The sequence below is a fragment of the Patiria miniata genome, unplaced genomic scaffold, assembly GCF_015706575.1.
Source record: "Patiria miniata isolate m_02_andy unplaced genomic scaffold, ASM1570657v1 HiC_scaffold_5, whole genome shotgun sequence".
Lineage (NCBI taxonomy): Eukaryota > Metazoa > Echinodermata > Asteroidea > Valvatida > Asterinidae > Patiria > Patiria miniata.
Window position 1 is genome coordinate 37,259,209 of NW_024037072.1, and position 144,179 is coordinate 37,403,387.

The 144,179-nt window shown below is 40.2% G+C and overlaps 4 protein-coding genes, 3 long non-coding RNA genes and 1 other non-coding gene across 8 annotated transcripts in view; 5 read left to right on the plus strand and 3 right to left on the minus strand.

The window, feature by feature from the left end:
* Positions 1-1,107: 1,107 nt before the first annotated feature.
* Positions 1,108-20,465, plus strand: LOC119740471 (gremlin-2-like). The gene is made up of 2 exons (XM_038215798.1): positions 1,108-1,689; positions 18,852-20,465. The coding sequence occupies exons 1-2, from the start codon at positions 1,649-1,651 to the stop codon at positions 19,429-19,431; spliced, it is 621 nt and encodes a 206-aa protein (XP_038071726.1). The 5' UTR covers positions 1,108-1,648; the 3' UTR covers positions 19,432-20,465.
* Positions 20,466-47,287: 26,822 nt separating this feature from the next.
* LOC119741421 lies at positions 47,288-76,980 on the minus strand (the record flags this gene model as incomplete). The annotated part of the gene is made up of 16 exons (XM_038217166.1): positions 47,288-47,458; positions 49,815-49,908; positions 51,254-51,400; positions 52,243-52,387; positions 53,536-53,656; positions 55,291-55,350; positions 56,487-56,633; positions 57,635-57,764; positions 59,197-59,276; positions 60,886-61,035; positions 62,264-62,396; positions 63,591-64,285; positions 65,786-65,847; positions 70,696-70,855; positions 72,161-72,348; positions 73,716-76,980. Coding segments are annotated over 16 exons (5,622 nt in total), but the record flags the coding sequence as incomplete, so codon positions are not given.
* Trnaa-agc lies at positions 53,918-53,990 on the plus strand. The gene has a single exon. It is a non-coding gene; the product is annotated as a tRNA-Ala (tRNA).
* A 20,134-nt stretch (positions 76,981-97,114) lies between the features above and the next one.
* Positions 97,115-98,218, plus strand: LOC119740438. Its single transcript, XR_005272678.1, has 3 exons — positions 97,115-97,367; positions 97,541-97,729; positions 98,141-98,218. It is a non-coding gene; the product is annotated as an uncharacterized LOC119740438 (long non-coding RNA).
* Positions 98,219-109,003: 10,785 nt separating this feature from the next.
* LOC119741422 (retinoschisin-like) lies at positions 109,004-111,302 on the minus strand. Its single transcript, XM_038217167.1, has 4 exons — positions 111,071-111,302; positions 109,999-110,112; positions 109,417-109,610; positions 109,004-109,162 (listed from the first exon to the last, which is right to left on the minus strand). Exons 1-4 carry the CDS (start codon positions 111,300-111,302, stop codon positions 109,004-109,006), a joined length of 699 nt encoding a protein of 232 aa, XP_038073095.1.
* Positions 111,303-113,049: 1,747 nt separating this feature from the next.
* On the plus strand, positions 113,050-115,264 carry LOC119740265. The gene is made up of 2 exons (XR_005272661.1): positions 113,050-113,263; positions 114,557-115,264. It is a non-coding gene; the product is annotated as an uncharacterized LOC119740265 (long non-coding RNA).
* A 14,115-nt stretch (positions 115,265-129,379) lies between these two features.
* LOC119740354 lies at positions 129,380-132,853 on the plus strand. The gene is made up of 3 exons (XR_005272673.1): positions 129,380-130,583; positions 130,763-130,934; positions 131,338-132,853. It is a non-coding gene; the product is annotated as an uncharacterized LOC119740354 (long non-coding RNA).
* Positions 132,854-143,148: 10,295 nt separating this feature from the next.
* The window catches only part of LOC119741423 (retinoschisin-like), a 2,312-nt gene continuing 1,281 nt past the window's right edge, over positions 143,149-144,179 (minus strand). The window contains exons 2-4 of the mRNA XM_038217168.1: positions 144,157-144,179; positions 143,562-143,755; positions 143,149-143,307 (exon numbers count right to left, since the gene is read on the minus strand). The exon at positions 144,157-144,179 is cut by the window's right edge and continues 91 nt beyond it. Coding sequence (XP_038073096.1) covers positions 143,149-143,307; positions 143,562-143,755; positions 144,157-144,179 — 376 coding nt within the window. The remainder of the gene's footprint in view (positions 143,308-143,561; positions 143,756-144,156) is intronic.

Genomic DNA, 144,179 nt, shown 5'->3' on the forward strand with positions numbered 1-144,179 from the left:
GGAGAGGGGCCAGGGGACACTGGGAATTTGTGAGGGGGCACACGCATCCTCCCCCTCCTCCCCCCCCCCCCCCCGGCAACGCCTCGGTGCAGCTCTCACTGAGCACTGTACTGCAGCAGTGGCGAAATGTTTCTGAATGATGCAAATGTGGGTATCCAAAAAGAGGGGACAATATTAATCACGAGTCACAAATAGTATGAGCATTCACTCTTGCCTTCTTTTACCTTCGCTGCCTATACTGCAAGCCTAGCGCTCCAAAGATTGGTCTCCCGGCCCGTGTATATCAAAAGGGACGTGGGTCATTATAAACATTAAAACTGCTTTAATTCATGTTTTAATGATCGATTATTAAGGATGCAAAGTTTGCAAAAATCTGACCTTGCACGTCCCTGAACACGGTCAGCGTGGCTCGATGATCCACTAGCACAACTAGGGTTCAATATGTAAAGGGGTACTAGGGTGCGGGGGGGGGGTGCTCATTTTGTGGTTGGGGCACTCAATCGGTGTTTTTTTTTTAAAACAACTCCTCCTTTTTCCTTTCCCAAATTCTTAGCGGGGCGGGGGGGGGGGGGGGGGGTGCCGCCACCACTGGCCCTTAGTTACGTCACTGCTAGGCATCTGCTCCTGACCAATTAGCCTCATGAGGGCGACAGACAGAACCCATCCTTGAATGACACCCGAGGCAGTGTGAGCTTCATCAGCATTGCCAAATCCCTCAGTAATCCACTGGGACAAATTAATGATAAAAACTCCAGCTCCTTATACACCCAGTATCGGTCTCCATCGCTTGCTTTTAGTACTTTGTTGTATCATGAGCTTATTTCAAGAGCAACCTCATCCCACGCACTGGGTTATCACTGCCTAGAATTCTTCACGGCCAATTACCTCTGACGCGTTTACGTTTCCAACCCCACCGCCGCTGTCACGGGCCACGTGTGCCAACCATACCGTACCGACCCGGCTCCTCACAAAAACCCATGATGGCCCTGGTTCCTCGCCTGGTATTATCCTCTGCTTCCGTGAATTCCCAGACGCTAATCTGACGACAGTTCGGCGCTGCTGCAATCAAGTCTAACCAATCTCAATATCATTGGCTGAGCTGGGCCCCGGACCCGACGCTTGCAGGCATGCAATAGCGCTCCCGCGGCCGGCCGGGGACCCGTGTAGCGCTGTTTACTGGGCTAAGCGTCGCCAAGTCGGTTTACAGTCAATAGAGGATGGCGTAACGCTAAAGCGCGTGTACAGCGCTGGTCTCGCCCCGACGAACCTGGCCTACAAAAAGCCGGCCCCCTCACGGGCGGCTCCGCATTTGGATCGAGACCGTCTCCCCGTTCGCATGGATGATGCTACACGTACAACTGACACCAACCTGCGATCATTGGATGCCACTGTCACAACAGATAACTATTATAGATACGGACGAGCATCCCTAATGGGTTTACGCGTACGATAATCCCAAACTGCCTGTCGAGTTACCACAAGTGATACTTGAACTTCAGTTAGCTGACAGACCTGCATACCTACTGTGCGCTCTCTATCTACCAAGTTGTCACGCGGTGATACTTTGAGAGGCAGACTTTGAGAGGCAGATTTTGCGGAGGATTGTTTCTTTCTCTTTTGTCCCGCATCATCCCGTTACCAGGATACCATGATGAGTGGAGTTTGCAGGCATCTCGGCACGTTACCATGGTGAGTCTTTTAATGTACCTTTATAATGCACACTATCTATTTTTTTTTGCAGATGGACGAAAAGAACGCCTTTTTATCCTTACGGTAGCTTTACATCCAGAGCAGTTGTTGTAACTCATTTACCAGTGACGTAAGCTTGTGAAGGAATGTCGGGACTTTGACGCAAAAGTTAAAAATACTAACACGACCTGTTCATGTTAGAGTTACACATAGAAGTTACAGTCGTAGATATTTCTGCCGTTGGAATGTCATAATATCGCCTGTTTCTGTCCTTGAAAGTTAAAAATAACCCGCTCCCCCGATGCTTCGCAAGGTTGATTTTTCTCCCCTAAATCCATAAATTGAATTGTATTTATTCCGCCGACTTCTTAACTTTGGATTTTTTTTCTCCGTCTAGAACCAGCAGGTTTTGATTGGTAAAGTGGTGGCTCCTTGCTGCGAATGCACGCGAACAAAACTCTTCTTTCAAAAACAAAACTAAAGGCATATATAGGATCATTTTGCTTTTCATGCATTTTGTTCGTTCCTAGTAATAACGCCACTCAAAATCCACAGAAGAATCTTAAAATCCTAACCTAATAACGTTTCAGCTCACGGTGGATATTAAACTTTTAGAGAAAACAGTTAAAAACCATACAACGGCCCGCTTGATCACGACGAAAAACTATGCCGTCAATAGCACTCTCTATTGAAACAAAATCAGTCAAAAACATTGACTGAAAGTTGGAAAGCACCTACATTTCTTTCTTGTTTTCTTCTAAAATGACAGCAAGCCAGACGGAATAATTTCTGTTTATAGATAACTGTTTAGTACCAGAACGATCTTTCATCCAAGGTAGTAATTCGGTGGGTTACTTTCGGGATGAATTCAAATATGCCTTCAAATTTGCGCATCTGGTGTTTTAAAAACAGACTTTGCCTTCCAAATGTGTTTGGTCGGTTGGGAAAAAGACTCAATCTAAACTCTGGGACCCTTTAATGAAGTATTTTGCTAAATCCCCTAATACAGGTTTTCTTTTGGGAGTTTTGGGAGACCGTGCTGTCTTTTTTGTACCAACTGGCGCCGAAGCTACCTTAGCGTGTTGCATATTTCCCCTCTTTTGTCAGCGAGATATGAAAAGGAAATACAATATGAGTTTGTTCCTCTGTTAGTCTCCATTGAGGATTAGCGAACTATGAACAAAAATATACAGGCGCGGGACACGACATTTTACAAATTACAGTCTAAGAAAAATGCAAAAAGCATTCATTTGCACAACAATCGCGATTCAGAAAGCCAGGTGAACCATGCATGCCTTTGTGGAATCGCTGTTAATATTATTGTATACAATCTTGTGTTGTCTGAGTGCACGTATGCTTCCGAAAAGTCCACCAAGCACAGAATATCAATTGTTACTCTATTGTAAGTAATATTATACACCCACGACTTTTGAACAGGTTTTGGGATATGTTGGGGGGGGGGGGATTTTGGAAAATCCGGGGAATTCGGAATTCGGGAAGTTTTGCTTATTTAGTGTCGTCGAAAACCCATTATTTCCGATATGAATAATATCGGAAATGAAGATAAATCTATTTTTGTGTTTCAATTATGTGTGGGAGATTACTGGGTATGTACTAGAAGTTGAATCCACCATTCTAGTTAGCTGGTTTATTGTTCTGCAGCTTTGAGGAGATGTTGGAATTGATGTAATATCTTATGGTAATTATATAAAGCCTCAACATACAACGCTATGGTCATACTTACCAATAAGAACATTGAGCGCGGCAAGCAGGCCTCAAGAAAGGTATAACTTGTTCCGCAACATGATTGGCCTCCTCCTTATATAGGCTATCTGGACACGCCCACAGAACCTATACCTCCAAAACGAGATACATTTGTTGGCACGCCCAAAGAACACCCCAAACGAGATACGGTGCATTTCCCTCCCCCACCCCACCCCACCCAACCATAAATACGTAAATTCGAACTCCGTGTAGAGAGCCAAGTGTACCTTACTATTAAGCCCCCACTCTTGGGCCCTTGCTCCATGGGAACAGAGAGGGTCGCCCACCAGTGGGTTCCCCGCTTCGGGCCTCCACCGTACACTACTAATTTAATAAAGCGTCTTTTACCAAAAGGAAAGGCCTCACGTACTGCTCCGTCGCCACTCGCAATTTGGGGCTTCCTTGGGTCTCCGTAACTGGGTTAGCGGGGTACCGTCCGCTAAGCTGTGGTGCGGGCCTGCGCCTTATACGGACTCCCGCGGTAGCCTTTTCTCGGTCTTCCTCGTTGCGGTGTGCTGATTACGATGGGTGCCAGTATTATGAGCCCAAACATCACTAAGTTGAGGGTCATCGAACTTGGATCGTACTGGGCTTTTTTATTTGAGCGATGGAGCGAGGATTTTTGGACTAGATTGGCTCGGTTACGTGGGTTGTAGTCTCTCCGGCGACTGCCAGGCGGCGTGTGCTGCTTCCTGGCTGGGAGCTTGCTGTGGGCGTCAGCGTGAAGCTGTTTGGAAAAATGTTCAACCATGGATCTTTTTTTCCCCTAATCTTTTCATTCATTCTTTTACTCTTTTTTTCCCTTCAATTTTTAAAAGTATTTTCCTTATGCCAGGTCATTGTACGAAAAAGACATAGCACATAGTACAAATTGAAACAACTTAACCCAAAGAAAGTTCAGAACTAGAACATTATTTGTTTGAGAACTCTACAATCCATCCCTTGGAGAATCGCGCTTGGCGTCTACGGGCTGGCATTGCGTGCCGACTGTAACACGCCTGGCCCAGCACCGGGGGATGGTATAAAAACATCAACCCCAGGCTCAACGGGAAAGCTAATGTTTCCTCCTTGTGTTGGATGGAGTACTTCATTCAGACCCAGGGTATTGTACCTATAGGCTACTCGCAACGCAAACTGACAGATCGTAAAATGGTCACTTGTACGTGATGGGATGTGTGGGGTCGGGGAGGTGAAAACACTACTATCGCGCAAGAAAACTGATAGTGCCATTAAGACACTGGTCTAGAAACCCAAGTGTGAGTGGTTAAGACAGTTGATCTTGTTGGAGCGTGTGGGGTTCTGAGCTTTCAGATTTGTGCTATTTTAAGACTCACAGGAGCTGATCTGTCAGGGCCGGGTAAAATGGCTCTATATCACGGGGCCTTAGCTCCCTCAGAGGCTGGTGGAAACTACTTGGCCTAAAGAAATTATTTACGATTAATTCTTTCGGTTAGGAATTTGTTGGTTCTTAATAAAATACTTGTTGACTCTTGTGCCAAAGTGTGAAGAATCGTTTCTGTGGTGGAGATATGCGTGTGCTCATCGCAGCCTGTTGTTCTTCGCGAGGATGTGTTGCCGTGTCTGCAACAGAAACTTTGCGGCTACGACTTTCAGTTTTGCAGTTGGTTTGCTACAAAGCCTAACCGTAGCCGTGAACACAACGCATAGCCTATAATCCAGCATTTGTAAGTTGGGGATATTTACTGGTTTATTGGCCACTTTGCTTGGGTCACTGGTGCAGGCTAATTAACAGTAACCAGCTATCAATTTGACAGCTATCAAATTATCATTTTGCGGAAACGCAGAGGACTGTGGGTACACTCTAACCTACGCAAGATGTTATGAAAAAAAGTCACACGAGGGCGCTGCAACAGACCCTGTACTTTAGCACTTCTTGGTATCCGCCAACAATCCGTTGGCGAGAACCAGAAACAAACTGGCGCAGTCCCGGACGTCGTGTGCAGTGTGGCGTATATAAGCCTGCATATACCATGATGAACTGTTTCATATTTTTGACTTCCATGTAAGTTCTGTTCGATTGCGAGGTGCACGAAAAAAAGGCATTAACTGCATTGCCAAGTCTTCAGCGGCTTACACATTATCTAAATAACTACCGGTATAAGATAACCAAACTGATTTGATAAAGATTGATTGGTAATCATTGTTGGTAATTAATAGTTCGGTAGTAACTCCAAATGACCACTCTTTCTGGTATTTAGCTGAAGTGTTTAGAAGAGGAAAAAGGCCGTGGCAATCTGCCAAATTCCTGGCGAGATACAGACTGCGGATCATGTCAAACCCTTCGACATTGGGACTCCGGGCCAAACTTGGCAGGCACGTGCCGTCAAGGTTTTTCCGCCGTGCCCGAGCACCCCGGGCCCCGCCAAGCCGTCCAACGCCGACACCCTAGACGACTGAGTAACAAGTTGACGGTATCGCAGAACGTTCCCGTGGGGTTTGAGCGAGGACACGGAGGAGCCATGAAGGGACCTTCGCGGCCCATTGCCCCCGGGGGAAAGAAAGGGGTCTGCAACACCCCCCCCCCCCCGAAATCAAGTCACAGCAATCGGTAGAGAATGGTCCCCAAAAATGCAGAAAACAGGAAAAGTCCGAAGATAGTTCATTGTCCTTAAACCTTTCACAGTGGTGATGTTTAAGTACAATCACACTTGTTGAAGATCGAGAAGCGTTCTGTGATGAATATTTCACCTCAAATTTTTCAAAGTTGGTGCCAGTCTTAGTAAACTGATATTCGACTATAGTATCGAGTTGACAGGGTGATTTTCTCTTAGAGAACACACAGACGCATGTAGTCAACTCCCGAAGAAAAATACTTGGAATTTATTTATGCCATTGCTTCTCTGGAAAGAAATTCACTCCAGGCAAAAGTTACAGATGCTTGAAATCTTTAGCAGTGTTACATCGCGTCCACCGATCATATATAGTGAGGGTTTCACAAAACTGACTGGCGGGCCTTAGGAAATATAATCACAGTCCACAAAACAAAATACCGGGCATTAGTATGTCCTGATTCATTATAGTGGTGGGGCCTCTGAAAAGGTGAGTGTCCCTTAGGGTACAAACGCGAACGTTAACTGTGCAGGCGCTAGTCTTCATTACAGTTGACGTCTCACACACAAGGGCGGATCCGGGGGGGGGGCAAAGGGGGCCATGGCCTCCTCCCCCCCCCCCCCCCCAAACGAATCCAATTTTCTTTTTCTTTTTTTAGATGACTTCGCAATAAAGGCTGGCAATGAGTACACCACCATCTTTTCCTCAAAAAAACATTGGTTAAAGTGGTCAGAAATTGCCTCAGATCGCACCACAGAGCATCTAAAATCCAAAATATTTCCGGGGCCCTTAAGCGGGTCCCGAACCCCACGCCGTAATTTTTTAGGACACACTTGCCTTGGGAAATTACGGCAACGATTCCCGAAAGTTGCTGGGTTGATGTGATGGTGCCCATGTTGCCATGCAAGCCTGTATACCGGGTTCGATTCCCACCTTGGTTTTTTTTTAATCGAGTTTGGGTTAGGCTTAACGTGCATGTTAAAAGACGTTGATTTCGTGTGTTTTATTTTTCAAAGCGATTTGAATTATTGGAGTCTAATTCTCAAAAAAATATTTGTAATTGAAATCCGTGTGTTCGAGGTTATCGTCAACATCCAGAATGCGATTCAAATAATTTCTCTTTTATTAAAGGCATGTGTTCAATAGTCTCATTACATAAGAAAAGAAATTACCAAAGCGCGAATCCCACCCTCCTTTTTAAGACTCGTCCAATGTTGCCACGCCCACGCCACCAGCGCTAGTCCTGTTCGAGAGGAGCGCACGAATGTCAAGCACATGGGTGAGAACCAGTAAATCAGTTCCAATAGGCATGCCCTCACTTCAAGAAATCGGGAAAAATACTTCAAACTCTCCCATGTAATCAAAACACACATCAAATTAAAGCGTACTTTACCCACTTTCTATTTCTGTATTTTATTAGGGATTAACGCATGACATTGGGTGATTTTTTCCCTTCAAAGAAAGTCGCCCCTAAAAGCAGTCCTGAAGCCTGTCGCCATTTTGAAAACTTGTCCCTCCACGTCATTGCAAAATAGAGCGACTTTTGGGTCTGATTTCACCCCAAATTTCACAGAAATAGAAGTTCAAAGACCGATGCAGAGCTTCTACCAACCTTCAACTCAAGTGCAGGGGCCACAAAACTCTCCATTACTGGGACCAAAATTGACAAATCGTGATTTGGCCGGCGTAGGCAATTTTTGGCTTGTTTACTTGTCTGCATCGCTATGGGTCCTGTGTTCTCTGTTAAAAACTTGACAGCTTCAGCCACTTAATGTTCTTACGTCATTGCTTGGCAACCTAAATAAAAAGGATGCAAAAGAATATTTGTTTTGCCAACTCAGCAACTCAGCCAACTCAGCATCGTTTTTGTTTTACAAAGGCGATTCCAGCGTAATGAGCTTATTAGAAACCCCCCATCAAATGTGCTGTTCATGTTGTCTTTCCTGTTGTTTCAAACGGCACCCAATTTTTTTTGGACAATTAAGCCACTGATTTTCTGAGGGAGGCTCCCTACTCCGATGCCCTTGTTTACAAAATTGACACAATTCATAAGTTCCAAATTCTGGAGAAACGTGCCACAGTTCGACTCCTGCCGTCTGGACAAAGAACATGTGCGCAGTTTGCACATAGTAGCGTTTCATTTGTTTCCTTGCGTAGGTATAGATTTTCTTTAGAAATAAGCCGACTTGGTTCCGAATTCCAGGATGCCAATTCCTTGAAGTCAAAGAACCGTCCCGGAGCCTGGTATGGTTCCCTCCAACCCCCGCGCGCATCTGACCGATCGAGGTCATCGGGTACTTGACCGTAATAAACCGAGGGAATTAAACATGATTCAAGATTACAGTTTTACCTTCGGAACGGACGTCGCGGGCAATTAGGCGGGAATATTAAAAATGTTGCAGTGTTGAGTTTCACTTTGTTGTTATGGTAAGGAATTTACCAATTATATCGGAGATTTTTTTTACCTCCTGGATTCTTGTCCTCGTTTATGAGCGAGTCCCGCTCAAGCTGGGCGCTTTAATCGAGTTAACCTGACTCTTTTTCCACAGTGGTATGTAATGTTGTTGATAATTTATTCATTCAAAAATAGTAGGCACATGTTAATAAAAAGAGCGCAAACAACAAAGGCCACTGTTGTGAAATAATTGAGCAGTGGGGGGGGGGGGGGGGGGGAGACGAAGTGGTTTTGTTGTCGTGATTGTGGTCATTTGGGGTGATGTTGGTGATTTAATTAATGTCAATGGCAACGTTGACAATTACAATGACAACGGCGACAATTATAGACAGGATTTAGGTAATGGTAGTTGAATTTTATGGTTGATCTCCAGTATGACGGTGGTCGTTGCGACAACGATGACAGTGACGACGATGATAATTGCGACAATTATTTGGGTAATGGTGGAAACATTGACGACGAGAAATGCCCAATTTGAACAGAACAGTGACTATTTTGTCGTTGATATTCATCAGGATGATGACAATACAAACTGGAGATGCTTCGGGTCATGGCGAGCATGTTAATAAGTATTTTGTTTGTCGATGATGGCAACTGAAAACCGTCATAGTTTCGATAAGACAAATATGACGACGGAGATGATGACGAGGATGATGCATGGCAGTGGCGCTGATAATTATCCTGGTGACGTATATGAAACTTGTAATGTGGTCGGCGGTGACTACGAGTGGTGATTATATACAGACCGGCAAAGTGTTCTATTCTTATGCACTCTCATTCTCATTTATGTTCATTGTAAATATTAACATGTCAACGTCCAACGGGCCCAATAATGTTGATAAAAGAAATATAGGCGAAGTCAACCGGAATATCGGTGACCAAATGAACAGAGCAACAAAAGATCATTGCCATGCACGTGACTACAATGATACACAAATATTGCGTCAACACGTAGATGACACGTCACTAAATCTCAAGATCGTGGAAAATGTCGGTGTCAAGCTTTCCCAACAAATTGAAAACCCATCACTTCGACCAGTTGAGACAAGCCCCATGTGCTGAACGCGTTCTCGATTTCCTGGCCGGTCGTTCTTCTCTCTCGCGCGTCGCACTCTCCGAGTCAAGTCGGCTGGAATATTTCCGGCGACGTCCGAATCTATCAGGACAGATAAATAATGGTAGCTGTCACGATAAATTATCAGCTCCGTCTGATGCAAGCGTGGTCGAGTGTCAAAGTCTTCGGACAGCTGCCGGGCGAATGGGGTTTATTTTGGTGGTGGCTGTGGATTTTGACCGGGCGGACTTGGATGTAGTTGAGGGCCCAAGGTGTAGTTGGGGGCCCAGTGACAGCCAGCTCGGCGCTGCGCGTTCATCTCGTGGTACATGGTAGACGCTCGGTAGATTTTGATATCGGACTTTCTGACAGGTCCGTAACTAACATTCCTTTGATATTTCGTCCTATGTCGTGTATCAAAATTAAATATGAGATGTTCGGTATGAGACAGGGAATTCTTTCCTTTTAGCAGAGTTTATAACCCAAATTACGTGATTTACGAGCTGGCTCTTTGGTGAGTTTGCAAATGCGAACGATCATTGCATTATCTGTACAACTACAACATTGTTTTGTCGTATCATCTCTTGACTTTGATAAGGGTTGATATTATGTACATTGAACATGACTGACAGTTATATATGACGTAACCATTGTCAGCAAGTGAGTAACAGAATGCTAGCATGCGAAAATGCCATAAGGGGGCATTATGTGCACGCTTATAAAACGAGTATGTAACGGGCAATCTGTCATGACATAATGCAATGCGAACCATTTATTTTGCTTTCGTGGTCAGTGGAAGTGCGCTTTCGGGCTCAAACCTCCCTCCTTCCTCACGCTTTGGCCCCTCCCCTTATCCCTACTCGAAGTATACGATGCTTACCACACGTGCCTGCCATCCATCAACTCGGGGCTGCCTAGCATTGTACGTGCAAACATTCTTCTCGGCTGTTTAATCAAATTTAGGAAAATGTTTTGCCCGCCGGCACACAAGTGTCTGCCTCGTTCAACCACCGGTCGCTTTGATGTGTCCGCAAGGTGCTACCGTACAACGGACTGAGTGGCACATTCTTTCCTAGCGGTATTTCGGATACTCTTTGCTCGTCAGCTGCGTTTAGTTTGACTTCGAAATGCATTTGATATGAAATAATCTTGATTGGATTTAGGTTATTGTATTTCACTTGAGCTTAATCAAAGCGCATTTCTATATTTGGAAAGTTATTCGCTACAGTAATCATTCATTATTGTAATCAAAGAAAAATTATTACAATTAACATTACTTTAGGCGTAGTCCTTAGAAGTTGGAGAATATAAAAAAACCTCGGTAATGTTGAATTTTTCTGCAACGTTGCAAAGGTAGAAAATAAAGACAAATTGTTGGGCTGAATGTAGAGCTTGAATAAATTTCCCTAAATTCATCATTTTAGACTTTTCATTTTAGTTGAAAGTTGTCTTTATGTAGTTGTTCAAGAAGATTGAAGCTTAAAAACTATATTACATTCTAGTGGGTTGCATTTACGTCTTTGAAAGATTATAATTAATTGTTAAAAAAATGAAGTTGAAATTTAGACCCAAGACAATCATGCTAACAAAAAATCGGATCATTCAAAGAAGAATTAAAAACGAATCGGAAAATTTGCGGTCGTTTGTCCAGATTGAACTTCCGGAAAAAAAACCGGGTCTAGATTTTAACCGTATAAAACCCCACACTGTAGGGTTATTCGGTAAATCTGAAATGGTATATATGGCACAGTGGCGGGTCTAAGGGGAGGGGGGGGGGTTTAGGGGTCTAAACCCCCCCCCCCTCTCGGGCCGCCAAAACAAAAATAGAAAAACCGTTCTGAAAAACAACATAGCAAATGCCTGCTACCCCTGTCTTGGCAGCTATTACCTCCTCTTCATCCACACCTGGCTCCGCCCCTGTAAGGGTCTAATGGAAATCCAGGCCTAGCTTCTGGAAAAACGAACATCGCCAACTAAATATTACTGGAAATTTCTATCTGGTGGTTGAACTCTTTAACTTGAGGCAATTATGGCAAATCAAAACTAGTCGCCTGTATTGTCAGAAAATAATTGGCGATGAATCGGCGAGTTTGCCGGCGTGTATGTGATTTCCAGCGATAACGTCTGGAAAGAGGCACAAATCAACGGCACTGCGAAGAAACTGCGAAGGAACCTTGAGACATGGCTGGACCGCACTTCGGGGCTCCATGCGATCGACGACACGGAGGGAATAAAGATCAGGAAAGGAACATCTGTCGCCTTTTAACTATAGATTCGATCCGATAAACAGTTGCGATTCTTTTTTTACCGCTTTCCCCCCTTCAGTCTCGGTGTCGTTATATGAACCACAAAAATGTTTCCTTGTTGATATGGAGTAGTCTGATATTTTGTACATCGTGTCTTTTTTTATGAAGTGTGATTATGCGAAGACGCATTTGTAAGACCCATGTTGATCAAAGCACCGTTCTTGGTCTCAAAATGAATGAATTTGAACCGCTGAACTTAATTTATGAAAGGAAAACTGCGATTTTAAGCTTAGCATATGGTGGGGATTACAACTTGAGATAAAATGACGAAAATTCACTTTCAAGCTTTGGTTAATTTTGTTGTTAGATGCACGGAGGAAGGAAAACAGATGTGAGGGTCATTATTACTTCATACACGTATCATAGATCGTACGGAAAGTCCAATATAGAACTTTTGCCGTCTGCACTTGTAAAGAGCGTGCCTTATAATAAACCCCCACTGGAAGTAAGTTTGGAATATCTATTTTTTCTCACAACCTCTTGGACAGCACTAGGCAGAATTTTACAAAATTACGTCGACGAAGGGCAAAATTCTTTACGAAAGTGAAGTATAGTTTCGTTCGCAACGCGACCCAGTGGCTTGGGCGCCAGTCTGTCGACGGAGACCGATTGAAGCTTCTGCTTTGATTAGCCCTTGGAGATGGGTCACAGGTCTGGTTGCCGACCCCCACTTGGACCATCAACCCCAAACGATGCTTGAAATCAAACCGCCCAAAGCCCAACAGGGGGCGCACTGCTTCCATGAAAAACAACTTCATAAATTGGAGACCACACCCAGCTAGCCTTGTTGGGGGTCTCGCTGTGGGTTGATCCTCGCGAATTAAAATTTCTCAAGGTGATTTTAATTTGATGTCATTTCCCCCTGTTTATCACTAACTGCAAAATTAGTGTATAACCATTGTTATCTTTGTATAAAACCTAATTATTAAAACAAAAAGAGGGATAAAAAATCTCATGAAAGATGAAACGTCAGGAGAACAATAATGTTAACAATCTTTGATTTATTTGATTAAGGATTTTTGACCCTTGGCAAACCTCTGTTGTACGTTGGGGGCGCGCTTCATGCTGGGGAGCAGCATGTAGCTCCCATGATATGCCTCCTTTTCTCTCGACGTTTGCCATCTTTCCATGTTTCTTTTCAGTCGCCGACCACTATAATCACTTGCAAGTATTTTCCACGAGGGTTACTCAACAAGTTTTTGACCACTCACAAATTTTCCATTTCGAAGTCTTACTTTTCTATTGCTGACACATGAATTGTTTTGAAGGAGTAAAAACTTGGTCAGAATAGACACTTCCTTTTGTGTGTGTCTAGGGCAAGTTGATGGCATGACAGATGATTTCCCAAGACTTATGGTTGTTCTATTATAACGTTGGTTGGGAGATTCATCATGTTCTTCAACCAGCACGATGATGCATGAGCTGCAACTTTGACCGAGCTAAAGGTAGCTGACCACACTTGTTGCAATCTGTCTTGTTATTATTCCGCGGTCTCCGCGTACGTTGATGGACGAGCTACCGGTGCTGCCACCGATAGACCCGGATCAATCATCGTGGCTATTCACCAATTCTGTCTCTCTTTTCAATTTCTGATTAGCGCGCCGTGTGGCAGCTACGAGGGGAGCCTGTCACTCGGTTTCCAGGCGCTGTCCTAAACGGTTGCCCCCGCTTGACTCCCGGGTCGACCCCCAGGCTGACCTTTGGCTGACCTTTAGCTGACCTCTGGGTGACCCCTGAGCCGAACGGTGACACGGATTCGCCGTATCCCCAGGTGGCCGACACGCTGTCGGCTGACTGATGGGGCTTCAAGTCCAAAAACTCGCCCTGCACTCCAAAAATGGGCAAACAGTACAACCGAAGGTTTTGGCAATGAACCCGCCGCCCTACATCCAATCGAGGACTGTATTGTGTACTTTCGTTATGTTCTCACTCAGTAAACTGCGATGCAAAGTTGCCAGGTGCATCAAGCGAAAGTCTTTGAAATCAAACTTACGATTTGTTTCCATCCCCCCTTGATCATTTTGTCGTATTTCTAAACACAATTGTAACCAACAACAAGAGCCCCTTTTTTACGAGCTTCGCTCTACGAGTATTTGTTATAAATAGATATTTGAGAATGAAGAGATCTGTGAGTGACTCGAGAAGTGGGGCCTAAACAGCGAGACCTTTGTTTATACTGGACCAGCTTGGACGTGACGCGATGCGACAGTCAGTGTCGGCACTCGGAGACGCGGAGTTAAAACAGGAATAAACACTGTAAATTTGCCTGATAGAAGTTACAGGGATAAGTAAATAAATATATCAGAAATGGAATCTTCGGTCACCTTGTAAGTAGCTTGCAATTCGATTATTTCATGTTCGTGTGCACCCAATACAAACGTATAGTTTTGTGAATAATGCACATTAAAATTGTTAACTAAAGAACTTGTTTTCATCTTCATGCGTATAGGTGTTGAGTTGGCTATACCCCCGGTGTTATGATCAACATTTTTGTAAAAGTTCTGGCAGGAGCTTCTACGTGTCACTTGGTGGTCGGTCGGTCGGTCGGATGGTCTGTCTGTCTGCCTGTCTGTCTGTCCCCGGAAAATTGACCAACAGTATGGTGTTCCATATGTGCCATCGACACTGCATTATTCGGCGTCGCATTTTCAGCTCTGGCAGGGATCATTTGTATCGATTTCATGCAAGTCTTTCATGAAAGAGTTCTTGTAACACGGCCAGAGCTAAATGTGCTCTCGAACTTGCGCCGTACATCTTCCTCGAACAAGGTGGATGTCATTTTGTGAGTGGTTGGACAGTATCCAGAAGAAGGAAATGTCCCCAAAGGTGGGCGGGGTGCGATTTTTAGCTCTGGCAGGAGCATCTACATGTCACTTGGTAGCTGGTTGGTCGGTCGGTCGGTCGAATGGTCTGTCTGGCTGTCTGTCCCAAAAAGTGACCAAAAGTATGGTGTTCAATATGTGCCATCGGCGTCGCATTTTTCGCCAGAGCTTATTGTGCACTCGCACTTGTTTACCGAGAACTGGCAAAAATGAGCCGCTGTAAAACCGCCCTCCAACGTCAAGATAACTGGGTTTCTGGATCCTGTGGATTAAGAGATTTAGTTTCGGCTGTTCCCAGGAACGGCTGGATCCCAGCTTCTTGGGTTGGTTGCGCGCTGCGTCTGGTCCTAGGCAAAGTTGTCAAAACAGGGAAGAATTTCTCGTCTAAGCTCTACACCTGCAACTTGCTCTACTTTTCTCCGGGACGTGACTGTTCTATTTTTTCCATTGGACGGGATTAAACGTGTTCAGTAAGCGAAGACTCTCTCCTCTACTTTTTGATAAACGAAATTGGAGCGGGACTTGAACCCAGGACCTTTGGAACACTGTACCGGTGTCATATGAAACTCAGACTCATATGAAAATCGGACTCCTTTACCCTTTTATTGGTTAAACCCTCTCACGTGACCGGACGCCTCCTAATTATCTTCGCTTATAGCATGCGCCATACTACCAGTGAGTCCGTATTTCATAGGAACCTAAATTCACGCTACACAGGCGCTCTACCAAATGAGCTTTGTATACCATCTGAGCTTACACGACAGAGGAAGGAACTATTTCAGTGAAAACACGGTAAACTTTTACTAAAATTTGAATAATTTTTTAATTATGCAGGTTCCTAGTCCTGTATACAAAACTTTGTCAAAGCGCAAGTAAAAAAAATGATGTCCCCAATTTGAACGAGCGTCGCAGGCGTTTGATAAACTCGAGAGTCTTCTCTCGCAGTTGCAAAAGATAACCGATCGTAGAAGTCGGCCATCTTGAATTTGAAGCAAGGAGTACCCTGCAAATATCTTTGCAAAATCTTGTAATAAATGTAAATTTAACACGACCTTAAGTTGTGGATAATTTCTCTCATGTTTTAGGCCCAGTGCACCATTTTTTTTTTAAATCGATACGAGCATGTTTTATACAGTCTGGTCCCTTCCTATTCAAGAGTTTACAGTAGATTCGAGGAGCAAGATTTTACATGACCACCCCGGGAATAAGGGCTCATATCAGATCAGTGGCTCATATAGGCATCATCGAGTCTGACTGACTGACTATTGTCAACCATGCAGTACTCTGCTTGTTTGTGTCCTTTCTGCTGAGTACTAGTGCAGGCTCCGTGGCCACTTAGGCCGGTATGTTCACGAAGGCGCCAAAAGGGTTATTGGCGGTTCGCGGGCAAAACGTTTGGAATTTATGAACGTCGCCACGGACTATTAAGACTTGACATTTATAGAAAAATAAAAAAAGAGTCGATTTCTTGGGAAGATTGGGAGGCGTTAGTCAGTATTACTAATGCAGTGAGAATGTCGTTGCGCAAAACACAATTCGAATATTGCGAAATGATCGAAAACGACTTTCAAAGTTGGTGGAACTTTTGAACTTCGAGGAGAGTATCTTGCAATGAACGGTGACCAACTCATGTTGAGAACATAGGTTTAAACTCACTGTGCACAAAAATGATTTATTCTTTTTGGCTTCATATTGCTTAACACTTTTTCATTGTGGTAAGAGTTCAAAGGGAAATTAAGGAGATTTCAAACTGAAACATAAGGGAAATTATTACAGTTATTTTATTATTAAAATACTCCCTATAACTGATGATGAAGGTGCAGAAAAAACCGGGGTTAAAAGAGCTAGGGACTAAAATCTCACATTGGAATCATAGATGCAGGAAGTTGTGAAAGATTATATTAAAACAACCTTAGGTGATATGCGTCCAACAGACTGGTCGGGTTGCTAAACTGTTGGCAAACGAAAACAGTTGTAATTTTATCAAGTACATATTATTCCGCACTAACTTTTTTCCTGCTTCGTGATTTTGCTTGCAATTTGCGAGGTAACTAATCACAGTGAACTTTTCGTTATTTTCGATCACCACTTTGATCTAAACCTAAAGGATGGTCAAAACAGCCCAACAGCCACAGCGATCTTAAGGACGATGAAGAGCAAGACGCACAGAGAAAAACAAGCCGCTTATATTGGAGGGGATGTTGTTTAAAGTTATCTAGAAGTGGTACTTGAAATCGCTCTCGAGCTGCCGTAACAATGGTGCGTAGACCACCGCGATTTTTGCGAGATGTTGAACAGCTTTCGACTTCAATAGCACTGTCCCTCCCAAAACCGCATCATAGCTTAATGAGGCAACCTTCAAGTATCATACAACTCGCTTCCATAAAAGACTTCAAGTTGCCGGACCACCTTGTTTCAAAGGCCCGTACGTGCTCCTCTGCCGTCTGGAGGTACAACCCACCACGGACCAAAGAGGCACCCGAAACGCTCATGCAAGACTCCAAAGTTTCTGTAGTCTGGGACAATGCCATTAAACGAATCTGCGCTGTGGCAAGAAGTCAAGTGGTGCGAATTTAATTGATGTAAACACACTTTGGCCATTGTTTGTCGAAGAGGAGCATAAAGCTCGCGTAGCTCTTCAATAACCCTGTCTTGAATCAGTGAATAAACCAATTATGTAAATATGGGAGTAAAATTGGTAACTGAATTTGTAGCAGTGTAGGTACTTAAACTCATGGAACGTTTACAAAAAAGAAACGCACTCATCTTAAGCTGTCTGCCACTTTGATCCAAAAATCAAACAGACAAAGGAAGATCGCTTGATCAGATTTTGAGTGTTGGAGTCGGGAAGGTGCCACAAAATAGGGTTCAACTATCGGACAAGCCAGCCGATCGAAAAAAAAACCTGCTGATAGGCTTAACAATCTTTTGTGAACAATTTCTGTGTATCTCGCGAAATCAAACTGTTTGGTTCTCTGGAGCAGGGAATCTTGAAAACAAAATTACATGATTTGGAGGAAGGGGTATTGCGTGCATGGGGCCTTTGGGTGATGACATATGGTCGGTTTGTTCGAATAAAAATCCTTTACCTAATTTGCCACGGACACAAAACTGAGCATACAGTTGATTCGGATGCATTCAGGGGCGGGCCAGCACAAAGAAGAAACCTCTTGACAACTGACTATCCGGTTAGTGTGACGTCAGTTCAGTTGAAACCACGCCCACTGGCCATTTAGTAGCAATGCATCCAGAAGCTATCGCAACTTGTGTGTTTATCCAATCAGGCGCAATCAGTGGTGCGCGCGCGTGTGTGACGTTTTTACCAACGAACCGGATTTTCGGTTCGTAAAAGACTGCGTCATACACGCGCGCGCAATCACCATTGATTACTAGCGCCCATTGGCTAAACACGCCACTTTATACTACTTCCGGTTCCAATGGTTCCAACGCTACACCATGTATAGTGGGCGTGGTTTAAGTTGAAACGACGTCACACTTACTAACCGGATGTAGTCTTCGAAAAAAAAATCAAAGTCATCGAACGCGATTTATATACTAAATTAAAGGCGAAATATGCATTCGCCACATACCACTTCGACAGACTCACTCGGTTTAAGAACACTGCATAATAGTTTTGTGTCTTGACCTTTGCCTCCCAATTCTGATTGAAACAAAGGTCCATGTTTGAACCAATCTCGGGAAATACGCCTCACTGTTGCCTTTAGCAAACACTATCATTTTCTCTGCAAATACTTAAATGTGTGCTCACTCCTTTTTAATATCCGGGCTTTTCGTGTTTGTTTCCAGATGCAGAGGTGTGTGGTGACAACTTCTATTAAAACAAATCTTCCCACGCTATTAGCATTAACCACGCGTCGTTTTGTTTTCCGCAGAATTCTTTTGACCTTTCGCTGACGTCAATTTACAAAAATAATTATTATACTGTCTTAATGTTCCAGGCAAAACTCGATATTGCATTTTGTGGCTTTTTGCCTTGTTTGTTGATTTTGTTTTCAATGTGTAGGCGGTGAATCATACTGATTCAATTAGTCTATTGCTTATGATTCAATCTTGATTATTACTTGTCGTAAGTCAATCATGTCAAGGGAATTACAAGTTTTTTCCTCACTCAAAATAAATGATTAATCATTAAGTCCTATTTTTCTCCCCTTTTTGGTTACTGTCCACAGTTTGTCAGGGAACCGAGTCTCCATACCAGCCAGATCTATGTTTGTGTGTTCTGTGCTTCTGTGCCTGATGACCACCCAATCCCTCATCACAGCGGCATCAACGACCGGTAGGAGACTACCGCACACCAACCCGTTGATCCTTCTGGATGCTGAAGAGGAGGATTCCACGACGTCCTCGCACCGAGGCGGCAGTAACGAGCGGGGCACGGGGGTCGGCGGGCCGCTCGCCCCGGAAGAGGTGCTGACACCTGTGGGCGATGAACCGTACGAAGTCACAGAGAAACAGTACCTGAGGGGTGACTGGTGCAAGACCCTCCCGCTCAAACAGCGTATCGACGTGGAGGGCTGCATCAGCAGGACCATAACCAATCGCCTCTGCTACGGTCAGTGCAACTCGTTTTACATCCCCAAACAGTCGTCGGACTTCAACGACGCCTTCAGGTCCTGCTCTTTTTGCAAACCGTACCGGATAACCACGTTCACGGTGAGTCTACGGTGTCCTGGACAGACCCCCAGCATTCAGCGGAAGAGGGTGGAGAAGGTCAAGCAGTGTCGATGTGTCGCGGTGGACGTCTCGTAAACTTTTGTGTCATTGTGTATGTTCAGCAACTGAACGCCCACGGAGGAGAAGGCTACGACGTGTGCGGCACGGCGGTACGCCTTGTGATTGGTCGAAAGTCGTGCAACGTCATCACGCGCACTGCGCATAACTTTGACCGAGTTGATGTCGAGTATTAGGATATTTCTCTTTTGGATTTGCGTGTTACGGAATGAAACAAACAGGTCGTGGAATCATCCAGAGTAGAAGTCGGAAGTTCACACAAGAGCAATCGGGACTGTTTTATGAGGCGTTATGACGTTTATGGCACACATCTCTTTGACTCATTACTATCATTCTCGCGTATTGTAGTTAATGAAATCGCATAATTATTTTCCCCTAATAATGCTAGGCTTTCTGAAATGATTTCCACATAAAGATTGCGTTGTATTTTCATGATATAAATCCTTAAGGAGCTCAATGACTCAACAGACGAGTACCTACGGCGTGTGACCCAAAAGAATGGCCTTTGGATAACCGACAAACGAGTGTGTCAGTCCCTTCAATGATGTATTCACCAGTGCCAGTTCAAAATTCGAAAATATGCAACAATTTTCAACAAAAACCAACATGGTGCAAATTAGTGGGGTACCAGACATACTGCGAATTTAACTTTTGTTTTTGTTGTTTAAATCGAACTGGCTCTCTGCCTAGGGATACTTAAATATTTTAGTAATGCATACCGAAAATTACTGCCCTCAATACCTACCTTCAAACAAAATCAAATTATGAGAACCAAACAATATCTAAGCTACATTTTAATAAATTATTATCCATACAAAATGGTGTACTGGATTCATGGTAATAATACTTAACTCGCAGTGTTCTCCTAGAGGTTTTGCACCGGTTGAGACTACTTTTGCAGAGGACAGTACTATGTTGTATATGCACTGTAAACAGTTTATCTTATTGCTTTGAAAAATGTTTATTCATACTGAGGAGAAAGGGAATTTATAGGGAGGATACAACATTTGCAAACATCTAAAAACCAAATGATCAAATTATCACAAAATATCTTACTGGAGTGTTAGGGAATGACAGTTTAAAGCGTCTTGTAAAATCGTGGCTCCTGGTGTGCTTTTCTTGACATTTTCAAGTATTTTTCTTGTATTTTTCCAACGCTGGTCGGCCGACCAGCGTTCCAGTCAGGGAACCAGACTACAAAAACATGGTTGGTTTTCTTGGATTTTCCAGCATCTCCGAACCCAAAACGTGAAGCAAGTCAGTTTAAAAATATTTGCTATAACATACTTAATATCCTCCTATCCATTTATTTCTGAAAATTGCAGCAAAAGCAAATGTTGTACATTCCCTTTAAAGTTTCCCATCACTAGAAAAAAACTGACATCAAAACAATAAATAATGACATTTAACAGTATACGATTTATTTTATGGAATACTTTTGAATAATATGATACGGTTACATAACAACGGGGAAACAATGCTTGTGTATAAAAAGTTGTATGTGTACCTCATTAAGTGTGTATTGTATTTAAAAACTGGCTCTGATTATTTTATTAATATATATTATATATTTTATTTGTAAATATGTTACATACGCAAACTTGTATTATTCAAACAGAATTATTTTTGTTTACGCGATTATAACCACCAGAAGTTTAAACTTTTTTGTTTTATTATTAAAGTTAAGTAATTTCCAGCTTAAATAACAAGCTCTTGCGATGTACTAATGCTAGACATTTATTTTTGGGAAATATATTGCTTCGTTGAAGAAGTCAATAATGGATGTATCCATTATTAAGTGCATTTACCTTATAATTGTTCCGGAAGCGGACAATCTGTTTTGCCTCAACCCAAATTTGATATCGTTCAAAAATCCCGCCAAAATTAGAGAAGCGGCTATTTATCTTCTGCTTTTAAACGCATAAAAAATAAATATGATACAACTTACCTCCCTAAGACTTGCCCTAACTCACACCGATGGTATTTCTATAAGTAGAGATTTCTTTTTGTAATGAAGATAAGTTAATGCTGTTGTCATCATAATCTCAATTCATGTTAGTGTAGTAAATTGGGGGGCACAGTTGGTGGCAATAATGGGGGAACTCGAAGGGTAGTTTTGTCTCCTTCACATTTGGAAATCTTGGCAAATTGTGGCAAAATTTCCTTCCGAATCTCCCTCTCCCTTTTTTTGGCATCCCTCGTGACAAAATTAGCAATAATTAGAGTTTAATTAAGTGCCAACATAATATACGTTACATATCGACTCTGCAATGAAAAGTCACACACCCGTGAAACCCGGTTTTCGAAAATATTTCCGGCTGGAAAATTTCAGGACATGTGTTTCAGGACTTTTTGTGTATCCGTTCAAATCAAATCAGCTGCCGCTGTTTACTTGAAGAGAAGGTGTTTTCTTTATTTTGCTGAGTCAAGTAGCAAAGGGGCTGGTTATTGAATGTAGTTGAGGTAAACACGTGTACCGATTCTTGGTGAATGTATTAACTATTCATAAATTAAACGCTTGTGCATGAAAAAAACTATATAAGCACGCAGTATATATGCATCACTTTTGCCTGATGTAACATTTGTACCATAAATCCAGATAGAGTTTGTATTGAATTTAATAGTAATATTTCAAGAGTCAAGAACTGGAGAGATCGACAAAATATGTGTACTTATTCATTATTCAATGTCGCTTTGTGGTTTTTTTTCCTTCTTCTCCTTGGACGAGCACATTTTATCCTAAAGTTTGAAAATGGTGATGAATAAAAGTTATTAAGTATCATGTCATTGATCATGTGCTTCTTGAACATTATTTGCATAATTGTGAATGGTTGAGGGCGTCATCGGGCATTGCGAAAGAGCCAGTTCGGTATTCCTTGCGGGTGCAGACCGGTAAATAGGCCCAGATTTGCCGATGCGCGCGGGCCAAATCACGATTTGTATGCCCACTGGGTTTTTTTTTGGGGGGGGGGGATTTTGTGGGCCATGAACTTGACGGTTTGTATAAACAGAAGTGTGGAAGCCGTGCACGGAATTGTGAGCTCGTATTTTTGTGAAATTCGGATGAAATTGGGCCCTAAAATTTCTCTATTTAGCAATGGAGCGCAGGAATCATTTTTCAAAATGGCGATGGACCACAGGGCTACTGTTCAGGAGCGATCATCTTTGGATGAAATTTTTTCCCAAAAATTACTATCCAAAAATTAACAGAAAATTAAAGATGATGACATTAGCTTTAATTTGATGGGTGTCTCAAGCACCTATGAGAGTTGTGAGTATTTTTAATATATTTTTGAAGTGCGCATAATTATCACGAAGGTCTATTATGGGAGGGGAGTCGATTTGCTGGTCTGCACCCTTGCGCATAGCGCGATTTCACGAAATTCATCTGGATAACATTATGAAACAGCGGTGCGCATTAGAATAAGGATACGCGGACTGAGCTGGAGGCGGGCCCACATGATTTTTAAAAAGAGGTAGCTGGGGTGTTGAAGTCGAAGATTTTTCAGGGGGGGGGGGGGGGGGGGGGTTGAACGAGGCGTTAGCGTTGCAGTCAACGCATATTGGGCCCCAAGGCCTTAAGCAGTGAATCAAGATTTACAAAATTGAGTGATAAACTTATAGAAATTTGGGACTTAAACAAATAGGTACAAGTATTGGTTCCAATTTTGGCAAATTAAATTAGCGTGCAAAATGTGGTCAAAATGTGGTTCGGCTATAAGTTTTGGGCAACAAGCTGGGCTGCTTAACCCAGCTGACTGGAGAGCACTGGTTTGGTTCTTCATGTTGCTCGTGGCTGATAAACAAATTGATATTGATTAATATCGGTCTTAGATTTCGCTCGAGAGTCGAGGGGATTTTTTAATAACACCTCGTAAACCATAAATCTATATCTTAGTGTATTTGTAGCCAAAGCAACATGGGACATGTATGACTAAGTGAACAAAATTGGCTAACCCTGTTGTTAAACGTAGAGCGAATAAAAGCCTTAAAAATGCCATGCAAGAGGCCGAGTTAAACACGCCAAGAAAAGAGGGAAGACAGTGTGGTACCTTGTTTGGTTAGCAGTTAACATGACCGTTCCATCTGCTATCGCATACGTTTGATATCTTTCCGATTTCGCGAGCCGTCAACTGTAATCGACAGGTGTGCGCGTGTGTCGTGTTGGCGTGTAAGGCGAACACGCAGGGAGCCAAGCTGGCGTCGGGGGTCCGTACGGATCAACGGAGGCGTAAAAGATATCAAACACTTCCGATTGGAATGATGCAGAAAACATCAAATCAAAACAGGTTGGGAAGGAGGAGTGTCAGTTGAAAATCACCGAGAGCCGTTGGGGTTCGCTGAATCAATTTCTAGAAGATATCGAGACGCTGAGGAATTTCTGACATTTGTCAAAAAGTGTCGAGAGGGCGGAAGTAAAACTCTGGGTTGTTTTTTGTAAGGCTAGTGGAGGAATGAACAGAGATATGTCTTGCTCCATGGCAATTGTCCTGGTTTGTGTTTTAACAATTATTATTGTTCCATTTGTAGTGATGTACAGAACTTTATTAATGTTCACTTGCAAGTATAATACATGAATGGAAATCAGGGCTTGTGAACACCCCCTGCGCATAACCTGACCCCCTCCCCCCAGAGTCTGAGTATCACCCGTTGTCCAACGGAGCCTCTCCATATTAATCAACGTCGGATATAATGTGAGCAATACAAATGTATGCGAACTCACGCGACAGCCAATCGGAGTCGACTTTAGAAGTTGTGACGTCATATATTTCGATCAGAAATGTGGTCAATTTGGCTTCCATGTTTTTGTTATAAAACATGTTATAATTTATGAATCTAGATGTATGCTCTCGTCTCATACCAGCTTGTGTTTTTCTACGTTTATTCGAATAACTAGTTATAATTTATGAATCTAGATGTATGCCCTCGTCTCATACCAGTTTGTGTTTTTCTAGGTTGTGTCTTTGTGTGTCTTACTGTTGTCCATTTTGTCCTTTGTCACTGTCTCTGTTTTTCTTGGTCATGTCCACTTGTCTGTCGATAGGTTAGGGTACAAAAGCGTGACGCTTCACCTTATACCTAAATGTTGTCGTAAATTTGTTCTAGTATTGATCCATGTAGGCCTACATTATTATACACAATTACATAACTCCGTGCATTTTGCTCTGTATAATATGTTTACACGGCATTGTAACATTTTATTGTGTGGAAATGGCAACATTGAAATAAATGTTTCTACTACTACTTATACAACAACAGGTTACCGAAGACTGATAGGAGGCGCCCGCTGAATGGTCAGAATCTCGAGGTCAAGACGCAGTCTTGTTTTGCATAATTATCTGCTCGCATATCTTATATTTATTATAGACTTTTGATAGACTACCCCCCCCCCCCTCCCCCACCTACCAATCGAACGGATCTCGGAAGCTGCGGGCCAACGCATTCGTGTTGTGCCATGTAATTTCTGGAAGGAGTAGTGTTTACAGTAAAAAAAAATCAGGTTTTTGCCCCCAGTGACCCCATGATGACCTTTGACCCCAGTTTGGTCTTGGGACATGTTGGGGCTAGGCTTCTGATACTTTTGACGAAGTTTGGTTGAAATCGGTCAAAATATGTAGGGGCAATAGATATTGTCAACTTTTGTTACTAACAAACTAAAAAGTGAACTTAATACCAAAGGTAGACCCGGTAACATTGTGTCAAGCAACAGGTTGCTTATTATCACTTCCATTAAAATACAATGCTTCAAAAATCAATCCAGACTCTACGTATCGAGCAAATTGTACATATTTTAACCCTGGTAAACCTATCGCATTTAAGTAGTGGTTTAAAAGGTCATTAGTCCAAGTGACTGTTTATTTGTGTATTATAAGCATGGGGAAAAAATCATGGGAATTCGATTTTTTTTTCCACTGGATTTCACCGCCCAAATGAACAAGAAAGATAAACGCCGTAAAGAATAAACCAATATACGGTTTCCGGTCACACCTTGAGTGACTAATAACTACCTGAAAATGGCAGTTTTCGGAGACTGAGGCCAAATGTTGTTAGTGGCTTTATGGTGTGGGCAAGTGCCATTAACACTTTGGCTCGAGCCGGCCACCGGGTCAGCCTGAATTCTCCTCGAAGACAAAAAGTCTCCTTCCTGCCATATAACTCTTGTTTTTATCGTTCACTATGGGCAAAGGTGTTCAATACCCGATCTCATATATATAGCAGTGTATAAATATAGCAGTGTCATATTATTTAATAAAGGCTTAATATCACCTGCGCGGCGCCCAGCGTTTTTTTTATTTTATCGGAAAGACTCTTATGAAACCGGGAGGTTTAACACGTCAGTGCGTCAGGTGCGGAGAAGGCCGCCTCCAACGAGGATTGCTGGCACCGCGGCCATCATTCCGCCCGACCGGACAATCGAGCGAGAAGTCCCGGCGAGCAAAGTCATGCAGACACGCCTCGGCTTACAACCTTGGCGGTGACAGGTCCGATCATTACGTGATGAAATCACGGAGGGGCTCTCCTTGATCACATGCACCCAGGGAAGAGACTCGGGCGTTGCTTATTCTACACCCATAATATTACTGCAAGCCTGGTTGGGTTTCTGTCTATTGACAACCCGTTTCCGGATGTGTTTTATGATACCTGGCATCGGCTATTACGCTGAGAGCGCACAGACAAGTGTCGCCAGCTTTCCCAATCAGGCAGAAAGCACTGGCACAACATGAGGAGACAAATTGCTAAATCTCACCTTCAGAAACTTGTTGGTGGGGGATCGCTAAAGCTAAATAAAGCTAAAGGCTACTTGGATAAGGTGCCAAAGAACCGATCAAGGTTACAACTTAGTAAGCAACTTGAACGAGGGTGGGGAAGTGGGTCCAGTATTATTAGAACTGTTGAGTAGAACACAATCAGCTGAAAATCAGTAATAAGCTCCCTACATCTTATTCCATTTTGGTGTGGATGTCTAACCTGTTTTAGCTCAGCAAATAAATCCTAAAACACCCTTGCTTTTTCCTTTTTATTTCCCCCAACCTCGCTCTAAAATGGCCTTAAAGACTTTCGCTACCACAGACTGTTCTCTCGATGTGTGGACCAAGGATTGTATGAAGTAGATCATGAAACAACGAAGCTGACCCTTATATCTGAGCTTTGAGTAGTCTGGGTACAAGACTGCATTTAGGGCTCCACCATAGAGCTATATTAAATTGGCTCCACTAATAAAGGGTGAAACCCAGTAAATAGGCCAAAAATCCGTCCGCCGTCGAGGTCATGAATAAAAGCTATACATGTACATTCAAATTGTTCTATACTGAGAGCCATGGAATTGGGTATTGAGGACCTAATGGCACTGTGCCTCTGGCGGCTTGACTTGGGGCTTCCAATTCTGAGCATTTCGGATGCAATTGGGTCCGAAAGTTGCGCTATTTAGCCATGATGTGGAGGGATCTTTTGTTCTTCAAAATGGCTACTTTTCCAGTTTGCTTTTTTTTGGGGGGGGGGGTTTGGTGAGAATTTCTCCAAAAAGTCATCCGTCAACCCACCAAAAATTGAAAGGAAAATGAAAGATGACATGTTGATCATCAGTTCTCTGTGCAGCCTGAACACCTGCGAGAGTTCTGAGTATGTTAAAAAGCATTTCGAAGTATGGGGATTTATAACTGGTGTCTATGGTGTCCCTGACAGACGCGGTAGAGCCACCACGGCGATAGAGGTCGCCTTCAACAAGATCAATCGAGTCCAGTGTATGGGCACTTTGGCAGCGCTACCCAGGAAATTTCGAACATAGCCTACCTCAAGCGCGGTGCATTCAAGCTAATACATACGCGTGAGGTATGCTCGGAATTTCCTGGGTAGCGCTGCTGAAGTTCCAAATGCTGGACTTGATTGATCTTGCTGGAAGCGACCGTTTGGTCGCTGCATTAGGGGAATTAAACCCCAAATCCAGTCTTAACTTGCTGTAGGCGTTTGCAGGGAACCCAGTTAATGCTTCATTGCCCCATAAGAACCCCGTGAAATTGGGCCGTTCGGTACCCAACGAGTCGCCCACTCTTTAGCCCGTGGGTGTGTGCATTACACTCGGCCCCTGGCACGCCACCTGCCTCTCCACGGAGCTATAAGATCTCTCCAAGCACGGGCTCTCTGCTCGTCGCATCCAGGTGGAGTTAACGACTTGACACATATACCGTGAATTTGTCAACCCAATAATCTGATGATCGCATGCATGCATGCACTGATATATAACCTATATATAACCGGGCCCACGCGAAAGCAGAATTATCGCCATTAGCTTTGCTGTTCATAATTAGACGCCCCCCCCCAAACACCACCTCAACATCTCAAATTTGAACTTTGTATTATCTTTTGCCAATGATGCATCATACTGTTACCAGTGTTACATTATGGGGTGTTGGTCTTTCTAATTTGAGAACAAGCATTCGTGTATTAAAGTGCATTAATGATGTAGAGCCGATCGGACATTGCCCAAGATAATTTGTGCGTAGGTTCCAATATGAGTGGCCATCTTCCTTGCGTTTATTTCCTTTATTCGTTTATTTCACAATATGAGAGAGTATAGTCTTCACAAGCTTTTATAGGGCATCATTTTGTATACGTACAAGAAGACTGTTTTATAACAAGGGCGGATCCAGAACACAATTTTTTGGGGGGGCCAAAAAAAATTTTGGTCCCCCCAAAAAGTGGGTCAAAAATAATTACGGCGTGGGGATCGGGGCCCGTAAGGGGCCCGAAAATTTTTTTGATTCTAGATGCTCTGTGGTGCAATCTGAGGCAATTTCTGACCACTTTAACCAATGTTTTTTGAGGAGAAGATGGTGGTGTACTCATTGCCTGCCTTTATTGCGATGTCACATAAAAAATAAAAAAAATTGGTTTCGTTTTTTTTTGGGGGGGGGGCCATGGCCCCCTTTGGCCCCCCCCCCCCGGATCCGCCCTTGTTTTATAATATGTCACTCGCAAGTTATGAGTCACCATGCACGGACAATAAATGTCATGGCTTAGACATTTCATAGAAAAGACTTATTTTATGTTCTCCATCCACGAGTACCTGTGAATCGGAGGATGTAACGACACCCAAACTACACCGGCTCCAAGCCCGAGTTTATTTTCACAACCCGACGGTAGCTTTTGTGCGCGTTTCCCGCGCCACTTGTTGGAAGGCCTAATAGGCTTTCGAAGAGTGACGCCAAATATTCGCGCAGATTGATTCAGAGCCGAAATCTCCCTCCCGAATCAAATTTGATTTGTTTCAAGAGAGGTGCCGTAATTAAAAGAAAACAAGAAGGACGAATCAGTATAGAGACATCGAATTCGAGGAACTGCGGGTCCGGTTTCAAAATGGTAATTCGTTACTCTTTTTTTTGGCACTCAGAATGGTTGCATTGGTGAATGACCGTGAATCGTTCACACGCTGGTGCAAAAATTTTCTGAAAGTTGTAAATTTCGAGTGACATCGAAAATAAACAAGGACGGTTTCTTGTAAGCGAAGCGAAGATGTCTACTGATAAAATCGTTCAACTCTCGAGGCTGACTATTTATGTCCGTGTGCAGTATCGCGGGGTTTGTCCCTCATATAGTAACGAAGAGTTCGCTCCAACAGTTATGTGAGTCAATTTGACCGGCGAGTGCTCGGCCGGCCATAGCTGCGTGACGCCAATGTCCGGTCGACTGAACCCGTCGGCGAGTTAACTCGCCAGTGATTACCACCGATTGATATAAATGTTGAACACGGGAATTAATTCAGTGTTATATGCGAACGGGGGAGGCTGGGGGAGGACACACTCTTGAAAAACAAGAGGCTTTCTTTCGGGGGTTGTTGCTTGTTCATCCAATTCAGGTAGCCTTTAGGATGAAAATTTGATTTAACGCATGAGAGGTTTGTAAAAAGCTCTGCGCAGTCCATTTCAATTCCTTCACTGAGTTTCGTAGGTGGAAGATTACACCGTTGCCTGTGTCCGGTGAAAAACAACCTTAAGGGTCGGAAACAAATTTCAACAATGAAGTAAAGGGTGGTATTGAAGGTTCATTCCCCCCCCCCTTAGAATTGAAGCATTTAGTTGGTGCAGTTGATATCGTTCGCGTATTTATACTCCTCCGAAACAACTCGGTCAACAAACCGACTGGTCTGTCTTGGTCTTGAGGGGCGACCGGAAATCTCGCCGCTATACGGAAAACACACGCCGAGCGGTTTGTCTTCAAACTCATTAGGGCCTATGCAGATTTTAAGTCTTACCACGAAACAGACAATCATGGGAACTTGTATATTTCCCACAGCTATAGGTACACGGATCTGTGAAGGATGGACGCTGAACAGAAATACCAAACAAAAATCAGAGACGGAGAGATGGTGAGGGATTATTCCTCCTACTTTTTGACCAGGGGTGGGTTATTGGATCATCCCCCAATCTTTTTGTGGTGAGTGAATCCATAAAATGACCAACTAGTTATGAAAAATTGAGAACAGGCACTACACAATAAAACAGTTTAAATGTACCGTTTTGATGCAAGCTTAAGGGACGTATAAGCGCGCAAGTTTGTATAAGATGTACATTTTGTATCATGAACAGCGCACCGTCTTGGTGGCCGAACGCACCATCACGAAACCTCTCCCGTTGCGATACGCATGGCTTTTGATAACCAGCGACGCCACCAATCTTTCGGATTGTTTCAGTTTAGAGCAGGTTCGGGCCAGGACCATTAGTATAGTAATGGTTGATTTTGTGACGTAACTTAATACGCCTGCGCACTAGTAGTAGCAACGTGCGAACGCCTCTAGTCAATTCCCGCTGGTTTAAACGTCATCACCGAACTTCTTCAACTTCTTGTTGTGCATAGTGATGAGCGCGGCTATTGGTTATCAGCGATGCAACAAGCCCCGTTGTCCTGTTCCAAATAGTCGACTAGAGAAGTCCAACCATCCTGCGTTCGAGTGAAATTGGTCGAACTATGGTTAATTAACCATAGTCAAGGCCGGGTCATACCTCTGCAGTGCAAATACGAATGACAAGTGACTGTGACGTCACGAACCCAGTAAAGTAGCGACATTCGCCGGAGTTGAAAGCTTTTCAACTTTTGCCAATTATTTTGTCGAGCGAGCACTTGCCATGACGTCACCAAATTACGTTCACGTGCGGTTTTGAACCGAGTGCAAACCTATCTTGAAAGAAAGTGTAGTCACCACGGAAACAAAAAAAAGATTGGGCCCGCTGGCTAGGGATATGGAATATAATCGTTGGTTTATTACTCAAAGTGCACCAATATACTGTTCAAGTTCCCCTTTTTGGAAATGTCATATGCACGTCCCCTTCCCTTTTGTTTCTAATTCTTCGACAGTAAAGTGCAGCATCACCTGACCTTTAAGGCTCCATAATCGAGACCAGATTTATTACCGAACTCCAGCGATTAAAAACATTAATGCACTCGTCGGAATGTCGCCTTCCTACTTACACCACAATGTTTATGTCGTAATATCCCAGCGCTGATTGTGCAAATTAATGGTGCAGACATTGTACGACAACAATGTGTAGGCGGGGCGAGGCCCATAGATGTTTCCGCTGCTTCCGCCCCGTACGTATATTCTCTTCAAGGCGGGGTACGCGGTAATACTTTTCGGTCAAACAATCATAGAATGCTTTTATTAATTTTATATAGGGAGAGGAAACCAGCAAATAACTCAGTATTAATTAAACTTGTATAAACAAATTAGAAACAAGGACGGGACAGTCTGTGGTTAATAGGACGAGGGAGCGACGGAATAGATGAAACAAGGGGTAATATTAGTTTATAAGCAAACGCAAGGCTTGGCCCATGAATTTGAGGGGTGGGGGGTGGGGTGGCATCGATGTTTTTCGACCGGCTGTGGCAAATTAAATTTTGAAAAGCGAGGGGGACCTCATTTGACGCTAGAGGGCGCTATTCATCATAACGTGTATTGTCTGTAAATACCTCTGGTTCATGACGAAACTGATTCTCTTATTATCCAGCGGTGTACTATAGGCTTAAGCTTCTAGGGGGCACCTTGGGTGCACCCATTTTCAAGGGGGGACTGAGGGTAACGTACACATTGTTTGTGCGCAATTCAAGATTTCAATGGAGGGGGGGGGGGGGCATCCGGGGGTGGCACGTACCTCCGCTGGGGGCACGTGCCGCCCCCCTCCCCCGCCCCCTATAGTTACGCCACTCCCCGCTCCTATACGCAAACTTTTCCTATACGTTTTAATTAATGAGGCGGGGACATTCCAACGAACTACCTTAGCCGCCTCCCGTCGAAACACTGTGCGCCAAACTGCATCTTAAAAAAAGTTTTCCTGAAGCACTGTTGGCAATTATCAATCAGTCATTATTACAAACGTCGGGTGACATGTCTGTGGTTAGGCCCATTATGACTCGATTTATGGCCCCACTGTTCCCGAGGTTTCTTTGCGAGGGCGAGCCGGGCGCGCGTGTCAATGTTGTACCCCTGCCGTGAGGGAAAACTTCCTATTACGCGGTCAGGTGCGCTGAAAGTTTGCCTCCTCAAGCACTGGAACAGGTGTGCCGTGAAAGCCGATGGAAGAAACTACAAGAACCACCGAGATTTCGCCGGTAACACCGACGGGGACGAAATCACGTATCCCCGGGGAAAGCTAAGCGAGACCCGGCGGCCCACCCGGGCCATATATCACGGCGAATTGCCTCCGTGGAATAGGCCGTCGGGGACACATTCCAAGTTCCCTAAATTCATTCTTTCGGTTCAGGGGATGCGTGTGTACTTTTTATTGAGTGCAGCAAGAAGTAGGTTTCTGGTACGGAATGTTTCTCTTGTGTCTTTTGAAACATAGTGGGTAACAAGTTATTTCGAAGCTCAGTATATTAACCCCCCCCCCCCCTCCCCCACTCCACCCCAATCCCAAAAAGAGTTTGAATTGCTGTTTTTTGTAGCAATAAAATATTATCTAATTTTGAATAGAATATCAACCGGGAAAAAAATTGGCTCCTTTTTAAGTTTTTAGTTACGGAATAAATACTTTAAAATAATACACAGATTGTGTGACCTTCAACTACACAAAACAGAACTTTACATCATATTACTTCATTTAATGTGTATTGTCTTCAGGGCAAAGAGCCAGAGACTGTAAGTTGCAAGGTCCACTTCACTTCGTACAACGGCCGCGCGAAAACGGTTTACCCACAAAAAAGTCACGGACACAAAATCACAACAATCATAAGGTCTACGACTGATTGACAACATCGTTATAAATTTATATCAATCCCATGTGGAAATTTGAGGTTTTAATATATGACGTCCTTCATCCTTGTAATAAGTTTAGTGACTTTCAAATGTTATCGCATAAATTTTGGGCCAATATCGGGCGCTGTTGAACTATTACTTTCTTAGACAATCAGTAACTATCAAAGCAAACACAAGTTAGGTATAGGTAAACATTTTAATGTTGCACAACAGGAATCAGAGTTGTTTGCAGAGAGGGAAAGTGCAGAAACAGAGGGACTTAAGTTTTAAAAAAAATTCTCAGATTGAAGATGCGCAACTAAGGTGAGGATACACGCACACCGTAAACGGTAAGGCTCCATCATGTCTACCTATCGGATTGGTATTGACATTTAGGAGTACCGGTTCGCGTGCTGACCGGAGAAATAATATCATCCATGGCGGGTTTGTTCCGTCATCCGCCCCGCCAGTCGTGTCGTGTCGTGTCAACCCGCTGAATGGCAGCGATTATCGGTAGTTTTCCCCCCTAGTTCTGCGTGGGCGTAAAGTGTAAGCCGGCCTCAATCCGTGCGATAGCTTTGTATCATTCTACCTGCAAATGCGTCGGTAATGATCAAGTACAGAAATTGGCGCGATGGGATGACAAACAAGTAGGTGTTGGGTGGAGAGCACACGCACAGCACGCGCGAATGGGTCGACACGCGAGATTCATTGAATCGTATGGTTCCAGAGCAGTTGACCTCAGTGGTAAATAAGCGCATTTTCCCAAAATTATTAAAAATACTCACAACTCTCCAAGGTGTTTGAGACACACATCAAATTAAAGCTTAGTTCATCATCTTTCATTTTCCGTAAAATTTTTGGGGATTAATCAATTACTTTTGGGAGAGAATTCCATTCAAAGACGATCGACCCTAAGAGCAGCCCTGAAGCCCATCGCCATTTTGAAAATGGACCCCTACGCTACATTGCAAAGTAGAGCCTTTTTAGGGCCGAATTTCATCCAAACTTTACTGAAATACGAGCTAGCAGTCCTCTACAAGGCTTTCATCCGTATTTTTTTAAAACAAATACTCAAGTTCACGGCCCTTAAAATGCTCTAATACCCGAGAATTTGAGGCCATGCAAATCGTGATTTGGCCGGCGTAGGCAATTTTGGGACAATTTACAGGTCTGCACCCGTTTAAGTCTCGCCAGTTCACGTTCAATTTTCCGTGAACGTCTTGGTCCCAAACACTGACTAGTCTAGTCACAGACTCCCGTGTTTAAATTTACCCAATTCTTCGTGATCGATTAACGGAAGTTTGAGGTCAACAATTTTAATTATATAAATAGTCATCAATTCGCAATATATTCAATATGTTGTAAATTCTAATGCTTTCTTTTCTTTCAAAATATTCATTTATAGCCGTTGACTGGCAATTGGATGTATACCCAACACGATTTGAGACGAAGAGGTACACCCCCCCCCCAATCTCGCTTTACCCTATGCAAACCCTAGACTATAATAATTGTTATCTAACACATCCCCCTAGATATCTCAAAAGAATTCATTATGGTAACACAATGACCAATACAAAGGGGGGGGGGGGGGGGCTTCCCTCCGTCTCATATCGTGCTACATGATTGGATGGGCACAATCAGGACACAAAATAAATTCACAAAATAGGACGTTACACACGTTCTATAGACGGACCCAATATGGTGCCCAGATGTGCTGGATTCTCGTAAAATTCGCAGGTTTTTGAGGTTTTTGAGTCTTTCGTCTTGTTTTGCCTCCCACATTTCTTGGACCGACGTCCTCCCACAACCTCATAGTCCGACCCTGAAAACACTTGTTGTGTACCAATTCATCTAATTATGTCTGACAATCGAAGTGACGCCCAACACAATCCATCATGGTACATCGGCGTCACTGCTTTCAATTTTGATAAATATGCTCTCCTAAAAAATTAATTTCAACAAATACATTAATCAAATACAGCAAAATATTTGTCCGGCTGTTTACGTCATCAACGAAGGACGTCAATTTGAAAGAATAATTGGCAATCATATTTTTTAATGAAGCAAAGTGCTCGGTTAATGGTAAATAACGGTGATGACGTCTTTCCTATAATCGCTGTTGTTTCAGTTCATATTTTTCATAATTACGTGTGGTTACGCGTGTCGTTGCACTTAAATAAGTGTATGACATCATCAATACTTTTACATTTATATTATTAGTGTGTTTCCCAAACCGCGGGTTAATATCCGGTTCAGCTTTATGGTCATGATTGCAAGCTCCTAACGTAGAGGACTCAATGTAGGTTCATGTTGATGCTTTAGGAAGCTGTTATGCAAGGTTAGTTGCTTTGGACATTAGATCAGAGGCTTCTAGTAAATGATCATGATCCAGAGCTGAAGAAGAAGCCAAGGTTTGGTTAACACCTTGACGTACGCGTTGCTGAAATTCGACCGGATGAGTGTTGGATACCGGTATCATATGAAATTTGGACTCCTATGAAATCTGGTCTCTTTTACATTATACGGACTCCAACCCTGACACGTCATCTGATGCTTTTTAATTATGTCCACTTAGGCATGCGCAGTAGACTGTATTCACGAGTCGGCCATATTAAATTAAAAGCCAGGTAAACTCTTCATTTTTTGAACTGGCGAGTAGAAATGAAAGCAACAAGACAAAAGTTCATAATAAATCAATATCAGTCCGCTCTGATGAATGATTAAAATTTTGTGATTAACATACCCTAATGTTTTAAGCCACATTAAAAAAATATATTTGAAGGTGAAGCATGGATCGCACTCCAATCATAAAATAGTCTGGCACCATCCAATTCAACAGTTTACAATTTATAAAACAGATTCAGGGAACATGATCGAAAATGGCTTCTTCGTGAATAAGGTCTTTACCAACAACATGAGTGTGTGTTTCATATAGTCCAAATTTCACACTACGTCTGTCTATCTACACACGTCAAACTTGCCACCCCCCCCCCATTCATTTCTCTTCCAAAGCTATGAGAAAGAATATCTGGCTTGAAGTTGAACTTGAGCCACTCTCGATCACTGCTTTCCCTTTAACTAGGATTGGTAACGCGTTTGGAAAGAAACGAGACAAGAGGGGAACCAAGGATTAACTGAATTTTATGACGCACTTTATTGCTCAAGTAATTAACTGTTTACAGTCTACTTCCCTTACACATACTCCACATTGAATGTTTTTGAAGTATTTCATCTTCTGTCTCGTTTTTCGAGAAATACAAAATGCGAACAGAATACAAATTTTGTGAATTATTTTACATTGTATAACTGACATATAAATCCTTGTCATTTGATTGGTAGAACTCACATCACGTGACATTCATTATTGCTCCCATTCACGCCGGGGCTCAAAAAAGCCCCATTTGCCCATTGTGGATGGGATTTACTATTCAACAGTTCAAAGTACGAGAATATTCCTTTTGAAAAAAATGACGTTTGAGCCAGTTTTCGTAACCCCCAAGATCACTGAAAATACTCAAAGAAATTTACGGTTAGCAGAAATTCCCTGCTGAATACATACTTAAGTACATTATGATAGTTAAGCAAACATTCTGCGCTTAGACAGTTTCTCAAGTTGGTCCTGTATCTACTCGTTCACAAATGCATATTCATATATGCTAAATCCCACAGCATTTCTAGTTCTCCTATACCATGCAAAGGGAATATATCTGTTCAATATAACATACTGAAGTCAACCTTTCAAATATATATCACAACAGCTTCTGTCCTATAGTACAAAAATACAAACCTGCATATATATTCATGGTCTGATATATACAAATATTGAACTATGGAATAACATGAAACTACCAATAACCTTACATATTTTCTCAACACACAACTTTGATAAGCCTCTTTAGAAATATTTCATGAAAAAACACAAAGATATTGTTATAGGCCTATTTCATATTATATAGTTCATTATAATATAAACACACTTCATAACTGTCCAAAGAACATGTTTTTAATATAATTTGGCTTGATACAGTACTTACATAACATATTATCCTTTAATTTGCATACAAAAATAATACAAATATTTAGACCACACCAATGCACCCTGTTAGACAACATAATAAAAGACAACTGAATGTTGTTATAAATATCATTTTACTGTTATTTGCTACGTTTGAATACACCACCAAACACATTATAGTCTACGTCTTGTAAATACTACACTGGTAATACTGTGTAAGTTAACTTCATTGAATTGGAAATTAAGGCTTAAACTGGGCCAAGTCAAATAAGGGAATTACAAAAAAAGGTGGAGGTAAGGATGTGGCTTTGAGTTTAATTTTGTAAACGTTTAGCTAATGTTTTAAGAACCGTTTAAACGTTTAGCCATTTCACAAAGGCTGACGCCTGCCATAATGTCTGCAGACCGGTGTGATTGACATGCTAGATCAATGATTGACATAAAAAATAGTGGGCAGTCATTGAAAAAGTAAAAAGTTAACCAGGCGTACCCCGAATGTAATCAAGTACTGCAGTGCTTCTAAGGGTTTGTAAATCAAATATAGGTTTGAAAACATTGTTAATTATTTGTGCTATGTAGGTGTATAACTCCAAAGAAGATCACGTGAACGTGGGACCCTTTTTTAACAATCCACGTTTCGTTTTATTGTTTTGAAAAATTTGTAAACGGATATGATTTTGATTGTTTTTCTCGTTTAAACGGTTAAACGTGTAAACGTCACATCCCGGTAACTTGGAGGCAACCAAATGCACTCCTGGCTAAAAGGAAACATCACAAAAATGAAAAAAAATTTGATGGAAAGTCCTCAGCACATGAACTGAAATGAAAACTTTTTCATGTTTTTTTTCCTTGGAGATTCAAGTTGATTGTATAAATGACCTCACGTGACATGGCCCCCACACCAAAACTTCCTTTTAATGTCATAAATTGACAAGAACAGGTTTTTAATCAGCTCAATATTCCTGAAACTCCCCTAAATGTTCACAATATTCTTGTTAAAATTATTTTAAGCCTAAAGTACAAAAATAACAGAAACGCTCCAAAGGTAGGAATGTCGAGAATTTTCACAATATTCTTGTTAAAATTATTTAAAGCATGAAGTACAAAAATAACAGAAAAGCTCCAAAGGTAGGAATGTCGAGATGTTAAACGCGCTCTTTACAGTTTTAATTAACATGTATTCTTACATGTACATTTGAGTTGAATGACATATTTTTTTCCCATAAAATGTGATTAAATATGGATACAATAAGGAAAAGACTTTATTTTCAAGATATGAATATAAATGTAACTCTCTTGTTTTGTTGAAAACAAAATGGCAACAAGAATTATGCAACAAACATTTACAACAAGTATTGTGCAACAATCATAATGAAAACATCAACAGCAACCAATGCACATGAATACTTCAGGTATGCAAACCGGTAACCCAAAATTGAACATAAGTGTACACTTCTCCCAACTACAAAGACAAATTGCAATCCATTGTGTAGTATTATATTCAACAGGGTATCACATTTTACAGCTAAACTCAATTTGTCCACACAGCAGAACCATGAAGGGAAAAAGCAACCAATGAGGACATTTTCACAACTGGTTTGCCAGGGGGCAAAACCCCTGGTTGAAGTGGCAGGTACTATTAATCACTGGTGCCAAGTCAGAGGGTGCCAGGCAGGGTTGTTGTTAAGTGGGTGTCAGAGATGGGAATACTGATGGTGACAAATGAGTCCAATAACGAGATGACCACTGGTACAGTCAGCACACAAAACCATTCTGCCTTGTCAATCAGATAATGTGGAAGTGGACCATCAGACTTCATTTCTAGGGGATTTTGTGACAATGACCGAATCATATGAAACCAGACTAGTGTTTTGCACGGTGCAAAACATAACCAAAGCATCATAAATGCCTAAAATTGTAGAATTTTAGGCATTAATGATGCTCCGAGAATCCAGTTTTTTAGATAGTGTACAATTCACTTGTTTTATCCCTGCTCCAATTAACAGCATTCAATTTTCATCAGACATTCACATGTGCAGAGCCACATGAACGAATGTCTGATATATCCTAGCATGCACATTTTATGTGACCCTGCCCGCCAGCCAATTGGATTCGACTTTAGAAACTGTGAAGTCATTTCAATCAGACATATGGACTGAGTTGTTGATTGGTCAATTTGGCTGCCATTTTTTTTTTATAAAACAACAACGGGTTACAGAAAACCCGATAGAAGGCGCCATAGTCACAATCTAGATGTGAAGACGCAGTCTTGTTTTGCATAATTAATTCCCGAATCTGTGTGAATATCATAGACGCTTGTATGCAAGCGGCTATTCCATAGACAACAACAGAAGTTGTTCCTGTGTTAGAGGTCGCTATATTATAAACAAGATACGTTTCTGGGTAGCCCTGCCAAAGTTCCCAAGATTAGACTTGATTCAAGCTGGTTAATAGCGACCTCAGTGGCTTTACCACACTTGTCTGGGACTGGCTGTAAAGGCCTTTTCACACTGGACAAATCTTGAGATTGGCGCATGCTTGACACACTTGAAAATGTTCAACCCTGCGCCAACCCTGCGTCAACCCTGAGATTGATTTCGCTCCAGACCAGGTTTGAGAGTTTCAATCCGGGTTGAAACTCTTGCCAGGGTTCCAACCAGTTGTAACCGAGCAAAATAAGCTTGGTTTGCACTTAACAAGTGTGAAACGATGCAGGATTGAACGCAGGGTTTGAATATTAAAAAAACTCTACCCGGGGCAGTACTGGGTTCATCCAGGGTTTGAGTTCAACCTGGGTTGAGGGGCTCTAGTGTGAAAAGACATCACATGGGGGAATAAAATTCACGTCCAATGATCCGATCTTCAATAAAGACTTTGCAGAAACAGACCTTCTCAAAAGCAGAAAAACTACTAGAATAGTCACAGCCTCAACAAACTTCAAACACCAGACAACTCCCCTGATTCCTGATGCCTTTTGCCAGGCCTGAACCATCTGTCGTGGTGACAGGAGGATGTGCTGGGAAGGCGTCTATAGACTGCCATACTCTAATCAATCTACCAGCAATCTTTTGACGGTTCTCTTTTTCTAAACAGTCAAAAACACAGCTGATGTTTTTCACTATTTTTATGAGATCCCTCTTGTGGCCCCGACTGCTCTGTTGAACTGGAGTGAACTTTTTTTCTTAGTGTCATAATTCTGTCAGTGCTGTATATAGCTCTGTGGGAACTGTATTAATTGAACTTAAATGACTTAACAGTAATGGTTTGGGAAGGGTCCGGCAACTGAAGGGAGTGGGTTGGCCTTTCAACATTCAGCTTAACTATGTTATCATTTGGTGCAATAATTGGCCTAGACATTGAAGGGAGACCTAAAGGGGAGGGGGGGGGGGCTACCTGCAATCTCAAGTTTTCCTTCAAAGCCAGCAACCTTCAAGTCATCATATGTATATACATCCGACCAAAAATAAAATGCAACCAAAAAAAATGAATATAAAGTTAGACATTTCCCTTTAAAGGCACATTTGCAATCACCCAAAAAGCTAACGAGAAAATCCTTGCTCAAAGTGAAGATAGGACTGGCACCAAATATCCTGAAAATATTATTGCACCTGAAATGGTATCATTTGGAAGAGAAAACATGAAGGTGTTAAAGAAAATTTGCGTGCGGCCACATTTTTTTACGTGCATAAGCATCAGAATCCAGTTATAAGACCCCCAAAATTGTGCATACATTTTCTCCATTTTCTCGAAATGTATAGTATCCACTGAGCTGAAACTTCAACAAGTTAGTTGTCATGCAACCTTCTTCAGATTTGGAGCAATCTTGTTGCTTCAAAAATGTTTTTTTTAAATAAGGTACATGTTCCCATGGTCCTTTTGAACACATTGTCTCACACCAAAAGCCCAAAGATCTGCTCTGTGATAAACCCAATGGAAACACATACCAGAAAAGTAGGGCATCTTTTTGACATCAACTACTTTTGAAAAATCATCCACCCAGTATTCCCCTGGTACCCAAGATCATACAGCACAACTGAAATGACAACATTCAGGATGTAAACCAATGCCAAGTGTATGAAAGAAAGGATGTAAAAAAAAGAAAAGAGGGAACTTGACAACTGTTGCAAGAAAAAACAAACCGGCGCCACGGCGCTGTCGCCACTGTAAGCCGGTCTACATACCACAAAAGCACCAGAGGTATACATGCATGCTTCAAGGGGGTTTGGGATACCGGTACTCTTGCCAGAGTGTTTTTACAACTCAATTAACGGTGGTTCTGATCATCGTAAGCTTGCAAGCTTTTCTTGACGGAGCCAAATATTGTAGGTATTCTGTTGAGGTGGCAAAATGCCAAGCTCCTTTTTTGTTTGAGAATTTGGTGGAACTTTTTTGGATAAGAATCCAATATCATGGACAGATTCCTGGAACAAATACCAAAGTGGTGACATTTTGGGTTTGGAGGCACTTGTTTTTCTTCAGAAAAAGAAAAAAAAAAGGAGTTCAATGACTCAGTGAAATATCTGCAATTTTTTGGCAATGCATCAGAACTCTGTTCAGTTTCATTTTTGAAATTACAAATGTCAATATTTTGTAGTTTCAACTCAATCTACCAATATTTTTGTACACTTGACAGAGCCACAAACAATATAAGATGGTTTACTAGAAAGGCCAATTTTTCTTGAAAAGGTTGAGCAGAAATCATTACCTTGCAATTTTTCAAACGAAAATTAGTCAGACTCAATCACAAGCGAATTATCACACCTGTTTTTGTGGAGCAATATCCTTTTCCATTTACATTATCAAATTTGCATATTATCAAATGTTGGAGATTAAGTTTAAAATTGAGATTTGCCCTGAATATTTGATGCTCAAGTGGTAAGATGTCTGCATTCATAACAGGAAGTTGTGGGTTGGAGTCCCACCAGAGTTAGCATGTGACTATTTTCTCCAGGCAACACCGCGTACACAGTGTTTATGAAATTATATTCCTAATACCGAGTACTGCCGAGTACTTAGGTTGCCGAGTATGAGTACGAGTACTTGTACTTCCGAGTACAAGTACAGGTCTCCGAGTATGAGTACTTGTACTTCCGAGTACGAGTACGAGTACTTCCGAGCACGAGTACGAGTACTTCCATGCAGAGGAAAGTCAGGAAACTTCAATTTCTCCGCAAGCTAATCAACCATTTCAAACAGAAATCGATAAAATAAGGCCGTGGTAAGTCAAGCTATACAATTTTTTTTCCGAGTACTGCTATTCGAGTACGAGTACCTCGATGATCGAGTACCATTTTGACATGTCGAGTACGAGTACTTTTTTGCTTCCTGAGTACGAGTACCGTCATTTCGAGTACGAGTACTTTGACATTCGAGTACGAGTACGAGTACTCTAAAAAAAAAAAAGTACTCGAGCAGTACTCGAGTACGAGTACTACAACACTGGTGCATAATTGCCCTGAACAAGGCTAAAAGCCACTCCAGGTACAGGGCTACAAGATAAATAAAAAGAAGAGTAGGTACTCAGGAATACTGAAGGTAGGAATTAACATTCCTCTTGAAACAGGACAGGTCAAAGGTTGGAGGGAAACAAACGCCAGGCAAGGAATTCCAAACAGATGCAGCACTTGGAAAACAAAACTATTGGAATATCCTTTTGTTCTATGAAGCTGGTTTTTCAGAGGGCAGACTGAGGCCACATGATATCTTAGGAAAGATATTTGTGCAAATTTGCTTGTGCAAGATATTGCATAAAAAACAATTGATTACACTTAGCACTTCTTTTGTACTGGCCTTAAAACAAACAAATGTTACCATTTGGTTCGGATTCGAAAGTGCTATGTTTGGTGAATTTTGGCTCGATTTGGCAGTTCAGCTGCAGCGCTAACTGTTACTGTTAATTTTCCAACTTAACTTTGCTTAAGTGACCATGTATGTTATTACAAATGGTAAGATATAGAACTTGCACAAGGCAACAAATTCCCTTTCAAGCAGAAATGCTGGAATTTCAACAGCCGATCAGAGTAAATCAAAACAAGCAGCTGGATGATTTAAGACAATGCTCCCCAAAACAGACACTTGACGCTAAATCATTGACATGCGTGCAGGCCAACTGAATCTACGATACAACCCAACATTTACATCAAAATTTGCAACCACCAGTGCACCATCTATCACAATTTTTTTAGGGCAGAAAAGGGATATTTTTATAACTATTTATGACAAGTGTTTTGCAGCTGTTGGAAGGACAGGCTGGGAAACGTAACAAAAAATCTAAAATATGCAAATTTTCGGTTTTTGTTTCTTTTTTCAAATGCCTTTTTAAGACAATTTTTACATTCAGACTTGAAAAAAAAAGTGGTGGGTAAATTTTTAATGTGTGAAAAATGACTTTAATAATCCTAAAAGAATTGACATTTTTTTTATGAACAATGGACCTTATTCATGGGGAAGCCAATTTGGTCGTGTTCCCTGAATGTATATTATAAATTGTGAACTGTTGAATGGGATGGTGCCAGACTATTTATGCATTCTAGCCTCACTTTCAATTTTTTTTTTTTTAAATCTGGCTTTAAACATTAGGGTATGTTTAATCACAAATTTGATAAATTATTCATCAGTGCAGACTGGTATTAATTTGTAATTAACTTGATGTCATTGCTTTCATTTCTCTTTGCAAGTACCAAAAATGAAAATTTTATCCCGCTTTCCATTTAATATGGCCGACTCTCCCATGTTGAGAAAGATCTTTGTATCAAAAAAATAAACAAGATAATTCTCAAATAATCACAAGTTTAATTTTAGGGAATTTGATTTTTGTTTAAAGTTTTCAATTTTGCTTTTATGACGGAATACACAATGATTTTGTCCTACATATAGCAGGCAAACTTCGGAAAGCACTGGAATCTTGTGCTTTTTACAGCCATTGTTCAGCAGGCGTGTCAAGGGGAGGCTGGGCCAGCAGTAGACAGCCAAATCACACCCTCGTAAAAAAAAAAAAAATGAAATATTTTCCAATTACCCAATTAACACCAGCAAAACGTGCCGCCTTCCAGCTACAAGCACACACACGCCATTATCGATAACAGAAAGACAAACCCCTGTGTGAGTGACAATTGGCAGCCCAGACACCCCGACTCTAGCCTGGCACACTAGAGGTTAAAACACTGACCGAGTGTCCTTGTGGAACCAGACGTAGGGTTTTTAGGGGACCCAAAAATGACAGGTGGCCATTCCCCAAGATGGCTAATATCGGACTGGTAGGCCATAAACCACACATTAAATGGCCATACAAATATTGATGGAAATGGCCCAAAATGACATAAATATTACTCCATGGGATATAAGAGGTGTAGGAAAATATAGTAGTGAGTTATTGGAGCAGTCAGCTGTTCTGAGATATTCACAAGCCAGTACTTTGCTGTTACCACTGAGACCAGAACACTTCGGCAAAAATATTTTTAAAAATGAGGAGAAATCTTCCTTTACAAAAATGGATCCGGATTTTGCCTCCTATTCACATGAGAATATCGTTTCTTCCATGACCACAGTTTAAGGACCGGAGTAGTTTGCTTTCTCAAAACCAATACAAACTGAACAGACTCACATGCAAGTTGCATTATCTGTTGTACATGCCTAGGCGTCCAACTGTCCAAGAAATAATCACACTTTTACAAGTTTTACCCGTTTTATCCTCCTATTCTCAGACGAATTCTGGACTGCTTTTGTGCCCCGAAATTGATGATTAGAAACATGAAAAGAGAGAACCTGTGAGGGCATATATATGGACAGCAGAGTTGTAGTCGAGGCTATAGACCTGATTCATAAGGAAGCCATTTTGGGTCGTGTTCCCAGAATGTCTTTCATAAATTGTAAACTGCTGAATGGGATGGTGCCAGACTATGTGTTCCAAGCCTCACTTCCACTTCTTTTTTTTAAATGTGACTTAAAACATTAGGGCATGTTTTATCACAAATTTCCAATTATTCATCAGAGCAGACCGGTATTAATTTGTAACTAACTTTATGTCATCGCTTTCATTTCTATTCGCAAGCTCCAAAAAGGGAAGATTTTACCTCGCTTTCAATTTAATATGGCCGACTCGTGAATAAAGCCAATTCTCAAGTCAAATCACAAGTCTGTCACAAGTCCAGTCACAACTAACAGTGGATGAGGTGAGCCAGCCTCAGGTCGACCCACAATTTGCTTGCGCCGTGACGAAACCGTCGGCATCAAGCGGAAAAATTATGCTCAGGTCACAAAACTGAGAAATCGTGTGATGGTCGTGGAACACGTCGCAGAAGTTAAAATTTTTCAACTCTTGCGACTGGTGATTTTTTCTGAGCGCCAACTGATGAGGATCGTTTTAATATCGTCGCAGTTACACTCAGGTCGCACAAAATCGGCGACTGAGTTGTTCCTGACGGTCGTGGCTCAGACGCAGCTTGATCCTGAAAAGTCAGTCGCCGACCGATCTGTGTTGTTGCAAGGTCGACCTGAGGCCAGCTTACAAAGGAATGCCTTTGTCACATTCATTTGAATACACATAGCTTGTGACTGGAATTGGGACTAAAATGACTTGTGATGGACTTGTAGTAACTGGGTACATGTAGTCACTCTCTGCCTAAAAATACTATTCAGGATTTTTCTTCTTTCTAAAAGCTGATTTTTTTCTTCTGGGTTTGTTGAAAAAAAAAGAGCTTTCACAGGTTGAGAATAAGCAAAATGTATGTACATGTAGTTTTTTCTATAGATATATTCATTACTTCACACACTTAGAAGTTTGGAAGCAATACAGTTCGTGCAGCTTAACTTGGTAGAAAAAGTGAAATTGAAAAAAAGAAAATGCAGCATTTTAAAGAGATTGCTATAATCTACCAGTACAATCCTACTTGAGGAAAGATACAAACACTTATTGCTTAGGAGTACATTTCTGGTGTAAATACGATACATAATAAGGAATACATGAAGATGAAAAACCATTCAATAAACACTCTCTGCAAGTATATACAAATATGCAGTTGGAATTCGGACTGAGTTCAATAATTGTTTTTTTCTAAACATGAAAACTGTTAACTGAATTTGGATATCACTGTAAATTAAATGCATGCTATTCTGAAGCACCAAGTTGATACAGAAATATTATATTGTTTGCCCATTTTTAAAAGTATGAATACAATTGCACAGTGAAATTAACAATGAATGTAAGAAAGATACTCCAAGCTGGTCAGTGTTTTGGTCAACAGTAAAGAAATCCTGGATAAATGATTTCAAGGGCAATGGGAGACTGACTGATTAGAATACAAGTTGCTTAGAAACTGTCACGGCTAGGACAATTTGAGAATACTCACTGATTTGTATGAATCATGCGTAGTTAAGCTGACAGATTTTTACCTGCAACTAAATGTGCCCTAAGCTCGGAACCATACCCATCCTGGCAAATTCCAACACCATATGGGAAACTCCATAAGGGGAGTGTGTGGCCTAGTGGTTAGGGTTCGTGACTCATGATCAGAGAGTCCGGGGATCGAATCCAGCTGCTGGTCATATATTGTGTCCTTGGGCAAGGCACTTCACCCCCACTTGCCCTTCTCCACCCAGGAGTATAAATGGGTAACGGCATTAGCTGGGGAGTAACCTGCGATGGACTGGCATCCCATTCAGGGGGAGTAGAAATATTCTCAGTCGTTTCATGCCAAGGAAACCGGAGATAAACACAGGCCTGATGAGCCACATTGGCTCGGGACAGACTTTACCTTACTTTTACATTTGAGAGCTCCACCAGTAGGGTGACAAACTGCGTTCGTGCACCGGTTTGAGCGCTTATGGCAAGCAGTATGCGCTACTTATATTCGCCTCAAAGTGCACAAACCCACTGCGTCAGCATCAGGTTGTTGTAAGCAGCGATGTGCTTGAATGTCCCTCCCAGTGGCCTCCCCCAAATCTCCCTTTGTAATCGTTGAGGGGGAATCTCTGCACGGAGTCCATGTAATTGACACGCATTATGGTAACAGTGTTCATTACGTTCATGTTCTTGCTAGAGATGGTTTGCCTTTTCAGTACAAAACAGAACTGATATTGCAATTGTTTCAAACCAGGGGGCAGTTGTCTTGACATTTCCCTTAGTTGTTGATCAATTGAAAACTTAGCTCAATGTGTCCAATTTCTTTGAGAAAAAAAATAATAATGTATAGGTGTTTTTAAATTACATGTATACTGAACATTTACAAACGGATCACCCAAAACTAAATTAAACTGTTCAAGAGCAATGAAAATTACAGTTCTGTGTGAATAACATTTCACTGAAAAAAAACCGGTAATTTTTGAGTAAACTCTTAAAGTAAATTTCCTTTCAAACAGGAAAACCTTTTCACCTTTCATCTTAAATAACTACAAATTCTTGGAAGAAAGAATTCAAAAAGAAAGCCGCACAATTTCTCCTTTCCTTACTACAACAAGTATCTTGAAACAATAAATATGCATCAAAATGTGAATGTATTTGCGTAGAAAAATATATTGAGTAAACAGAAATAATGCAACACAAAATCTAAAATATCGGTTAAGTAAATTTTCAGCAATCTGAAGAAGAAAAAAAAGCCCTCCACAAAACTCTTATTGTGTCACGATACAAGTTACTCAACTGAAGTACTGGGAAATTATGCTACCGCAAGAAACTAGCACAGGGGAGCATTTCAGACATGCAGGCACATATTGACCATACCTTCAACTCCGCAATGCTGGTGGCAACTCTTGAGGGAGTGTTATGTTTTGCCGGCTGGGCTTGCTTTGGCTGCCAACTTGGCTTTCTGTGAAAAAAAATGACATCACAAACCCAATTATTGAATGTTAAATGTACATAGGATCATTTGCACTTGGCAGAGTTGTAACGAGTCACTGATTTTTGTGACTCGAGTCGAGTCGAGTCGAGTCATTGTAAAGAAGTGACTTGAGTCGAGTCGAGTCATTTTAAAGAAGTGACGCGAGTCGAGTCGAGTCATTAGGTCAAAAGGTCGAGTCGAGTCGAGTCGAGTCGAGTCAAATATTTAGCTCGAGTCAATTCGAGTCACGATTATTTGAACACTATATACCAAAATTTATAAAAGGAGGCCATAAGTTTAGCCAGCGTTCAAATCCAATAGCTTTATAAAAAATCGCCTAAAACCAATGATGAAACAGCGAATTAGAAAATGTGTTTAAAAATCTGGTTCCTGGATAGTATTTTGTGCGTTCTAGAACCATGAGGTGGGAGTCTGTGACACGTTGTATATTTGTACATGACTGCTATTCGCAAAGTAAAGTGAGCATAAATTTTGCACCGTAAGTCATTGCAAATACTTTGCGCAAAGTTGCGCTTTTATTTTTGGGACTCGAGTCTTATTAGCCTTCGCTCGAGTCGAGTCGAGTCTTCTGATGAGGGACTCGAGTCGAGTCGAGTCATTTGCTCGAAGTGACTCGAGTCGAGTCGAGTTATTTACCCTTAGGGACTCGAGTCGAGTCGAGTCGAGTCACCAAAAAATGTCGGACTCGAGTCGAGTCATTGACTCGAGTCATTACAACTCTGGCATTTGGTGCATACATGTATTTTTGTTTTAAACAACAAGATTCCTCTAAGTTTGAAGTAGATTGCACAACAAAAACTAACCAATCAAAGTTTTAGATCAGTGGATACTATACATCTTGAGAAAACAGGGAAAATCTCAGCACAAGTGTTTGGTCTTGTAACTTTTTTGTAAGTGAATTCCGTTGCAAGCACTGTAAATTCCAAAGGTGCCGTTTCATATTTGATATTGCAGCCCACTCTTGTACTATCCCTAACTTAGCACTTCCAATAAACGGGTACTCCTCGCAGCATTTAACAACTATCATCTTTACGTGCCAGCGGCCCGACCACGTTGTAGCCGCGTCCTTCGCAATTCAGCATACCAGCTGAGAGTAAGGATGATTAGCCTACCAAATTATTATTATTATTATTATTATCTTTCTTTTTTTAAGTGTGGCCATGGGAAGACTATTTAAAACAAACAAATTCAAATGAAAAGACTCTGTTTTTCCAAACAACATAATTTCAGGTGGAATAATTTCACAGGGTATTTGGTACCAGCTCTATCTTCTCTCTGAGCAAGGATTTCCTATTAAATTCATAGGGTTACTTCTGGGTGATTACCAATGTCCTACGTACGTGCCTTTAAAGCTATAGTCCATCATTTGCAGCCATCCGAAAAAGTAACCGGCGTATTATTGTTAAAAAACATACTTGGTTGAAAGATAGTAAGTGGACTAAACTCCCTGTGAATTTAATCTTTCTAGCAAGCTATCATTTTGAAGTAATCAACAAAAGAAGGCCTTTCCAACGGTGCGTCTTAAGACGCACCGTAATTTAAATTAGTAGTTCGTTTTGTTATTCGGCGCAGAGCGCGCAAGCATTGGCACGACGCACACACGCGCGCGGTTGCTATAATTCGTCGGATCAGTGCGCCTCGGACGCTGAATTCAGGCCCAATTCAAAACATGATTCAGCAACTTTTGATTTGAAATTGAGATCCTAGAATGCTGTTTTTCTCGGAATATACAGCTGAAGCTGAGCTGAAACTTCATCAGGTTAGTTGTTCAGTATCCTTCATTAGATTTTGAACACTTTTGTTGCTTCAAACGAACAAAATGCACAAATTACAAATGATGGACTATATCTTTAAGGTTACTTCAAACAACAGCCAAGTAATTTGGACACTGTCTATCATGGGCCACTCCATTCAGCCTTGAAGCTCTACAATTCCGTGGCAAATTGATACACTGCTTTTTCTCAATATTCGGTGGTTGATTTATTGATATTACAAAAAAAATTGCCATTGACAGAGCTTATGGGCTCCTTGCGCCGAAAAAGAGGGCGCCCTTTTACCTAGCAACGACGTCCCATGGGTGGGACATTTCGCTGGTTGACGAGCACCGTTCCTTGTGTGTGACGCACGTACACCAGGGGATTTGTACTATGTACACGCAGTGGCCGCGCTTTGCGGCAAATGAATTGCAGTCAGGCAAGTTGGCGTCGGTCGGTCACCCCCAACTGTGCTTTCTTTGCCAGTGAGGGGGTACTTGTGAACGGATCGGATTAGGGTAGCCATTAATGAATGCTGGATGACTTCTGTAACGAGAAACACGTCTTACCAGGCCCCCTGCCTTCTTGGTTCCCTTCTTGATGATAACCGAGCTTCGCTTCTCCTCCTGTTTCTGTTTGACTTTCTCCTGGGCCTCTCGCATTCTGGAACAATCACAAATAAAGAGAGAAATTGTGAGTGGTAATTATCAAGCCCACTCCCTTGCCTGAGACAAGGGGGTAATGGGGGGGGGGGGCCGCAACCCCAAAAGTGGAATTTTTCATTTCCACAGACACGTAGATGTACTGTATCACTCTTATGCAAGCTGTATGCTTTTCTACCAAGGGTGTTGAATGTGCAACAAGGGCGTCATACTGTGGTTTTATGCCTATAAACATAATACAATGCATGTAAAAAAAAAAAGTCATAATATATATCAGAAATGATAACTCAGATCAGATAGCAAAGGACTGCAGGTTATCCCTGTTTCATAGCTCAGTGGGGTGGAACATTCAATAGTAATAGGCTAAATGGCAAACATTTGGTTCATGTATTTTCAAATTTGAATGCTTTGCCATTTTAAGGGCTCTGTGAGCAGATACCCTTCAACAGTGAGAGATAGTGATAGATGTTAGAGAATGAGTGACATTGGCACAGTGTGTCCATATTTTCATGTGAAGATGGTTAGAGTGTACGCGTGTTCTACATAACCCCGGAGGACCGACACACAAAGGGACAACAACAGATCCTTTCAGTCCTCAGGCATTGGGTCCTTAGTTAAAAACAGTCCTCTATTGTACGGTTGTGTGCTTAGTCTATGGGAGAATGTTATATTGCAGGGACAAAGGGTAACACAAAGCATTGTCCTCGAGAGTAAAGTAAAACGCAACTGTGTGTGCAGAGTGTGTGAACGTAAGTGTGTGAACTTCACATAGCCGTTATACACTGGCTCGATGTGAGTGGGCAAAACAAAGCAACGTCTGTTCCTACAAGGAGTTCATATTGGACATACTATGTTATGGAAACTTACAAATTATTGTACAATGGAAAAATCACACCACTAAAATGATTATTCATGAAACTGTTTTGCCACACCAACGAGTTTGGGGAGAGCTAGATAATGTTGGAAAGTAAACAACTTTCAATGTAAATAACCAATTTTATGGCCTAACATTTCGATCACAGTAGAGTCTCTGTCTATATACAGAAACAGACAAGAAACTACAGTCAACTCTCGTTAATGTAAACTTGGCCGGACCTAGCCAAAATGTTTGTTATATCAGAATTTTGTATTAAGAGGAACATCAGTCCCATTCATTGTGCACATAAATGCACATGGTACCAAGGCTTTATGTTTGTTACAACCAGAGTTTGTATTAACAGTGTTTGTACTAACGAGAGTGGACTGTTGTTGTTAGAAATCCTTTGAAGTTTAAAATATGATCATAAATCTCAGAAATTCTTGAACAATTTCAACTGCCGATGCTTGCCACGCATCTTGAGACTGACCTCCTCTTGGCTATCCCTTGTTGTTCCTTCTTCCAGAGATCCTTGAAGTCTTTGCACAGCGGAGCCCAGAGACTGAACAGGTAGTTGGGCGTTAGTTCCTCATTACTCTTTGGCTTGACACAGTATGACTTGGACAGGTAATCAAACCTACAGGGAAAGTATAGTAAGAAAATCAGTACTGAAAGGCATTTAGGATCATCTGCTTTTCATGCATTTTTTCACTTCCAATAATAACACCACTCCAAATCCAAACAAGAATATCAAAACCTAGTAGTGTATATTGTATTATACATTGGTTTAGTGTTTTTATGTAATGTTATTGTATAGAAATGCCAGTGGAAGCTGAATTTCTATACTTTTTAGCGTGGATAATAAACTTGAATTGGAATTTGAATTTTGAGAAAACGATGAAAAAACATGCACAACTTTTTGATCACGAAGCATTATTTCATCCATAGAACTCTTTATTTCCAAAACTCAGTCAGTTGAATGATCGTTGGAAATCACCTGCATTTCTGGATTTCTTCTAAATGACAGCAAGCCAGACAGAATAATTTCACAGGGTGTTTAGTACCAGTACGATCTTTAATCCAAGTAACTTTTTTAATTATAGTTCAGTAGGCTACTTTTGGGATAAATGCCAATGATCCTATGTGCCTTTAACATCTTTTAATAGACCTATTAAAAAAAAGACATAATGACGTCACGCTTTGTTTACATGTGCGCTTTCCAACGGGAGACACGTTAGGACGATTGGCTGGCCTCCCCACCTGGCTCCCATAGGAAAGCGCACATGTAAACAAAGCGTGACGTCATTATTTCTTAGGTCTATTGGACAAACGAGCATCGTGACATGGTCTTTGCCAGAGAGATTGAGGCAACGTTTATTTATTTATTTATTTATTTATTTATTTATTCTGTGTTATTTTACCAGGGTAGCTCCATCAGTTGTCAATGAACTGTTCTCCAAGGACAACGTTCAGACTCACTTTGTGACTGTTTCTTCCAGTTTTTCCTCCGTGATGCCGACATCATCTTTTGCCTGACTCAGGAAGGCTTCCATCTTGTCCTTGAAGGGCTGGAGATGCTCCTCAGCTGAACTCTTCAAGACCTTGACCATCTTGCCCTCACAACCTGAGCAAGGAGATTCATTTGAAGGTCAACCTAACCACTGAGGAATTGTTTTAGTTTTTTTTATACAGGCTAAATAGAATTATGGATTCTGTGTACGAACATTAGGGCATCCCTTTTTCTTTCTTTGGTTCTCATTTCCGACTGACCCTATTTTGGGCTCCCGACCCAAGAATAAGAAAACCTTTTTTTTATTACGCCCACCCTATTTGGAACCCCAACTAACACATTTTTTTTTAAACAATGAATACAAATTCAGGCAATCAAGCTCTGTGTAATTTGAAAGCTATAGAAAAATAATACCATATTTTTAACACCTAGAAGATGTGAGGGTCTTGCCTCTCATCATATTAGGGATCTCTAGTTTACCTTTACAGAGAATAACAGAGGCATGGTATGTCATGGCTGCCAATACAGCCAAAACGTAAATAGTGACCAGCATTACGCAGAAAATATTAAGTCAACTACATCTTGCCAGAAAATGGCTTTATTATTTTGTTCAGCGACTCATGATAAACTCATTGCAATTAACAAAACATAAGACAATACGCACTTGGCATCATTTAACTTCACCATCAATACGGGTGCACATTCAATTAGTTTTTCATTCAGATTTTTTTTTTTTCCCACTGACTGACCAACCCTACTTCAGAGGGAAAAAAATATGAGAACCACAGAAATAGAAAGGGACAGCCATAGATGGCACCTCGTGACCACTTGTGAGAGCTGTATACGGAACAATGTGGAAGTCGTTTTAATGCTTTCTTGAACTGAATTGCTTGCTTGAATGTGAGTGGTCACAAGGAGACGAGAAAACATCCATAATAGTATATAATCATATAAGTTGCGTCGTTTTATTGTTTGTCAGATGCCACACTTTTTTTCAAAAGGCAAGTTACATTTCTGATATGACACCTTTCGAGGAGATTAGCTCAAAGTTCTTCTTTAAAATCTAACAAATATCAGCTATTCTGGCCAGTTTAGGATGATGCATATAGAACTTGATCAGAGCATTTCAAATATTTTAGTATTGGATCAAGTCTATGTTTGATCAGCACTTTTCTATAGGCTGTCCCTGCTGCATGCCAAATAACAACAGGTAATACTAGAATTACTGCAAACTGGCCCACAAAATCAAAGGAAGCACATACCTTTCAGATCTCGCTTGATTTTGCTGAGGTCCTTGGTGAGGTCTTCAAACTTCACCAGAGCGGCTTGGTTGATCTTGCTGGGTTCAGGGAGAGGACAGTGTGCTTGCTCAGTTCCTGAATGCTGGACAAATCACAAATTAAAAATTAAATATTGAAAATAATTCTACTTGTTTTAAAAGTTGAACAAAGACATTGACTGGAGCGGGGTTTGAACCTGCGACCTCCAGACCACCGTTCCGGTGCTCTACCAACTGAGCTATCCAGCCCCATGTTGGCGATTCCCCATTTTTTTTCAATGTCTTCGTTCAAGGGGCGCTAGTCACGGGCCTGACTAACACCCCTTGAACAAAGACATTGCAGAAATGGGGAACGGCCAACATAGGGCTGGATAGCTCAGTTGGTAGAGCACCAGAACAGCGGTCTGGAGGTTGCAGATTCGAACCCTGCTCCAGTCGATTTCTGTTGTTCAACTTTGTTTCAAACAAAAATGATTCTAAATGATTTGCTTGATATCCAGTCAGGTTGGGGAAGTTGTATCACTGATACATGTAGCTCATTGGTCAATAAATTCTGTAAAAATAATTAATTGTTCCTAATCCTTTTTTTTTATAAGTAAACAGGAACCAGTCTTTAAAACTCCAATCATATTATAAAAACAGAATTGCCTTTAAGTACAGCGTGTGTCAATAAAAACGCAGGATTCAAAGCGATTTTTTTTCTGAGAAAATTATGCTACTGGTGTGCCTAATTTGATAAGGATTTGATTGTCCATAATTTCATCTTTGACAAGATTTTTGTTTGGTGGAATTTGAACTTTTGGTTCAAAAGTTATGACAAGTTTTGTGAAGCCCTTCTGAAGCGGGTTGGTCTGATTCAATGACCTTAACACAACGACCAGTTATGTACAATGCAGGTATGCATTGAAGACAATTAAACCAGAACAAAACTTTCTTTGAAACAACTGATGATAAGTATCACCTAAATTTAATAACTGGACTATCATTGTTTCAAAGCATCATGAATGTCGTCTCTGACATATCAAATAACATTGATTGTGGACTAAAGGATTATGTAAATCTAATCCTGCCACACATGTCCTTCTTTGTAATCCACAAATACTTTCACCTGTACTGAATTCAAACCTTTCATTAGGTATGTGTGATTTCACAAATCAGACCAGCTTGGAATTTACAACCCTTCTTCAATGTACTCTATCTCTGGACAGGATTGTCCAAATGAGATGGGATAAAAAGCATAGTGAAGAGAAGGAAAGGTACTTTGAAAAGAGGGTTAACATTATGATGAATAGGGGTGGTTTATATTCTTAATATTTTTGTTTCTAATCCTGCGTTTTTATTGACACACGCTGTATATGAAACAACTCTTACTTAAGCCCCTGAACCGCCCTAAACCACCCTGCCAGTTACTCCTCATTCTATCCCATACCGCCCCAGCACAGGCGTGTAGCTAGGGTTTTGTTTGCCAAAGCCAAGCAAAAAAACAATTTCATCCCATTTATGTTAAGTCCTGATTTTGAATTTAAAATCCAATTGTTGCCGTCCCGAGTTTGCTTCCATCAAGGGTCACGATTTTGCTTTTAAAATCCCTAGCCCGTTGCACTCTGCCACTCTGCATCCTCCCTGGCTACGCCACTGCCCCAGCACCCTGCGGCCTGATTGATTCACGGAGGCATTAACACAATGTAATACAATTTAATACCTGTGCTAAAGAGTTAAAAAGAAAACAACTACTTACCTCATCGATTTTCTCCACGTAGTGGGTGACGATATATTGTAGAAGAGATATCTTATTATCCTGAACAAAAAACAAGGAAATTAACTTTATTTTAATGGTCACTTTTAAAACACAAACAGGTATAGTACTTAACAAAATTTGGGGCAGCCATATGTTAATTTTTGTCAGTTTGGGCCTCTGGAATGCCAAAAGGTTTTGTCATTTATCAGTCAGTCTTTAATTATGAATTGTTACCGAGTCAAATGTCAGGCTGAGCATATATAAGCCAAGAACCATTCTAAGTACCTTGCCCAAGGACACACCTACCACAACCCCAGGTTGGACACATACCAACAACCTGCAGAATTACCCCCAGACCATGCGTTCAATGCCCAAGACTATGGGGCCACAGCACTCCATGCAATTCAGCTAATTCTGGTTAGCTGCATTGGCTGTGCTTACAAAAAATTTTGTGCTAACCAGCTCCATCAAAATTTGAAGAGTATATTTCCAAAAACACGATATATCATTCAAAAACAATGAAAAGTTGCACAGTTATGGAAACTTACATAACATACACAGTATAACAGCCATTTCTAAACTACATTTTTCACTGTACAGCATTCTTCAATTGTGTTTAAATACAGAAGTCAAAACTGACTTTGGGCAGCCTGGAGAGGGCAGGATTTTAAAAGGGAACAGAATGGTGTTAATCGCATTTTGGAAACAAACTCTATATTTAAAAAAAAAAAAATTCTGTGCCTAGCATCAAACAGCTGTGGACCAGTCAAAAGCAATACACATCCCATGCGATTTTGGAAAGTGAAGGCCCGTCTAAATTCATATCTGGGGTGGGTTCCAGACAAGTTCTGGACATTGTATCGGGTATAAGTTGCAAGATTCTGAAAAACTTATTGTTTTTTTTCTCAGCTACTTTCTTTGTTTTGTTTTTTGGGTGCAAAACACTGTCTGTATTTTGCTTGTTGAAGTCAAATAAATTATAATAATGAAAATAACTTTCCTGCAATCTTCCCCCAATGAAGTTATCAGAAGTGGTGAGTCAAGCAGTTGCTCATGCAAGTTTCCCCGGAGCATGTCCAGGACAAGGGCAGAGCTTCTTCCAGACAAAGGGAATGATTCTACCCGCAACTTGTCCGGAACTCACCCCGGCAGCTCCGTGAAATCTGACCCAGATGTGAAGGGATTCCAATGCTTACCATGCTCTTTACGTCTTTCAGCTTAGCGAGTATGTCCAGACCAAACCCATCGGCCTGGCCCCTGGTTCGGTTGCCTCCGTTCATGTAGTTACCAAAGGCTAGGATGAGACCAAGGATCTTCTTGACTCCCTCACTGGTAAGCAGCACCTGGAAAGCATTATGGGGAAATACAAGAGAAAGTTTGATCGAGGACCATTGGTTGACTGCCGGTTGATTTGCACAAAATAGCAACGTGTGAACATCTCCAGTCAAGCAATGGTGAAAATGTGCTATCAATCAAAGTTCGTTAGAGTTAAGGGTTAAACTACAGTATAGTTCTTGATTGAACTTACTTTTTGAAAAACTGAAAGGGACCTGGGTGTAATACTTGATTTTAGGATCAGTGGAAAAAATTGACAAACTTTCTTCCTATCAAAAAAAACAAAGTGCAAATGCAAAGTTCTAAGTTTGTGCTGTGCGAAAGATCAAAATACAAGACTGGCGTACAGAGGTAACATACTTCCAATTTTTCTCAACGAATATGACATGTTGCTATAATTACAGAGGCTAATTAATTGAAATTCATAAATACCTACCGGTAAGACAGTTACCTATTCCTATTGAACAAAATTGTTGGAAATTAAAATATTTGGACCTGCTTTGACTTTTGATTCAAAGGTATTTATGAATGGGAATAAATATGTGCTTGGCGGATATTACACAAGATCGTTTAAAACCGGCTCAGGGGCCTGGTCACCGATAGTATCCCTCGCCTTCCGCTCGGGCCATTATCGGGGTCCAGGCCCCTGAGCCGGTTTTAAACGTACTTGTTTAAAACCGGCCAAGCACATACTTTTTATTCTCTTAATAAAAATCAGAAAACAGGGAACGGTCCTGCTGGGATCAAATCTCAGGTCACATAGTTAAAGGCCGGTTCATACTTCACATGCATGTGAATTCGAAGCGAATTGATGTCATAAAACTTTCTGCAGCGAAATTTGCCAGAGTTGAAACGTATTAAAGTTTTGCAAATTCGCAGCGTGAAAACTTGACATGATGTCACAACTTTGCACTCCGATTCACTTTTACGCTGACTATGAACTGGCCTTTATAAGATTAAAATGCTCCAGAAAATTGAGAAACAAACGCTGCAGCATTTGCAATCTTACCTCACAGACATATTGAACGTTGCCGAGTTTGCCTCTGAGTGAGGTCAGGTTTTCATGGAAGGAAGCCTGGAATGTCATGCAGTAAACCCGGTCAGCAAAGTCTGGGATCTGGGATAACTCATACAAAAACCTGCAGAAAGAAAAGGGGAACAAAACAGGTCTATTATTTAACCTTTTCCGGAAACTCAAAATGTGCTGGTGAGGTATTAAGGGTTAATGGCACTATCCACAAAGAGCCTAAAAAAAATACATAACAGTAACAGGGTACGAACAGTATGGCCCTTTGGTTTCACCATTAAACTCTTTTTTAGAATGACTTAGAATCTGCGAGTAAAAGGGGTTAGTAAACATTTTAATGAAGTGCCGGAACAAAACAAGGCAGAAACAGTATACACCTTTGAAAAGCTTGACTGGCAGGGTATAAAAAGCACTCTCTGATGAAGAATCCACGTATGTATAGCGTGTAGCTGCTTCGCGTGATGTACATAATAATAATAATAATAAGCAAAGATTTATATAGCGCCCAATCCATCGAAAAAACCAATGCTCCAGGGCGCTTACAGAGTAACATATAGAAAATCCCTTTAAACACATGTAACTACGTATAGAGTTATGCACAAGATTACTGAATTATGTGCGAGTGAGTGGGCGTGAGCAGAAGAAAATTTACTCTGTAATACTATTTAAGCCACGTATTCTTCCTCTAAGACAAATTTAAGTAAAAACAAAGTAAAATTATTTGGTTTATCAACATTTTTTGTATTTTTTTTTTCAAACTGCAAAACCTACAAACTTTTCAGAATACATTTTAGAAAGCAGAAATATATTGCCCTGTTTCAGGGGCCACGTTTGTTGTTGGCTGGTTTGACACACTTCCTATCGTTGTTTTATCAGCGGTTTAAAACCACCCACGTGACAGGCTCTTGACCAATCGGAATGCATAAACCGTCTCAGGTATATAACAGTTTAATTACGGGAGAATGCAAAATAAACAGGCAGTAACTTGAGGTTTACCCTGAGGTTTTACAAGGGTTATGGGGTTCTTCTCTGGAAGCCTGATGCCCCTCGTCGTAGAGGTCATCCCAACATGACCCTGAAAACATCCATCGAGCTAGAAACTGGTCTGAGTGGTCCATCTCTTTCCAACACTATGCTTGACAGGGACAGTTGGGCGCAACTCTTCAAGTCATCACGATTGTATAAATGATCAAATGAATGAATAGGGTTTTTCAGGGTACCTCAGGGTCCAACCTCAAGTTACCATCACAATCTTGCCTTAAGATTAATGTAAAATTTCCAAATAATGAATTTACAGATTCCCATTACTTCGTCTAAAGGTTCCAGTAGACGGGAACCTGTATCAATCGGCTGATTCACTGGAAGTCTTTTCATATACGTGGTCTTCACAATGAGCCAGCTTCACCGCTTCACAACCAGTCCAAGTTGCAACTAACAGTAAGCAAGTCAGGCAATTGGTCAGTAATAGTCAGTGAGATAGGTACAAAGACGATGCTAGGCTGGCCCTCTAGAAACCAGCACAAACAATACCATTAAATACTTACTGTTCAGGTTTGTCCAGTGGTTGGTCTGTTTCCTTGTCTAGATGAGCTTTGATCTTGACCAACTCATCATCTTGGTGTCTCTGTCAATGGGATACAAAAACGGGCCACAAATGAGATAAGAATAAAGACAAACTACACAGGACTTACCCTGACAGTCCTGAATCCTCCAATTTCAATATGATATTTCACATACCATAAGGGGGTTAGGGAAAAAAGTCAACCTAATCTGTGTCTCAAAAAAATATACAGAGAGAATTTCCATCCAATTTCTATTTAAAGGTAGAGTACAGCATTCGCAGCTATTCAAAAAGTTATTGACAAAATTATTGTTGAAAAGCTTACTTGGTTTAAAGGTAGAGTCCATCATTTGCAGCCATCCGAAAAGTAACTGGCGTAATTATTGTTGAAAAACTAACTTGGTTGAAAGATAGTAAGGGGACTAAACTCCCTGTGAAATTATTCTTTCTGGGAAGCTGTCATTTTGAAGTAATCAACGAAAGAAGGCATTTCCAACGGTGATTCTTAAGAAGCACCGTAGGAAAATTTAAATTAGTAGTTCGTTTTGTTATTCAGCGAAGCGCGCACAAGTATTCGAACGACGCACACGCGCGCGCGGTTGTTATAATTCGTCGGATCAGTGCGCGACGTCGCGTATAGTTGTAATTCAAAACAATTCAAAACATGATTCAACAACTTTTGATTTGAAATTGAGATCTTAGAATGCTGTTTTTCTCGGAATGTACAGCTGAAGCTTAGCTGAAACTTCATCAGGTTAGTTGCTCAGTATCCTTCATTAGATTTTGAACTCTTTTGTTGCTTCAAACGAACAAAATGCACGAATTACAAATGATGGACTATACCTTTAAAGATAGTTATGGCACTAAACTCATGTGAAATGTTCTTTCTGGCATGCTGTCATTTGAAGAACACAATAAAAGAAAGTCATTTCCAAAGATGCGTCATTTTTGAAAATTTCCATAAGTAATTCGTTTCGAATTTGGCGACTGGTGCATTCAAGCGTTGGCACGATGCAAACACGCACGCGGTTGCTACAATTCGTCGGTTCAGTGCGTCACATGACGTAGCTGCAATTGGTTGATTGAGAATATGTCCCGTAATTCTAACATGACTCGGCAACTTTTGAATTGAAATTGAGATCCTAGAATAGTGTTTTCTCGGCTGATATACAGCATTCACTGAGCTAAAACTTCATCAGGTTAGTTGTTTGGCACCCTTAAATTTTTGAGCACTTTTGTTGCTTCAAACGAAAAAAATGAACAATTGACAAATGATGTACACTACCTTTAATCATTAATATTTACAAGGTACCGTTTTAATGATGATGATTTTATTTCCTCCACTATGTCCTCTCTTGACTGTTCATAATTCCCTCGGTAGGGTTTTGTCATTCTTCGCACACAAAACAACAAATTCAAACCAACGCGTCCTTTTAGAACAACCCCTGCTATACGGCTAATCACTCCACTTGGCACAAAACTTCTCCCAATTTGGGATATTCATTGTGCAATACTTCAAAACCTCAAATAAAGTTTTGTTTAGGTTTAAAATGGCTGAGGAGACACTATCGAGCTCCAAAAAATGTCTTAATCAGGGAAAACCAGACCAAAATGTTAATAACTGAGAAACACAGAAAACCTGGTAACATAGGTTTTCATATATTGTACTCACAATTTCAAACAAGGACTCAAAATTCTCCAGATCTACGATGGTTGTGTCCATGTTTAAGACCGACTGGCTGATATCGGTCATATCAACGTGGAGGCTAGACATGAAGATACCGACTGCTTGGGACCGCTTGCCATCCAATAGCTTCATAGCCTGGGAGGAGAAGACCGCAAAAAAAATGTTACTGCCTCTGGATTCATTGCACAAGCAAGGCCCTCAACGGTGAAAATGTAATACTGCACCAACAGAGACGGACACTTCACCGTTACCGCTCGATGACTGCTCTATTTTCCGACACCCCTATGTTCCAGCACCCCTATGTTCTGACAACCTGCACATAAGATTGTGTTACTCATGGTTAGGGTTACGGTTAGGGTTAGGGTTAAGGGTTAGAGTTAGGGATAAAAATATGTGCAGTCGGAACATAGGGTTGTCAGAACATAGGTGTGTCGGAACATAGGTGTGTAACCTTGCCGCTCTGCACCCCCATTTACCGTAGGTAACATTCTTCTCACACACGGTTGGTTCGTGCAAATCACAGTTGAATATTGGTTGTGGATACTTCCGTACCATGGATGATATACATGTACATAAAAGCAATGTCATAAAAATGTCCTTCACTTGATGTCATGTGTATTCCACACAGCACCATCTGCAGTTTTCGCACATTTGTGTGCGTGCTGATATAGGTCAGTGTGGATATGAGCTAGTTGGGGCAAGGACTATAGTTAACCATAGTGCAATTAACTTCAATCAAACGTAGGATAGTTGGGCTACTCTAGTTGACTATTTGAAACGAGACCACAGGGCACAGCTGCATCACTGGTTACTAATAGACGCGTGCATCATAAAGCACAACAGGGAGAAAGGACCAAGAAGTTCATATGCATGCAGTCCATTTGAATCCTCTTCCACTGCCATGCCTTTTACACAGGCTAGTCACCAACAGTCAAATCATATTTCTGGCAAGCACTTTCACTAGTCAAATTCAGTCAACAGACAAAAGCAGACAAGCGATACGCACAGCTGGCTTATCAATCACCCACAGTCATAGCATAGCCGTATCAAGTTTGATTAAACAGTCACAGCCAGTCAATCCTGCTTTATGTAGGCTGGGAGTTCTTAAATGTTAAGAAGTTTATTGATTTTGACTGAAAGGACAACTCTGCACATAATGTACATGTTTGCATAGGAGGGTTGGGTCCTTATAGAATCCTCCCTCTCTGGCTGACAAATTCAGCTACACCATCACAGATACTTTCTGATCATTAACCACAATCGTCAAATTTTGCCCTATGCACAATGGACCGGAAATGTGCTTTGGAAGGCAGCGTTAGCTGGACTGTCAAATCGTACAAACTGACCTCAAGCAACTGTTTACCTTTTTTGCCTTTGGTTTGTCAAAGGAGTCTGCCAGCGGTCTCTTCTTCTGGGTCATCTTCTTGCAGAAGAGTTCCTCCAACTCATCAGGGGAGATGAGTAGCTCATCCACCTGACTCCATATCGGGTCAGGACTAGAAGAGAAATGAAACAATGATATCTCTGTAAAAAGATCTATTTTTATATCAACTTGTACATTTGTCAACTCAATACAGAAATGTACTGATGAAGTACTTGCAAAGGCAAATCAACAGTTGTCCATACGCAAAAGCAAGCATGAAAGCAAATGTGTGTCATCATGGCAAGTACATACATGAACATGCTGCAAAACCACAACATTTAAACAAATTTTAACTTGCACATTTAATAGCTTGAATGAGTTGTAATGTCCACTACAGGGTGAGTAAAAAAACGAAACCCAAATGTCGGGACTATCGTTTTAGTGAAGTTCTTCATCTAGCACTTTGAAAATCTAGGATATGAAAGCCCAATCCATAAGCTTTCTTTTAGTACAAGAATCATTCAAATCACTCATGTACTTTAAAATTACAACTGCCGTTTTAAAGTTTTGTCCACGGATCACAAACAAAGGTGTGCGTTCTTTCAGCAAAACGAAAACAATTCACACACATCCCTATGTGATTTGTTTTCGTTTTGCTGAAAGAACACTGAACGTTTTTGTGATCCGTGGACAGAACCTTAAAACGGTGGTTGTGTTTAAAATTCCGTATAAAACTTGAAAAGAACATGAGTGATTTGAATGATTCTTGTACTACAACAAAGTTTATGCATTTGGCTTTCATATCCTAGACTTTGAAAGTGCTACATGCAGAACTTCACTAAAACAGTAGTCCCGACATTTGGGATTCGTTTTTGTTTTTACTCACCCTGTATTCTTTGCACAGTCATTCCTGTGTACAGGCCTTTGGACAAAATGTTTTAAATGTTGGAGAATCATTGAGAAATTTTTTTTCCCCAAGAAAAGCCGGTTATCACGAAAGGTTTGTCTCAAACTGTGTCCTATGCTCAAATACTGTGCAGGCAAAACAATGGGTCAACTGCTTGTTGAAAGAACCATACGCAGCTCATAGGGTCATACATGTACTGTGCTATTACAAACCTCTCATTGAAGTCCAAGTACTTGCACCTGATTGCAATTTTTCATGCTTGAACTCGCTCTAATAATTTCTCTATTCTTACTTTCATGAAACAAATTCTGTACACCCGACTTCTTGAAAAACTCTTCCAAACTGACTGAAATTGGCACCTTGGTTCTGTTGACAATCTGGGAATCATGGGCAAGTCCTTAAAACTGATCCAGATCTTACCGATCTTTTGTCACCACTGTGGGTAGTTTGTGCAACTGTATCCGATTCCAGTAGAGTGGCTTCATAGGAACCGTGGGCTCAATGGCTATCTTGGCAGGTCCCTTAGGTGTGGAGGGAGTACCTGCTGGTGACTGGGAGGAGTGTGGACCAGCGGGGATGATAAGACTCCCCGGGGGTGGGGGCGGTGGAGGGGGCATCATCCCTGGCATGGGAGGTGGGGGAGGCGGTGGTACACCCCCAGCTCCAGGGGGTGGGGGCGGCTGGGGTATCGTATGCGCTGATGGTGGTAAGGGTGGTGGTGGTGGTACCCCACTTGGCGGAGGTGGTACGCTTGCACCTCCTGGTGGGGTGGGAAGTCCAGCAAGGCTTGGGGGTGGAGGGGGTGGAGCAGCATTCTGGGCATCGACTAAAGGTATTGGTGGAGGTGGGGGAGGGGCGGGCACCTTCCCACCACCCGATTCCTTGATCTCCTCAAAGAGTTCAATCTGCTTTTGCAGTCCCTGCCTGCTGTAGTCTATCCAGTCCGTGTTGACCCCGACGTCCATCATGACCTTCTGCTGGGTGTCGCTGCTTGGTTCTCGGGATCCTCCTCCGTGCATCAGGGTGTCCTGAAGAGTTGAGAGCTTATCCTCCAGAGCACAAAGCTTGGTTGCATGATCGCCTCGCAACTCAACCATAGCTAGCTCATGGTCCAACTGTTTAGAGATAATACATGATTAAAGTGTAAACACTGAAATGGCAAACATTCCAGTTTTAGGTTATAACCTGGGCTCTATATGTAGTGCTGCTAAGCACACAATTTTCTGCTAGCAGTGCCTCCGTCTATTTCACAGAGACCGTTAACAGTAACACACAAAAGCAGCTTACATAATTAATGACATAACAATAGAAATCTCCATGTGTGCAAAATGTTTGCCATCCATGCCAGCTTAAGGTTAGCATAATTTTCTGCTATATTTAGCACCAATTTTCTGCTTACTTTTAAGCAGCACTGTGAAATTGAACCCAGGTTAAAATCAGGGTACATTTTATAAACCTGCTGTTGTTGAAAAAATATTGCCGAGTAAATTGATTTGCCAAGCAAACATTAGTTGGAAAAATGTCAGTAAAAATATACAACAAATTATATTAACTGATAAATTTCTTTGCTCAGAAGATGTATTTTTATGTTTTAGCACAATTCTTTGCCAAGCAGCTCTAAGCAATAAACCAGTTCGGTATCTCGATGAAGTAGTCCAGGCCAAAGGTCATTCAGGAAAAGTGTTAAGCATCTTGTAACCGCGATGTTACACAAACGCCCATTCTGCTCCTAGTTAACGCTCGAGCGTCGCGCAACCGTCTCCTTGCGCGTTCATGCGCCTTCAATGAGCATTCGATTATCCCGAATGACCCGTGACCCATATCATTGTGCACTTGCCCAGTTGAAATACCGAACTGGCTTATTGGACCATTTAGACAAAGTGCAAAGGGCCGTTTAACATACAGAATTGCTTAGCACAGAAATATTTTGGCTTTACAAAACGATTAGCAGCCAAGATGTCATGTGAAGCATGCTGCTTGCCACTAGCTCCCAGCCAAGTTCTGTTTAGTGACAAAATTAAGATACAAGCCCTCTTTCGTCCATCTTAAAGAGGTTGTGGAATGCTCAAAGACATTTCCGTCATTCTTCGGGTATATGTAGCCTAAGGTGTGATGAAATAAAAACGACTATTGTTTCTGTCATAAAAGTACAAAAGGTACTTTTGAGAGCTGTTTTTCAAGTCCTGTCATGCCTGTTTCGACCCGAACGTGCAATTTGTGTAAAAGTCGTCGTTGCGGGCAGCAAACAAAACACAGTAAATCGTGACGTAATAAACAGGACTCCCGATGCAGAGTAGCATAAACGAGTCCTGTTTATTACGTCACGATTTACTGTGTTTTGTTTGCTGCCCGCAACGACGACTTTTACACAAATTGCACGTTCGGGTCGAAACAAGACCTGAAAAATAGCTCTCAAAAGTACCCTTTGTACTCATTTCATGACAGAAACATTAGTCGTTTTTATTTCATCACACCTTAGGCTACATATACCCAAAAAATGACGGAAATGTTTTCGAGCATTCCACAACCTCTTTAAACTAATCAGTTTAACCCAAAAGAGAAATCATCTTGCATAAATATGTATCAAAGAAATTCTAGCTTTCAAGAAATCATACCTCCATCTTCTCCAGAGCGTCGTCATGCACTCTCTTCAGCCCCATGATGTACTGTTGCAGTTCTGTCAAATGCAAAACAGATAAAGATAAGTTCATTCCTATGATACCGATAATATTTTTTTTTCAAGATATCAAAACCCTCCATTCCTTTAAAAAATGAAACTTGGCAGCCATTTGTGCAAAAAAGCGGCAACAAAATTTGGTGGCACATATGTAAAAATTAAAATAACTCAAGAATCAGTGATAATTTTACAGAAATTTAGTGCATAGTTAGGAATTATCTTCAACAAAAATATGAGAAGTATTTTAAAATCACATGTACATCCAGGCAGTTACTCAAAATTAATATTTTACAATATTACACAGCACCATTATTTTTACAATAATACAATCACACTCTTGGATCTAAGAGCGAAAAGCCTTTTTTTTGGTTGCTTTTTGACACTGCCTTATTATTTGAGCCTTGCAAGTACATGTATGTAAATCACAATGATCAATTCATGCATACACATGGAGTACGGTATAAAGTTTTATAAAGCATTGATGGAATTTTAAATGAGGAATTTGGCAGCAATTTGTAACATACATGTACATGTACATGTAACTTACAGCAGGTGATACACATGCATTAAACAAATTTTAAAACGGTATCAAAAGTCAGTTGGAGCCTTTTTGGGTGTTGACTTTTGGAGAGATGTACATTACATGCACATACAGTATGCAAATAAACATGTATTATTATATGGCTCCGTGGAGCATAATAGTTTTGATTGATAATTTTTTTAACAAGTTAAACCAAATTTACTGAGATTAAGACTTTTCTTACTAATAGATTCCTCCCTACCGGTAGGTGTTTACAAATTCAGATACATGTACATTGTACATGTACACTATCACAGCAGTCAAAATCAATCAAGTGACTGTTTTTAACAGTTAAGAATTTCCTTCTTAGTTTTATATAGCTACATGTATGCTTTGACTGGAGGTGATTGATAGGCCAACGGTGCAGGCCTCTTTTGTCTAGTGGAATTTGACTAGTCACAGTGTTTACACGATTGGATCTGACTGGTTTTTTTTTTACTAGTCTGTACACAAATGCAAGGCAGAGGAAAAGGAAGACATTTTTGACTGTTTTTGACTGATCAAACCATCGGATGGTTTATTATTTTAAAGCTGATTTCACTTTAGTTTTTTTTTTTTTTTGCTTTGGATTTCAGCTTTTTTTCCCTCACTTGCTGTGTACACAAAGTATAGGAGATTTCCAAAGTTCAGCTTTTTTACACCTTTTTCAGCTGTTTTCAGCTCTTTTTTATCAGTGGTCACTCACACCCCTGTTTAAGCTACAAAAACCTTGAAAATACTAACTTTTCAAGTTTACAAATGTGCTTTGCATTCCAGACATGTTCTTTCATTTACATAAATTGATGACAAATATACATTGTACAAATGGATTCTTGGAGGAACAAAGTCTCCACTGAATCCCATCTCTTGTTTGCATTTAATAGAAGAAGTTGATACAGTGTAACAAGCAAGCGCGGTCATACTAAATTCGTATAAATAGTAACCAATGCCTTTAAAAAGAATGTTAAACAACTTCATGGGTCTGTATTGTGTAACCTATACTGCCGTATTTAAAGTAATGTCACATATCTTGAACAAAAATCCTTCAGTTGGGTAACTAAGGTGCAGCTATGCATGTCTTTAAGCTATAGTCCATCATTTGCAGCCATCCGAAAAGTAACTGGCGTAATTATTGTTGAAAAACATACTTGGATGAAAGAGAGTAAGTGGACTAATTTCACTCCCTGTGAAATTATTCTTTCTGGCAAGCTGTCATTTTGAAGTAATCAACGAAAGAAGGCCTTTCCAACGATGCGTCTTAAGACGCACCGTAGGAAAATGTAAATTAGTAGTTCGTTTTGTTATTCGGCGAAGCGCGCAAGTCTTGCACGACGCACACGCGGTTGCAATAATTCGTCGGATCAGTGCGCGACATCGCGTATAGCTGCAATTCAAAACATGATTCAAAACATGATTCAGCAACTTTTGATTTGAAATTGAGATCCTAGAATGCTGTTTTTCTCGGAATATACAGCTGAAGCTGAGCTGAAACTTCATCAGGTTAGTTGTTCAGTATCCTTCATTAGATTTTGAACACTTTTGTTGCTTCAAACGAACAAAATGCACAAATTACAAATGATGGACTATATCTTTAAAGGCATAAGATCATTTGCTTTTTGTTCGTTTCCAATAATACCACTCAACAACCAAAAAAGAATGTTCCAAACCTAACCCGTTGAAATTTCATCTCAGTGGACATGACACTTTTTGAGAAAACCGCAAAAAACCATGCACAACCTTTCGATCAAGATTGAAACACGATCTACAGCACTCTTTATTTCCAAAAAAAAATCATTCAATTGACTGATCGTTGGAAATCACCTACAGACATTTCTTGATGTCTTCTACATGTCAGCAAACAAAACTTATGGAAAAATTTCACGGAGCGTTTAGCACCAGTATGATCTTTAATCAAAGTGAGGTTTTTGATAATAATTTGGTAGGTTACTTTTGGGATAAATGCAAATTGTCTTGTATACCTTAAAAACAAACAAGATTTGATGGAATGTTTCTTCTTACCCAACTAGCCTCCAACACATGTACATGCGTTCATGTACATACATGTTCACTGCAAATTATTTAAATGAAGCCAACGTAAGAGAGCAGTGCCTTCAGGCTTTGCTGTGCATACAGAATACAAAAACTTAGAGTGCCTACGTACATGTAGAAATACAGAAATACAACTCACTCACAACATGCGATACTATTTCCAGTATCTCCGCGGAACCTAAATTTGTTGGCAAGTCAACAAAAATGGGGGAATTTTGAAAATTCTGATAGTTAAAGCATGCACATGTTTACAGATACCGGTACTACATGTATGTGCATTTTTAAGCAAAATGTCATTTTGCTGGGCATTAGTATTAAATATCAATTTCACAAAGAAGACTACTTTGTTGTTGCAGCTTTTTGGGGGGGGGGCAAACAACTTGTGTGTTATATTTTTGTCTCTGTTTTTTGTGTGGTACCAAAAAAAACCCCAAACAAACAAACAAACAGAAACAACAGGCTATCTTGCAAGACTTTGACCAGTTTTAAGTCTTATTTGCCCTCTAAAAGCATGAGCAATAGAATAAACAAAACGGACAAGCTGAACAAACGGTCACTGCATGGATTTTTACATACCAGGCCTTTTATAGTCGTAGAAACAGGCAATCTTGCCTGGTCAAACAGATCAATGAGCCAGTGGCTATCCACTGACAGTCTGCGCCTTACAAAAACAACCCATATGGACCGCTCGGGTCAATTTATACGAAGAGTAAAGCACTTTTTATGCAGGCTGTAAGGGTATACGCAAAGACGGGTTCATTCTCCACACGAATGGGAATGCAAAACGAATTCGACAACACAAAACGCTTGCTGTGAAATTCACCAGAGCTGTTCAAGTGTGTTCAACTTTGGCGAATTGCGATATCACAAATTTACGTTTGCTTTCGCGCTGAATATGAACCGACCTTTCATCGTCGAAATACTAACTACATGATGCACAGATTAAGTTTCACTAAGTTTATTTTTATTGTCGAATGCATATATATAAATTAGGTTTATGACTGTTTCGGTAAACCAAATGGTGTAAGGTTGTTTTTTTTTCCTGCAGCAGTTCAGACATCAAAGAATTTTTTAGTTTTGTTGTTCGCATCAAATATGCCTCTAACATAATGACGTCAAGCATTGTTTACATGTACATCTGCAAGATTTGTTCACATCTTTCTTATGGTAATTAGAGCCGCCAAGCTCCCACAAGAAAGTGCACTTGTAAACAAGGTGATTGGAGGATAAGGCAAAAAAGAAAAATACATCTGCTTCCGATAACATAATATTTGAAAATAGGGTACATGTACATGTACGTGTAGGTACCGGTAGGTAGTGTATTTTATTTGGGGGGGGGAGGGAGGGCAATTTTTTTGGTGTACGATCATATAGAGGTGTCTGCATGTAGTCAAGGGTAAAAGTTAATAATTGATGGTTTTGGTTTTTTCCCCTCATTTCTTTCAAAAGAAATCAGGCTAGGGGCTGTCAAAATGGGGTATGTACCGGTTCATGTAGGGTAACCAGAAATAGAACTGATTTTTCCTTTCTTTGGCCAAATTTTAGGCTAATGTTTAAAAACAAACACAAATTTAAAACAAAAGCATAGAAAGAAAGTTTAGATATGCACATGTGGTACATGTACATTTTGTACATGTATACATGCACAGAGTAAGCAATACCAGGCGCCTAGATAATGTATTTGGCAGACACACTGTAATGAAAATACAATATGGGCTAATTAGCAGACCAGTATGTGAGCGTCCTTACACCACGTTGGCAGACTGACCAACCTGCACATCATGTGCGTGTATGTGCAGGCCAACATTCAAAGTGTATTGACAATGTTGATTGATTGATTGAGTGACATTATAATTACTGCATCAGACTGTAAAAGCCTCAATATAGGAAGCCATATTGAGGCAATTGAGGTACTATTTGCTTTTGCAAAACAAAAAGGCTATTTTTCACAAGGGATAAGAAAGCTTGTTAGGTTCATGTCGGATCAGAAAAGATTACACGTATATGAGGTCAAGTTCCAGTCAAGGATTTACATTTGAAAAATCGTAACAGGGTTTTCGCCAACTACACTGTACGTGCAAACTATGTTCAGAACACACTGTGAAGAAAAACGATGATCGATATGTATACATACATGTACAATTAATTTCCCCGACAGTGGGGCTTAGAATCAATACTTGTCCATGTTTTCAACTGTGAGTCAACACAAACATCTCAACTATTGGATTTCAGTCACCCACCTGCCTCCGTGTACTTGAGACCGTGTTGATGGGCGGAGCCTTCTTCTGGCTTGGGAGGGGGCCAGACGGGTTCCAGCTTGCCCGGGGAGGACACGATGGGGATGCCGTTTGGGTAGCTGGGGTGGTAGGCATGCTGGGCCCAGCAGTACATGGCATCCAACTGGAGTAGGAAGGAGAATTACATAACTGTCATCTGCTTCAATCCCTAAGGCATTGTGCTAGGAAACTTCCTATAGTAAATCTTCTGAATTCTACAAGGGTGCAAGAAACCATGTGGTACATGTACGTGTGTACTCTTTTATACCTAAACTTTTAAGGGGTATTCATAAATGTAAGGTTTACTGGCAAAATGAGACAGAAGTTGGCAGAGGTCGAAATGAGGGTTTGCATGTATTAGGAAAGAGAATTAAGTTCTCTTTTGCTGTATGTTGCACTTCAAATCAGACATTCTGTTGACGAGTTTTAGCTGTTCAAAGTTTGCATTTATCGACAAGTCAAAAAGTAAAATACTGGGAAAAAAGCCATTCAAGTTTCAAGTTTTGTATTCGTAAAAATGCCAGATGCAAATTGCTTTTCCTTAAAAACACTTTTGGTCCACAAATTTTATACTATATCTTTAACAAATGTGTAGTAGACATATGAAAGCTTACAAATATGAATAAACCTGAAATTTGAAAAATAATCAATCCCATTTAGTTGTTTGCAAATTTCTCCACTACAGGTGCATGTACGTCCTGCGCCCAGTTCTGTCTCATTTTGCCAAAACACCTCACAAATACCTTATCTATTCCTATTGGTCGAGAGCTCGTCAGGTGGGAAGTTTTCACTACTGTCACTTATTTGTCAGTGTTTCAAAAGAACCCAAATACGAGGCTCATGCGCAGTTCGCAAACATGCGCACAATACATGTGTACACGCAACGCCTGTCGCCAACAATGAAGTGCTGGAGACTCTGTGAGCTTGAGACTCACAAAGATTATAAAACATAGCAAAATGTTGAGATGTTGAGCAAAACCAAGCATACCACATGGAGTAAAAATGGAAGAACAAAATCATTGAAATTGTCAACTTCTTTTCTTACTTTTATTGGTTTATGACCGAACAGTTCACCTTTGCCATAAGCACCAGTATGAGTACCTTGCCATAAGTATAATAATATTATTAATATTGGCTTCTTGTAAAGCGCTCATGTCTGTCACTAAGTGACGCTCCTGGGGCTCCAATATTACGTATGAGTACGATGACAAGAGCAAGGAATTTTATCCATGAGTACGAGCAAGAGTACATTTATAGAAGTACAAGTACTTTCCATGAGTACGAGCACATTTCAATGGGTATATGTTCGCAAATGTTTTCAGCAGTTACATGTAATCAATTTAATTTGTCATTATAATAGAAATGTAATTATTCCGTCAAAACAGAAACCCACAAAAAAGTTTCAAAGATTATAATAGACATCACATACCTTGAAATTGTCGGTTCCCGTCTCAGCCTCCAGTGGTTGTATGACTCCGATATCCAGCAGGCAGGAGCAGAGGAGCAAGACAGAGGTACGACCCTCAGAGGATGGGGAGGTGACTGAGGAGGATGGTGTGGGCTCATCCTGCTTGGGGTCTATCATGGTAGAACACAGCCAGTCAACTAGCCGACGACCTGCAACATAAATCATAACAGGACAAATATCACTAAAAATACATAGCTATCCAAGACTGCAAGGGTATAAAACATTAATGGAAAGCTGATTAGGCCAAAAAAATATATATTTCTGCTTCCGGTTTCCCTACCTACCCTATTATGACAGCCCCCATCCCTATGTTTTTATTGGAAAAATGAGAAAAAAACACCCAAAAGCATACATTTTTACCTTTTACCCTTGACTACACGCAGACGCCCCCATATGCATCATACATGAAAAAAATGGCCAAAAAATAAAATTTCCTACCTACCTGCCCTAAGTTCAAATGCCATGTAATCGGAAGCAGAAATATTGGGTTTTTTGGGGCCTAAACTATCCTTTAAACATGTACAACCTCAACTACAGTGTTGAAGTACATATCATAAATTTCACATGCTGAAACCAGCCACAAAGAGCAGCCACATGGGCACTATTTACAAGCTTCAAACGTTTTTTTTTTTTTTTAATGTCGTAATTCATCGTGCAATGGTCTGCATTTTGTTCCAGTCACTCATTTTGCAAGACTGTTTTAGGAGTAAATGGGGTTGTTTACTTACAATGTACACGTTATACATGTATGTTAAGGTACTTCTATTGAGTGTCAATGATTTAAATGGGGTATAAGTAAATATAGTGACTACTAAATTGAAAAACGTAGCAATTTAAAAGATGAGTACTGTTTGCATTATTATACATGTTATATTATGACATTTTGCATTTAAGAAGTAATTTCTCTGCTTAAGCTATTAAAATGGGCCACATTTTAATATGCACTGAAAAAAAAATACTGTGCAGATTTTTGAATAGTGTTGATTTTGACCATGGCATATGAAGCATACAGGATGCAATTATATGTGTAAGTGCCTCCTACTTCTACATGTTGCTATGGAGTACCGAAGTGAATACGTCACGCGCACAAAATGTGTGTAAAATTAGCGCATGATTCGGCCTGTGAACCAACACGCGCGCATGCTCCATTCGTTTGCACTACACTTTCTGGTTCTAAATGACGTCACACTTCGGTACTCCATGCTGGCACATTGCAGCCTATACAGAGCACATGATAAATTCCTCCAAATTAATTCCAGTTTAACAGCTTCAGTAATTGCTCCAGTCATGGTTGGTTTGTTTGCTACTTCAGTATTTCACTTGATTTCCAAAATAGATGATGGATTTTGTAAAATCTGCACACTCTTGTTACTGCTGCACATTTGGCATGTGTAATGAACTTCCATGAATGTGATTAACCCAAGATGTGTACATACTGTACTCTGTTAAAATATGGAAAACTAAACTACATGTAAAATATAAGGTGCATGAAACTTGAAATGCAAAAATTACTCACCAGTAAAGGTTTTCTGATCTTTGAAGTTAATCTTGAAGTCCAGCTTTGCGTGTTTTTCCCTCTCGGGGCTGATGAGTGTGGTCTTCCTTGGTGACATTATCCTTGGGCTTCTCAGCGGGGATGAATAAGGCGAGGTCAGAGGTGAAAGTTCACGCCACAGGCGCCCATCTGACCGGGTCCGTGTCACCCGCTGCCGTGGTGGAAATCCGGGCTCTTTGGTGGAGGGCTTGGCTGAAAATGTGAAGAGTGTGTCCGGTCTTTTGAGTCCCCCTTCTGGTTTTGAGGGTCCGGGAGGGGACGAGACTGCTAGTGGACCCTCGTCGAACTGAACCTTGGAACGCTTGGGGTCACTCTGGGGTCTCAGGGGTGATTCCGAGTCTGGGCTCAGGCTTGTTAGGGGTTCCGAGTTGATTCTGGTGGCTCGCTCACTCTCCGTGAGTTGATGCATGAGGTGTTTGGACTCATCGAAGGAGATGGAGCGCGTCTTCAGTGGCGTCTGCCATTTCTCCGAGAAGGAGAAGAGCTTGGCCATTGGTGTGACCTTCTCAATGAGGTTACTCCACTGCGGGAGGCTGGACCTGGCATCCTCAGATTCAAACACGTGGCTAAGATCTGCCTCCTGTCGGTCATCACCCGTGAACTGTTTCCTCTTCTGGCCTGACAGGGACTTATGGCTTGAAACGGAGGACATACTTTTCGTTCTACGCTTTGGAGAGCCACTCTCAGATGAGGATGAATCAGCTGTCGGCTCCTCAACAACACTACCGACCTCTTTACTTGCTTCCTCCACGCCTTCAGCACTTGTTTGGTTTTGGGAAGGTTTCAAAGCAGCAGGGCTTGATCCCTCCAAGTTGAGAGATCCCTTGATAGATTCGGACAGATCCTCGTTGACTAAATCGTCCAGAGGGTCTTTACTGTCGTTCAGTTCTGAGCGGCAGTCAAAATACTCGCTCGGACTCTCGGCACCGAAGTAAGTATCCCTCTCTCGCAATCTTGCCACTGTTGGGATCATCAACTGACCAAACTCCCCACTGGAGGTGCTTGGGGTACTGGTATTGCTACCCTTCAAACTCGCTTGATCCACTGGGCTGATCACGGTGGGAGAGTTGGGTACATTCAGGTCACTCTTCAGGCTTTCTTTAGTCGTAGTCTCCTTCCTAGGAATTACAGATTCAGGTGGGTCAGCCACGCTTGGGAGGGCAAAAGCGAAGTCAGGAGAATATTTCAAGAGAAAGTGATGATGACTTGCTTCTTTGCTTGCATCAGTTTTAGAGCTACTGCCCATCTGTTTAGTTTCCAGTTCACTGGGTTTTTTATTTGCGCCTTCATTCTCAGCCATGACTGGAGCTAAGTCATCAAGCGTAAGCAGAGGAAGACTTGATTTCCAGAACGACAGCTCACTGAATGATTCAGATGGAGGCAGTGACGTCTGCTCAGTCAGAGGAGTTTCAAAATGAAAGTCTCCTTTCGATATCCTCGAGCTGTTGACTATCTCTCCCACTTCGAGTGATGCAGTCACTACTGACATGGGTTCATCTGCTGCTCCTGCATCTTCAACTTGACCTAAATTTCCCGCATTGTCTTTCGAGACTGTGCTGCCATTCGCCCCAGCAGTCTCCCCCGAACTATCCATCGCTTGCCTCTCTTCCTCGGCAATATTTGGGATCTCTCCCTCAGCACCATCTTTGGTCATCCCCGTTGGGATTTGCTCGCCTTGATATTGCTGTTCTTCGGTTGCCAGCGAATCTGTCATTATAGCTACATTAATGTCTTCGGTATCCAAATTAGTCTCCCGCGTTGCATCCCCGAGGGCGCTTGTGCTTCCCCCCTCCGAGGTGTCAGATGATGGCTCATGATTCAGAATGTTTAAGTCTCGAGTGTCAGCGCCATTGCCTGGGGCTGTTAAATGATCCGCTTCGGCATCAGTATGTAGTCCATTCGATTCCGATGCGTTTCTTTGCATTTCCTCGCTATCCGATTCTTTTTCAGGCATTCCTTCTGAATCTTGTAGCGTATCTAGATTCACTTTTGGATCGCCTGCAGTGAAACTAGGTTCAGGGGGCGACTTGGCTTCAAGTGTTGCCAAGGTTAAAGCGTCTCTCTTGTCACGCGTGTTTGCAATCTCTTCTATGGTGATTTCATCCACCGTGATCGTCGATATGATCAGATGCTTCCCACTGTCCGACGAATGGGACGAATGAGGCGAATCCAGTTCTACTGGTCCTGAAAAACTGGTTGGTAGAACGCATATGGCATTTTCTTGAACTGTGTGCGTTTCAGGTTGAATACATTCATTAGATTGGTCGTGATCTTTGTACTTTTCACTCATCTGGTTTGCAGCAGCCGCTGAAACGGTCTGGCCCTTGAGTTCAGTCCCACCACATTGTAATTGTGCGGAGGCAGCACCAACACTTGAGTTTTCACAGGGTTGTGTGACTGACGTATTGTGGCTCTGAGCTGCAGCTGTGCATATATTCTCTCCGTTTGCTAGATCAGCAATGATTGACCCAGAGGCACTGGCATTACTCCTTATTTCACCTGTTCCTTCGGTGGCATTCCGGGAATTTTTCCCAGCCACTTCCTTACAAGATCTGCTTGTTTGTCCGGCATTGTTTAACTCCACAGACACTGGAAAGTCAGGCGGTTGTTTCAGCTGTGTGGTCTTTTCGCCGGTTACCAATACAGCTGGTTGACTCGTTTTACACGTATTACTCTCACTCTTTGGATTTGAGTCACACACATTAGCGTCACTGTCAGTACTTTGCAAAGCCACAGCAGGACCATCCTCTGTCGAGGGCACGGTATTTTTTACTAAGTTGACCTCTGACACAGTGCTCCCATTGTCTGTGTTTGCAGCTGGGGTTTGCCCCTGTAAATCTTGACTTACAGAGTTCAGTCCTTGATTCAGGGATTGCGTTGCGGTGCGAGATGATTGTTCCTGGCCCACTTCTGCCATTTTCTCATCAGATGTTGGAGGTTGATGCAAGCTCGGGTTACTCCCTTCTGAATTTTCACCAATAAGAGGGTCGGATATTGATGCGTCATGGTTTCTCCCTACTTGCACTTGTGCAGGTGTAATCCCTTCTCTCTGATTTCCGCTGCGTACACACTCGGCATATGAAACAGGTAGCCGGCCATCGCGTGATCCACTTTCATCTCCTCCGTTCCTTTCCTCCGAACCACTCTGCAAATTTACCGAATCTTCAACTGTCAATCTTTCATTTCTCTTGCCTGGATTGTCTCCACTCGGCAAATCCGATGATACATGTACATTTTGTACACCTGGTTTATCCGTGGTTCCGTTTATTCCGTCAAGACCTCCTTGGACGTGTTGGACTTCTTCCGGACCCTTGGGTGGTGGTTTTGGAGATGGTCCACCCCCATTTTTAACACTCTCATTGTTTCCCATACTGATATCGATCTCTGCGTCATCTTCTGTGGTTGAAATGGCATCAGAGTGTTCCTGGGACATCACTTAATTGACCACCAGAACCCAAAGTTACAACAGCCAGTTAAGCCCCGATAACCAACCTGCCTCTCCTCAAACGTTACGCAATTTTTTTCTCCACTCAAATCTCTTTGACCTTCATGCGCTGGTAAACCGTACACTGTAGAATGATTCTGTCCAAATCCTCACAGATACACCAATGAATGGCACAAATACACAGTACTACCTGAACCCAATATATTTGTGCCTAACTGTTCTCTCTCATATCACGGTATTCATTTAACAACTGTTGACAGCGTTCCAGACCAGTTACAGCCATCTTAATTTCCTGGTGCAGGGCTCTGTCTTTTGTGTCTGGTAGCTCTGTCCAATTTCAGTGCTGGGCTTATCCAGTCAGACATTGTCCATGTTCACAGACCTGTGACAAATAAGGGGAAAAAAAGAAACAGTGAACGATTTCATGTGGCACTGTATACATTTGCGGTGTATACAATAACTTGCAAGCCTGTTCTGTGTGTGACATCAAGCAGATCACAATGTTACCAATGTGTATAGAATATAACCACTGCATCATGTCATCTGCATTTGGGCAATTCCCGGTTACTCGCGTTACATTTTCGTAATGTGAGTAACCGATTTTGTGCGTCTTGTTCATCATACATAACACATTTTTCTGGATGTCATCTTTGGTACTTAGGTAGGTCTAGGTCTACTCTAACTACCATGGGGATAACAGTTATTAAACCTTTTCAGTAAGGTAATTACAGCCCAAGGAAACTCAAAAGTACATCAAAAATGTAACGTGAGTAACCGTGGAATTGCCCATTTGTTACGTAAATTGATGGCATTGTTTTCTAGTGCAGAGGACAATGTTTAACAACACTGGAACAATATTTTCCAAATGTCCTCTTGTGTTTACCTCATCAATTCTAGCCAATAATACACTGTATAAGAGTTGCACACTCGACAATGGATTCACAAATGAAACATGTACGTGTGTACATTGTAACAACCCTGGTGACAGGTCAAATTCACGATTTTTGCTTAATAGTGAATTAACAAATGTGCAAAAGAAACGGCGTCCAACGATTTAACACACCAATTTGCACAACAGGCATGTAAAAAAAAACCTGTCGAGTGACCTGGCAAGTGCGGCGATCTATTCTGACCAGCTATAATGCATGCCTGAAGGTACTTCAAAGCAATCTTGACCCCATACATAGGTGTACGGTACCTTTCACATACACACACACACTATTTACGGCACTATTAACAACGTGTTCTCAATCTGTACCAACCCATTCACAATGAGATTACGGCATCTCTTTAAAATCCGCATACCTCAGCAAATCCCTTATAAAATGTATTACACCCGCAATCCTGGGCCAAAGGGGGGGAAAAAACAACTCTCACATAGAAATCAGATGCCAGAATGGAATTGCAAAATAAAACCTTCAACGAGTCTGGAGTGTATTCAATTGTATTGTAACCCAAACATAAAGAAAATTTGTCAAGGCAATATCACTCAAGCGCAACAACTAAGGCAACTTAGTTTCTAAATCGCACTGTACATGTATCAAAAATATTCAGATCTACATTGTACTTGTACATGTACGAACATGCACGTACGTATACAATTAACTGGGCTATTCGTGTAAGCACTTCATTTACGGGTATTTAACTTTATGGACCCCGTACACAAGCATGACATTGACAAGTTTACATTATGATGACATGTCAAGTTGTGTGAAATTGTACAAATCCATGCTTATGAAATACATACATTTACATACACTTTTACCTTCTACGGCTTGAAGGAAGAAGAAATCAAAATGACAACAAACAAACAAACAAACACAAAACATTACATGCACAACCCAAAACATAACCCCAAAAAACAAAAAAAACAAAAAACTCCAACACGGCATTGGCTGTAATAATTTGTTTTAATTGATCTTTCTCAAGCAACATATAAATTTATTAACTTAAATCTGCATCCAAATGATTCTCAAGGAAAGCTTCAAACATTTTTTGGGGTCTAGCACTCACATCACTTACTTCCTCAAATATAACTAAATCACTCTTATTCGATCATCACATACACATGCATGTCAGGTGCCACTGGCATTCAAAGCAGACGACTCAGAAAGTCTACATCTCATCAGTCTGGTCAACACACACCTTTCTCCAGTGTCACAGTATACATGGAATCATATCAGTCCCTGTCTGTCTGCACTTGTCTGCTTGCTACATGTTGTAATTCCAGCCAAATGAAAGTGGTTATAGATGCCAAGTATGACATCATCATCTCCCAGCGGAGACGAGAGAGGGTCAATCAGACAGTCGGTGAGCAGTCAAGCGTGTCTGTGCACAGCACAATCCTACCATGGAGCTAATGTACATATCCTACAATATACCGGGTACATAATGTATTTGTGTACATCAACATAGGACTCTATCCCTGCTCTGACTCAAAAACAGGCCTCGGGAGTGTACAGTGCTATTAATTATATATGTATGCATGTACATCCACACATGCTAAATGTTTATGTACAACATTGTGTTTCTTTTAAAACAATTTCATTTTTAAATACTTTTAAACAATCATTTATGAATGTTAAAAAAATAATATGATTCAATTCGTGGACTTCAGACTTCCATGCTCGATCTGCTGTAAAATTTCCTTTAAGTGGATTTCACCTCTGCTGACAGATTAAGGAAGAGGGATACAGTGTACATGTACTTTAGAAGAAAAAAAGGAAAAGATGCAAACAACAAACTTGTACAAATTTATCATACACATATTATGTACGTCAAGGATTCTATGGCTATCTCGGCACATGAAAACCTGATTTGTTTTAATCATTTAACACAAAATTGCAAGAAAATGAAAAGAAAAAAAAAAAAAAATTTTTAAAATTTACGGATCGTTTTACACTGGTTTTGAAATGCCTCACTGGTGACACATACATGTAATGAACGTCTGAACTTTAGCAAGTTAAGCCTACTTATGCAGTTTTCATATTGATGCATCGTCACAGATGGGGCCCAAACTGCATAGGACCCCGGTATTTAACACAAACTGCATGGTGAAAACCCACACAAAACACATGCTATGTGCACATTTAGCAGCCTACCAGTAGGTTATGGTTCAGCAAACCTAAATTTCCTCCTCGCTTAAAGGGAATATACATCATTTGCTTTTGCTGTAATTTTCCGAAATGGATGGAATTGGGGGGTTGGAAATATAAAGCAAATATAGTTACACTGACTTTTTTGAGGTTTTGGGTTCGAAAATGCTATAAAACCAAGAAAAAAAATCATTTTCCTGTAGTCTGGTTCCCTGACTCCATATAAGAAGAAACATAGCAGTTTACATACATTGGGGAATTGTAAGGTCAGGGAACCAGTCTAGCTGGCTTGTACCCGTTCATAGGTGTGTAATCCATTGCAAACAAGTGCGATGGTCAATTGGGGCCAGTGTTTGAAAAAAACCCAGTTTTTTCCAACGCTGGTCGGCCGACCAGCGTTGGAAATTGATACAAAAGTACCACTTTTCTTGAAAATGACAGTAAACCAGGTGCCATGATTTTACAGGATGCTTTACACTGTCATTCACTAACAGTCCGGCAAGGTATTTCAAAATGATTTGGTGGTTTTATTTTTTGATGTTTGCAAATGTTGTATTTTCCCTTTAGATCACAGACCATTTACATGATACCACAACCTCTGCTCATTTTCAACGCTTAACAAATAAGACTAGACATGTACAAATCTATCAATTAAAAAAAAAGCTACATGTATGTAACTATAATTGAAATGGACAATTTTAAAGTGAAGATACATTTTAACATGAAACTGTTGATGATTTGATGAAGGCGATGTTGTTTTCAATTCTCGGATTCAATAACAATCACTCCCACATACCTTAATTTTTGTGAAAGAAAGTGGTTTGACCCATTCAGCAAAATGCCAATTCTTTTAGATCTTACAAAAATCAAATTGTTTCATGTTTTGGGTGTCGTGTTCTGAGACTGAGTAAACAGTACATCTGTAATTTCCCTAATGTATTCCACCGACAGACCCTGTGCATGTACTCCATAGTAACATTGCCTGCAGACATCAACCTAAGCTGTCAACATTGGCTGTCTGCTGTCACGATGGTGCGTTAAGAGCAATGGTATTAGGCCTAAAAAAAATAGTTCTGCTTCCGATCACATGGCATTTGAAACTAAGGTAGGTAGGTAGGGAAATACTTTTTTTGGGGCGAATTTTTTTTGTCAAGAGAAAAGGTAGAAACTGATGGTTTTGGGTGTTTTTTTTCTCATTTTTCTCATAAAAAAATTAGGGTACAATGTAGGGGCTGTCAGAATAGGGTAGGTAGGGAAACCGGAAGCAGAATTATTATTTTTTTGGCCTTACCAAACTATGTATAATGTACATGTTCATACATGTACATGTATGTACAAGTATCAGTGCACACACATACTGCAAATTCGCTAAATACCAGTAGTAAATTTAGCACAAGAGAAAAGAATTAACTGAACTAAAAATGATTAAATACTTCTTTCGAAGAATTTCATCCTTACATTACATTATTATGCCTGATTATTACTTTTTTGGCAAATTAGAATGTACATTGAAAAAAATACACGCAATATTAAAAAAAAAAAAAAAAAAAGTCATACAAGGCGTAAAAGATTAAAATGTATAGTTGGACTATTATTATCGCGGCAACTGTATAATCTTGGCATCAGAAATTTGTCATTTTGTGGTGCCAGTATTCCCTCAAGAAGCGATTTCATCCAGTTCATCGATGGCTAAGGACTTCTTGCCGAGTTGACTTAATTTTTTAAAATGACGATAAAAAAATGTCGTGTCTTTTGATACTTTTAATTGATGATATTTAATTTTCACATTTTTCTTAACTTGCAAATTTCCCTTCATCATGTCTGCCAAAAGGTACTCTCTATACATCTTTAGGCCTAATGCTGCTACATTGTACATGTCCATGCAAGTTCCGTTGTCTGGTTCCCATTCTCCTGCTGTCAAAGGTTAATGACGTTGAAGAACGATATTTCCAAAGGGAAATTGTAGAAACTTGTAAGGAATCCAAATAAGAACTAGCGTACCTCTAACTGAAAAATAAAAACCACATTTACACCCAACAAGGGTAAAACATCCGGGCAGTGGGGGAAGGAGGAGGGGGATACCTTGGGGTGCCCAAAATGTTTCAGGGGAGGGGGGGGGGGGCACTGAAGGCAAATGATTTTTTTTTTCCATTTTAAGATTTTAAAGGGACACTGGGTCTGGGAAAAGCCCAATTGGGCTACAAAACGCGCTTTGAACGAAATTATGTTAATCAGAAAGAACACATGTAAACATCCACACAACTACATTGTACCGTATCCTTTAAACATTGGGCGTTTTTGTGCTATTCCTGTATTATGCGTGCGAAAACGAATTTCGGGGTCCACTTTTTGCATTTTGCGGACGTCGAAGAAAATTTTATTGTGTGCATTGGTGTTTGGTCACCGCTGTTCTCGAGACACACAACGTGTATCCTACACTGAGAACGACAGGAAAAACGTATTCGTACTCCGTCGTGTCCGATGTAAACAACCGGGGGTTTTCGTCTTTTCTCGGGAACAGTAAGACATTTGGCTGGTTCCCTTTCAACCACATGTTTGAAATAGGATAAGTAAACAATCTCAAACATGAAATTTTCAGGGATTTTAGGACCTAGTGCCCCTTTAATCGGGAGGGTGGAGGCATCTGGGAGCATAGACATCCGCTGAGGGGCACTTGACACGCCCCCCCCCCAAAAAAAGTTCAATTGACCAATATACAACAAGCGAACTCTGCATGATGTCAAATGTCACCAACACAGCACAGCACGATCCGTTCCACTCTTGCATGTTGCACTTCACTCACGTTGGATTTGCACAACAATCTCTTCAATACTGAAAACTACATTTCCGTTGGCTCGTATACTAGTGTAGACATCAGAATATCATGAAAGTTTCTGAAATGAAGCTCAAATGTCTAATTTTGCTACATTTTTGTAGTTGCCAACATTCAGTTCAATGCACAATCTCTTCCCCTGCAACGGGTATTTTCATCACAATTTCTATGTTGACATCATACACATAAATTTACAAAATGGCCGATCACTGTAAATCTCACAGACGAAAATATGGTGACGAGTAGGTTTTAAACCGATCAAAATACACTAAAACAGGGAAAAATGTCTTGATTCTTTCTGTCTGAGTTGAAAAACCTCCACAAAAATCAGGCCAAAGTGCAGATGACCCGGATGTCTGTGGATTTGCACACAGTGACAGAGTTGATTTCATTGATTTTTCGGTGGTATAACCCGAAGATATGAATTATGACAGGTTAATTTTTCTTTGTGACTTGTGTACACAAATTTATAGGCCTATATGTAGTTTGCCGCCTTGTCAGGATCCGTTGTTTTTGTCCACAGTGAAAAGTCAAACAGTCACAGGCGTGAAGACAAGCACAGTACTACAAGTTATTACAAAAAACACAGTGATCGTGTAGTGTAGGGTCCTGTTTCTATAATAAGGGAACAAAATCCACTTTTAAGTACATGTACATTGTAATTTGACTTACTAAACATTGGTGCCAATAAGAACAAACAGTTATGCTGTAGATAGAGGGTAGGGTTTCGAAATGTTGAGGTAAAAATGACACTGACGACAACAAAATGCAATACTGAAGTTTAATGACGATCAACGCGATGTAATTTTTGTAGGCCTACCGTGAACCATGGAGGAAGACATGAATGATAATTAATACCGTGCTGAATCATACGACACCAACTGTAATATGGGAAAACGCTTACATGTACATGTACAAAAAATGGTAATTTCCAATCTGTAATTTCTACCCCAGAACTACCAGAAATTGTTCAAATTACAAACATGACAAACAAGGTGTCATTGGAACATGCAGAATTGAGAGGAGTCTGCTTGCTTACAAGTTACATGTACGTTCAAAAGGTCCTTTTTTGGAATAATAAAACACCCTTGACCATGTTGATTCAAAAATCTAATTTGACCAAAACTAAATGGCAGTGTATATTTCGCCGGAGACGGCAAACGTTAGCTTGCCAGATATGCATTGAACATGCGCAGTTACTGTGTTTTTTTTACCTCGACATTTTCCGGTGACATATTTTAGTCTGGCTCCATGCCAATATTATCGTTGTAACTTCGTATTCACAAGATGGGAATCAGACCATTTTACAATTTCGGACCTATATTTCCCTTCAAAAAAAAAATCCTCCAGAGCCACAAATCTGAAAAAGAAAATGTAATACTCACAATAAAATGTTTGAGACATGTTAAAATAATAAAAGAAGAATATTCTTATTTTTGGGGATGGGGAAAAACCTTACAAATTTCGCCAGTACAGCACCCTCTGTTGATATGGATTGCTGCGGCAAAACTTTAGTAAACGTTAGCTTGCCAGCATTACCTCCGGCAATATATCCACTATCAAACTAAATTAGGCCCGGGCACTACACTCCAAGTCACTACACATGCTACACTGTACACAATTGCAAACAAAACACCACACATTCTTATTAGGGAGTCCGGCACTAGTTTTAGGGTTTTTTAAGAGCACCCCCCACAAAAGAGAACTGGCCCTAGGCCCCTATATCATCATGACAAGACAAATGACAAACAACAAATATAAACATGATAAATGTTACTTGTTAGGCCTACTTAATTAATTAAGTAAAACACATACCTAATTGCAGTAACTCCAGCTGACATGCTCATATTCATTCACATGTTGTAGCATGTGAATGAGGAGCAACTATAGAATGCAGGGCCACGCCGAAGCAAGGTTTTTTATTTTGCCTGGAGGCGTGGATGGAGTAGGAGTAATAGATATGCAAACCTGCAAAAAAGTGCTAAGTACAGCGAAGGAATGCACTGCACTTGTCTTCAAAGCTTCTCATGAAGGATCGGAAGGGAGGGCGTGCTTGTAAATGTGTTGGGGGCACTGTCTGGAGCGGCGGAGGCGCGGAGTCTTGGAGTCGCAGAATCGCGGAGACGCGGGGCACTGGAGTGGCGGAGGCGCGGAGTCGCGGAGTCGCAGAGACGCGTACCGATAGAGGGCGCAATTCTCGGCGGAATCTTTTTGAGAACGAAGCATCCATATCCATTTTAAATGGGCGGGCCAATTAGGAAGGGGGGGGGGAGGGCGACGGGGCACTGTCTGGAGTCGCGGAGGCGCGGAGTCGGGGAGTCGCAGAGTCACTTTAATTGGGCGGGCCAATTAGGAAGGGGGGGGGGGAGGGCGACGGGGCACTGTCTGGAGTCGCGGAGGCGCGGAGTCGGGGAGTCGCAGAGTCACTTTAATTGGGCGGGCCAATTAGGAAGGGGGGGGGGAGGGCGACGGGGCACTGTCTGGAGTCGCGGAGGCGCGGAGTCGGGGAGTCGCAGAGTCACTTTAATTGGGCGGGCCAATTAGGAAGGGGGGGGGAGGGCGACGGGGCACTGTCTGGAGTCGCGGAGGCGCGGAGTCGGGGAGTCGCAGAGTCACTTTAATTGGGCGGGCCAATTAGGAAGGGGGGGGAGGGCGACGGGGCACTGTCTGGAGTCGCGGAGGCGCGGAGTCGCGGAGTCGCAGAGTCGCTTTAATTGGGCGCGCAAATTAGGAAGGGGGGGAGGGCGACGGGGCACTGTCTCTCAGTGGTGGAGGCGCGGAGTCGCGGAGTCGCAGAGACGCGCACCGATAGAGGGCGCAATTTTCTGCGGCTCCACGACTCCACGATCGATTTTCAGAGGTAGGTCGACTGCGGTTCCACGCCTCCACGCAGCCGTACGGAGGCGCGGATGTAGAGTAAAGTGGCCCTGCATTCTATAGTTGTACCTGTGAATGAATATGAACAGATGAATGCATGAGCATGTCAGCTGGAGTTAGAGTTTTATTTGTAAAATTGTATTTTCTCCACGAACCAAGAAAGTCGAAATCATGCTTGTGTAATCAACGTAAATGTAGAACAGCTGATTGACTATGTGGTAGTTAATAATACTCACCGTTTACATCGAGGAATGGAAGAATAGTCCAGACTGCATCCTCACTGCTCACCGATCCCGCACAAGTTTCCGCGATCAGCAGATCACTTTCACTTGACACTAATTTGTACGCGATGCATTATGTGATTGTACCCAGACTCCCCACGACAAATTTCATGGGAAAACTCGCAGATCTTTGGGTTACCATACTTAAAATAAAGTCCACGTTAAGTTGACAGTGAGGGCGCTCGATATTCAAAACAAAGGCACGTGCGTGCAACACCAGCGCACACTTGCCGCTCACCGCGGAAGCCTGACATAAAACATGGTCTCACTTTTTTTTTATTGATGCTAATTACTTTGAGACATGCTCCAATAAGTCTCATTAACAATATCCTGCTTTATTAGAACCGATATCATCGAAAGGAGTTGAGTCTTTTTTATTTCATGAAATTATTCAGTAAAAGAAAACTCGGAGCGCGTGTACTGCATGGAGCCTTCTGAGCAAAAGGGCTTCAATCGGCGAGTCAGTTTATTTTCTTTGGTCAACTTCAAAATTGAATTGAATCTACACAGTTCCCCGTGGTTCATTTAAGGATTTTGAAAAGTAAAAGTCTAGATATAATTTTTTGTTGTAATAGAGCAGAATGATGACTTTTTGGCAACGTGCTGCCGACCATAATGAACGGTGGGTTATTGTAATTGCCACACATTTTTGCTTCCATGCTTTTAATAGTGTTCTTCTTTTAATGGTTCCACAGTTACTATGTATATTATTGGGTAACGTAGGGATCAGACCCTACCCCGAGGTCAAGGGGAAGTTTGGTTAAGGGAACCTCAGCTCCTTCTAGCTCGTGAGGTGAGGTCTTGAACAAGTTCAAGTTCAAAGAATTCCCCCAAAGTAAGAGTTCAAGGTTGTTTATGAAGTCAAAATCAAAAGTTTAAAACTCATCAATTGAAGTTTGGTAAGACTATTTGATGAAATCTGTTGAGAAGAAATGCGCCCAACTTTAGATCACAAGGGTATAGCCATATAGGATATTTCAATGTCCTCATAGTTATCCATGTCGTATATTTTGTAAGTTAGGGTATTTAAAAAGAACATCCAAATGAACTTTTCGGGGTTTTTTTAATGTACCAATGATCTTTGCATAAATACATTTCACGGCGGCAATTTTTGTAAAATTCCGATAATAATAACAACTGTCAGGTGACAACCTTCTGAAATATTGTTGGTGCTTTGGGACCAGTCGGTCTCGATGCCACTCGCCGCCGGACTGCTGGGCGATCGCCCATCAGGATTACGTCATTAGCATTCTTTCGTCTGTAGTCCAAGATTGTGCAGGAAGCAATTATGCAAATAACGCGTTTAGAAGGCGTGCACACGTATTGTTACATTCATGCCTCGCTGATCCCCACAGTGTAGCATGCCGGGTCGCGTCTTAAGACTGTTTCAGCGCATCAGCGTTGACTGTCATTGTGTTCCTCACGCTCACACATACACTTGCACTTACCGTTCATACATTGCCTGTAATTTATTTCGGTAAAATTGTTAGCTTAGTTCTGTACTAGGTTTATTTTAATTTAACATGTGTGTTACTGGTTGGCCATATCACACAGCCACTTGTAGCAACATTCGCCATAGCTGTCTTGCACCAAGATCAGCGCCAAGTAAAGCACAAGGTATGTCTTTATGTTGCATGTTCGAATTATGTTTTTTTCATTCAAATTGTACGCAAGATATCGTTTTATATTGTATTAATAATGTTAGTTACAGTAAATAAGAATCAAGGTACGTGCAGTGACATTGCGTTCGCACGTGAAAAAAACAAATTTGTAATGGAGTAAGTAAGGTACGTGCAGTGACATTGCGTTCGCACGTGGGAAATTAAAATTTACCAAGGAATTAAAGTTAGGTACGTGCAGTGACATTGCGTTCGCACGTTGAAGATGAAAACATTGGGCGTGACTATAGTATCCGTTAATCCCAGAAAGTTTTGATTTTTCAAACATGATTTTTGCAAGCTGAGCGAAAAATCACTTTATCACGGGCCTGGAAAACACTTCCTATTTGAGGAATCTGTGAAGAAAAATGAGTTTGTCACCTGAAACGAAGAACTCCTTATAAACTTATTTCGATTATCAATAGTCAGGATAGGAATTAGTCCGATACGTACAGTGACATTGTGTTCGCACAAGGACATAAACATTACATCGGATGTTTCTTGAACAGTTTGAATCGTTTACCTTGACCGACCTATTTATAATTACTATTTTTGTTTTAAAGCCGGGTGGCATTTCAGTGGAATCTTTCCTTTTCAAATAATCCCTGAGTTTTTTTAATACCATCGCTATACTTTACACCAGTACTTTAAATTATAACTAATTAAAAAATATTAATATAAATTTATGAACATTCTGGGGAAAAGCATAACCTAAACATTTTATAAATGTATGACCAATATGGGGAAAAGTGTATAACCAAGAAATACATTGGGATTTTGTAAAGTTTGGAGGGGTGAAGAGGCAGCTCGCGTGCATTGTTAAGCAGCAGCGCAAAGCAGCCAGTTGCTTAGGCTAGGAGTGTGTGATAGGGACAGTGTTTAGTTAGGGTCAGGAATTCGATTTAAATTCGGTCAAATGCCATCGAAATTCGAACGCGTTTAGAACGTAAACCTCTACCGCGCTTTACCGCCTTTTCATTTTGGTGGTTGAACTTTTTCTGAACAAAATCCAAGCCAAAATATGAAAGTAAAACCCAACGCAAATACATACCAAGACCTAGAGGCTAGGGGACATAGGGGACTTGAATATTTTATTTGCGTATTACGTACGTACATGATGTTATCACGTTCGCATTTGATAATATAATTAAGTTTTTAGTCACGTACGTACGCAATTATATTGCGGACGTACATTTTGTACGTAATATACTTTTATTACGTAAGTACGTGATGATAAGTACATATGCAATATAATCACGCCCGTACGTGTTTGTATTTCGTATGCATTCGGCAATATTACGTTGGTGCGTTATATTATGTGATCACGTACACAATAATATTGTATACGCAATTATTGCGTATACACAATAATATTGTGAACGTACTAGGCCTGCATAATGTAATATTTTCACATATGTATGTAATAACAAGTGCGTTTTTGATTTCGTATGTATATTGCGTAGGTACTTAATATTATGACCACGTAGGTACGCAATATTATTGCGTACGTACGTAATATAATATTATTACTACGTAATTACGTACGTAATATAAACATGAACGTACGTTATTTAATTACATATGTGCCCAATAATATTGCGTATCGAGGTGTACGTGATGTATGATCACGTACGTACGCCCTATATTTGTCACATAGTTCACAATAATACGTACGTATGTAATATCATCGCGTAGGTACGCGATGATTTTACATATGCGCGTAACTATTATCACCTGCTTACTTGATACCATCGTGTTCGTACGTCATACAACTGTACTAAGAAAAATCTAAAATTAAAATGTCAAATAAAAATCTTCCCCTGTAGGTCTTCTTAAATTCAAGGTCATTTTTTTATACCGGAGAAACTTTACCCACGCGATTTCGTGTGCCAATACCATACTTCGAATAATTATCGGCGATCAAATCTAGATAAATGTGAGCAAATGATAGGGCCTATATTAGGAGCAAGCACAACCCGCTGCAAGCATGCGCACATCGAGCCTCTAAGCAGCGCAATAATCTTCATTGGGGAGGGGTGGGGATGGGGCAGGGGGTTAGGCGTTAACTCTACCCAAAAACTTTTTTATAACTAAGCCATCATACCCTAAAAGTTTCAGAGTCTTTATGAAACAGTTTAAATAAGTCTAAAACGCAAATTGTATAATGATCAATGACACTGTGCCTTCTGCCTTGTCAAATAATTGTATTCCTAAAATTGAAAATACTGGTGTAAATTTTGCTCTGAAATTTAAGTCTGATTTCATAGTTGATTGATAATCGTTTTGTGATATTTTGACGATCCACTGGAATACTGCCCATTGTATTAATGTTCAAGAGCAGGCAAAATAGCAATCAGTGTCAGGTATACGTGCAGTGACATTGCGTTCGCACGTGAGAAATTAAAATCTGTAAGGAATAAATCAGGTACGTGCAGTGACATTGCGTTCGCACGTTTAAAATTCAAATTTGTAAAGGAATAAGTTAGGTATACGTGCAGTGACATTGCGTTCGCACGTTTAAAATTCAAATTTGCAAAGGAACAAGTAAGGTACGTGCAGTGACATTGCGTTCGCACGTTTAAAATTCAAATTTGCAAAGGAATAAGTAAGGTACGTGCAGTGACATTGCGTTCGCACGTTTAAAATTCAAATTTGTAGAGGAATAAGAAAGGTACGTGCAGTGACATTGCGTTCGCACGTTTAAAATTCAAATTTGCAAAGGAATAAGTAAGGTACGTGCAGTGACATTGCGTTCGCACGTTTAAAATTCAAATTTGTAAAGGAATAAGTAAGGTACGTGCAGTGACATTGCGTTCTCACGTTTAAAATTCAAATTTGCAAAGGAATACGTAAGGTACGTGCAGTGACATTGCGTTCGCACGTTTAAAATTCAAATTTGTAAAGGAATAAGTTAGGTACGTGCAGTGACATTGCGTTCGCACGTTTAAAATTCAAATTTGCAAAGGAATAAGTAAGGTACGTGCAGTGACATTGCGTTCGCACTTTTAAAATTCAAATTTGCAAAGGAATACGTAAGGTACGTGCAGTGACATTGCGTTCGCACGTTTAAAATTCAAATTTGTAAAGGAATAAGTAAGGTACGTGCAGTGACATTGCGTTCGCACGTTTAAAATTCAAATTTGTAAAGGAATAAGTAAGGTACGTGCAGTGACATTGCGTTCGCACGTTTAAAATTCAAATTTGCAAAGGAATACGTAAGGTACGTGCAGTGACATTGCGTTCGCACGTTTAAAATTCAAATTTGTAAAGGAATAAGTAAGGTACGTGCAGTGACATTGCGTTCGCACGTTTAAAATTCAAATTTGTAAAGGAATAAGTAAGGTACGTGCAGTGACATTGCGTTCGCACGTTTAAAATTCAAATTTGCAAAGGAATACGTAAGGTACGTGCAGTGACATTGCGTTCGCACGTTTAAAATTCAAATTTGTAAAGGAATAAGTAAGGTACGTGCAGTGACATTGCGTTCGCACGTTTAAAATTCAAATTTGCAAAGGAATACGTAAGGTACGTGCAGTGACATTGCGTTCGCACGTTTAAAATTCAAATTTGTAAAGGAATAAGTTAGGTACGTGCAGTGACATTGCGTTCGCACGTTTAAAATTCAAATTTGTAAAGGAATAAGTAAGGTACGTGCAGTGACATTGCGTTCGCACGTGGAAATTCAAATTTGTAAAGGAATAAGTAAGTTACGTGCAGTGACATTGCGTTCGCACGTTTAAAATTCAAATTTGTAAAGGAATAAGTAAGGTACGTGCAGTGACATTGCGTTCGCACGTGGAAATTCAAATTTGTAAAGGAATAAGTTAGGTACGTGCAGTGACATTGCGTTCGCACGTTTAAAATTCAAATTTGCAAAGGAATACGTAAGGTACGTGCAGTGACATTGCGTTCGCACGTTTAAAATTCAGATTTGTAAAGGAATAAGTAAGGTACGTGCAGTGACATTGCGTTCGCACGTTTAAAATTCACTTAAGGACAGTGACGTTGACAGGTCAATGTCGCTTCTAAGGGATGTCCTCTTCGGTGCATATTAGTAGCGCCGACTTCCAAGAGGCCCCTTCCTGCAGAGGACTCGAGAGACTTAATAACTTGAAAAGTTAAACTAGCCTTGAACAAAAAAACTCAAAGAATTAAGCCACTCAATAAATAGCCATAAAGAGAAAACTGAAATTTAATCATTAACACTAATTACCAAAGGAGTTATTTGTTAAGATGACGATGCAAAAGCGCTAAACGGAATTAAAAGATTTCTGCATTTAAATCTGGGATTAACACCGTCTGTAAAAGCGCACATTGTTTCATCTCTTATATAATTGCTAAATGTGTAGTGTGAGCATACAGTGAGGTCACAATAGAGAATGATGATCAAAAAGATCTTACTTTTGGTTCATTATACTTGTATAAATTTAAAGATTTATTGAAGAGATGTTTTTGTTATTTTTCGAGAAGGAGGCTCATAATTTGATAGACTTCAATCAATGGATTCATGGCAGAGAATGAAGTGTGTATAATTATTTCCATTGTAAATGTTGCATGTTGACAAACGAGGGAATTTGGTTTATTGCCGCTTTGTGTGGACTGCTTTCTATGTGTGGCGTGATTTTATTTCGTGTCATTTTCTCTGCATTTTGTAAAAGGAAAAATGAAAGGTTTTTTATTCAACTTTCGTTTCGGCTCACGAAAATGACAACTCGTATGTACTACAAAGCAGACGTTGAAAAAAATAATACTTGAAATCATTGTTACTTTTTTTTCTCGACTGAAATACTTCGGGGAATAACGGTTTCAAAGCAGCAACGATCAGAAACAACGACAATACAAAATGTAGGCCCTACGCTAAAATCTACAGCGGCATTGGAAGAAATAATAGCCGAAATCGGCGCTACTTTACAGCAGTGCCTATCCGGAAAAAAATTACTACTATGACGAAAATGGAAAGAAAAAAATCAAACCTGTGTTACCCACAAACTAAAAAAGAAAACGGTTACGGAAATATCCACAACAAAGCGAAGAAAGACATAAAATGACGAACAGAATTACGGCAAAAATTAACTGTAGAAGCGACAGAAATAAACACTTGAAATCGGTGTAAATTTTCCAACTTCGATGCCATGCAAAAGTTGACTGCAAATACCATAAATTATGATCGGCAGAAACGGTTACGACAACGTTTCAAACAGTTGGAAAACAACGTTTTGCAAACGGGATAAATTCGAAACGACAACAGTACAAAATGTACGCCAAACTACAGCGGCATTGGAAGAAATAACAGCCGAAATCAGCGTTACTTTTACCATTACAGCAGTGCCTACTCGGAAAAAAGGACGAAAATGGAAACAAAAGTCAAATCGCAATTACATACAAACGGTTACGGAAATATCCAAATCTAAGCAACGAAATACAGAACATGATGAACAGAAATTACGGCAAAAATTAACAGTAGGAGCGACAGAAATAAACCCATGAATTCCGGTGTAAATTTTCCAACTTCGATGCAATGCAAAAATTGGTTATATACAAATACCGTAAATTATGATCGGCAGTAACCGTTACAACGCTTCAAACAGTCGGAAAACAACGTTTTGCAAACGCAAAAATTACAGTAGAAAAACAAAATGTTGGAAATTACGGCAAAAATCACAGCTGGATTTGATTTCAAACAACAGTTGCCATCTCGAACCAAAAAAACCGTTAAAAGAAACTTTACGAGTATGACGAAAATGGGGAAAAAATCAAATCGGTGTTACCCACAAACTAAAAAAAAAACGGTTACGGAAATATAGGAGCAAAAGAAAATCGGCTACAAATACCGTAAATTATGATCAGCAGTAACCGTTACAACGCTTCCAACAGTCGGAAAACAACGTTTTGCAAACGGGAAAATTACAGTAAAAAAACAAAATGTTAGAAATAACGGTAAAAATCACAGCGGTATTTGATTTTTAAAAAAATACCATCTCGTCGAACCAAAAAAAAACCTGTTAAAAGAAACGACGGAATTTACAGCAATTTGAAAAGCATTTTCCCGTAGGAATTAAGTGTTACATTGTATATGGACATAACGGATATTGCTGCACATAGCGAGAACTTTTCCTTTAAAGTTATGTCGGCATTTAACAACAGCAAAATAATCACCATCTCGGGCCAAAAATAACCTGTTGAGAAAGAAATTGACGAATTTTACAGCAACAGTTTTTAGAAGGACTAAGTTTCTTCGCCTATACGAAAATAACGGAAATTACTGCACATCTTCTAAAAACTTGTGTTCAGAAAGATCTCATGGCAAAAACAGTTGTATAAATGTATACGAGTAAAATAATATATCTAAACAAAGCGTAAGAAAATGGCTGTGAGACGTATCTGCAATGTTGCTTGCGACATATTTTTTCACGTTCTTGTAATTGTTTATGCATCATTTATGTAAGTCCGATTTGGAAAGATCGGCAGGTGAACATAATTATTAATTAAAGAATCTGGTGACTTTTAAAATCCAAAGGAGTTATTGTGAGACATGCGACACCTTTATAGTCACATGCAGTAATGTTATTTCCCTTGTTGAATTTAGGTATAGGGCCAACGTGTAACCCTTCTTCCGCCATGTTTTAATGTAAGTCCGATTTGGAAGGATCGGCAGGGATATGAAGATGGCATTTTGTCATCTTAAAGTCATGAATTTCTTTATTCTTCGTTTACAGCGTCAGTTCATGATTTTGCGGTTTCCAAGGCAACCTGCCATTATCTGTGTATGTTGTGTGCATTATAACAAATAATCGTGTCTGTTTTAGAAGAGTAAACAACAACAACATCGAAGTAAGTATTGTAAACATTGGTAGAATCGTTTAATTTCCAATATGACATTAATTTAATTTAACCACGACAGGTTACAGGTAAGATCAGACATAATTAAGACATTTTCCAGCTGAATCCCACCACGTCTTTAAAAAAGTACATTCGTCAACGAACGGAAATTGCCATACACATCTTCGAGAAGTGTATCTTCCGAAAGAACTTATGGCAAAACCAAGGTATGCGATGTGAATGAGTAAAGCGTACTGTAAGCAAAAAACGCTTGTGAAAAAAAACGGGGCTGTAAGACATGCGACATGTTTAATGCATGCGACATTTCTTCATGTTCTTTTAATTTGTTTCAACCTTATACATCACAATTTTATGTAAGTCCGATTTGGAGCAATCGGCAGGGACACATAATTATTAATTTATATGTTATCCTTTCGTAACTCGTTTTAGTCTTACTTTGACCTTTGATAACGTAAGTCCGATCATCCAGCATCGGCTCGGAATGAGACTTGACATCAGTGCTGCGTTATTTAAGGAGGAAAGCAGAGTTTACTTGGTACTTGGTTGGTTTCCTCCTGAAAACATCCTCTTGGGATCTAAGCTTACGGCCAAAATAACAGCGCAGCGGCAGCAAAAGTGACAGCTTATACCATAAATGAGTGACAGTTTTAATATCATCAGTCAAAATCAAATCTCTGTGCGGTTATGAGTATACAGCACTTACCATGAATATCCATGAGATATTTCTGTAAGACATGCGACATACAGTCACATGCAACATTATGTTTCCTTGGTGGTTTTTTTTGTAAATTAGATTAACATGTAACCCTTCTGCCGTATGGTAATGTAGGTCCGATGTGGTGAGATCGGCAAGGATGAAGATGGCATTTCGTCATATGGATTTATTTTATGTTCATTTACAGTGTTAGTTATTTTGTGGTTTCCAAGGCAACCCTCCATTATCAGCGCGGCGCATTTTATGCCTTATAATTAATAATCGTGTCTGTTTTTAAAACAGTAAATAATGAAAACACTGAAGTAAACATTGTAAACATGCATGGATAGAATCGTTGATTCCAATTGTGTTATTAACCATGACAGGTTACAGGGTTAGATAATTATTGGCTGCATTGGAATGGTTCACCTCAGTAACAATGGGCTAGGCCTAGTATTTTCGTTAGCCCTGTTCACTTAGGAAAAGATTCGCAGCTTTCATTAAAGAAAATGAGGATCTAAAAGTTGAGACAGACCGGACGAGGAGGCTGCTTTGTTAGGACGAAAAAGGGACCCTTCAACAGGCTGATGTCTCTTTGGTAAAAGAAAACTTGATCTTGTACTACAAATATTACTTGAAAATCAGTGTTTTTTTCTGGACTGCAATTCTTTGGGGCAAAAAACGGTAGCAAGCAGCAAAAATCAGAAACGAGTAGAATACGAAATTTACGGCAAAAAGTTTAAGCGGGATCATGGAAAAATAATACCTGAAATCAGCGTTATTTTCACCGTTTTAGTTTACTGCAAGACCGAACTGAAATATACGAGTATGACGAAAATGGAAAAAAAATCGGTTATGGGAATAACGAAAACAAAGCGACGAAAAAATAAAAATGTCGGGAAAATATACGGCAAAAAAGAACCTTTTCCTGCCTTTGACGCAATACAAACTTTGACTACAAATATCGAAAATTATGATCGGCAGCAACCGATGCTACACAGTCAAACAGTCGAAAAACGAAGTTTTGCCAAACGAGAAAATTACGGTAGAAAAACAAAATGACGGACATTAAGGCAAAATCACAACAGTATTAAAATCGAAAAATAAAACTGTTGAAAAAAATTGACGAAATTTACAGCAACTTCAACGGTTTAAAGTATTTTTTCGTAGAACTACTATGTTCGCCTGCAAAAAAATTACGGAAATTGCTGCACATAATTCGAGAAGTTCGCTTTCAAAAAGACCTTATGGCAAAAACAATCCTAACCCCCTAGGGTGATACTTGGAACCTTCCTCATCCTAAATTCCAACACCCTGTGCTATTAAACTGTACACAAACAGCTGGAATCCATCAAACCCTTATGGAGTTTGGCTGGTTGGGGATCGTTAGGGTTAATTATTGAATGAGTTTTTTTCGTCATCTTAATATCATATGAATTTCTTTAATGTTCGTTTACAGTGCGAGTTATTATGCGGTTTTCAAGGCACGATCAGCGCGGCACATTTTTGTGCATTACAACAAATAATCGTGTCTATTAAAAAAAACACGAAATAATGAAAACACTGAAGTAGCATTTTTGGGTGGCATCTCTAATACATTTAAGCTGAAACATAATTATTAGATGCATTTGAATGTTTCACTTCAGTAACAATGGGCTAGGCCCAGCTGTTTTCTCACCCCTGTTCACTTGGGAAAGATTCGCAGCTTTCATCACAGACAAGGAGGATCTAAAAGTTGAGACAGAATGGATAAGCAGGCTGCTTTAGCAGGACGAAAAATGGACCCTAACAGCCTCGTCACACACCCAACCTAGGAGCCGGAAGCAGGGAGGAGGACCAACAGATGAACGGATGACCTGCTTGCTGGGCTTCCCATTACCGATTCTTGAGGTGAGTTTACATGTACTGAAAAGTAAACTGCAGCAAGTCGAACAGAACGAATCAAAATGGGTGATCTTGCAATCTTTTTGATGTTCTTCCACAAAGAGTGTTGGTGCAGTGGAGTATTGCTTTATTTTTTTAATTCAAAGTTTCCTTTCCCCTTTATTTTTTTTATATTTCAGCAAAGGAGCACTGACAGGCATAGAGCTGGCTGGATGAAGAGGCTGCTTCCAGTCGGTGAGGGCGAGAGGATGTAGCTCCAATTTGAAACCATCGCATCAAGACAAAACCGAGGAACCGGAAGCAGGGAGGAGGACCGACAGATGAACTGACGATCCTGCTTGCTGGGCTTCCCATTACTGATTCCCGAGGTGAATTTTGCTCAAATAAGAGTGCAGTCGACTTTCGTCCATACAAACATCAGCCGGATCTAGCCAGAATATTTGTTCTATCAGAATTTTTGTATTAAGTGGAATGCTGGACTTATTCACTGCACATTCACAAGTCGGGAACAAGGCTTTGTTTTCTATAACCAGAATTTGTATTAACACTGTTTGTATTAACGAGAGTCGACTGTCACTGTCTGGTTTCTTAAGAGTTAGCAGAAAAGATGCAGTAATTTATTAATAAAATCTCTAACCATAGGTGTATACCAATGAAGCCATGCTAAGACTGATACACCATTATTTTTCTTTGTGAATTAATGCATAAAAAGTAACTATTTTATAGAGAGCTCTGAATATTTTAGTTTATAGTTTTTTTGTTTTTTTCTTTCTTTGTAGATCCTCCAAGCTTTCATCAACGCAGCGCTCAGCATATACAGAGATGGCTAGCTACCTTCCCACTCATCCCCTCAAGAAGAACATTATAATAAGAATGGTGTATAATTTCAAAGTGGAGTGTAGACTTGCTTTTGCACTGGACAATGTTCCGAAATGCGATTTTAGATAACGTTATTGAAAAATGTGTCTTTCAAACTTAAGTGTCAGAATATTGAAGTTATTAATATTTTTCAATCAGGCAACAACATTAAAAAAAATAGAAGAAGCCTACTTTTTAGACATTAAATTATCCATGCCTCTAAAATATCTTAAATCTGATATAAAAACTGCAACAGACAATTATTAACCTTATAGTTAATACTAAAACGTGACTTTCTTTCCAATTTTAAACTAAATATAATTTTTTTACTTTCAATAGAATTTTCACTTTAAATTTAAGGAATCACTGGGAATTGTTAAGTAACTCCTGTTCACCTAAGTGTTGGAAAATATTTTAGGAAGGTAAAAGACCCCCCCCCCGTTATATTTCACCAGTCTTAGAGAGGCACTTTAAGTCTTACATCAAAATAAAATTGAAATGGTTCTTTTTTTCCATGGAGAAATTTCTTTAATGCATAGCAACAGGTGACAGCACTCAAAATATATTTGCGTTTATGCTTTTGTGATATATTTTATTGCACAATTTTACTAATACATGTAATTAACGTTCTTTGTTCACTTTGTGTTTATTGGTGGTTTATTGGTGTCTTTTCATTTTATTTGCAGTTTAATTAACCCAACAAAAGGATAAACGCAATGTGTACCGAGTGCTGAACTTGCCTTATATCAAAAATTGTATTCACATAATAGGTAAATCAATAAAAGATAATGAGTGCTTACAATACTTTAAATCAATCATCTATGATTATGAATGTTGATTTTTTTTTTGGGGGGGGGGCTGTCCCCTGATTCCTATTTAATTTATTAAGTCGCAAAAAGTGAAATTCAAAGAAACCAGCTTTACTCTTATTGCTATGTTATGTTTTGCACCTCAAGCCTATAATGTTCTTACTTTTTAAAGGTATATTTAAGCTAAAGTTCACAATGTCCAAATTCAATTGCTTCAAAACAAATTAAAATGTTTATTGTTATAATAAAATGTTGCTATTAGCTTCTACTCACCTATCTTATACCTGACTTTTGTTAGTCAACTGAGGGCACTTGACCAATCAACGGCGGTTGCTCTTTAAATCCCACCAATCCAATCACTTTGACTGCCACAGATCAGCATTGGGTGGCTCTGTCATTCCGCTTATATACTCGGTCATGATTGAGATGGAGTTGTTGACAAAACAAGTGGAATCATGTTGCATAGGGAGAATTTAATTAACAGGTGTATTATTAATTTATTGTATTCAGGAAATCGTGAATTATTAACATATGTCCTCATCTGTAATCCATTGTCGGTATTGTTTTGTAAGGAATTGGTAAAAACGTCTGTATGTCAATAGGTTGTAAAGAATAACAAAGAAATAAACTAAAAGAAATGACACCCTTGGTAGATTGTCAATTATTGTTGCCTTTTTGTGCGTTTAATTAAAAAAAATGAAATAACGTTTTGAATATGGCGATTCGGGACGGGGTGCACACATGATGCGATCAAGGTACATAAAATAAATTTGGTTTTTGTATGGGGAATATTTATACTTTGAAGATATGTAGGCTATTCTGTGCTCTTCAAAAAATGGATTTTTTTTTCTCCCAACGAATTTTCGATTTGACTGTTTTGTTGAAACAAAAAAAAATTGCTTTAGTGTGATTTTGGGCTTTTGCAACCTTATGAAAAGGGGCTTTAAGTTTGCGCACAAATTATTGTCTAGCAGCCAATCAATTGACATATTTGAAGAAATAATTAAACTAAACGTCGGTGGATGTTCCGCTTGATGTGTCATTCAAAAGTGAATAACGTTGCAACTAAGCAATAAAAAGAACCAAATTAAGATAAAACTCGAAAATGGTATGGGGATCCATTATTAACCAAGACCAAAAAACCTCCAAACGCTAAGCAAGCGTGACCAATACTGCGAAAAGTGCTGTTGGGGCCCAAGTGGGGATTGTTCATTAACAATAAGCGGATGTCAGTACCCCCCCCCCCCCCCCCCCATTGTAAACTCTTGAAGTAAACAAAAATAATGCATCATTTTCTTTTAATGCACCCTTGAAAACATGTATGAAGTTGGTGGCGGCGCTATACGGGGGAGGGGCCCAAGTCCCCCCCCCCCGTTTTCTCCCAACTCTTTGTGTTTAATTTATTCGCTGTTTAGATTGATACAATGTGGACAAATTTTGGACCAATAAAAGCATTATAAACATTGGTACTTTAGACGAAACGCACCACACATGCATTTATGCAGCCAACGTCTTGTTACACGTTTGTTATACATTAATTTGTTATACACCCATTCTGCTGTTTGATACATTTCTCATTCATAAAAACGATTAATGCTAGTCTTCTAGTTGCTCTGGTGGCTTATTTCCGTACACGGGCTTAAAAATTTATTTTGACTGCCCCTCAAAAATATATATATATATATTTCCTTGCCCCCCAATTCTTAACCCCCCCCCCCCCCCCCCCCCAAATGTAGAGTCTGGCGCCGCCACTGACCTCGGTAAATTACGACTGTGATATATCAAAGAGCGTATGTGAGAAAGATTTACAGAACCGTCGCCAGCTCCGGGCATTTTCTTGGGGGGGGGGGGGCACAGCAAACTTATATATACTTTTTACGCTTATGGTTTTTGCCGAGGGGGGGGGGGCTCCTTGGGCCACCTTGGCGACCCCCTTGGTCCCTCTTGGCGACGGGCCTGGAAAGATAGGACACTCCGCTGAAAAAAAGGAAACAGGAAGTAGCTGCTCACAGCGAAGGGCGTCACCACGTCCGTGGTAGGTAAAACGCAGCTACTGCTTCACCAACCTCGTCCCCAGTGCTTACTTTATTTCCAACACGGTTTCCAATAGTAAACCCTGGATAGGAAACTTTCTTCCTGTATCCTGATTCGATACCGCAATTGGCTAATAATGGATTTTTATCGTGTACTTCAAGTGGAGTGCCATTGAGCGTAGTGATAATACACACAAGCATTCATTAAAATGAGATATTAATAATTGAAATCAAGACCATTGTTTTTACTGTCAGTTGTAATGGTTTGCATATGAGGAACAAGTCAACTCTTTTTCTTCTGAAATGTTGTTAGCGATATAAAAATCCTTTGCAAGTTCTCGTTCATTCATCGAGGTGGGAAAACGTCCATGTTTCATAATACTCAATGTGTATTAACCAGTTCGTAGAATTATCAGAGGTGGACAGCCGAGCTTTTGTGATCTTTTTATTCAAATAGACATAACGTGAGATTTGAAGGTTTGCATGGTGGAAAGATACTAGGACAAGAAAAGTTTGCGGTAGCACCATGTGAATAACATTCTCCTGACGACGGGCAGAGCATACTGTTCGAAACGTTGAGTCCCTCGGTTCTTTTCAGAATCTAGCCTTTAGTCAAGTCCCACGCGCTTACCCGGACACGTGACGCACCCCGGATGCTGACACGTAAAAAGACTCGTGCTAGTCTTTTTACGTGCCAGCATCCAGGGTGCGTTACGTGTCCGGATGGTCCGGGTATAGGCGCGTGGGACTTGACTAAAGGCTATTCAGAACCACACATACATACATGTACTCACAAAAGAGATTTATTCACATGGTGCTACCGCAAACTTATCTTGTTTTAGACATAACGCGGGAATAAAATATGCAAATGACGTGATATATTCACAGTTTAAAGTCAATAAGATGTACTTTATTATTTTTTTCATAATGAAATTGAGCAAGCCGAATATTTTTTAATATTTTCAAATTCAGTCATTTTCTTTTTTTACTCCCCTGCAAGAAGAAGCCGGTAGAAAGCCTTGCGAATCGGTATCGGCTGAGCACCGCATGCATGGTTGTATACACGGTAGCCTCATCAGTAACCTGTACTCTGAAACCGACCACTCGCATGGCGGTTTGCATCATGTCCTATTAGCCAATATATTCGGCTTTTCCAAAAAGAGAGACTGACAACAACATTCCATAGGGAAAACGTTCCTTTCGCGCAACTCACAGGCAGATGTGATAAAAGTATAATATTGTCGAATTAGCCGGTTATGCTGTAAAATATGACCGGCGTTTGTATGGTGATAAAGGAAGGATATTAAAAAACATGCTGACATATATTTACAGTTATAATTCTTTTTCATTTCTTGAAAAAAAGGTAAAACATACTGGTACTATCAGTGGCGTAACTGGGCTGTTCCCCCCCCCCCACAACGAATGCCCGTGCCCCCCCCCCCCCCCCCGCCCGGCGCTCCCCGTTTAAAATCTTGACATGAACAAAAATTTGTCATTTGCCTTCAGTGCCCCATTAAAAATTGTGTGCACCCATGTGCCCCCCCTCCCCACCCACCCACCCACCGGAATTAAACCTCACGCCACTGACTGTTAACACCTATGAACAAAAAAGTACTCTTAACGTCTTCCACCTGGTGTCTTACGTCGAGGAAAGTATCATTAACTTATTAATAGGGAAATTGTTTAGGTTCTTGGGAATTTGAATTACATGTTTGACAAAATTTCATTCTTCCCGAGGGATTTTCTCAGCCTTAACGATTTAGGTAGTTTTGTGATCTAAAATCGCTTGTAATTTCATACTTCATGACATCAGAATAACGTCACAGCAATATTGAGGCCGATGTCTCATTCAAAAGTGAACAACTTCTATATTGCTAGGAACAGAACTTTATCATAATGTGATGATCACAGTGTGGTTTTAGTGTGCTAAGGCTAATCATAAGCTAATGTCCTTTATAAAACATTGATTTAGTGTTGACAATGAGTTTTTATAGTGATATCTTTATCAAATCATTTCTCGTAATATATCAGACCAGAGTTTTGCTAAATTTCCGATATTCCAATTTAAGCCATGAGAGTCGTTTTATCTTAAATATGATCTCAATATGATTAAAAGCAAATCTTGAATTTGTTAGTGTCATTTAAGAAAGCAACAAGTTTTATGCAACCTGTCAGTAAAGACATTTTTGGGAATTTATGATTGTTAATGTTTAACGTGAAGTGAATTAGTTTTCTCCGGGATAAATAGGGGAAAACAAGGCAGAGGTGTGATTTCCTACGAAGCTTTGGGGAGTAATTTAAAACAAGTTGAAAATACAAAAACACAAATTAACTTCGACCCAGATCAAATCAATACCCTACAGTTTATCTCTTGTTCCTCTGCCAGTTTATTGTTCATATAAGAACAGGTGGGGAAAACCTCAAATGCACCGACGAACAAGAAAGAATCCACGACAATGCTTCAAAAACGGGATATCCATGCAGAACGAGATTTTTGCATGTCATCATCTCCACATCGTAAGTCGACTTGGCAAGATAATTTATCTCGACAAGTTGTCATCTCGACTTCAGGAAGTCGACTTGGCGAGATATTTCATCTGGACAAGTCGTCATCTCGACTTCGAGAAGTCAACTTGGCGAGATAATACATCTGGACAAGTCGTCATCTCGACTTCGGGAAGTCGACTTGACGAAATAATACATCTGGACAAGTCGTCATGTCGACTTCTGGAAGTCGACTTGGAGGGATAATGCCTCTGGACAAGTCACCAAGTCGACTTCGGTAAGTCGACTGGGCGATACAATTATGTGATTAAGTCGCCTTACTCTCGGCGATATGTCAACATGACGTGATAAATTATCTGAGTAAATAAAGAAGTGGATGGCACTCATGGAGCGCCGTACCAAATAAATAAGAATTTTCTTCTTTTATTATTTTAACATGTCTGAGACATTTTATTGCAGAGTATTACATTTTCTTTTTCAGATTTGTGGCTCGGGAGGATTTTTTTTAAAGGGAAATAAAGTCCGAAATTATAAAATGGTCTGAATCCCATCTTGTGAATACGAGGTTACAACGATAATATTGGCATGGAGTCAGAATAAAATTTGTCAGCGGAAAATGTTTTAAGTACAAAAAAACAGTAACTGCGCATGTTCAGTGCATATCCGGCAAACTAACGTTTACTAAAGGTTTGCCGTCTCCGGCAAAATATCCACTGCCATAATAATAATAGGGACGCCGCGATAATAGTTAATACTATAGGAGTCCGACTATAGCCTAGGCCTAGTCTAGGAAATGCCTGCAAATCAAACCTAAATAATCCCAAACACGATGCCACCTTTCACCTATTAAATGTAGTCTGAGGATCAGACATTCATCACCTGTACAATCACGTTTGTTGTGCAAAGGGATATTCCACAATTTAAAAGTAGCCTACCCTTTATACCCAGATATATGGCAAAACATTTCTGCAGGGATACTGGGAGCGCCCTCTATAAATTGGAGTGAGCAGGTTCTGCTCCAGGGTTTCAAACCTCGGGATCATTTCGGCTGCAGGTTCGTCTCTCTTAAAAATACTTCAAGAGAGTATAGTAGAGCTATCTCATACCAAAATTTAAAAAGGGACGTAAAATCATGAAGCTGTATCTGAAGCCATGACCGGAGATAAGTGCAGGTTTGAAGAAAAAAAACACCTTTTGTTTCCCCGGCAATTATTCATACTCGTTGCAAAATTTTGATTCAGGCAAAATGTATTAATGTTAATGCATTGTTGATGTTCCATAAAAGAGGCGCGGCCCCTAACGTGGCGCACTTTGATTTTTCGCCTCTAGCGCCATGCTAGAGCAAAAGTTTAACCTGAAATTCCACAGTACAGCCATGTGGTTGCGAAGGGCGATTTCTAAAGGTTACGTAACACTTTATTTTGAATGAAACTACATGTACACACACATGTTCACGTTGGCGGGCAAAATCTTATTAATTTCTCCCATTTGGAAGACCGTATCTTCATCATTCAACTTTCAGGTTTTATTTCCCTTATAATGATCCAAGTATGTGCTACAAATCGTTGTGATATGTTCTTTACTTTTCGTTGAAATTGCGGGAAAAATAGGCCTGGCTACGTGCATTTTGAAAGCTGTATCACTGGCGTTAGCAATGTAGCCTCACAAATAAAGTTCCTATCCATTATGGTGTGCAGTAAAATGTGCATAAAAGCCTCCTTCACGGGCTATTAATTGATAAATATCACCCTTTTTGCCGGCTTCCATTGGTCGATACCGAGACCCACGCCAAGTCACGCCACTTGAAGTGACGCTAAATGAATATGCTAATATGCCCGTCGTTATTGTGCGGTGCCAGGCCGAAATTGGTCAGCCGTAGCGCCTACGGCGCTATGAAAACCATGCAAGTGGGTTGGTCGGAAAAATCCTCGTCGAGATTATCCTTAGACATATTTTGAGCTGTAAAACAAGCGTTAGCACCAACAGATTAAGCTGAAATTCGGAATATACTTAGATGATATAAGTGTTCAACTACTCGTGAAATAACACATTTCGTAAATTCCTAGAAATTGATATAAATAAATAGATTTGGGGACGTTTTCGCTGAACGATTTCTTCCAGACTTGAAGGTCTGCTTTACCAGTAACCATGCAGTATTGAGGTTTCGGCATCGATGACGGCGATTTTTTTCACTGACATGAAGTTTAGAATTTCCTCTTCCGTTGTAATTTAACATTTCAATCATACTGAGCATATTTTCTGAGAAACACAACGTTCAAAAGGCCATGTTTTGGGGTTCACGAATTTCACCGCTCTGTTACAGCGTCTAAGTACGTAATCGGATTAGCTTTACTTGACAACCAGCCAAGCTTCACCCTCGCAACCGTAATATGGCTGAGTAACTCAAGTGAAATTGCATCAAGCTCTAAACATTCACGTTCATAAATCTTGAGTTTACCTATACCCGTTACAAAGTTAGCAGATTATGGCGTGATTTTCTGATTTTATTTTTGAAGTGCACATTGAACCCTATAAAAATAAGAATTGTTTTGGACCAACATCTAGTTGGGAATCGGAGTAGAGATAACAATGGTTTATCAGAATTTTTCAACTTTAAAGAAATTGGGATTTTCCGAGATTTTTTCAAGTGCGCCACGTTTAAGGGACCGGGAACACTCGGCCGATTTTCTTGAAAATATCAGTGAATATGACTTTACTTTTCTACTTAAAGTATTCTTTTCCGCACCCTCCCTCACATATTGTATCAGGGAAAATAGCTCACAATTTAGATACAGACACGTTGCTTATGCCTGGTGTTAGTCGTTTGCCATTCTTCGATTAAATGAATTATTTGCTTTTTATGTATTTTGCTCATTTCCAATAATAACACCACACAACATCCAAAGAAGAGTATTCAAAGCCTACATAACTTGTTGATGTTTCAGCTCAGTGGATATTACACTTTTCAGTGACAAACCGTGCAAAGCCTTTTGATCACGAAACACGAACAATTTCGTGAACACCACTCTTTATTCCAGAAAGCAGTCAATTGACTGATCGTTGGAAATCACCTACGTTCCTTGATTCCTTCTAAATGACAGCAAGCCAGACGGAATGATTTCACGGGGTGATTTGGCAACATTACGATGTTTAATCAAAGTAGGCTTTTTGATAAGTATGTGACTTTTGGGATAAATGCAATACGCCGAGTCACCCAAGTTAAGTTGATGTGCTATTCATATTGCTCGTTGTACGAAAAACATCATGAAAAAATTATGAGAATTTAAGAATTTATCGAGGTAAGCATGATAAATTTTTTCCATGTTTAATAATTTAATACCAGGAATTCAACACAAACACAAAAAATATATACAACAAATTCCACAAAACCATGCATTTTTGTTCGTCTCCTAAAAAAACCCAACGACTACATAGAAATGTTTTATCAGCTGCCCCAAAAATTGGCTTGTGGTAAATTTTTATCATTTAAAAAAATTCTTACGAAAATGTATCCATCAACAATTAACAGGCGAACCTTTGAGGAGCTAGATCATGTTAGATAAAAATTTCTACAGCAAAACATTCACACATTTTACTCTTTTAGGCTATAATTTTTCTTTTCATTTTACAACAAGTAAAATAACATTAAGTGAAATGGTAAGAGGACAACAATCCTAACTAATTCGTGTTTGTTGAGTTACAAACGCACAGAGTGATCGGGAAGACAACTATTTCATTAGACATTTCCCAGTTAAGTACTGAATATTTTTGTCAGAGCAGAAATAGGATCATCGAAATTTTCCGGTACAACCATTGTTTTGTTTTCAACAAAATGCATTTTTGGGGTGATGATCAATGTCAGGATACACATATACACGTACACGTACACATATTTTCGGTTTGATGACGTCATCAGTTAAAATGAGCTAATTGAATACTGATTTAGTTCAGAGAGGATACATGGTCATCAGCCTGAAAAGAACCTTTGAAAATTTCGAAATTATAATGAATGTTAAGTGTATTTGTTAACAACACCGAGCTTCCAATTTGATGACGCCATAGCATTTGACAGCCCAAGGTCAACATTGTGGTATCATTATTTGTGCTACGAAAATAGTCATTAGACAGGGATCTAATGATGGTGCAAAACTGCAAATTCATTTGCGGTTGTCTAAGGGCAATTTTGTGAAATGTTTATACAACATTCAAAAGTTTAACTGTATTTGCTGTGCCTCGAGAGCGCGCCCTTTTGGGTGATGACGTCATTATGGTGTTTTTATGTGGTTTGCATTCCTCACTAAACACTTCCATAATTTATATGTCTGTGGTAAAATGCTATTGGTTTCGAGTAATATTCAGTTTTGATTGCACTTCCGGTAACACCGGAATTGGAGGCCGTCAAGCCACGGTTTTTATGCCCAGAAATTAGAAATGTTGCTCAAGGCACCGCATAACACTTCACGAAAAATACGATAATTATGCGAACACGATACTCTACTTAATTCAAAAGATATAGGCCTAGTTCAAACTATCTTGTCAAATTCTGCTAGTGGCTAGTGGTGACGCCATCATGACGCCATAGTAATATGCACCACTCGGAATTAGGGTTGATTATGTTGAACTAAATCAATATTTAATTTGCACATCGTAACGGATGATGTTTGCAAACCGGAAATAAGGTGTAGACTGTAAACTGTGTACTGAAATTTTATCAAACCCCGAAATATGCATCACATTTTCAAATTAAAAGAAATGGTTCAACTGGAAAGGCTGAATTTCGTGAATCTTATTACTTCTGTTCTGACATTGAAATATTCACAACTTAACTGGAAAATGTCACATGAATAGTTAATTTCGAGCCCGGGCCGATCACCCTGCGTTTGTAACTCGACAAACGCAAATGTCTAGTTTGACATGTTTTCTAACTTGGACATTTTCTTTTTTACTCACCCTTTTTCTTTTTTTACTCACATTCAAACTGTCATGCAAAACAATTTACACATGTTCACGTTACTTTATCTTTACTACTTTAGCATGATTACAATATACACGCTGCACAAAATTTAATATCCAATAAAAGTTCCACACAAAAAAACTCATAGTGAATTAATTAAGGTCACGTCTTCAACCTTGTCCCCTTCGCTCTGGCATCTTATGCCTGAACCACTCAGCGCTCCCTGGCCACGCAGTCTTACTCTTTTGGAGAGGAAGGAATTTAGAAAGAGAAAGGAATCTTCTTGAAATGGCGGAAGATGTTTTGAATTAACAATGACAAAAACAAAAGGGTGCAAAAGAACTTTAATAGTTGCTATATGTGTTTCATACTAAACTTAATTCATAAGCGTTCGATACGGATCTTTCCGACAGTTAAATCAGACATATTATGTAAAGCAACGTTTAGAAACGTTTAGAAACGTTTAAAAAACGTTTAGAAACGTTAAAAGGAGTTGACAATCTTACCTTTACAACCAAGCAGCTCAAAGCGAATGCAGATATACCTTGTCCAAGACTGAGGTTCAATTTGGATGAAGCGAGTGTGCAGAGGCGCCGGGAAATAGACAGTTACTTGAGAGTCATCATCCGTGTTTCCTGGAAACTATATAATAATCGGGTTCACCAAAAAGAAAGTCAGAATTGGACCCTGAGAAAGAAGGGGGAATGGGTCAAATTATTGCTAAAGTTACAGCTTTTGACTCCAAATTTACCCTGTCAGAACTATTTTAATAACGCTGTAGAGAATGTCATTCTGGAGCATTCTGGAGCACTAGAAGAAAATAAACCTCGCATGAAAATCAAAAGCGATCACTTTGATTACAAAAAGGGTGGTATGAATAAATTCCCACAGCTTACCACTTTTGGGTTGCCGGTTTTGTCAGTGACATAGGCCCAGGCCGCGTTATCTGAGCTGTACTTGACTTTGTATGTCTTGGTCCAGACATCACTGTAGGACCTTCCTTGTGTGATGAGTCCTGTCACTGTAGTTGATTTGCCTAAGTCGACACGGATCCATTGGTTTGTATCTACGGGCCTTGCACACCAGGCAGCTAATAGGCAAAAGGGAGGCTAATTATTGGCTAAATTTGGGTTGTGTTGGGTTGGGTTGCGTTGGCATGTGTTGGGTTGTGTTTGGTTTGGTTGTGTTGTGTTGTGGTGGCGGGCTGGGCTGGGTTGGGTTGGGTTGGGTTGGGTTGGGTTGGGTTGGGTTGGGTTGGGTTGGGTTGGGTTGGGTTGGTTGGGTTGGGTTGGGTTGGGATGGGCTGCATGGGCTGGGCTGGGCTGGGCCGGGCTGGGCTGGGCTGGGCTGGACTGGGCTGGACTGGATTGTGCTGGGTGGATTGATTGTATGGGCTGGGTTAGTCTTGTTTTGCTGTGTTGTGTTGGAATATACTATAGCTTAGCAGTGATTTGATTACGTCACAGATGTAAGTTTACCCGGATAATTCAGCCGAGCCTTCCGTTTGTCGTAGCCGGGAGGACCTGCATCAGAGACAAACAGATTGTCCGTAGGAATGTCTCCATTCTCCATTCCTAATGGATCGGCACAAGCTGTGGAGCAAAAAAAAAAATGATCTGAGATAAAATCGGAAATCATGGAGACAAACTTCTCAACCCAAACGACTAAAGATGGGTCGGGTCAACGTTCTCAAGTAAAAAAAAAATCCAATGCGTAGAAGATAAGGTTGCATGGTTTGAAAACAAAAGACTTCATTTTCAACATGAAAATAGAGTTAGTGCTCAGGCCTATTTCCTTGATTTCATTTTTGTTGGTTCCAGGAGGGCCGCGAATTGTTTTTCTCAAACGACTTCCGCATTTTATGGGTGTACGCTATGGCTTTTTGGACTTCACTTTTCTGAAAACATGAGAAGAAATCATAAATTTAGTCAAAAAGAAATGAATTCGAACCTAATGAAATTCGGACTTTAATTCCCTTAAAAAAATCCTCCGAATTAAGCCTCAGATTAGAAAAGAAAAAAAATTAGGGGGAACAGTTACGGTGACTCGAACCCACAACCCTGCGGTGCAAAATCACGACTCTATCGACTGAGCTAGCTATCGCACTACACGTCAAATCCTTGGGGGGATTTTTTATATACCTGCCTACGTATTATAAAAGTATCGTAGAGGGCGCTAATCTACCATGTATGTGGATGTAGTTTGGGAAAAGAAAATTCGCAAGCCGGCCAGCCTAAAGTCCTCTTTGTTTTTCTCACTGACACATTGAATGAGTAACATTTTTGACTTAGGCCAAACAAAATAATAAGGATCTACTTGCATTTCTTATCTCCATAATTATAAAGCTCGAAGACAGTTGATCAGTCTTCTGTTTTGGCTTCTTATATAGCATATAGACTTGGCATAAGTCGGTGTTTTAGTGGGCCCTTTACACAACACTTGATGATACTCTGGTGATGAATTTAGGGCTGGTTGTGATGGCAACCGGTGTTATGAATATCGAAATAAATCCGACTTGAGTGAAGTCTATTTACAGCAGAAATCAAAAACCTTTTGTATCTGTTTTCGAAGGTGGTTTGTAGAAATCCTCGGGATAGGACGAGTCAGCTGGTATCCTCTGCAAGAGATGTAAATGTCGACATTCACTGCAGGAGGAATCGTTCACTTGCGGGAACCAGCGGGTCTCCATCGGGTAGCGCGGATCTGGCTTCTTACGAAAGGTGCAACAGCTGGCTGAGAAACTGCCCGAGGCACCTAATGAAAAGACGAACGTGTGGAGCATGTACACCGACTTGTAATCAAGACTATTCATAAAAAACACACGCGCGTAAAGAAGTAAAGCAGACGTTTACGGAGTAATATTTATGATAACTCCATGACGTTTACCTTTCTTTTGTTTGATATTATGAGGCACCATTTTGTATGGGCTGCCACACGGTGGGTACACAAGGGTAATAATTTAAGCCGCGTTTTGCAACACTTGCCAAACCTGAATATTAACACCCTCATTATGTAGAAAAGAGGTATTTTAGTAATGAGTGTTTTGTCGCGCTTGTTAGTTATTTTGTATATATTTCAATAAACTTGCTTCATGTTTTCTTCATCGAATGTGATCGTGCAAATAAATTGCAAAACGTTCAGGCTCACCGTGATTTGAACGAATACAAAAAGCTGCGAAATGAAAAGTCATGACTATATAGGCCTACTGACAAAACAATCTGCAGCAAGAAAAGCGAACATTTTAAAGGCGTGGAGGCCACATGAGACTATAGGGGCGCTGTTCAAGATACAAATATGTATCTTATAAGTTGTATGCTAACTTCCCTTATCACCAAAACGGTGCATTCAATGCTTTTGTATATACGGTAATGTTTGTTCTCCGTTTTTGATAACTATAAAAGAAAACCTCACAAATCGGCGGGGGGGGGGGGATTAATACCCCCCCCCAGCCATGTGGTTGCGAAGGGCGATTTCTAAAGGTTACGTAACACTTTATTTTGAATGAAACTACATGTACACACACATGTTCACGTTGGCGGGCGAAATCTTTGAAAATTAATTTCTCCCGTTTGGAAGACCGTATCTTCATGCGACTTTCAGGGTTTATTTCCCTTATAATGATCCAAGCATGTGCTAAAATCGTTTTGATATGTTCTTTACTTTTCGTTGAAATTGGAAAACAAGGCCTGGCCACGTGCGTATTTGAAAGCTGTAACACTGGCGTTAGCAATGTCTTTTAATCTTTTCAAGCCTCACAAATATTAATGAGGTTACTACCCACTATGGTGTGCAGTAAAAATTTGCATAAAAGCCTCCTTCACGAGTTATTAATTGATAAATATCACCCTTTTTGCCGGCTTCCATTGGTCGATACAGAGACCATGTGACGCTAATGAATATGCTAATATACCCGCCGTTATTGTGTCATGCCAGACCGAAATTGGTCAGCCGTAGCGCCTACGGCGCTATGAAAACCATGCAAGTGGGTTGGGTCGAAAAAATCCTCGTCGAGATTGTCCTTAGACATATATTTTGAGCTGTAACACAAGCGTTAGCACCAACAGATTAAGCTGAAATTCGGATTATACTTAGATGATATAAGTGTTCAACTACTCGTGAAATAATAACTTTCGTAAATTCCTAGTGTCGGACCCTGTTAAATTGGGGACCATTTTAAAAATTGGGTCCGACAAGTTGTTTGTCCCATTCCCACGGTGTGTGGTTGGAATTCTTAGTAACCGGGCCTCCTCCGCGCTGACCACGTCCTGTTCAGAAGGACATCTTAGACATTGCGTCACTCCACGAATCTAATTTTTTCCTCTAAAGTTCGCAGTTTCCATTGTTTCAATTCAAGGAAGTTCGATCACGCTGACCATTAAGTCATAAAAGGAGGACCAGATTGGTCAATCCCAAGCTGACCACGTTCCCTCAAGAATGTTAGCCCACTACTCCTTTTCTGATTGGCTTTTCCGAAGATGATATCATTATTTTAGCTATTTGACCAATTGGAAAGTTTTCCCAAACCTGTCCGAGCGCGTGATCAGCATGGGTTGAACCCCTGCTCCACCTCAATTCTTCAGAAGCGAAGAAGACCTCGATGCGAGAATATCTTAGAGTGCTACCCTTTGCACTTTTGATAAGTTAGCCTAGGAACGAGTGCGGACTTTCCATAAGTCATTTTCTCGTGAGAGACGTTCCTAACTCCTTCTTGCATCAATTTGCCACGTGCTTTTGTTGATACAGGTAAGCCGATGTTTCTCTTATTTCTGTATAATTTACTTGTATATAATTTTGATGATTGAAATAGCATAAGAATTGTCCCGCCTATGGATAATTTCGACAGCTTCACATCCAGCATGAGTTGCAGCCAATGATAATCTGATTGCCAAATTTTGATTCACTATGTATGCTGTATCTCTATTGTAGTGTAGATATTTGCTCTATAATCCTTTTATTCACTTTCCAATTCTTATCGTTACCGTTATACGATGTGGGTTTTTTATCACTGAATTGATCGTTAGGTTTTGACCACTTTTCATGTAACCCGAATCCTTGCCTGATTTCAGAATAACTGGCTCGGTCAGTTAGATAGTTGTATATAACTTGTACTTGATAATTCTGCATTTTAGCTTCAAGTGTTATTTGTGTATTCTATATTTCCTTGTAATCTTATGTTGAAGTGTTTTCAGTTCCATGATTTTGAAGCAAACTCTTGATGAGGCCGTTTATTGCCATCCCTCGTTCATTGTGTCCCGTTGATTCTGTTCTGATCTTAACCACCTGTGCTATTTCTTGCTAGTCTGTTACCACGGACACGGGAATGAGTGTCTTGTGTAATTGTACCCCTAGGTGTCCTTGAGTAAGGTCAGTACCCACACGCACAGTACCGTCTTTTTGGCTAAAACATTGAGTGCATCATGTCCAAATGATCAGGAGCAGCTGTGAAACTTTTATTTTCTCTGTGTACACACATGTACAAAATACGTGCGTGTAAGTCCCATTCGGTCTAGGATTTGTTTTTGAGTCCCTTTACATCATATTTGTCTTTAGTTCGAGATGATCACTGGTTTAAGGTTTTTCACGCATCCCATTCAGATAAGTTAGTGTGTCTTACGACCAGTTGCGGTTGAGAATATGTGAGCAATCATGCCCTTTGTCCCCCACATGACTAAATCTCATGTTTCAAGCATGCACATGTACAAAACACTTCCTTGTTCCGAACTTGTTTCTGATTTAGAATAATGTTCTGGGTGAACATCATCAAACTTTCAGTTTTATTAGTTGTTAGAGTATTTTTGTTTACTTTATCCTATCTCAGTTTTTAATGTTTTTTTGTAGTTAGTAATTTAATACAAAGTTGGTTCTAAATAAGAAGCGAAGAAGACCTCGATGCGAGAATATCTTAGAGTGCTACCCTTTGCACTTTTTAATAAGTTAGCCTAGGAACGAGTGCGGACTTCCCATAAGTCATTTTCTCGTGAGAGACGTTCCTAACTCCTTCTTGCATCAATTTGCCACGTGCTTTTGTTGATACAGAACACGGAGTCCCTAGGTCACGCTTTGAGGAGTCGACCCGGTTCGATTCTTCGCCCGGCCTGTTCCTGCTTCTCACCACCACCCCTCTCCGTCTGGACCACTGTTCGCTGGACTTCGCCTGGACGCTGCTGCTTTACACGGACCCCATCCGAGTACGACACCGCATCGGCAAATCAAGACGAGTTCCAACGCAACGCTTGAACCCAGCTAAGATCTTATAATTATACTATTGTATAAAATTCCTTGTTGTATATTATTGATGTATTCATTGATGTTTGCTATTCTTTGTGTTGATGTTTCAGTGGTTTGACTTCATTGAGCTTGTTGTATTAATTCATGCTGAACCTATGCATACTTGTTGACTTTTGACTTTCACAAAAAATTGAAGTTTGTTGACTTTGAATACTTTGCAAAATTTGTTTCCTTGGATTCACATGATCTGAGATTTTGGTAAATTGTTTTCACATCCTTTGATATTTTTTGGTCTTCCCAATTAACTTTTGTTGCAATTGTTTGTTTTTTTCCCCATTGTTTGGATTGCATTGTTGTTTGAAACGTTACACCACTGAAAAGTCACACGTTGATATTTGGATTTTTGATGATTCTTTTATAATTGATTTTTGACCAATCACTGTTGACATTGACGATTTATGATGTGTTGATGAAATAATAACAAATTGAATTCATAGAGGAAAGGACCAACTTTAATTTCTGCTATCTGTGTGATTTTTATTCTGAGCAAAGTTCCGTCATTTAACAACGAACCGACATAGGTCCTCAGACAAAGCTTGAGATAAACCTGTGACACCAGAAATTGATATAAATACATAGATATGGGGACGTTTTCAAACGATTTCTTCTAGACTTGAAAGTCTGCTTTACCAGTAACCAGTATTGAGGTTCGGCATCGATGACGGCGATTTTTTTCACTGACATGAAGTTTAGAATTTCTTCTTCCGTTATAATTTAACATTTTAATCATTCTGAGCATAATTATTTCTGAGAAACACAACGTTCAAAAGGCCATGTTTTTGAGGGTTCACGAATTTCACTGCACTGTTACAGCGTCTAAGTACGTAATTGGATTAGCTCAACTTGACAACCAGCCAAGCTACACCCTCGCAACCATATGGCTGCACCCAACCCAAAATCCAGGATTTATGCCCTCGACAGGAACGAATTTGAATGCAATGCACACCTGTGACGTGGAAAAATCTTTGTCAATCGATCAAATTGAGTTCTTGATCAACCTCTTGTACAATTAACTTTTTTTGTCGAGAGAACGACGATTGAATGAAGATGAAGTCAGCGTTCCAATTCACTTGAAATTGAATGGGCATGGCATTGAATCGAACGACTTCATGTTGAGATTGACCGGGAAAATTTGTAATTTCATCTTCGACTTCGAAAAAAAAATAAGAGATTTCTTTTTATGATTTTAATAGATTTACCCAATCGCGCATATTATTGTTAAGCTGAAAATACGGCCGAAATAGACTACTATTGGCATTGCCTTGGCCGTAGAGGGCGACTGATGATTCTACATCAGTCGCGACTCTGCCAGACGGGGTTCGAGGTTGACTAATAGTCAGGGATGTTAGGGCGTTATAGGGGCCGTTTGGTTCAGTTTCTTCCAAAAGCACCAAATTTGGCACAGATGTCGTTCATACCATACTATTTCGATTTTTGACGGGCGCCAAGACGGGCGCCCCACGGGGCCGCCAGCGTATTTTTTTTTCCTAGGAGGGTTAGGGGCAATGTCATGAATAATTCAGTTTTTCCTTTGAATCATTGCAAGACTTAGGTTCTCGTTCTATTTTCCCCTTAATTTAAAATTATCTCAGTGATAAATTTGGAGAAGAAAAATAGCTGATGAAAATGAGCAGCGACGACGTGGATTCGAACCAGGGATCTTTGTATCCATAGCTCATCTCGCTATCCACTAGGCTACTGTGTGGTAGCTCGACGACAACCGTTCTTTAAAATGCTTTAATGTATTGTAACTAGTTGAGTAACTAACAACAATGCTGTTGATGTCATTGTCCGTTCTCATGGATAAACATGAATTATTCATGACATTGCCCCTAACCCTCCTAAGAATAAAAATTACGCGGGCCGCCATATTGGCAAAATCTAATATGGCCGCCAACTGGGTCAGAGTTCAATCGAACTAAACAAGCTAGAATCATAAATAATACCACTTTTTAGGTATTTTCGGGGTCGAGTAATCTGAATCTGATGTTATTTTAACGATTTGAGGCAAGACAGATGCCCCAAGGGACCGCCATATTGGCAAAATCCAAAATGGCCGCCACATACCGCAGTTAAAAAACTTAACTAGCTAAAATCATAAGTAATACAACTTTGGAGGGGTTTTCGGTGTCAACGAATCTGAATCTGAGGTTATTTTAATGATTTGATGCCAAACGGATGCCGTTGGGGCCATATTAGAAAAATCCAAAATGGCCGCCAGCCAAGTTAGAGGTCAGTCACAGTTAAAAATTAAACGAGCTAGAATTATTAATAATACCATTTACATGGATTTTCAGGGTCGGAGAATCTGAATCTATTGTTTTATTAAAGATTGTATGTCACATTTTGCCCTAAAGGTCATTAAGGATTGGACTTATCAATAAAGATTATTGTTTGCACTATTTTCATTTAAATATTTAGAGATGATGTCTGCAGTGACAAAATGCTATGTGCCGCTGTGTGCGTTTAAATGGAGCTGTTCATTTGTAGAGGACCTTGCATATAGAAACCTAGTGTGATTGCATTTCAATCTTCCTTTGCATGTGCCTGCAGCTGCAGCGCACGAGAATGGCACATGTCACTGAAGCATCATTGAGAGTTGGTCCATAGTGATTGCCATGTACTGGTACCATCTTTGTGGCAGCCCCACACGATGAAGTCAGGAATTTCCTCCTGGACCGAGGTGGCCTGTAGTAGCGGTTGCTTTACATGTTCAAACAGCACGACAGGTAGCTGGGATGCTTCCGACAAGCTGCTTCCAGTAGTGAAGAAGCGATGTCTGGCCCCTTTGACACCTACAGTTGCACCACACCCCTTGCTCTGCATGAAATGGCAAATCAAGTTGTGTCGCACCATGTTAGGCTTTGGAAGAAGGGTGGTGCCAAGGACTTTGTCAGACCGAGATCGGAGTAGATGCTTTGGACTAGTATGTTACTGTACTTTTCACCACTTCTGAAGCCCACTAAGATCTCCAATAGGCCGAGGATCTTCAAAACAAGCTTGAAATGATCTCGAAAGTGATCGCAGTGACTCGACTCTCAATCCTTCACTGGCTCAGTGGGTCGCATATCAAGTTACTCCGGTGCACTCATAAGATGTGGATGCAGCCTTTTCTAGGTATAGGGCGTAGATCACGATTTTGGCATGGGGCTTTGCCGACTCGTTTGCTAGCACTGAGTTAATTGTATCCCAACCAGGTGAGGATGTCACCATCTGCAAACTGTTATGATGTGTCAAAGAAGTCAAGCTTGATGAGCCCTCCTCACTGCAGGGTTCTCATGCGAGAAATGGATATTTACGGTTTGGGCATATCACTGGAACTCACAAAGTGAGAGGTTGCCCTGAGCCTTTGTTATCTGTGATCAACATCTTGGGTGGTGAAGACAATGAAACGACCGTTGGTTGATAGCTCCACCCATCCTCAGCATGGCGGGCACACACCACACGCGCCTATACATCCTTACAATAACTTAGGACAATTTTCTCGCTCCAATCTAAGATTGTTTCTGTGGTATACGTAGAAATGTCAAACTGTCCGACATGTGCAGCTAATGTGAAAAGGTTTTTTTATGGAATGACGCACCAGAAACACCAGGTTTGACCGGAATGATCTCGAGTGGTAAACTTGACATCAAATAATTAAAATAACATCAGAATCAGATATTTGGACACCCCCCCCCAAAAAAAGTTGTATTGTTTTAACTGCAAGTACCTCCAACCTGGGTGGCGGCCTTTTTTTTTCAAAAATGGCGGCTCCTAGAGCATCTGCCTTGCCTCGAATCATTAAAATGACATCATATTTAGATTCTGTGACCCCGAAAACCCATTAAAGGTGGTATTATTTAAGATTTTAGCTCGTTATTTTCTTAACTGTGATAAATGTGGCGGCCATTTTGGATTTTGCCAATATGGCGGCCCCTTGGGGCATCTGTCTTGCCTGAAATCGTTAAAAAATAACATCAGATTCAGATTGCCCGACCCCGAAAATACCTGAAAAGTGGTATTATTTATGATTCTAGCTCATTTAGTTCAATTGACCTCTGACCCGATTGGCGGCCATATTGGATTTTGCCAATATGGCGGCCCCGCGGGGCGCCCGTCTTTGCGCCCGTCAAAAATCCAAATAGTATGGTAAGGACGACATCTGCGCCAAATTTGGTGCTTTTGGAAGAATGTGAACCAAAATATCCCTAAGACCCCCGACTATAAGCAATGGTTCTTTGAGTCGGCAAGTACACTGGTGAGGGCTCGGCAACAGCTTTCCCCACCCACCCACCCCACAAGGGAACACAGGAAGATGGCGCCGGCTCCGGTTTCTACTCTCCAATCGTTTCACACCCAGTCCTGAACAATGTAGAAGCTGGAGCCAGAAACAACAGAGCGGTGCAAATAGACTACTGTTGTCATTGTAGACTATTAGGTGAAACAGGGCAACCGCACCAAATACAAAGAACAGAACTACAGGTAGAAAACACTAACTGACATGGAGTGTACAAACATAAAGTTGCCAAAATACAAAGGAAACTAACAGAAAACAACATCAATTTTGTGTGGGCCAAGCAGCAGATTGGGGTAAGACATATTACAGAGATTTGTATAAGTGAGTTTTTAACATAGATTTAAATGTTTCTAAGGACGAGGCACTTTGAATTTTAGGAGGGAGACTGTTCCATAATTTGGGAGCGGTGACGGAGAGAGCTCTGTCACCATAGGGTGTTTTCACTGGAGGACCAGGCATAAGTTGAAGATGAGAGGATGTGGAAGAGCGTAGCCGGGTTGATGGAACTTTGGGTTTAATTAGTTCTGAGATATAAGTTGGACACTGACCATTACGAGTTTTGAAAGTAAGCAGAAGAATTTTAAACAGTATGCGTTGAATAATTGGAAGCCAGTGGAGATGACGAAGAATTGGGGTGATATCACCTACATTTCTTGATTTCTTCTAAATGACAGCAAGCCAGACGGAATAAATCAGGGTGGGATTTAGTACCAGTGCGAGCTTTAATCCAGGAAAGCTTTTTGATAATAATTAGGTAGGCTACTTTTGGGATAAATGCGGTGACCCTATATGCCTTTTAACCGTTGTTTACAGATATGCCTCCTATTTTTTTTATCGGATGCAGATAGAATAGAGAATATTGTGGGGGAAAATAAAACAACAAAAAACTGATGGAATGACTAAAACAGACGATTGGGAAACAAGGGCCGCTCAAGAGAATGAAATTTTTTTTGATGGGGGGGGGGGTAAAGAAAAGAAAAGAATCAGGAAACAAAACATACCCGTGATTGCTGTAGCTGCAACGACAATACAAAACCCCATCAGCGAATACAAGAGTGCATCCATGGCCCTTGATGAGAAGCAACTTCCAAAGTTGAAGATTTTCGTCTTATTTGAAGTACTGAAAAGATGAGTCGGCAACAGCGCGTGTGTAATAATGTCGTCGTTGCCAACGTTTGTCGGCAATAAGTTTATAATTACGTTTTGGATATCAAAAGCACTCAGACACCGACTTTCGAATCTTATGGTTTCGCGTCAAATTTCAAAATGACAAAAGTCATACTGAGGAATGACGAGATGCAAAACGTAAACACCTTTTTTCAGCCACGCGAATATTGGTGTCCGGTTTTGATATAAGACACAATTTGTTATGTCCTCCAACTCCTCTGGCATGCGCAATAATCCAGCAGTAAATGCCACCAAGACTTCGTGGAAGTAATTACCATGACGGTCTACATAGCAACGAAACGCCCCACGTACAATCAGCCATACCACTCAAGGATTCCTTGTATGCTATGATAATACAGCGTATTAATATGTAACTACGGCGCTCCATGAGTGCCATCCACTTCTTTATTTACTCAGATAATTTATCACGTCATGTTGACATATCGCCGAGAGTAAGGCGGCTTAATCACATAATTGTATCGCTAAGTGGACTTACCGAAGTCGACTTGACGACTTGTCCAGATGCATTATCTCTCCAAGTCGACTTCCATAAGTTGACATGACGACTTGTCCAGATGTATTATTTCGTCAAGTCGACTTTCCGAAGTCGAGATGACGACTTGTCCAGATGTATTATCTCGCCAAGTTGACTTCTCGAAGTCGAGATGACGACTTGTCCAGATGTATTATCTCGCCAAGTCGACTTCCATAAGTTGACATGACGACTTGTCCAGATGTATTATCTCGCCAAGTCGACTTCTCGAAGTCGAGATGACGACTTGTCCAGATGTATTATCTCGCCAAGTTGCTTTCTCGAAGTCGAGATGACGACTTGTCCAGATGAAATATCTCGCTAAGTCGACTTCCTGAAGTCGAGATGACAACTTGTCGAGATAAATTATCTCGCCAAGTCGACTTTCGATGAGCTGATGATGACATGCAAAAATCTCGTTCTGTATGGATATCCCGTTGTTGAAGCACTGTCGTGGATTCTTTCTTGTTCGTCGGTGCATTTGAGGTTTTCCCCACCCGTTCTTATATGAACAATAAACTGGCAGAGGAACAAGAGATAAACTGAAGGGTATTGATTTGATCTGGGTCGAAGTTGATTTGTGTTTTTTTTTTATTTTCAACTTGTTTTAAATTACTCCCCCAAGCTTCGTAGGAAATCACACCTCTGCCTTGTTTTCTCCTATTTGTCCCGTTGACAAGTAATTCACTTCACGTTAAACATTAACAATCATAAATTCACAAAAATGTCTTTATTGACAGGTTGCCTAAAAATGACACTTACAAATTCAAGATTTGCTTTAAATCATATTGAGATCATATTTAAGATAAAACGACTCTCACGGCTTAAATTGGAATATCGGAAAATTAGCAAACCTCTTGTCTGATATATTACTGGGGCACTGAAGACAAAGACAAATTTGTGTTAATTTCAAGATTTTAAATGGGGAGCTCGGGGGGGGGGGGGGATTTGTTGCAGGACATTATATTCTTTTACATTTCGTTCAGAAAAGAAAAATCGAAATTTTGAAAAAGCACGTATATAACTGTACCAACAATAACCTTTCAAATTCCCAAAACTATACAATCATGCGTTCCATGTTCGTCAAGCTTAACAGCTTCTCCATAGATGATAATACCCAAACGCTTTGCATCAAAGCAACAATATCTTTTCAATGAATACAACTCTAATGACATCATTAATCATCCGTCTTTGTGCCGCTTCATGTGTGGAAAGGAAATAGACGAGCAGACGTTTTGCATTTTTTATGAACTTCAACAAAAGAGACACAACCATTAGTTGCCTCTGCACGCCGCATTTCGATCAAATTTTCAGTCTCGGTGTCGTCGGGTATTAGTTTCTAGGAATGCTATTTAATAATTAAGAAATATCAAGTCCGTTTGCGAACATAATTTACACGTTTCAAAATGTACCACAAACGTATTGACACTCAACTTTCCTTTAGTTCTAATTTTACATGTCTTTGTGTGTGTTTACTCGACTAAACCACAGATGTCCCCGGTTCGATGCCCCATGAGTTTGTAAGCTGGATAAACACAATCTACAAAGAAATAAATTTCGTCGAATTTTTTGGTTTGTTGTTTTATATTTTAATAACATCATGATGATGTAAATAATAGTTGATGACTTATTTTGAGGTAAAGTTAAATGGTCTTGTGGCAATAAAACAGACAAGTCAAGCCTAGCCAAGCTTTTCCCAAATCATAAAAAAAATTATATTCAACTGGTGCCGAATGGTTATTCAATAATTGAGGCCTTGGCATGCATCTGTGTACACAATATCCCATTCGTGTGACGTTACGGGGTAATCCTGTACAATAGTACTGCCCAGCGCCCCTACTCCGACACCCCGAGAAATTATACTGGTATTATACGCCTTTCCCCAAAATACGGACAGAACCTGCTGGGTTAGGGGGTATTTGTACGTCCCGTAACATATTGTTAATAATCGTCGGATTTGAACAGCGACCGCTTTGAAAGTATGGTAAGAGCCACCCCCCCCCCTATTGATTTTAAGGAGCCAAGTGTCCGGACAAAAAAACCTGTCTACATTTCAGCATTGATTTGCTGATGAACCCCCCCCCTCCCCTCCACAAAAATTCCTGGTTTCGCCCCCGATTGTTGTTGTGCATATACGGCAATTATTATCGTCTACAAGGTGATCCAAATGCAATCAAATTTGATGCACAAATTTGATACAATGAAGTATGTCTAATAAGAGCATGTTCTTTCACTCATCTGAAAAAAGCAGTTACTGATACTGATCTATGCCAACAGGAGTTATGCATGTTTTACTTAAAGAAACCATTTTTATAGCTGTCCTTGAGTAGTATAGCAGGAGCATTTGACCTCGTATTTCGCAGGAGGACCATGACCCTCAATATATGAGGGTCATTGAGGGTCTCGTGACGTCGATCCTAGGAGGGGGGTGTAGCCCTTGCAAAAGTTGAAAGGACGTTGTACATGATCATAATATTTTGATGTAAAATATGAACAATATGATTTAATTTATTGTATTATTATAATTATATATTTTTTTGTTGAAATAAAGTTTTTTCCGTTTTTTTTTTTTTTTCGATTTTGTTTTGATGTTGTATGAAAATCCAACACCGTTCATTACAAACAGGCTGAATATAATTGTTTTGTCTAAACATCAAAGTTGGGATATTTAAGCGAATCCAAAGAAAACAAGCTGTTTCATGACGATGCTTGGGACGAAACAGGGCCGTTGGTGGATCGTGTCCAAACATGCACACACGTTTTATCATGCTGTGTATTGTTAATGAACGTATTGTTCAAGTATCGATCGTTGTTGGTGTGGTTTGGAACGGAAAATAAAAAGAAAGACCATTCGAATCGTAGAAAGGTTATATAAGTTTATAACTGCAAAACACAGGGGTGTCTTTTGATAGCCGTCACACATACATAAACACAATGTTCGTGTCGTTAATCTATAGCAGGCGTTGTTTCAAAAATGCGAAACAATACGCATCCAAAAGAAAAGTGCAGACGCATAAGACATTTAAGTTGAGTTACATAAAATAGTGCAATGGTTTGAATTTGAATGGAGAAAACTTTGCTTTGTTTTCGGTATGGTTGCATATTCCAGTGCTCTAATTTTCAAGTATCACGAAACTCATCAAATTCTTGCTTGCACGTTTATAATTTCTGTCAATTTTTTGGGTGTTTTTGTTTGCTTAGGCCTACACATTTGTATTTTGTTTGTAAGTTGGTGTTTATAGCAGGTCTGAAGGGATGTAGAACCTGCATATGTTTGTTCCACATCAATAATTTCGGGCGACATGTGTCATTTGTATTTTGTACGTTGTATTTGTACGATAACTCTAAGTTCAAGCAGTGCTCACCGGGAATTTCTACGATATATTTATAGTTTACTTTTTTTATTTTATTATCTTCATATACATTTCTACGCTTGTTAACAGTGGTCATTGAGGTTGTTTGTTTGCATTTCGTATTCGTATAATTATTTTGTATGTTAAAATGTTGTCAGTTTTCCTTTTGTTGATTTTTTTTTGTATTTTTGTACATGATTATGCTTTTATACAGTTATACTTTTGCAATTTTCGTACGCTTGGACTTTTGTAGGCCTATTTCTTTTTACGTTAATACCGTTCAACATTGCGATCCGTTTGTCTGTATGTTTGGATATTTGCTGATTTATACTTTTGTATATCAGTTGTCCAGATTTGTTCGTTTGTACACGTGATTTATGGTAAGCTTTTTGCTCATGCGATGTACTATTAATTCTTTCGCTGCATGTAGGCCTAAACATCTTTAACACATACCCGCCAGTTAATACAGTCGTTACAATTTTGAACTGAAGCGAAGGTGCCCGCCAGGAACTTGACTTCACGACGATGGTTCATTGAGCATTGTGACGTAGTGGGACAAGTCGAGACTTGTTTTGCCAAATCCGTGAAAATGTTTCGTGTACGTATAGGCCTATATTTTTTTTGTCGGTATCAGAAATTTTGCTCTTAAATTTAAATTTGATTTCATAATTGATTGATAATCGTTTTGTGATATTTGAACGATCCACTGGAATGCTACCCAGAGACGATATAATTTCTTTATGATTGTATAAAATGTTCAAGAGCAGGCAAGAAAACAATCAGTGTCAGGTATACGTGCAGTGACATTGCGTTCGCACGTTAGCAATTAAAATTTGTAAAGGAATAAGTAAGGTACGTGCAGTGACATTGCGTTCGCACGTTTAAAATTCAAATTTGCAAAGGAATAAGTAAGGTACCGTGCAGTGACATTGCGTTCGCACGTTTAAAATAAAAATTTGTAAAGGAATAAGTAAGGTACGTGCAGTGACATTGCGTTCGCACGTGGACATTAAAATTTGTAAAGGAATAAGTAAAGTACGTGCAGTGACATTGCGTTCGCATGTTTAAAATTCAAATTTGCAAAGGAATAAGTAAGGTACCGTGCAGTGACATTGCGTTCGCACGTTTAAAATAAAAATTTGCAAAGGAATAAGTAAGGTACGTGCAGTGACATTGCGTTCGCACGTTTGAAATTCAAATTTGCAAAGGAATAAGTAAGGTACGTGCAGTGACATTGCGTTCGCACGTTTAAAATTCAAATACAATATTCTAGGGAAGTATGACAGCAATAGCTGAAGAGCAAACTTAAGGACTGTGACGTTGGCAGGTCAATGTCGCTTATAAGGGATATCCTCTTCGGTGCATATTAGTAGCGCCGATTTCCAAGAGGCCCCTTCCTGCAGAGGACTCGAGAGACTTCTGGATTTAATATGAGAACTTGAAAAGTCAAACTAGCCTTGAACAAAAAACTCAAAGAATTAAGCCACTCAATAAATAGCCACAAAGAGAAAACTGGAAGTTAATAACACTAAATACTAACGGAGTTCTTTGTTAAGATGACATGTAAACGCGCGTATTGAAATAGAAAGATTTTTTTTAAATCTGGGATTAACACCGTCTGTAAAAACGCCTGGTGTCTTTTCTATATATAATTGCTAAATGTGTAGTGTGAGCATACAGTGAGGGCACAATAGAGACTTATGATCAAAAAGATCATTCCTTTTGATTCATTATACTTGTATGATTTATAGATTTATTGAAAAGAGATTGTTATTCTCTAAGAAGAAGCTCCATAATTTGATATACTTCAATCAATAGATTCATCGAATGAAGTGTGTATATTTTCATTGTAAATCTTGCATGTTGACAAACCAGGGAATTTGGTTTATTGCCGCTTTGTGTGGACTGCTTTCTATGTGTGGCGTGATTTTATTTCGAGTCATTTTCTCTGCATGTTGTAAAAGGGAAAAAAAGGAAAGGTTTTAAATTCAACTTTCGTTTCGGCTCACGAAAATGACAACTCGTATGTGTACCGCAAAGCAGACGCTGAAAGAAATAATACTTGAAATCAGTGTTACTTTTTTCTCGACTACAATACTTCGGGAAAAGACGGTTTCAAAGCAGCAACGATCAGAAACAACGACAATACCGTACGCCAACATTTACAGCGGCATTGGAAGAAACATTATATAGCCGAAATCGGCGTTACTTTTACCATTACAGCAGTGCCTACTCGGACAAAAATGACGAAAATGGGAAAAAATCAAATCGGTGTTACCCACAAACTAAAAAGAAAACGGTTACGGAAATGTCCCAATCAAAGCAGAAAATGATGAAGAGAAATTACGGCAAAAATTAACAGTAGGAGCGACAGAAATAAACCATGAAATCGGTGTCAATTGTCCAACTTCGATGCAATGCAAAAGTCGGCTACAAATACCGTAAATTATGATCGGCAGTAACCGTTACAACGCTTCCAACAGTCGGAAAACAACGTTTTGCAAACGGGAAAATTACAGTAGAAAACAAAATGTTGGAAATTATGGCAAAAATCACAGCTGTATTTGATTTAAAAAAAACCGTTAAAAGGAACGTCACGAGTATGACGAAAATGGGAAAAATCAAATCGGTGTTACCCAAAAACTAAAAAGAAAACGGTTACGGAAATATCCAAATCAAAGCGACGAAATACAGAAAATGATGAACAGAAATTACGGCAAAAATTAACAGAAGGAGCGACAGAAATAAACCATGAAATCGGTGTAAATTGTCCAACTTCGATGCAATGCAAAAATCGGCTACAAATACCGTAAATTATGATCGGCAGTAACCGTTACAACGCTTCCAACAGTCGGAAAACAACGTTTTGCAAACGGGAAAATTACAGTAGAAAAACAAAATGTTGGATATTACGGCAAAAATCACAGCTGTATTTGATTTCAAACAAATTACCATCTCGTCGAACCAAAAAAACCTGTTAAAAGAAACGACGGAATTTACAGCAATTTGAAAAGCATTTTCCCGCAGGAATTAAGTGTTACATTGTATACGGAAATAACGATATTGCTGCACATAGCGAGAACTTTTCCTGTAAAGTTATGTCTGCATTTAACAACAGCAAAATAATCACCATCTCGAACCAATAAAAAACGAATTTTACAGCAACAGTTTTTAGAAAGACTAAGTATTTTCGCCTACGAAAATAACGGAAATTACTGCACATCTTCTAAAAACTTGTGTTCAAAAATATCTCATGGCAAAAACAGTTGTATAAATGAATATGAGTAAAATAGTATATCTAAACAAAGCGTAAGGAAATGTCTGTAAGATGTATGTTTACTGTTGCTTGCGACATTTTTTTCACGTTCTTGTAATTGTTTATGCATCATTTATGTAAGTCCGATTTGGAAAGATCGGCAGGTGAACATATTAATTAAAGAATCTGGTGACTTTTAAAATCCAATCTTTGTACGGATACAATTCCCAAAGGAGTTATTGTGAGACATGCGACACCTTTATAGTCACATGCAGTGATGTTATTTCCCTTGTTGAATTTAGGTATAGGGCCAACGTGTAACCCTTCTTCCGCCATGTTTTAATGTAAGTCCGATTGGGAAGGATCGGCAGGGATATGAAGATGGCATTTTGTCATCTTAAAGTTGTATTCATTTCTTCAATGTTCGTTTACAGTGTGTGAGTTATATGCAGTTTCCAAGGCAACCTGCCATTATCAGCGTCGGCACATTTTTGTGTACATTATAACAAATACTCGTGTCTGTTTTTAGAAGAGTAAACAACAATGTTGAAGTAAGTATTGTAAACATGGGTAGAATCGTTAATTTCCATTATGTCATTAACCATGATAGGTTACAGGTAAGATAAGACAAAATTTAAGTCATTTTCCAGCTGAACTGCACCACGTCTTTAAAGTACATGTACATTCGTCAATGATCGGAAATTGCTACACATCTTCGAGAGGTTTATCTTCCAAAAAGAAATTGTGGTAAAAACCAATTGCAAGGTATGTAATGTGAATGAGTAAAGCGTAATGTACTGAATGTATTGCGTGCGACATTTCTTCAAGTTCTTTTAATTTTGTTTTAACCTTATACATGTACATCATTTATGTAAGTCCGATTTGGAACGATCGGCAGGGACTCGTAATAATACAGTATTATCAAATTGTATCCTATCCTTTTGAACCTTATTTGGTAGTCTACTTTGACCTTTGATAACGTAAGTCCGATCATCAAGCATCGGCTTGGAATGAGGCTGGACATCAGTGATGCGTTAGTCAAAGAGGAAAGCAGAGTTTAGTACTTGGTTTGTTTCCTCATGAAAAGGGTCTCATGGGATCTTAGCTTACGGCCAAAGTAACCGCGAAAGAGACAGCTTATGCCTTGAATGAGTGACAGTTTTAATGTCATCGTATATGACTTTCAAAATCAGGTCCGTGTGTGAATATGAGTATACCGCACTAACCGTGAATGTCCATAAATAAGATATTATTATAAGACATGCGACATAATACAGTCACATGCAACATTAAATTTCCCTTCTATTTTGTGTGTGTTTTTGTAAATTAGATTTACGTGTAACCCTTCCGCCGTATGGTATAATGTAAGTCCGATGTGGTAAGATCGGCAAGGATGAAGATTGCATTTCTTCATCTTAAGACCATATGGATTTCTTTAATGTTCGTTTACAGTGTGAGCTATTTTGTGGTTTCCAAGGAAACCTGCCAATATCAGCGTGGCACATTTATATGCGTTATAACACTTAATAATCGTGCCTGTTTGAAAAGTAATGATAACATTGAAGTAAACATTGTAAACATGGAAAAAATGTTGATTTCCATGTGTCACTAACCATGGCCGGTTACAGGTAAGATTAGACATAATAATATTGGCTGCATTGGTGGAATGTTTCCCTTTTGTGGATAGGCCCAGTGTTTTTGTAAACCCCCCCCCCCCCCTTTACACTTGGGAAAGATTTGCAGCTTTCATCAAAGAAAATGAGGATCTAAAAGTTGAGACAAACTGGACGAGGAGGAGGCTGCTTTGTCGGGCCGAAAATGGACCCCAACAGCCTCAGTTTTTATTTCGTGTCATTTTCCATTCCTGTTGTTTCTTTGATAACAGAAAAAAAAGGATTATTTAATTGAAGTTGATTTTAGCACTACGCAAATGGCAAATCGTAGGTCTATAGTTATAGGCCTACATGCAGCAAAGCAGACATTGAAAGAAATCATACTTGAAATCTGTGTTATTTTTTTTTCTCAATTACAATTCTGCGGGGCAAAACGGTATCAAGCAGCAAAATTCAACGACGCCAATACAAAATATACGGCAACTTGTCAACAGTATTGGAAGAAATTATACCTGAAATCAGTGTTATTTTTACCGTAACTGCAGTACCTATACCAGATATATTTAACTACGAGTATGACGAAAATGGAAACAAATTCAAATGGGGGTTACCCACAAACTAAAACAAATTCTATTACGGAAATAACGAAATCAAAGCGACGGAAAATAATAATGACGAAGAAACTATGGCAAAAATTAATGGTGGCGGCGAAAGAAATGAACAATTAAAATCGGTAGAAAATATTGGTTACGAATCCCGTAAAGTATGATCCGCAGCAACCGTTACTACACCGCTTCAAACAGTCGGAAAACGAAGATTTGCAAATGGGAAAATTACAGTAGAAAAAATAAATTGACGGAAATTATGACAAAAATCACAGCAGTATTAAAAAAAAAATCATCACCGTCTCGAACAAAAAAACAGTGACAAATATTGACGGAATTTACAAAGTATGTTCGCCTACGAAAATAACGGAAATTGTTGCGCATATTCGAGAAGTTTGCTTTCAAAAAGACATTTGGAAAAAAACCCAGTTGTTTTAATGAATATGAGGGGTTTTTTTCGTCATCTAAAACCATGTGATTTTCTTTAATGTTCGTTTACAGTGCGAGTTATTATGCGGTTTCCAAGGCAACCTGCCACGATCAGCGCAGCACATTTTTGTGCATTGTAACAAAATGATCGTGTCTGTGTGGTTTTTTTAAAAGTAAATAATGAAAACATTGAAGTAAGGATTTTGGGTGGAATCGCTATAGTTTCCCTTGTGTTATTAACCGTGACAGGTAACAAGTTAGCTTAAACGTATGTATTGGATGCATTTGGAATGTTTCACTTAAGTAACAACGGGCTAGGCCCAGTATTTTCGTTCCCCTGTTAACTTAGGAAAGATTTGCAGCTTTCATCAAAGAAACGGAGGATCTAAAAGTTGAGATTGGACAAGGAGTGCATGCTTTGTTAGGACGAAATGGACCCCAACAGCCTCATCACACATAACCTAGGAACCGGAAGCAGGGAGGAGGACCGACAGATGAACGGATGACCTGCTTGCTGGGCTACCCATTACTGATTCTTGAGGTTAGTTTACATGCAGTACTAAAAGCAAACTGCAGCAGGTCAAACAGAACGAATACAAATGGGTGAACCGGCAATCCTTTTGATGTTCTTCCACAAAGAAAGAGTGTTGGTATAGTGAGGCATTGCTATATTTTTTTAATTCAAAGTTTCCTTTCCCCTTTACTTTTTCATATTGACAGGCATTGAACTGGCTGGATGAAGAGGCTGCTTCCAGTCGGTGAGGGTGAGAGGATGTAACTCCAATTTGCAACCATCGCATGCAGACAAAACCTAGGAACCGGAAGCAGGGAGGAGGACCGACAGATGAATGGATGACCCTGCTTGCTAGGCTTCCCATTACTGATTCCCGAGGTGAATTTTACTCAAATAAGAGTGCAGTCGACTCTCGTCAATACAAACACCAGCCGGGCCTAGCCAAAATGCTTGTTTTATCAGATTTTTGGAGTGCCGGTCTTATTCACTGTACATTCACCAGTCGGGACCAAGACTTTGTTTGCTATTACCAGAATTTGTATTAACAGTGTTTGTGTTGACGATAGTCGACTGTCACTGCCTGGTTTCTTATAAGACTTAGCAGAAAAGATGCAGTCATATATTAATAAAATCTATAACCATAGGTGTATGCCAAAGAAGACATGCTAACGCTGAGGCACCACTATTTTTCTTTGTGAATTAATGCATAAAAAGTAACTTTTTTAGAGAGAGCTCTGAATATTTTAGTTTATAGTATTTGTTTTACTTTCTTTCTTTGTAGATCCTCCAAGCTTTCATCAGCGCAGCGCTCAGCATATACAGAGATGGCTAGCTACCTTCCCACTCATCCCCTCAAGAAGAACATTATAATAAGAATGGTGTATAATTTCAAAGTGGAGTGTAGACTTGCTTTTGCACTGGACAATGTTCCGAAATGCGATTGAAAAATTTGTCTTTCAAACTTAAGTGTCAGAATATTGAATAAAAAATGGGACAGCATATTTTGAAAAGCTATTAATATTTTTCACAAAATAGAAGAAGCCTACTTTTTAGACATTGAATTATCTATGCCTCTAAAATATCTTAAATCTAATATAAAAACTGCAACAGACAATTATTAACTTTATAGTTAACAATAAAACGTGACTTTCTTTCCAATTTTAAACTAAATATAATTTTTTTACTTTAAATAGAATTTTCACTTTAAATTTAAGGAATCGCTGGGAATTGTTAAGTAACTTCTGTTCACCTAAGTGTTGGAAAATATTTTAGGAAGGTAAAAGACCCCCCCCCCCCATTATATTTCACCAGTCTTAGTGAGGCACTTAAAGTCTTGTATCAAAATAAAATTGAAATGGTTCTTTTTTTCCATGGAGAAATTTCTTTAATGCATAGCAACAGGTGACAGGCACTCAAAATATATTTGCGTTTATGCTTTTGTTATATATTTTATTGCACAATTTTACTTATAATTAACGTTCTTTGTTCACTTTCTGTTTGTTGGTGGTTTGCATGTCTTTTCATTTTATTTACCGTTTAATTAACCCAACCAAAGGATAAACGCAATGTGTACCGAGTGCTGAACTTGCCTTATATCAAAAATTGTATTTACATAATAGCTACATCAATAACAGATAATGAGTGCTTACAATACTTTAAATCAATCATCCATCTAGTTGATTTTTTTTGGGGGGGGTGCTGTCCCCTGATTCCTATTTAATTTATTAAGTCGCAAAAAGTGAAATTCAAAGAAACCAGCTTTACCCTTATTGCTATGTTATGTCTTGCACCTCAAGCCTATAATGTTCTTACTTTTTAAAGGTATATAAGCTAAAGTTCAAAATGTCCAAATGGAATTGCTTCAAAACAAATTAAAATGTTTATTATTATAAGATGTTGCTATTGAGTATTAGCTTCTACTGACCTGTCTTATTCCTGACTTTGTTAGTCAACTGAGCTGAGGGCATTGACCAATCAGCGGCGGTTGCTCTTTAAATCCCACCAATCCAATCACTTTGACTGCCACAGATCAGCATTGGGTGGCCCTGTCATTCCCCTTATATACTCGGTCATGATTGAGATGGAGTTGTCGACAGAGCAAGTGGAATCATGTTGCACTGGGAGAATTTAGTTAACAGGTGTATTGTTAATTTATTGTATTTTGGAAATCGTGAATTATTAACATATGTCCTGATCTAGAATCCATTGTCAGTATTGTTTTGTAAGGAATGGGTAAAAACGTCTGTATGTCAATAGGTTGTAAAGAATAACAAAGAAATAAACTAAAAGAAATGACACCCTTGGTAGATTGTCAATTATTGTTTCCTTTTGTGCGTTTAATAGAAAAAAATTGAAATAACGTTTTGAATATGGCGATTGGGGACGGGGTGCACACATGATGCGATCAAGGTACATAAAATATATTAGTTTTTGTATGGGGAATATTTATACTTTGAAGATACGTAGGCTATTTATAGATATATAGGCTCTTCAAAATGGATTATTTTTCTTCCAACGAATTTTCGATTTGACTGTTTTGTTGAAACAAAAAAAATTGCTTTAGTGTGATTTTGGGCTTTTGCAACCTTATGAAAAGGGGCTTTAAGTTTGCGCACAAATTATTGTCTAGCAGCCAATCAATTGACATATTTGAAGAAATAATTCAACTAAACGTCGGTGGATGTTCCGCTTGATGTGTCATTCAAAAGTGAATAACGTTGCAACTAAGCAATAAAAAGAACCAAATTAAGATAAAACTCGAAAATGGCATGGGGAACCATTATTAACCAAGACCAAAAAACCTCCAAACGCTAAGCAAGCGTGACCAATAGTGCGAAAAGTGCTGTTAGGGCCCAAGTGGGGATTGTTCATTAACAATAAGCGGATGTCAGTACCCCCCCCCCCCCCCCCATGTAAACTCTTGAATTAAACAAAAAATAATGCATCATTTGCTTTCAATGCACCCTTGAAAACATGTATGAAGTTGGTGGCGGCGCTATACGGGGGAGGGGCCCAAGTTCCCCCCCCCCCCCGTTTTCTCCCAACTCTTTGTGTTTAATTTATTCGCTGTTTAGATTGATACAATGTGGACAAATTTTGGGCCAATAAAAGCATTATAAACATTGGTACTTAAGACGAAACGCACCACAAATGCATTTATGCAGCCAACGTCTTGTTACACGTTTGTTATATATTAATTTGTTATACACCCATTCTGCTGTTTGATACATTTCTCATTCATAAAAACGATTAATGCTAGTCTTCTAGTTGCTCTGGTGGCTTATTTCCGTACACGGGCTTAAAAATTTATTTTGACTGCCCCTCAAAAAAATATATATATATTTCGTTGCCCCCCAATTCTTAACCCCCCCCCCCCCCAAATGTAGAGTCTGGCGCCGCCACTGACCTCGGTAAATTACGACTGTGATATATCAAAGAGCGTATGTGAGAAAGATTTACAAAACCGTCGCCAGCTCCGGGCATTTTCTTGGGGGGGGGGGCACAGCAAACTTATATATACTTTTTACGCTTATGGTTTTTGCCGAGGGGGGGGGGGGGGCTCCTTGGGCCACCTTGGCGACCCCCTTGGTCCCTCTTGGCGACGGGCCTGGAAAGATAGGACACTCCGCTGAAAAAAGGAAACAGGAAGTAGCTGCTCACAGCGAAGGGCGTCACCACGTCCGTGGTAGGTAAAACGCAGCTACTGCTTCACCAACCTCGTCCCAAGTGCTTACTTTATTTCCAACACGGTTTCCAATAGTAAACCCTGGATAGCAAACTTTCTTCCTGTATCCTGATTCGATCCCGCAATTGGCTAATAATGGATTTTTATCGTGTACTTCAAGTGGAGTGCCATTGAGCGTAGTGATAATACACACAAGCATTCATTAAAATGAGATATTAATAATTGAAATCAAGACCATTGTTTTTACTGTCAGTTGTAATGGTTTGCATATGAGGAACAAGTCAACTCTTTTTCTTCTGAAATGTTGTTAGCGATATAAAAATCCTTTGCAAGTTCTCGTTCATTCATCGAGGTGGGAAAACGTCCATGTTTCATAATACTCAATGTGTATTAACCAGTTCGTAGAATTATCAGAGGTGGACAGCCGAGCTTTTGTGATCTTTTTATTCAAATAGACATAACGTGAGATTTGAAGGTTTGCATGGTGGAAAGATACTAAGACAAGAAAAGTTTGCGGTAGCACCATGTGAATAACATTCTCCTGACGACGGGCAGAGCATACTGTTCGAAACGTTGAGTCCCTCGGTTCTTTTCAGAATCTAGCCTTTAGTCAAGTCCCACGCGCTTACCCGGACACGTGACGCACCCCGGATGCTGACACGTAAAAAGACTCGTGCTAGTCTTTTTACGTGCCAGCATCCAGGGTGCGTTACGTGTCCGGATGGTCCGGGTATAGGCGCGTGGGACTTGACTAAAGGCTATTCAGAACCACACATACATACATGTACTCACAAAAGAGATTTATTCACATGGTGCTACCGCAAAATTATCTTGTTTTAGACATAACGCGGGAATAAAGTATGCAAATGACGTGAAATTTGCACAGTTAAAAGTCAATGAGATGTACTTTATCATTTTTTTTTCATAATGAAATTGAGCAAGCCGAATATTTTTTAAATATTTTCAAATTCAGTCATTTTCTTTTTTTACTCCCCTGCAAGGAGAAGCCGATAGAAAGCCTTGCGAATCGGTATTGGCTGAGCACCGCATGCATGGTTGTATACACGGTAGCCTCATCAGTAACCTGTACTCTGAAACCGACCACTCGCATGGCGGTTTGCATCATGTCGTATTAGCCAATATATTCGGCTTTTCCAAAAAGAGAGACTGACAACAACATTCCAAAGGAAAAACGTTCCTTTCGCGCAACTCACAGGCAGATGTGATAAAAGTATAATATTGTCGAATTAGACGGTTATGCTGTAAAATATGGCCACCGTTTGCATGGTGATAAAGGAAGGATATTAAAAAAACATGCTGACATATATTTACAGTTATAATTCTTTTAAATTTCTTGAAAAAAAGTTAAAACATACTGGTACTATCAGTGGCGTAACTGGGCTCCCCCCCCCCCACAACGAATGCCCGTGCCATACCCCCCCCCCCCCGGCGCTCCCCGTTTAAAATCTTGACATGAACAAAAATTTGTCATTTGCCTTCAGTGCCCCATTACAAATTGTGTGCACCCATGTGCCCCCCCCCCCCACCCATCCACTCACCGGAATTAAACCTCACGCCACTGACTGTTAATACCTATGAACAAAAAAGTACTCTTAACGGCTTCCACCTGGTGTCTTACGTCGAGGAAAGTATCATTAACTTATTAATAGGGAAATTGTTTAGGTTCTTGGGAATTTGAATTACATGTTTGACACAATTTCATTCTTCCCGAGGGATTTTCTCAGCCTTAACAATTTAGGTCGATTTGTGATCTAAAATCGCTTGTAATTTCATACTTCATGACATCAGAATAACGTCACAGCAATATTGAGGCCGATGTCTCATTCAAAAGTGAACAACTTTTATATTGCTAGGAACAGAACTTTATCATAATGTGATGATCACAGTGTGGTTTTAGTGTGCTAAGGCTAATCATAAGCTAATGTCCTTTATAAAACATTGATTTAGTGTTGACAATAAGAGTTTTTATAGTGATATCTTTATCAAATCATTTCTCGTAATATATCAGACAAGAGTTTTGCTAAATTTCCGATATTCCAATTTAAGCCATAAAAGTCGTTTTATCTTAAATATGATTTCAATATGATTAAAAACAAATCTTGAATTTGTTAGTGTCATTTAAGAAAGCAACAACTTTTATGCAACCTGTCAGTAAAGACATTTTTTGGAATTTATGATTGTTAATGTTTAACGTGAAGTGAATTACTTTTCTCCGGGATAAATAGGGGAAAACAAGGCAGAGGTGTGATTTCCTACGAAGCTTGGGGGAGTAATTTAAAACAAGTTGAAAATACAAAAACACAAATTAACTTCGACCCAGATCAAATCAATACCCTACAGTTTATCTCTTGTTCCTCTGCCAGTTTATTGTTCATATAAGAACAGGTGGGGAAAATGCACCGACGAACAAGAAAGAATCCACGACAGTGCTTCAAAAACGGGATATCCATGCAGAACGAGATTTTTGCATGTCATCATCTCCACATCGTAAGTCGACTTGGCAAGATAATTTATCTCGACAAGTTGTCATCTCGACTTCAGGAAGTCGACTTGGCGAGATATTTCATCTGGACAAGTCGTCATCTCGACTTCGAGAAGTCAACTTGGCGAGATAATACATCTAGACAAGTCGTCATCTCGACTTCGGAAAGTCGACTTGACGAGATAATACATCTGGACAAGTCGTCATGTCGACTTATGAAAGACGACTTGGAGAGATAATGCCTCTGGACAAGTCGTCATGGCGACTTCTGGAAGTCGACTTGGAGAGATAATGCATCTGGACAAGTCACCAAGTCGACTTCGGTAAGTCGACTGGGCGATACAATTATGTGATTAAGTCGCCTTATTCTCGGCGATATGTCAACATGACGTGATAAATTATCTGAGTAAATAAAGAAGTGGATGGCACTCATGGAGCGCCGTACCAAATAAATAAGAATTTTCTTCTTTTATTATTTTAACATGTCTGAGACATTTTATTGCAGAGTATTACATTTTCTTTTTCAGATTTCTGGAGGATTTTTTTTAAAAGGGCAATAAAGTCCGAAATTATAAAATGGTCTGAATCCCATCTTGTGAATACGAGGTTACAACGATAATATTGGCATGTAGTCAGACTAAAATTTGTCAGCGGAAAATGTTTAAGTACAAAAAAACAGTAACTGCGCATGTTCAGTGCATATCCGGCAAACTAACGTTTACTAAAGGTTTGCCGTCTCCGGCAAAATATCCACTGCCATAATAATAATAGGGACGCCGCGATAATAGTTAATACTATAGGAGTCCGACTATAGCCTAGGCCTAGTCTAGGAAATGCCTGCAAATCAAACCTAAATAATCCCAAACACGATGCCACCTTTCACCTATTAAATGTAGTCTGAGGATCAGACATTCATCACCTGTACAATCACGTTTGTTGTGCAAAGGGATATTCCACAATTTAAAAATAGCCTACCTTTTATACCCAGATATATGGCAAAACATTTCTACAGGGATATTGGGAGCGCCCTCTATAGATTGGAGTGAGCAGGTTCTGCTCCAGGGTTTCAAACCTCGGGATCATTTCGGCTGCAGGTTCGTCTCTCTTAAAAATACTTCAAGAGAGTATAGTAGAGCTATCTCAAACCAAAATTTAAAAAGGGACGTAAAATCATGAAGCTGTATCTGAAGCCATGACCGGAGATAAGTGCAGGTTTGAAGAAAAAAAAACACCTTTTGTTTCCCCGGCAATTATTCATTCTCGTTGCAAAATTTTGATTCAGGCAAAATGTGTTAATGTTAATGCATTGTTGATGTTCCATAAAAGAGGCGCGGCCCCTAAGTGGCCATTCAGAATTTTCAATGTTTTAAAATTTCGACTTTTTTTCCAAATTATTTTGACCCACCCACCCACTCCTAATTTCGATTAATAAAAAACTGAACATGTACATGTACATGGACTTGCATGTACATATACTTGAACATGAACACGTATACCCCTGTACATGTGTGTCTTGTTCAGTGACGGCGTGAAGTTGTCGGTCTTCCTCTTTTGCACTGGTGACCTTCAGTTTTCTTGTGTTTTGCCAGCTGATATGCTGTTGGGAATGACAGGTTGCAGTTTTGGAAGCCACCAAGATGACCGTGGATTTATCGTTTTCTGGATGAGGTGGATGACATGTGACATACGAGGTTGTGCCTGTCACGTGAGGTAGCTGAGGAAAACATTCGCTCGTACCCCCCCCCCCCCCCCCCCCCCCCTGTTTGCAGGGCGGGTACGAGCGAAAGAAAAGCATCAGGTTTGGGCAGACATCACATCACAGGCTGCAGTCCTCGTAGTCTTGGAGTCCAGTGGTTGAATAGTCCAGTTTTTATAGTGATTGGTAATCGACACCCGCGGCGTGTTATAGAGCCAATCTAGTACATGTACACCTGGTACCCTGCTGCCTCTGCACGGCCTAACCGCTACAAACGCCCGGCGTCCAAGCCTACTGAAAAACCACCTCCCTCTAATGCCACAGTGGGTCTATATACACGTACATGACGTACATGTACAGTACATACAGGGGACGAAGTTGGAAAAGAAACACGCATTGCGATATCGGAACGCTTGCGCGTAGTTCAGGCAAGTCAAAAGATCTATCTTTCTTTTTTTTCTTTTTTCTTTTTCCATGGAAAGTGAATTTCGATTTTCAATTATTTAGCTTGACCTACCCACCCACAATTTGGAAAAAAGATCGAAATTTTAAAACATTGAACATTCTGAATGGCCCCTAACGTGGCGCACTTTGATTTTTCGCCTCTAGCGCCATGCTAGAGCAAAAGTTTAACCTGAAATTCCACAGTACAGCCATGTGGTTGCGAAGGGCGATTTCTAAAGGTTACATAACACTTTATTTTGAATGAAACTACATGTACACACACATGTTCACGTTGGCGGGCAAAATCTTATTAATTTCTCCCATTTGGAAGACCGTATCTTCATCATTCAACTTTCAGGTTATATTTCCCTTATACTGATCCAAGTATGTGCTACAAATCGTTGTGATATGTTCTTTACTTTTCGTTGAAATTGCGGGAAAAATAGGCCTGGCTACGTGCATTTTGAAAGCTGTATCACTGGCGTTAGCAATGTAGCCTCACAAATAAAGTTCCTATCCATTATGGTGTGCAGTAAAATGTGCATCAAAGCCTCCTTCACGGGCTATTAATTGATAAATATCACCCTTTTTGCCGGCTTCCATTGGTCGATACCGAGATCCACGCCAAGTCACGCCACTTGAAGTGACGCTAAATGAATATGCTAATATGCCCGTCGTTATTGTGCCGTGCCAGGCCGAAATTGGTCAGCCGTAGCGCCTACGGCGCTATGAAAACCATGCAAGTGGGTTGGTCGGAAAAATCCTCGTCGAGATTATCCCTAGATATATTTTGAGCTGTAAAACAAGCGTTAGCACCAACAGATTAAGCTGAAATTCGGAATATACTTAGATGATATAAGTGTTCAACTACTCGTGAAATAACACATTTCGTAAATTCCTAGAAATTGATATAAATACATAGACTTGGGGACGTTTTCGCTGAACAATTTCTTTCAGACTTGAAGGTCTGCTTTACCAGTAACCATGCAGTATTGAGGTTTCGGCATCGATGACGGCGATTTTTTTCACTGACATGAAGTTTAGAATTTCCTCTTCCGTTGTAATTTAACATTTCAATCATACTGAGCATATTTTCTGAGAAACACAACGTTCAAAAGGCCATGTTTTTGGGGTTCACGAATTTCACCGCTCTGTTACCGCGTCTAAGTACGTAATCGGATTAGCTTTACTTGACAACCAGCCAAGCTTTACCCTCGCAACCATAATATGGCTGAGTAAGTGAAATTTCATCAAGCTCTAAACATTCACGTTCATAAATCTTGAGTTTACCTATACCCGTTACAAAGTTAGCAGATTATGGCGTGATTTTCCGATTTTATTTTTGAAGTGCACATTGAACCCTATAAAAATAAGAATTGTTTTGGACCAACATCTAGTTGGGAATCTGAGTAGAGATAACAATGGTTTATCAGAATTTTTCAACTTTAAAGAAATTGGGATTTTCCGAGATTTTTTCAAGTGCGCCACGTTTAAGGGACCGGGAACACTCGGCCGATTTTCTTGAAAATATCAGTGAATATGACTTTACTTTTCTACTTAAAGTATTCTTTTCCGCACCCTCCCTCACATATTGTATCAGGGAAAATAGCTCACAATTTAGATACAGACACGTTGCTTATGCCTGGTGTTAGTCGTTTGCCATTCTTCGATTAAATGAATTATTTGCTTTTTATGTATTTTGCTCATTTCCAATAATAACACCACACAACATCCAAAGAAGAGTATTCAAAGCCTACATAACTTGTTGATGTTTCAGCTCAGTGGATATTACACTTTTCAGTGACAAACCGTGCAAAGCCTTTTGATCACGAAACACGAACAATTTCGTGAACACCACTCTTTATTCCAGAAAGCAGTCAATTGACTGATCGTTGGAAATCACCTACGTTCCTTGATTCCTTCTAAATGACAGCAAGCCAGACGGAATGATTTCACGGGGTGATTTGGCAACATTACGATGTTTAATCAAAGTAGGCTTTTTGATAAGTATGTGACTTTTGGGATAAATGCAATACGCCGAGTCACCCAAGTTAAGTTGATGTGCTATTCATATTGCTCGTTGTACGAAAAACATCATGAAAAAATTATGAGAATTTAAGAATTTATCGAGGTAAGCATGATAAATTATTTCCATGTATAATAATTTAATACCAGGAATTCAACACAAACACAAAACATATATACAACAAATTCCACAAAACCATGCATTTTTGTTCGTCTCCTAAAAAACCCAACGACTACATAGAAATGTTTTATCAGCTGCCCCAAAAATTGGCTTGTGGTAAATTTTTATCATTTAAAAAAATTCTTACGAAAATGTATCCATCAACAATTAACAGGCGAACCTTTGAGGAGCTAGATCATGTTAGATAAAAATTTCTACAGCAAAACATTCACACATTTTACTCTTTTAGGCTATAATTTTTTTTTTCATTTTACAACAAGTAAAATAACATTAAGTGAAATGGTAAGAGGACAACAATCCTAACTAATTCGTGTTTGTTGAGTTACAAACGCACAGAGTGATCGGGAAGACAACTATTTCATTAGACATTTCCCAGTTAAGTACTGAATATTTTTGTCAGAGCAGAAATAGGATCATCGAATTTTCCGGTACAACCATTGTTTTGTTTTTAACAAAATGCATTTTTTGGGGGATGATCAATGTCAGGATACACATATACACGTACACGTACACATATTTTCGGTTTGATGACGTCATCAGTTAAAATGAGCTAATTGAATACTGATTTAGTTCAGAGAGGATACATGGTCATCAGCCTGAAAAGAACCTTTGAAAATTTCGAAATTATAATGAATGTTAAGTGTATTTGTTAACAACACCGAGCTTCCAATTTGATGACGCCATAGCATTTGACAGCCCAAGGTCAACATTGTGGTATCATTATTTGTGCTACGAAAATAGTCATTAGACAGGGATCTAATGATGGTGCAAAACTGCAAATTCATTTGCGGTTGTCTAGGGGCAATTTTGTGAAATGTTTATACAACATTCAAAAAGTTTAACTGTCTTTGCTGTGCCTCGAGAGAGCGCCCTTTTGGGTGATGACGTCATTATGGTGTTTTTATGGTTTGCATTCCTCACTAAACACTTCCATAATTTATATGTCTGTGGTAAAATGCTATTGGTTTCGAGTAATATTCAGTTTTGATTGCACTTCCGGTAACACCGGAATTGGAGGCCGTCAAGCCACGGTTTTTATGCCCAGAAATTAGAAATGTTGCTCAAGGCACCGCATAACACTTCACGAAAAATACGATAATTATGCGAACACGATACTCTACTTAATTCAAAAGATATAGGCCTAGTTCAAACTATCTTGTCAAATTCTGCTAGTGGCTAGTGGTGACGCCATCATGACGCCATAGTAATATGCACCACTCGGAATTAGGGTTGATTATGTTGAACTAAATCAATATTTAATTTGCACATCGTAACGGATGATGTTTGCAAACCGGAAATAAGGTGTAGACTGTAAACTGTGTATGAAATTTATCAAACCCCGAAAAATGCATTACATTTTCAAATTAAAAGAAATGGTTCAACTGGAAAGGCTGAATTTCGTGATTCTTATTACTTCTGTTCTGACATTGAAATATTCACAACTTAACTGGAAAATGTCACATGAATAGTTAATTTCGAGCCCGGGCCGATCACCCTGCGTTTGTAACTCGACAAACGCAAATGTGTAGTTTGACATGTTTTCTAACTTGGACATTTTCTTTTTTACTCACCCTTTTTCTTTTTTTACTCACATTAAAACTGTCATGCAAAACAATTTACACATGTTCACGTTACTTTATCTTTACTACTTTAGCATGATTACAATATACACGCTGCACAAAATTTAATATCCAATAAAAGTTCCACACAAAAAAACTCATAGTGAATTAATTAAGGGCACGTCTTCAACCTTGTCCCCTTCGCTCTGGCATCTTATGCCTGAACCACTCAGCGCTCCCTGGCCATGCAGTCTTACTCTTTTGGAGAGGAAGGAATTTAGAAAGAGAGAGGAATCTTTTTGAAATGGCGGAAGATGTTTTGAATTAACAATGACAACAACAAAAGGGTGCAAAAGAACTTTAATAGTTGCTATATGTGTTTCATACTAAACTTAATTCATAAGCGTTCGATACGGATCTTTCCGACAGTTAAATCAGACATATTATGTAAAGCAACGTTTAGAAACGTTTAGAAACGTTTAAAAAACGTTTAGAAACGTTAAAAGGAGTTGACAATCTTACCTTTACAACCAAGCAGCTCAAAGCGAATGCAGATATACCTTGTCCAAGACTGAGGTTCAATTTGGATGAAGCGAGTGTGCAGAGGCGCCGGGAAATAGACAGTTACTTGAGAGTCATCATCCGTGTTTCCTGGAAACTATATAATAATCGGGTTCACCAAAAAGAAAGTCCGAATTAGACCCTGAGAAAGAAGGGGGAATGGGTCAAATTATTGCTAAAGTTACAGCTTTTGACTCCAAATTTACCCTGTCAGAACTATTTTAATAACGCTGTAGAGAAAGTCATTCTGGAGCATTCTGGAGCACTAGAAGAAAATAAATCTCGCATGAAAATCAAAAGCGATCACTTTGATTACAAAAAGGGTGGTATGAATACATTCCCACAGCTTACCACTTTTGGGTTGCCGGTTTTGTCAGTGACATAGGCCCAGGCCGCGTTATCTGAGCTGTACTTGACTTTGTATGTCTTGGTCCAGACATCACTGTAGGACCTTCCTTGTGTGATGAGTCCTGTCACTGTAGTTGATTTGCCTAAGTCGACACGGATCCATTGGTTTGTATCTACGGGCCTTGCACACCAGGCAGCTAATAGGCAAAAGGGAGGCTAATTATTGGCTAAATTTGGGTTGTGTTGGGTTGGGTTGCGTTGGCATGTGTTGGGTTGTGTTTTTGGTTTGGTTGTGTTGTGTTGGGGTGGCGGGCTGGGCTGGGTTGGGTTGGGTTGGGTTGGGTTGGGTTGGGTTGGGTTGAGTTGGGTTGGGTTGGGTTGGGTTGGGTTGGGTTGGGTTGGGTTGGGTTGGGTTGGGATGGGCTGCATGGGCTGGGCTGGGCTGGGCCGGGCTGGGCTGGGCTGGGCTGGACTGGGCTGGACTGGATTGTGCTGGGTGGATTGATTGTATGGGCTGGGTTAGTCTTGTTTTGCTGTGTTGTGTTGGAATATACTATAGCTTAGCAGTGATTTGATTACGTCACAGATGTAAGTTTACCCGGATAATTCAGCCGAGCCTTC

Excerpts from the sequence above, each read along its gene's own strand:
- LOC119741422 (XM_038217167.1), bottom strand. The coding sequence starts at position 111,302 with ATGCTCCACACGTTCGTCTTTTCATTAGGTGCCTCGGGCAGTTTCTCA. Across the intron at positions 110,113-111,070 it reads TTCGAAAACAGATACAAAAG|CTTGTGCCGATCCATTAGGA; the intron begins GTTTTTGATTTC and ends TTTGCTCCACAG. Across the intron at positions 109,611-109,998 it reads GGCTCGGCTGAATTATCCGG|CTGCCTGGTGTGCAAGGCCC; the intron begins GTAAACTTACAT and ends TTTGCCTATTAG.
- LOC119740471 (XM_038215798.1), top strand. The coding sequence starts at position 1,649 with ATGATGAGTGGAGTTTGCAGGCATCTCGGCACGTTACCATG. Across the intron at positions 1,690-18,851 it reads CATCTCGGCACGTTACCATG|TTTGTCAGGGAACCGAGTCT; the intron begins GTGAGTCTTTTA and ends TACTGTCCACAG.